The sequence below is a fragment of the Vulpes lagopus genome, chromosome 10, assembly GCF_018345385.1.
Source record: "Vulpes lagopus strain Blue_001 chromosome 10, ASM1834538v1, whole genome shotgun sequence".
Classification (NCBI taxonomy): domain Eukaryota; kingdom Metazoa; phylum Chordata; class Mammalia; order Carnivora; family Canidae; genus Vulpes; species Vulpes lagopus.
The window spans coordinates 9,115,744-9,258,207 of record NC_054833.1 but is presented as its reverse complement, the minus strand read 5'-3'; the positions used below and the strand labels follow the sequence as shown (position 1 = coordinate 9,258,207).

The 142,464-nt window shown below is 42.8% G+C and overlaps 4 protein-coding genes and 2 non-coding genes across 12 annotated transcripts; 1 reads left to right on the top strand and 5 right to left on the bottom strand.

Moving 5' to 3' along the window:
- Window positions 1-15,838: 15,838 nt before the first annotated feature.
- On the bottom strand, window positions 15,839-17,219 carry NHLRC1 (NHL repeat containing E3 ubiquitin protein ligase 1). Its single transcript, XM_041769917.1, has one exon. The coding sequence runs from the start codon at window positions 17,170-17,172 to the stop codon at window positions 15,985-15,987; it is 1,188 nt and encodes a 395-aa protein (XP_041625851.1). The 5' UTR covers window positions 17,173-17,219; the 3' UTR covers window positions 15,839-15,984.
- Window positions 17,220-24,314: 7,095 nt separating this feature from the next.
- On the bottom strand, window positions 24,315-48,574 carry TPMT (thiopurine S-methyltransferase). 5 transcript variants are annotated; one of them, XM_041769819.1, is made up of 10 exons: window positions 48,524-48,568; window positions 47,847-47,929; window positions 44,269-44,453; window positions 42,937-43,029; window positions 37,738-37,870; window positions 34,631-34,683; window positions 33,942-34,016; window positions 29,416-29,501; window positions 26,075-26,119; window positions 24,315-25,089 (listed from the first exon to the last, which is right to left on the bottom strand). In XM_041769819.1, the coding sequence occupies exons 3-10, from the start codon at window positions 44,406-44,408 to the stop codon at window positions 24,977-24,979; spliced, it is 738 nt and encodes a 245-aa protein (XP_041625753.1). In that variant the 5' UTR covers window positions 44,409-44,453; window positions 47,847-47,929; window positions 48,524-48,568; the 3' UTR covers window positions 24,315-24,976. The 5 variants fall into 5 exon arrangements, with proteins under 5 accessions (XP_041625753.1, XP_041625757.1, XP_041625754.1 ...); XM_041769823.1 differs by lacking the exon at window positions 48,524-48,568 and adding an exon at window positions 48,367-48,492 and having other exon boundaries at window positions 44,269-44,424; XM_041769820.1 differs by lacking the exon at window positions 48,524-48,568 and adding an exon at window positions 48,367-48,489 and having other exon boundaries at window positions 44,269-44,468.
- A 207-nt stretch (window positions 48,575-48,781) lies between these two features.
- Window positions 48,782-108,735, top strand: KDM1B (lysine demethylase 1B). Of its 2 annotated transcripts, XM_041771905.1 has the most exons (22): window positions 48,817-48,926; window positions 49,268-49,311; window positions 52,635-52,734; window positions 54,199-54,326; window positions 55,374-55,463; window positions 56,028-56,139; window positions 61,540-61,656; window positions 77,863-77,901; window positions 81,901-82,105; window positions 83,457-83,641; window positions 86,240-86,416; window positions 86,805-86,879; window positions 89,348-89,485; window positions 90,477-90,648; window positions 93,807-93,934; window positions 95,060-95,191; window positions 95,709-95,783; window positions 98,766-98,882; window positions 99,606-99,731; window positions 100,538-100,660; window positions 102,329-102,481; window positions 106,885-108,735. In XM_041771905.1, the coding sequence occupies exons 3-22, from the start codon at window positions 52,648-52,650 to the stop codon at window positions 106,966-106,968; spliced, it is 2,463 nt and encodes an 820-aa protein (XP_041627839.1). In that variant the 5' UTR covers window positions 48,817-48,926; window positions 49,268-49,311; window positions 52,635-52,647; the 3' UTR covers window positions 106,969-108,735. The 2 variants fall into 2 exon arrangements, with proteins under 2 accessions (XP_041627840.1, XP_041627839.1); XM_041771906.1 differs by lacking the exon at window positions 49,268-49,311 and having other exon boundaries at window positions 48,782-48,926.
- LOC121501123 lies at window positions 101,343-101,449 on the bottom strand. Its single transcript, XR_005990545.1, has one exon. It is a non-coding gene; the product is annotated as a U6 spliceosomal RNA (small nuclear RNA).
- Window positions 103,966-104,097, bottom strand: LOC121501075. The gene has a single exon (XR_005990513.1). It is a non-coding gene; the product is annotated as a small nucleolar RNA SNORA1 (small nucleolar RNA).
- A 353-nt stretch (window positions 108,736-109,088) lies between the features above and the next one.
- DEK (DEK proto-oncogene) lies at window positions 109,089-139,640 on the bottom strand. Of its 2 annotated transcripts, XM_041771360.1 has the most exons (11): window positions 139,461-139,639; window positions 139,016-139,174; window positions 135,844-135,945; window positions 135,480-135,589; window positions 134,172-134,266; window positions 133,083-133,203; window positions 127,852-128,040; window positions 115,548-115,683; window positions 115,135-115,283; window positions 111,022-111,090; window positions 109,089-110,585 (listed from the first exon to the last, which is right to left on the bottom strand). In XM_041771360.1, exons 2-11 carry the CDS (start codon window positions 139,164-139,166, stop codon window positions 110,574-110,576), a joined length of 1,134 nt encoding a protein of 377 aa, XP_041627294.1. In that variant the 5' UTR covers window positions 139,167-139,174; window positions 139,461-139,639; the 3' UTR covers window positions 109,089-110,573. The 2 variants fall into 2 exon arrangements, with proteins under 2 accessions (XP_041627294.1, XP_041627295.1); XM_041771361.1 differs by lacking the exons at window positions 109,089-110,585; window positions 111,022-111,090 and having other exon boundaries at window positions 115,210-115,285; window positions 115,549-115,683; window positions 139,461-139,640.
- Between the last annotated feature and the right edge of the window lie 2,824 nt (window positions 139,641-142,464).

The following is a 142,464-nucleotide window of genomic DNA, read 5'->3' as shown; positions in this document are numbered from 1 at the left end:
TAACATGAGAAGGGAAAGAAGTTGTATTCGTGAGAACATTCTGAGTCCAAACCACATAAGTCTTTAGAGATTAAATTTAACACTTTGGTGTGATACCTGAGTGCAAATAAGTAACTTATTTAAATTAATGGCCAGGTAGGTAGAACTTATCAAGTTACATGATTCTCAGGTTTAGAACAGGAGTAGCCTTTTCTAGATTCTTCTTTCCTGGATCTAAGTGTTATCAGGTCAGGCATCATTTCTGCTACAGTTTCCAGCAATTATATCTGTGGGTGTGGCTAATGAGGATGTCAGCATTCAGTAAGTCCCAAAGGCAAGGCTGAGTGAGGGGATCTATAAGGTATTGCGTTGGCTGGTCACTGTCCTCTGCCTGTGTGCCAACTAGAGCTTATAGTCATGACTGACAAACCCATGGCAACACTAAAATGTTTAAAAATGACAAATGACCAGCTGCTACCCAGCACTGTGTGACAAGAGCCAGCCACAGGAAGGTCTGGTTCAATATAAGGCAGCAAAAACATTATGCATGTCTCTAGGAAAGCCATTGAAGGGGAAAATACTAAAAACGTACTTACCATCAATTTTTCAGAATCTACTTTAAGATTTTTTTTAAAGATTTTATTTATTTATTTATTTATGAGAGACACACACAGAGAGAGGGAGGCAGAGACACAGGCAGAGGGAGAAGCAGGCCCTATGCACGGAGCCCTACGTGGGACACTATCCTGGGTCCTCAGGATCAGGCCCTGGGCTGAAGGTGGCGCTAAACCACTGAGCCATCCGGGCTGCCCAACTTTAAGATTTATTTTCGTGGATAGTATCAAACTTTGAAATGAACACTGTGATGATAAAGTGTGTCCAGATCGCCAGTACCTGTATTGATTTGGGTTTCATTCAGATCAATAATTCACACCTGGCCTTTGAAATTGCCTGTTTGTCTTCGTGGTCTCTGTAGTGAAGCCAAAGGGCTGCATTAGTATTCCTGAAAACTCCACAAAAGAGAAATTTGCATAAAATGCATCTCAGTTTCAGAAGAATGTGGAAAATGTTAGGGAAAAATGTGAGTAGAAGTCATGGAGAGTTCATTTAATTGGATCAGCATTAATGTTGGTTCAAACACTGCCTCACCTACAGAAGAAGCACAGTGATGCTCCCAACTCTCTCATTACATCTGTGAAGAACCTTGAAAATAAGGGAGTTATGAGTGTGAAAATCATAAATGAAGATTTATCCCACTCATTTGCCAAATATATTCAGAATTACAGCTGCAGTCTTGAGGACAGAACAAGGCAAATGGAGAAGACACAGAACACTTTAGAAAGATAAAAGAATCCTACTCAGTGACACTAGCTGCAGATATTCATAAAGGCAGTGGGTTCTTTCTGGTCAAAATAGAAATGCCATCCTGGACAGAGCAGCGCCTTGTCAAGAGAAAAAGGCTAAATGCTGAGCTGGGATTGGCTTAGCTGTGATCTACTGGAAATTAGGAGAGAAGCTTCTCATGACTGGGAAGTTGCAGAGATATTTCACCACCATCTTTGTGTCTGGAAGGATGAGTAGACTCCACAAGTGGGACAGGGGCTTTGTGGCACTCTTGGGCAAGCTCTTGAAGGCATCTGTATGGGGTACTCTTTCCCACAAGCCCACCTTGGAGTGTGGAAATCCTGAGCTGTGATTAAGTCAGGGGATGAGTTCACGCCTAAATCTGCTGGAGACATTGCCCCACCATATCTCTTTACCCCCAAAATTAAGGCCAATACAAAGAATCTGAGAAAGACAGCTACCCCAGAGAAGCAGCCAAGTTTAGAAACTTGCAGAATGGGGGGGTGGGAGCGGCGCCTGAGGAAGTATGTAAGTCTTGATCTCAGGGTCGTGAGTTGGAGCCCCATATTGGGTGTAGAGATTACTTAGATAAATATTAAAAAAAAAAAAAAAAACAAGAAGAGGGACGCCTGGGTGGTTCAGTGGTGGAGCATCTGCCTTCAGCTCAGGGTGTGATCCTAGGGTCCTGGGATCAAATCCTACATTAGGCTCCCTGCAGGGAGCCTCTTTCTCACTCTGCCTATGTCTCTGCCTCTCTCCGTGTGTCTATCATGAATAAATAAATAGAATCTTAAAAAAAAAAACAAGGAGAAACTTACAGACAAGGAAGGATGGGAGGAAGCATGAGAATTGAAAGTAAGAATTAAAAACTGGGGCCTGAGAAAAAAGAACACCAAAAAAAGAGGGGCATAATTAATCACGCAGAAGGGTAGCTGTTCAGCTTTGGGAAAAAATGTGAAAATTCATGTCTCTAATATAGCATTTCCCTCAACACTAGACCTGTGATCAGATAAGTTTGGAAAACAGTGTCCAAACAGTATCTAACCACCCCATATTTTCCCATTTATAATGCAAAATAACTTATTAATGGCTCTGAGAACCCTTTTCTCCACACTACCGGAGTCTGATAGCATCCTGTAGGGCTAGCATCCTACACTATGTCTTTGCTATATGTTGCTGTAGAGGATTAAGTAAACATAGCAGCCCCATGTAAAGCATTTATTTACCAGGAAGAAGAATGCTATGATGGGAAAACCAAACTAGGTTAAGAGTCAGGAGAGCTGACATCAGCTGATGGCTGTCTCCAGTTTCTGCATATCTATGGAGGAAAAAAAAACGCTGTGTGCAGCTCATATTGCTGAAAATCCAAAATCAGAGAGAATTCAAATGGCAGCAAAATTCAGAATTCTGGGTTTTCTCCTAAGATGAATCACTTGTCTACATTACTTAGCCTCTCCAGGCATCAATTTACCCATTTAGAAAGTAAAAGAGCTGGACATCAAGATCTCTATGATCCACCAGGCTTGAAAACCTTACGCATCAAAGGAGATCTGATAATCCAAAAAATCCTTTCAACTGGTACCGGCTGACTCTCCTCCCACTTGTCAAAAAAGTCAAACAAGTTACTAGTAGTTGGATGTCCCACTCAAAACTTAAGGAGAAAAAATAATTTTCTTCTGTTATGGAACTCTGAGCACAGACTGAAAACCAGCTTCATGCTGCCTTAACATAGCTGTGATGATTTCTAGAAGCATCTGCCTCAGATTATCTTAAGGCTCCTGTAGGTGAAAGTCGCAGATACCTAGTTCAAACTTATTTAAAGAGAATGAGGAATTTACCAGCTTAGATAAGTAGGACATCCAGAGTCACATCTAGCTGAGGGAACAGAAAAATTGTGGAACCCACACAGTGTTACAACAAATGTTGTGTTCCTCAGTCTTGGCTCTCTGTTCTTTTCTATAGGCTTTGTCATCAGGCAGGCTCTCTCCACATGGGAACAAAGATAGCTTCCTACAGGTCCAAGCTTCCCAGTCATGAACTTCTTTGCTTAAAAAAAGAGGTATTGCCTTACCCCAAATAGTTCAAGCAAAATAATAAGTGCTGTGGAAAACAGCATGGTTGTTCCTCGAAAAGTTGGAAATAATAGAAATACCATATAATCCAATAATTCCACTACTGGGTATTTACCCAAGAAAATGAAAACATTAACTCGAAAAGATATATGCACACCTACATTTATTGCAGCAGTATTTACAATAGCCAAGATCTGAAAGCAATCTAAATGTTTATCAATGGACAAATAGATAAGGAAGATATACATGTGTGTAGGAATATTATGCAGCCATCAAAAAGATTTGGGGTCTTGCCATTCGCAACAACATGTATGGACATTATGCTAAGTGAAATAAGTCAGGCAGAGAAGACCAAATAACATGATTTCACTCATACATGGAATCTAAAAAACAAAAGAAACGAAAAAACAAACAAACAGAAAGCAGAATCAGACCTGTAAATGCAGAGAACAAAGGGATGGTTGCCAGAAGAAGGGGTTGGAGGGATGGGCAAAATGGGAGCAGAGGAGTGGGAGATACAGGCTTCCAGTTATGGAGTGAATAGGTCATAAGAATAAAAGGCAAAGTATAGGGAATATAGTCAGTGATACTGTAACAGCACTGCATGGGGACAGATGGTAGCTGCACTTGTGAACATAACCTAAGGTATGGAAAAGCTAAATCACTATGTTGTACACCTGAAACTAATGCTACATTGTGTGTCAACTATACTCAAATTTAAACAAATTTGCTTGGCTGGCTCATTCTATAGAGCATGTGACTCTCTCTCTCTTTTTTTTTTAAGGTTTTATTTATTTGTTCATGAGAGACAGAGAGAGAGGCAGAGACAAGGAGGGGGAAAGCAGGCTCCCCAAGGGGATCCTGATGTGGGACTCGATCCTAGGACCCCAGGATCATGACCTGATCCAAAGGCAGATGCTCAATCACTGAGCCACCCAGGCATCCCAGCATATGACTCTTGATCTTGAGGTTGTAAGTTCCAGCCCTACATTGGGCACAAAGATTATTCAAAAATCTTTTAAAAAGGAGGGAAGGAAGGAAGGAAGGAAGGAAGGAAGGAAGGAAGGAAGGAAGGAAGGAAAGAAAGAAGGAAAGAAAGAAAGAAAGAAAGAAAGAAAGAAAGAAAGAAAGAAATCCATAAAGGTGATTTTAAAAATACCAACCATCGTGGGGCACTTGGGTGGCTCAGTCAATTAGGCATCTGTCTTTGGCTGGGGTCATGATCCAGGGGTCTTAGGATTAAGCCCCACATCAGGCTCCCTGCTTGGCAGGCAGTCTGTTTCTCCCTCTGTGTCTGCCACTCACCCTGCTTGTGCGCGCGCTCTCTCTCTCTTTCTGTGTATCAAGTAAATAAAATCTCTAAAAAATGCCAACCATTGCATGCATGTTGCTAAAAATCACTTAAGATGAAATATATTAAAGCTAAAACTTTCAGACTATTGTAAAAAAAATAGCAGTGATTGCTAAGAATTATCGAACACTTACCATGTATCAAGTCCTGTCCAAATGCACATGTATAAACTTATTTAAGCCCCACAACCAGTTTAGAAAGTAGCTACTATGAAATCCCCACTCTACGGACAAGGAAACAACAACTAGGAGAAATTAGTTTGCCTACTTTCTGTATGTGTGGTCTTGAACAAATTATTTGACCTATCTGTCCCTCAGTTTTCTTATCTGCAAAAATGTCAACAGCAACTATTCCCTAGGCTGTTGTGAGGATGACATAAAAGTACACAAGAGGGATCCCTGGGTGGCGCAGCGGTTTGGCGCCTGTCTTTGGCCCAGGGCGCGATCCTGGAGACCCGGGATCGAGTCCCACATCGGGCTCCCGGTGCATGGAGCCTGCTTCTCCCTCTGCCTGTGTCTCTGCCTCTCTCTCTCTCTCTGTGACTATCATAAATAAAAATTAAAAAAAAAAAAAAAGTACACAAGAAAAAAAAAAAGAGAGAGAGAAAAACAGAGAAAAAAAAAAAGTACACAAGAACTGAAGGGTTGTACCCAACGTGGAGTTACTGCAATCAACAAGAAGCTAATAATTCTTGGCACCATTTCTACTTGCTATTTTCTTACTCTCTGCCTGGTTTGCTGTCATGGTCCAACAAAATTCAACCTTGTACACTGATAGATCTCTAACAGCATTAGATAAGATAGAAAGTGTCACGATGGACCATAGCTATGGCTATAGGGTTGGAAACCCAAAGCCACAGGGCTAGGGTAAAGCTGAGACTGAAATGTAGTATCCACGTTGGGATGATGTAACTGAGGGAAAGAACAAAGTGAAGGCTCCCAATCTAGCTTAGGAGGGAGCCAATAATGAGGCCTATGCCCTGGATGGCAGACCCCAGGCACCAGACAGGAAAACCTTTAACTGGAAGCTTCTTATACCATTCCTGCTGGGGCAGGAGCCAGGTTCAGAGTGTGCCAGCAGTAGAGCTGCAGGTGGGAGCCCATTCTCCCCACAAGGGAGATGGTAATGAGTTAAGTTGGCTGGAAGAGAGAGTATGGAACCCAAGTAAAGGTCATATCCTGACAGGAAGCCTTTCATTGATGGTGATTACATGAAGAGATGGTGCTAAATATTATTCATAAATTATTTGGCAAGTTTTACAACAAAGATAGGATCTTATAGACACTTTCACACACAGCCTGGCAAATGATAACTTCTTAACTCAGTTGTGAAATATCCCGTCAACATATGATTGAAGGTGGTTTCCACTGGAGTGGGAGAAGCTGTTCTAGATTTTCTCCCCGAGTGATGGATGCCTGGAGTCAAAAGTAGTCTAAGGCTCCATGTTTCTTCTATGTTGTTCTTCAAAATTAATCAATGTTTCTGACCTCTTTTAACATACGGTTCCCAATCTGTTAAACAGAGCTACTAAGTGAAACCTTGAAGTCTTTTTATCTTGAATATTTTTCCTCTACTTGGTCCCTGGTTTGGTGTGTGGAGCTATGCCACCTGAACTGCTGAAGCTCAGTAAGAGGAGGACTCAGGTAATGCCCTCCGTTCTAAGATGTCTGGCAAAGTCATGATTCCTTGGTGCCTGTTGGCAGGTGCCATCAAGAGATGTCCAGAGCACAGGGCGGGATTGCAAGACACCTCCAACAAACATCTTTGAATTAGGGAAGTATTGGTGTCAACCTGACTCCTCCTCCCACAAAAGCTATGGTTGCCATGATGATGAAAAGAACTAAATGCAGGAGAGGGTTATAAAGCACTGTAGGAAGTACTTTATTGTAACATAAAAATGCTTTGTTCAAAAGGGCACTTTTTTAAAACCCATCCCTCCATCCACTTCCCCTTTGGTAGCCATCTATTCTTCATAATTATACAGTTCGTTCTCTATAGTTAAGAGTTAAGGGCACCTTGACCTAAGTAGATACTAATAAATTTACTATTGCACTATTTAGCTAAGTGGGAAAATATTCATAAATACCCTCAGATATTCTGAAACACCTGCCATTTCCTCTTTTTTATATTGTCCCAGAGGCCCAGAGACTGGCTACAGCTACAGAGAGTAGATTCCAGTATTGGTAACACAGGCTTAAATCCAACTGTGTCCTTTTAATTTGTTTTGGAGGAAGCAAGCAGTATTTAGGACATTGATCAGTCTGGAACTCCAGCATGATATCATCTCTTCCAATATGCCGTGCCTGCTGTGGCCATCTGGGGTTATCTCTCCCTCTTCAGGGTGCCTTAAGCATATTCTTATAGAGCACTAATGCTTCTGTACTATATTCTCTGGAGTATCTTGCCCATCTCCATACCAGATGATTAGTGCCTAAGAGCGTCTTTAGATTCCCATTGCTTAGCACATTGCTTAACATAGAGTGAGCACATGGGAAATATTTAGTAAGTAAATTCTTGCCAAAAAAAAAAAAGAAAGAAAGAAAGAAAAATCAAAGAGATTTAAAAGTTTTGTGTTTTTATTATTTTATTTATTTATTTATTTATTTTTAAAGATTTTATTTTATTTACTCATGAGAGATACAGAGAGAGAGAGAGAGAGGGAGAGAGGCAGAGACACAGGCAGAGGGAGAAGCAGGCTCCATGCAGGGAGCCCGATGCGGGACTCGATCCCGGGACTCTAGGATCACGCCCCAGGCCAAAGGCAGATGCTAAACCGCTGAGCCACCCAAGAATCCCCTACTTTATATTTAATGTAGTTTTTAAATCTGTTCTTTCTTTTTTTTTTTCCTTAAATATTTTATTTATTTATTTGAGAGAGAGAGAAAAAAACAACAACACATGATCAGGGTGAGGGGCAAAGGGAGAAGGAGAAGCAGACTCTCCACTGAGCCCTACTTGGGGCTTAATCCCAGGACCCTGGGATCATGACCTCAGCCAAAGGCAGATGCTCAACCAACTGAGCCACCCAGGCGCCCCTAAAAGTTTTGTTTTTGTTGTTTTAATTGTTAGACTGCCTCTTCCAGTATGGTTGAGTAAGCTCCAACTGACCAATCTTTCTAGAGAAAACCATTTTAATCTCTGGACACACGTACACAAACACCAAGAAACTTCCCTGGCCACAAGATTTCATGGTGAATTCTACCAAACATTTAAGAAGAAATAACATGAATATTACATCAATTCTTTCAGAAAATAAAGGTGGAAGGAACATTTCCCAACTTGTTTCATGAAGCCAGTCTAACCCCAGTGCCAAAACCTGCCAAAGATGTGACCAAAAAAAGATAGGCTGATGGGACACCTGGGTGGCTCAGCAGTTGGGTGCCTGTCTGCCCAACTGGGCATGGTCCTGGAGCCCTGGGATCGAGTCCCACATCGGGTTTCCTGCATGGAGCCTGCTTCTCCCTCTGCCTCTGTCTCTGTGTCTCTCATGAATAAGTAAATAAAACCTTTAAAAAAAAAAGATAGGCTAATAAAGTTCAGACATGATCAAAATGCATTTGGATATCCTCATGTGTACTTGTACAGACAGTGCTCCTAGCAAATTCAGTAAATTCATATAAAGTATTTCTTACTGATTTACCAAAAGAAAAATTGCTAATTTTAAGATTTATACTTTAGTGTCCACCAGAAGCCTTACAACCTCGTGGAAATTAACTCCAAAATGTGATGGAATTGGCCCCCTGTTCCATCAATTTCACAGTGCGTCCAGCTACATCAATCAGTGGTTTGAAAATGGAAGTAAATTGCAGGGAGTTGTATATCTGGGGAGAAAGGTCACGTGGCTGAAGCCTATTTTAGAGCATTTTGCTCATCAGAATGCAGAAATGGCTGATGTGAAGAAATTGGAGCAGGAGGCTCCTGTGATTCTCCATGATTACCATGCAGCTCCACCATCCAGCATGCAGCCCACAGCCTTGCTAACGTTCATTTTACATACTTTTAGCAGATCTTTTTGCTTGGTCAGCAGTGGGGCTGACCTGCCCTTCTGACTGGCCAAAATGATATATCCCGAAAACATATGCTAACCTGAACTTTCCTGATGCTAATGCAAATTTTGATATGATCGAAAAGACTAGGAGCTGAATCAGAGCCTGCTTAAATTTGACTGTATGACATCTCGGTGCAGTATTTTATCTCTGTAAGCTACCATACTTTCATTAGGAAACATGACACCCCTGCTTTAGCCCAACACGTTCCTGCATCATTACTTTTCCTTCCTTCTCAGCTCACAGAGATTGTAGGGCTTTGTCCTGGCTTCTGCTCACAGCCAGAGCCAGGCACATGGCCATACTGAGTCCCAGAGGCTGGGAAACGCGGAGGGCAGATGGAGCATTTGGTGAGTGCCCTTCTCGATCCCTTTACCATGGCGCTTTTGCTCCTCATGTTTTGGGATCTCCAAAATTGAGCTTCCCCTGAACACCACTTAAATGCACTTCGCAGAAGAGCTTGCAATTCATATGATACATTCACTGTGTTGCAAAATCGGGATCTATGAAGTGATTTCCAGGAATACTAATTCTGCAGCGATGAGTCAACTCAATTCAAACACGGTAACAGTCATTTTCTCTAATTAAAAGTGATTAGATATCTTTATGCTCATTTGTGTTCTCCGAGCCTACTATGAATGTATGTTGCTTCTACGATTGGCAGGGGTGGTGGGGAACCACAGCCGCCAAGAAGAGGGCCCAAGGCAGGAGGGAGGAATGGGAGAGAACTTTGGGCCCCAGTGTTTGGAAGGTGTGGGCTTTCACAGGCCACGTGTCTGCCACTCAGCACTTGACTTTGGAAGTTCTTCCCTCATTTTAAGAGGGAAGCTCACTGCTGGACCCTCCATGTCAGATCAGAGAGCTCCAGGGCATGGTGGGCCAGGCAGCTAAAGAATTTACATTCTCTGATTTCTAAAACTAATAAGCACGTTTCAGTTTTCTTTTACAAGAAACACCAGAACTTGACTTTCTTTGCTCAGAGGCTTCCTAGGACCCAGTCAGAGCTCTCGCTCTTGCCATGTGAAAGGGCCTCTATCTGCATCACAGAAGGCACCATGGGGTGGATGGTGGGGCACTCACAAAGCGGCAGGACCGTCCACATGGGATCCTGGAGCTCCAAAACTCAGGAAGGTGGCAATGTTTCCTCCCAAAGAACATTACCTAGTGCTGATACAAATCGATGTTGATGGTAGATGTGAGCCCACCAAGGGATGACTGGAATTTGTTCTCTAGAGCAGTGGGACCCAATGCTTGCTGCACAGAGTCACCCAAGGGAGATTTAGAGAAGATATTTGCTCCTTCCCAGTCCCAAACACAACAGGATGTGGTTATGTAATCATGCTACAATCCTATCTCTTCAATCTCTGCTTCTTTTTTCTTTTTTTTTTAAAGATTTTATTTATGAGAGAGAGTGAGAGAGAGAGATAGTGTGCACTAGCAGTGGGGAGGGCAGAGGAAGAGATGAAAGCAGACTTGTTGCTGAGCATGGAGCCCGATATGAGGCTCGATCCCAGCACTCTAGAATCATGGCCTGAGCTGAAGGCAGGTGGTTAGCCGATTCCATCTCTGCTTCTTTACTGGTTCAAGTCACCCTAACAAGATCTGCTCTGTCTGCCTCAGATGCTATGAAGATTAAATAAATGAACAGCTTTGTGAAGCAATTTTTGAGTGTTATGAAAATGTTAGTTATGTTTCAGCTTCTTCATCACACTCTTTTGCAACCAAAGGCTCCTTCTAATAACAAGGACCATGAAGTACAATGAAACTATGTGGTCCCTTCAGGGTAAAAGCCTCATGACTCTGGATTCAAGGGCCGACTGATGCGATGATGAAGAGACTGGACTCCTGATTATGGTCTCACTGGTAATTTGGAAAGACCATGGTGTTTTCTTGGACCAGTACAATACAAACCCAATACAAACCCAATACAAACCTGGGTTTTGTATTTGAGAAAGAAATGGGAAGACATCCCAGTAGATGCAGTGAAACAATAAAATACAAACTGACTCAAAAAAAAAAAAAATAGAAGCCAACTGCAGGAAATTTGGGACAAAAAGGTCTATTTTTAAAGAACATAAGAACTTGACCAGTAAACAAGCTAGTGCCAGAGTACACATGTGTGTATGTATGTGCATGCATATAGCTCCAGCCTTTGACCTTTGAGAGGGGTCAATATGGAATACAGAAAGATCCAATTTTCAGTTCTGGTTCTTTCTTTCTTTCTTTCTTTCTTTCTTTCTTTCTTTCTTTCTTTCTTTCTCTTTCTTTCTTTCTTTCTTTCTTTCTTTCTTTCTTTCTTTCTTTCTTTCTTTCTTTCTTTCTTTCTCTATTTAAGATTTTATTTATTTATTCATGGGAGACACACAGAAAGAGGCAGAGACACGGGCAGAGGGAGAAGCAGGCTCCCTGAGGGAAGCCCGATGCAGGACTTGATCTCAGGACTCCAGGATCATGCCCTGAGCCAAAGGCAGATGCTCAACCACTAGCCACCCAGGTGCCCCTGGTTCGACCTTTAATTACCTGTGTGATCTAAACCAGCCTGTTGGCGACTCTGTAGGCCTCAGGTGTCATTTGAATCATTCTGAAGCTTTTTTTATTTTCCAGTCCTAAAACTCTATGGCTGGAAGCACAATTTCCCATAGTCATTCTATAAGTGATTTTAGATTTTTGTTAGATACTTTTAAGACATTGCTAGTCTGGTCTGATCTGACCAGAGTCTTTTGTCAGGAAATTAGCTCCCTCTTATTTCATTATTTCTGTGGGAAACAATGAGCTGTTCTTCCATTACTCTATTTGATACACCAAAGGTTATAATTTGCAGCCAGTCAAACAAATGTCAGTGGTTGGGCAGCCTGTGCTGTGTGAGTGGTTCCTGGAAGCGAAAATCCTCTTCATGGATTCGCCATTAGCCAAATTCACTCTGAGATGACTTGAACAATATTCCAAGCCCACCACCAGGTGAGGGGGAGAAGAGCCACTTTAGTTCCTCTCTTGTTCCCAGAGTTGATACCATAGCTGGGTATCAGAGAACCAGCACACCGGGGTTGTCTCTGCTCTTCAGGACCAGACAAAAGATGTGAGTCAGGCAACCCCATACCTCAATGTCCCATGTGCCTGGTGATATTGGCAACATGGTGAGTGAGAACACGAAGTTCTTCGCCCAGTCCCAACCAAGGCTACTGCAATGTCACCATAAGGCTTTGCGACTCTCTACAAGTTACTCAGCAAACTTACCACAAATTGTTTTAATTCTGGACCAACTTCCCCAAACTACCAGCTACCACCAGCACTTTCCTTTTGTTGGTGAAAGGAACACACAGTCTAGCAAAATTCCTCAGGATAAACATGTATGAATTCCACAAATATTTTTGAATTCTTACAATGTTTCAAGTGGTGTCCTGGGCAGGGTGGGGGGGTAGAGCTGTGGACAACACAAACATCTTTGCTTCATGGAGTTTACATTGTAGCTGTTAGAGGTTGACAAAAAGCATGCCATTTAGATTCTTCTGCAGACCTTTTTTAAAAAGTTATTTGTTTTTTGTAATCTCTACACCCCACGTGGGGGCTCTAACTCACAATCCCAAGATCAAGAGTCACATGCTCTTCCCAGCCAGCCAGGTGCCCCTTCTTCAGACCTTTTACTTTTTATTTTTTAAAGATTTTATTTATTTATTCATGACAGACACAGAGAGAGGCAGAGACACAGGCAGAGGGAGAAGCAGGCTCCCCATAGGGAGCCCGATGTGGGACTTGATCCCAGGACCCTGGGATCACGCCCTCAGCTGAAGGCAGATGCACAACCACTGAGCCACCCAGGTGCCCCCAGAACTTTTAAACATCCTCCAGTTTATTGCAATCTTTCTTTAAAATGCCACCCCCCGAAATTGACCATAGACTCCATCCAAGTATTCCAAAATGGAACCTGGCTTCTCAGACTATAATGAAAGTGTGTTTTAAACATCTATATTTACCTTTGTTAAAGGAGGAGGATCAGATGTATTTTATTTAACAGTTTTTTGGCTCCATTTGTAACTCAGATATTTAAACCTGCAGCATGTGGGGCTCCACGTACCGGTGGCCTCAGGCCCTGCCAGTATCAGGGGTGGGGGTGTTGATGGATGTGTGACTCTCTCAAAAACCATTTCCTACTCCTGGCATCACAATCAGTAGGTTCATGTTCAATATTCTCCAAACAGAACAACCATGCAGTGTAATATTTGTCAGGTACTTTCTGTTGCAAAGAACAGCCCTGCACAGGTGAGCCTCTCTGGGTGGCTTTTCTTCTCCCTCTCCTGCCTGGATTCCTCACACTTGCATCTTTTCTCTGCCTTCCAGCCTCTTTTCATTCGTGAATTTGGTTTCCTTACTGATACTCTGCACCCGTCCAACTTGCTACACGCTCGGCTTCCTCCCAGGCTGCTGTCTGCCTGATTTGCTCCAAATTTTTCCATTTATAACTTCAAGGACAAAATTCAAATCAGATTTCCTTGCCCCTCTTTGGGAAAATTTGTTTGCCCCAGACCAATTCATAGGCCAATTTTCTGGTCCAATTAATACATTCGGTGGATCATTGATGGACAGGCTGTAGCTAGGTATGTGCTGCTATCCAATTGGCTACTGCTGGAGAGGGCCATGCTCATCAGCAGAGCTGGTGGCAGGGGCACCACAGATATTGTGACAGTTCAGTATGGTGGGTGTGATGAATCTTGGCAGCCTTCCTATCATATTTTCAACATATTCTTCAAAAAAAGAGTTCACCTCTCTAGTCACCATGATACACCACCATAGCGTATCACTATTAGTAGAGTCCTGACCATCAGTATGCATTTCTTCTTCCTGTGGCTGGGGTGAAGATGATTAAATCTGTATCCACCAATGTGGTTCTCCTCACTTTCCTGAGGTATATGGAGTATTGCTTCTTCCATAAAAAGATGCCTCATTCACCGAGCAAGGTGCAGACCTCGTTTGGTGAGGAGCCAGGGAAGGTCTAGATAAGGCATTAGCAAAATGGCAATGGCTGGGGCTCTGGGATCAGGAGTGAGACTTGTAGGAGGGGAGGTTTATGAATCCAAACTAAAGTCCTTAGAAAATGCCAAGGAAAAAGACTGAGAAAACAAGTTCAGGTGGTGGGCCCAGAGAAAAGAACAAGGTCAAACACAGTAGGACAATTCAAGGATCAGGAATGCAGGTACCTGTCCTATCAGTGCTGTCTGAAAAAAATATTAATACACCTCTCTGGTCAAGATGATGCCACTAATAACTCCAAATAGGACAAAGTCCCTTGAACTGGCTAACCCTGAGGCCATTAAAATGTCATTGTTCCTGAGGACAACTTCTGAATGGTCCATCCAAGGTTGGCCCACTTGCAAATGACCAACTCTGAACCTCTATCTCTGCCTAGGGTGGCTTTTCTTGCTATACAACTGAGAATAGGTCACTATTCTGAGGTCACTGACCTAAGGATGCCTTCTAAGGATAGGGGAAAGGGATTGTCCCCAGAATCCCCATTTGGAACGCACTTACAATGGTGGTCTACGAGGCCTGAAATCTTCACATGACACGATGGAAACATTGAAAGCATGATGGGCTTTTGAGGGATGACATGGACCCCAGCCTCTCTTTTAGCTCCAAAGGGCAAACTTAACCTTCTGGAACATAGCTTACTCGTAATTTGGGGGCTATCTCCAGTGCGTACGTTATACTTATTAAAACTGTTTGTCTAATAGAAACCTATTGTTTTTTTTTAATTTTTTAAAAAAATTTATTTATTTATGATAGTTACAGAGAGAGAGAGGCAGAGACACAGGCAGAAGGAGAAGCAAGCTCCATGCACCGGGAGCCTGATGTGGGATTCGATCCCGGGTCTCCAGGATCGTGCCCTGGGCCAAAGGCAGGCGCCAAACCGCTGCGCCACCCAGGGATCCCAGAAACCTATTGTTGATACAACATCAGCTATGACCTGAGGCAAACTCTTACCTCTCAAAACCAGAATTTTCTCCCCAAGAAAAAATATATTTTGTCACTGCTTCTGAGGTGTCAGTGGTTTGGTACTATTACAGCAGCCCTAAACTCTGAGATGTTGACACTAGCTACAAACACAACAGTTTATAAAGAACCGGCCACCTCCCCTGAAATTTCCCCTTATTCGCTCAATCGACTGCAAGCATTAAAGCAGGCCTTACCTTGGTCAAAGCTTTACTTCAACTCAAGAAGTGTACAGGGGTTTACCAGCGGCCTAAATGCTAGCTTAGCATCAAGGGAACTGGTTAGTGAGAATACAGTGTGTGCAATGGGACAAATTTAAATGGCACAGAGAAAAACCCTATCACAAAAGGGCTTCGGGTTGGCACGGATAATGAAGAGGCAGGCAAACTCATTCTGCCGTGAACCAACGGTGGCGGCCTCTTGTTCTATGAACGCAGACCTGTCACAGGACTGCCTTCCAGCCATCTCCCACTGGAGGTGTGTCTACAGTACGGTGGTCTGCAGTAGTTTTGAACTTATATCCACACAAGCCTTTCTGCAGCAACCAACTAGTATTTTCTGGGTTCCTATGATGGAGGACATCCAGGTCCCAACAGACATGTTTACCTTTCCCAAGGGCAGTTCAAGGATCCACAGTCATTCTACCTAATGTGACATCAAAGAACCAGCAAGTTCAATGACACTCACGTCCATGCTCATCACACTACCCTTTTTCCTCTTGAACTCTCTAAAGTCTCCTTTCTCTGCACGTCCAACCAAGAGAAATAGCTACCTGTAAAGAGAGTACACACAGTAACAACATATAGTCACATGTTGTTTTTTCACATCTGTTATCCTACTTAGGAGCAAGGGGTTGGGGAGTCAGAATTGAGTTCCCATTGTGACCGTCACAGTAAGTAAACATGACCTTCAGAGAATCACTTAAACCCTCGGGTCTCAGTTTTCTCATCTCTAAAATGGGATTAATGATGGGCATTACCTCCCTGGGTACCACTGTAAGGATTCGCTGAGCTAATATTTGCAAGTTTCCTAGCACAGGGAGCACATAACTCAATAAATGGTAGACTTCATTATTATTCTTTAATAATTACCTTGAACCTTTATAAGTCTGTCAGGCAGTTATAATGATCCCCGTTCGAGAGATGGGATTAATTCATCCAGGGCTAAACTGGATTAGTGGCAGTTCCAGGACCCCCACCACACCCCATTACCCCCAGTCAGCCTTGTAGACTTTTACGGAATGGGCTGCACTGTCCAGCACAAGAAGAGAATTCTCCTTGGTGAAGGTCAGTGCCACAGGATGGGAAAGACCATGGGTGATGATGGGCTTCAGGACTGGAAATTCCTCAGGCTGTCCCAAGCACAGGACGGCCTGACTAGAAGTATCTGCCACAATCACATTCCCCTGGTGATCAAAGGTCACGGCGGAGGCAGTTATTCTGGAGGGGAAAAAGAGGCTGAGCCCAAAGGTATCCACCTGGCCGATCAGCTGCATAGCTGGGCTGAACACCTTCACGGCGGTGCTGCCCGCCCCAGCCCCCAGCCCCGGAGGGTGCTCCAGGACCGCGATGGCCCCAGTGAGCCAGGACACGGCCACCCCTCGCGGGCTGCACAGATGACCCTGCAGCTTTTCAGTCCTCTGGAGGGCTCCTTCTGCAAAGTCGACTTCCAGCAGGTGCAGCGACCCTGCCTCGGCGTCAGTTACCACGACCCCATTCTGAGGGGTGGTCTCCACGCCCCAAGGTAAGGAAAACTGGTCTCCGATGACGAGCTTGATCTGGCCAAAAAAATCAAACACTTTGATGGACCGGTCGCCGGCGTCGGTGACAACCACGTGGCAGTCGTTGGTGACGGCGACGTCGAGGGGGTACCTAATGTCCTGGGCAGCCTCCCCCTTCTCTCCAAACTGATGAGCGCATCCTCCCCCGGAGTCAAAGATCTTGACCCGCCGCCTGCCGTCGTGCACCACCACGACCCGCCCCGTCTTGGGGCACAGCGCCAGCCCCGTGGGGTTGACCAGGGTCCCCCAGCCCCCGAACGCGTGGTGGCAGGCGAGGGCGCCCGGGGCGCAGGGGGCGGCGCGGGGCGCGGCGGGGGCGGGGCGAGGCGCCGAGCCCAGCAGCTCCAGGAGGTGAAGCACCGGCAGGCAGTCGCTGGTGTCGCAGCCGCGGCAGGCCCGGCGGCAGAAGGGGCACTCCAGGGCCAGCGTCCGCGGGTGCGCCAGGGCCGCCACGCAGGCCAGGCACACCACGTGGCCGCAGGGCAGGTTGCGCGGGCGCCGCTGCTGGCGGTGGCCGAACCTCTCGAAGCACACCTTGCACTCGAGCAGGCTGACCTCGGCCTCGCGCACCAGCTCCCGCAGCGCCCGCCCGCTCCCCGCCGCCTCGGCCCCCATCGCGCGGCCGCCGCCGCGGCCCCGGCCCCGGTCCGGGTCCCGGTCACGGGGCGGGGCGGGGCGGGGCGGGCCCTGACGTCGCGGGCGCAGCGCGCAGCCGCTCGGGCGCTGACTCCGGAGGGCGCCGCAGTGGACGCTCGCGGGCCGCAGCGCGCGCCGCAGGCCCAGGCCCGTGACCTTCGCGGCAGGCCCGGGGGCGGGGCGGCTCCGCTTTCCGCGACGGGAAACAGGCTCGCGCGGGTGGCCCCCGATCACCCAGGCTGCAAGTGGCGAAGCAAAACTAGAGCACAGTGTTCCACCTGGGGCACCCTGCGCTTTGCAATCCCCTGCTGGGTGCTGGGGCTGGGGCTGGGTGCTGGGGGCTGGGTGCTGGGGCTGGGGCTGGGTGCTGGGGGCTGGGTGCTGGGGCTGGGGCTGGGTGCTGGGGCGGGGGCTGGGTGCTGGGGGCTGGGTGCTGGGGCTGGGGCTGGGTGCTGGGGCGGGGGCTGGGTGCTGGGGGCTGGGTGCTGGGGCTGGGGCTGGGGGCTAGGGGCGGGGGCTGGGGGCTAGGGGCGGGGGCTGGGGCGGGGGCTGAGGCGGGGGCTGGGGCGGGGGCTGGGTGCTGGGGCGGGGGCTGGGGCGGGGGCTGGGGGCTGGGGCTGGGGGCTGGGGCTGGGGCTGGGGGCTAGGGGCTGGGGGCTGGGGCGGGGGCTGGGGCTGGGTGCTGGGGCGGGGGCTGGGGCGGGGGCTGGGGGCTGGGGCTGGGTGCTGGGGCGGGGGCTGGGGCTGGGTGCTGGGGCGGGGGCTGGGGCTGGGGGCGGGGGCTGGGGCTGGGGGCTGGGGCTGGGGCTGGGGGCTAGGGGCTGGGGGCTGGGGCTAGGGGCTGGGGCTGGGGCGGGGGCTGGGGGCGGGGGCTGGGGGCTAGGGGCTGGGTGCTGGGGCGGGGACTGGGGGCGGGGCTGGGCTGGAGTTGGGGGCGGGGGCTTGGGCTGGGGCGGGGGCTTGGGACTGGGGCTGAGGGCGGGGGCTGGGGCTGGGGTTGGGGGCTGAGGCTGGGGCTGGGCCGGGGGCTGGGACTGGGGGCTGGGCCGGGGGCTGGGACTGGGGGCTGGGCCGGGGCTGGGGCTGGCCAGGCATGGAGCGCGGTCTCCCAGCCCAGGACGCTTTGATCTCACTGGGAAACGCAGACCCAGGAGAAGTTCAACATCCAGGGAATGAGGCAGGTGTCCCTAATTGTTTTGCGTCTTCCATCACCCCTGTAGTAAAGCAGCTGCTGAGTGAATGCTTGTAGAAATGAAGTCGCCTGGGGCACCCGGGTGGCTCAGTGGTTGAGTGTCTGCCCTCCACTCAGGGCGTGATCCTGGGGTCCTGAGATCGAGGCCTGCATCAGGTTCCCTGCATGGAGCCTGCTTCTCCCTCTGCCTGTCTCTGCCTCTCTCTCTGTGTGTCTCTCATGAATAAATAAATAAAATCTTAAAAAAAAAAAAAAAAGAATGATAGGGGACCATACAAGAAACCCACTAGGTGAATGAGTGTCAGATGGGGGAGCAGTGCCTGGGAATGTCTTCCAGAGGAGTATGGAGTAAGAAAGCTGTTAATCATAATTGCTATAGACTTAGTCTGTGCCTGCCTTCTTTTAAGTGGTTTACATAAATTAGCTTATTTAAACCTCATGACAATCCTATAGAGGCTTATTCTTATCCTCATCCCTTTTCTGCAATGGAGTTCACAGAGGCTAAGTATTTTGCGGAGGGTCACCTGGCTCAGAAGTGACTGGTCTGGGATTTGAAGCCAGGCAGTTGGACTGCAGAGCCCACCCTCCTTACTATCCCAGAGGTTCTCAAACTTGGTAAGCTAGGCACATGGTAGATAACTGGGTCTCATCTGGAGATTTAATTGGTTCAGAGTGTGGTCTGGGGAGCTGGAATTTTTTACTTTAATTTTATTTTTAAAAACATTTTATTTATTTATTCATGAGAAACACAGAGAGAGAGAGGGGGGCAGAGACACAGGCAGAGGGAGAAGCAGGCTCCATGCAGGGAACCCCACATGGGACTCAATCCGGAGTCCCCAGGATCACACCCTGGGCTGAAGGCAGCGCTAAATCGCTGAGCCACCCAGGCTGACCTTAATTTTACTTTTTAAAGAGGTTTTATTTATTTATTCATGAGAGATACAGAGGGAGGCAGAGACATAGGCAGAGCGAGGGATTACAACCTGAGTGGAAGGCAGATGCTCAACCACTGAGCCACCCAGATGCCCCTAAGCATCTGATTCTTGATCTCAGCTCAGGTTTTGAGCTCAGGGTCATGAGTTGAAGCCCCAAGTTGGGCTTCAAGCTAGGAGTGGAACCTACTTAAAAAAAAAAAAAAATCTGAGGAAGCCTGGCTGGCTCACTCTGTAGAGCATGTACAGTTACAAAGCATGTAACTGTTGATCTCAGAGTCCCATGTTGGGGGTGGAGTGTACTAAAAAAAAAAGCAAAAACAAAAACAAAAAAAAAAAAAGGGGAAAAATTCATTCAGGACACCAAAAAGAGTATTTTTAGAACTGGTGTTGTCTAATAGAAACATGAGAGGAGCATTGGGTGGCTCAGTCGGTTGTATCCCACTCTTGACTTTGGTTTAGGTCATGATCCCAGGGTCATGAAATCATGAAATTGAGTCACCAGTCGGGCTCCCTGCTAGGCATGCAGCCTCCTAAAGATTCTCTCTCTCTGCCCATTCCCATTTGTGCTTGCTCTCTCTCACAAAAAAAAAAAAAAAAAAAAAGGAAAGAAATATGAAAGCCACATATATAATAATAAAATTTCTAGGAACCACATTTTAAAAAGTAAAAAGAAACTAGTGAAATTAATTTAATGCATGTTTTATTTAACCCCCAAATGCAATCACTATAAAAATTACAGTGAAATTATAATGAAATTTTACAGCCATTTTTTCGTACTAAGTAAAATCCAGTGTGTATTTTACACCCAATAGCACATCCTAATTCAGACTAACCCCATGTCAAGTGCTCAGTTTCCACATGTGGCTGGTGGCTTCTGCATGGAACAGTACAGATAGAGACAAAGTCTGGGCTATAATATATTTCCTTCCTGAGATGCTTTCCAGATCTGGAACTTTCTTCTAATTTGTCTCTGTTCTTTTTTTTTTTTTAAGGTTTTATGTATTTATTCATGAGAGAGGGTGGGGGGGAAGAGACATAGGCAGAGGGAGAAGCAGGGTTCCTGTGGAGAGCCTGTAGGATGCAGGACTCGATCCCAGGATCCCAGGATCATGACCTGAGCCGAAGGCAGACGCTCAACCACTGAGCCACCCAGGGATCCCCTGTTCTAACATCGTTTTGAGATGGACCCAAAGACCCAGCTCATTGCTGACTATGGCAAAGCTTCATGTGACCCTTCCATGACATTTGGCCAGCCTGTGTGGGATTCTCCGGATGCCTGATAATCCTACCTGCTTCTTCTTATCCTCTGCTGCCCCTGCGGGGTAACGGGTAGTACTACACAGAGGCAGAGGTGTTCAGTGAAGTCAACCAGAAAAAGCTTCAATGAATCTGACATATTTAAGAATGTTGACAGCAATTGCTCTACCACTTGGTGCTTAGCACAGTGGTTCTGGAAAACATCGTTAGCACACATGCAAACCATCCATCCCAATGACTTACTGGCAAGGTTCTAATGCTAAATTTAAAGTATGGAAATCTAAGTTTGTGGCATTTGATGGGAAGTTAAGGTTTTCTCAATTACAGAAGGCTTCTGGGTTAAAAATGTGTGTGTTTGAATCTCCCAGTTGAGGATCTCCATATTCTGGCTGGGCGTCCTTCGACGTAACTTTCTTCATTGTTTGCTGCCTCTCCATGGAAAGGAATACAAACTGTTCCATCATTCCAATTGATCTAATCCAACCGCTTCCTCTGTCCCCACGTGTCCTTTTCCTGCTTTACCAAATAAATAGAGTCCAATTTCCCTTTTTGTACAATCTCAAAATTACTCTTTATCTTCATCTCCTCTTTCTTTTGTTCTTATCTCTGGAAAAGATTAAACTAAGTTCCAGGAGAGCAGCAACCATATCTGTTTTTGCTAAACACCACGTTCCCAGCACCTAGCACAGGCCTGATACACAGAAGGAGCCCAAAAAAGGTTTTGTTTTTATTTTTTAAAGATTTTATTTATTTATTCATGAGAGACAGAGAGAGAGAGAGAGAGAGAGAGGCAGAGACACAGGCAGAGGGAGAAGCAGGCTTCATGCAGGGAGCCCGACGTGGGACTCAATCCCAGGTCCCCAGGATCACGCCCTGGGCTGAAGGTGGCGCTAAACTGCTGAGCCACCCGGGCTGCCCAGGTTTTGTTTTTAGCTGGATGAATCCTCAAAAGGATGCAACTTATAGGTAGGCATTCAAACCAGATGCTAGACCTTCTCTTTCATGATTCTCTAGTATTTTAGGAAGCATTGTTTAAAAACTAGCATTTATCTGGGAACCATGCTAAGCATTGTGCTTATCTCTAGAGTCAGTGCTGATAGGTTTCTCAAAAACTTTATCGAGTCTCATCCACACACACACACACACACACATGATTAATAAAAGGAGTGCTCTGAGTCTGGCTCAGACATCTCAAGCTTCCTATGATGAATCTTTCCTCCCTTTCGGCTGAGTCTGCATGCATTTCCTCTGTGCTTCTCTGCAACACTCCCCCCTTAAAGGGTGCTGGAACAGCGTGCCTGTGCCTTCCTGCTTCCACCTAGAACAAGCCCTGAGGGTTGTGGAGGCTAAAGATCTGAAGGACAGAACAGGTCAGTGGCTGACCTTCGTGCAAAGTACCACATAGCAGAGGAGAGGAAGCAAAACCCAGCTCAGGGTGGCTACAGCAGAGGTGAGGCTGAGGAATCTGAACAGGGCATTAGTGCAGGCACACAGACTCCTGGTTTTGCAAGTGTGGCAAGACAGGCCACTTACATGCAATTTCAAAGGAATTCCAGAATGATTCCAATGATGCTGTTACATCCCAGACTGTACCTGACACTGACTTGAAAGAAAAGAGGAGAAAGCCTGTAGAAAAGAAGAATCTTGGGCACCTGCGTGGCTCAGTTGGTTAAACATCTGCCTTCGGCTCAGGTCATGATCTTGGGATCCTGGGATCAAATTCTGCATTGGGCTCCCTGCTCCCTGGGGAGCCTGCTTCTCCCTCTCCTGCTCCTCCTGCTTGTACTCTTTCTCTGTCAAATAAACATATACAATCTAAAAAAAAAAACCCCAAAAAAGCATCTCAATCAGGGAGGAGATACACAACCTTTTAAAAGAGGAGCAAAGCTGCAGGAGCCTTAGCATGGGCCTGTGAGCCCACAAAGAACGAGACCGCACTCCCTTTGCCAACCCACATCTCTCCAGAGCCGGTCAGGCTTGAGTGTCAGGCCAGCCTGCCATTCCTTGGTCCCCACCTTGGGCTGCTGGTGAGGCCTCTGGCTTTGCTCTACCCTAGGACATCTTGTCTTCCAACACCCGCCCTGACCACCTATCTCATCTTGAAACTCCTGCTTCATGTGTGTGGCTTCTCAGGGGTGAGGCTCTGGCGGAGAGGGGAATGCTGATTCAGGCTCAAAGGTCTGGAGCACCGACAGAAAAATGAGCCGGGGATGTATGCTTGGAAACGAGAATCTGCAGACTGTAATGCTTCTGAATTAGAAAAATCTTTTTGTCTTCTCTTCCCACCTGCTCTCCTGAGCAATGTCATCTTCACTTGTGTTGGGAGGGGCCACTCACAGATGACCCCCCCGCATGTACCCCGATGCAGCCTGACGCTGTACAGTAACAGCAGGTGTGCAGTCCCTGCCGCTAGAGGCTGTGCTTCCTTGGAACAGGACTGCCTTCAACCAGCGAGAGCCCCATGTCTCCCTGCATGGTGGGGAGTCTGCTTCTCTCTCTCTGTCCCTCCCCCCCTGCTCGTGTACTCTCTCACTCTCAAATAAGTAAAATATATATGCATTTTTTATTTTTAGATTTTATTTATTCATGAGAGACACAGAGAGAGGCAGAGACACAGGCAGAGGGAGAAGCAGGCTCCATGCAGGGAGCCGGATGTGGGACTGGATCCCTCAACTGGGATCACGCTCTGACCCAAAGGCAGATGCTCAACCGCTGAGCCACTCGGGAGTCTATATATATATATATATATATATATATGTATTTAAGCTGCCTTCACCTGTGGATCTTCACTCCTAGCACTTTCAAGAGAGCTTAACATTTGCTGAATCAATCTAACAACAGGGGAAAGATGACATAATCCTGGTACTGCCATATGGTAGACATTATGCAGCTATTAGAAAATCTTATTTTTAAAGAATATTTAGTGACATGAAGAAGGGCTGATGAAACACCAAAGAAAGTTAGAAAAGATACAATACCGTTTCCTCATTGGTCTCAACTTTGCAGAAACATACATGCGTAGGAAATACACCTGGGCAGGAGCAGACAAACAAGAAAACCAGCAATCCTCTCCAGTGATGGGAATTGGCTGCTTTTTTCTTATTTAGACTTTTCTGTGCTTCCCAAGTTTGTTTGCACTGAGAAAGTATTATATTCTTTCATTATGTTGATATCTTACGGTCTCTTTTATTGCTAAAAGTTCCATTGATTATCTTCCTTCTATCTCCTAGAGTTAACACCAATATTGAAACAAATTTCTGTTAATACCCAGTGGTTAGGGATCACAGGTTTTCAGACATATATTTTCACTTCATGCATTAAAATGGCACACAATACACAAACCTGGGATGTGATTTTCTGCTGCAAACCAGCAGAGTGACTGCCTTTTTTTTTTAAAGATTATTAATTATTCATGAGAGACACAGAGGCAGAGACATAGGCAGAGGGAGAAGCAGGCTCCCCATAGGGAGCCTGATGCTGGACTCGATCTCAGGACCCTGGTATCATGCCCTGAGCCGAAGGCAGATGCTCAACCGCTGAGCCAGCCAGGTGCCCCCCGAATGACTGCTTTGAGGTACATATATGGAATTCTATACTGTTCCATGGAATTATATATGGAATATGGAAATATATGGAATTCTATACTGGCTAACAAGTTAGCCACTCTGGTGAATTTGTAACATAACGTTTGATAAGAAAGAAAGCGTATCAGATAAGAAATGAGGGAGAGTCTGGGCTGTAAGGATGAAAGATCATTTTTATTTTTTAAAGAGGTCAGAAGTCTTTTTTAAAAAATGTCACATAATTTCTTGGACCACTGTCTTTTACCTTGAATCCTAGTAAAGTGTTACATGGCCTCGGTGGTTCTAAATTTCATAAAGAGTGTCAATTTCTCTGCCTATTCTATTTCCTTAAGTTTATATGTGTTCCATTTCTTTTACTTTTTAAAAAATTACATATTTTTAATTTTAGTTTTAAAAAGGATTTTAAAATTTTAATTCTTAAAAATATTTTATTTCTACGTAATCTCCATACCCAAAGTGGGGCTCAAACTCATGACGCCGAGATCACAAGTTGTACCCTCCACCGACTGAGCCAGCCAGGTGCCCCCTTAATTTTTAATTTTTAAAATTATACAACACAGGCTGATTATAAAAAATTCTTGCAATCTGTAAGTAAGACAGATTCTTTCACCCTCCCAGTCACACTCTTTCTAAAGGTAGCTACTTCACTGATTTAGTTATATGTTCTTTTCTATAGTTATATGTATTTGTGAGCAAAGATCTGTAATGTGATCCGTGAATAATTTTCCAAGAGTCATCCACTATATTTTCATGCCTTGGCATAACTGTTCATTGCCCAAAACCATGTTGCTATTACTTGTTTTTACTTGTCTCATTCACTTTTCTGTAAACAGATATAACTTTTCAATAATGTAGTCAATTCCCCAACTTTTATGTTGCTCTTCAAAAACATCAACTTTCTCAAGGCAATGAATGTTACATACTGAACCTGAAAAGAAAGAAAGAGGAACAAGTAAAAACGTTAAACGAAGAATGCAATCGAGGGGCACCTGGGTGGCTCAGTCAGCTGTGTCCAACTTTTGGTTTTGGCTCAAGTCCTGATCTCAGGGTCATGGGATTGAGCCCCACATCAGGCTCTGTGCTCAGCATGGAGTCTGCTTATCGCTTTATCTCTGCCTCTCCTCCTGGTAGCTCTCATTGCTTACACTTGCTCTTTCTCTCTCTCAAATAAATAAATAAAATCTTTAAAAAAAAAATAGAATGCAACTGAGATTTCTAAAATGATTTTATTTATTTTATTTTTTTAAAGATTTTATTTATTTGTTCATGACAGACACAGAGAGAGAGAGAGAGGCAGAGACACAGGCAGCGGGAGAAGCAGGCTCCATGCAGGGAGCCTGATGTGGGACTTGATCCTGGGACTCCAGGATCACGCCCTGGGCCGAAGGCAGGCACTAAACCACTTAGCCACCTAGGGATCCCATCATCAAATGATTTTAAAGGCAGTGTGTACTGAAGATTTTTTCTTTTCTTTTTGTTTTTTAAAACGTTTTATTTATTTAAATAATCTCTACACCCAACATGGGGCTCCTGACCCCATGATCAAGACTCAGATGCTCTTCTGACTGAGCCAGCTAGGTGCCCCTCTTTTCTTTTTTTCCCCTTTTTTTTTTAAATGAAAAAGGGGAGATGCTAAGGGCAAGCTATCTGAACTGTGAATTGCTATTACCACTTACCACTCCTAAGACCTAAATTAAACATATCATCTCTCTAGAAGAATTCATATGCCTCTAACACATGTACACCACTTAGCTAAAAAGACGTATGACAGAGATAAGTCCCTTTTCTAGGATAAAATAGCCTTCAATAAAATGGTTTATAACTTTTAGATCTTATAGACTTCTAGACACTAATAGTTGACAACAACTCAAAACAGTTAATGGTTGACTTTATTTAAAATATAAATAACCTACCGAATAATTTTTTAATTTCCGCCTCTGGAACATAAAATGGTGGGCCTAGGTAAAAGAGAAACATGGTGAAGAATACTGTCTATAGATATAATTCTAAAGAGAAATTCCCAGGGCCCACTTCTCAGCTGATTTCTAGTGACTCAGGTATAGTTATTCCTTACACAACATAATTATCAAATTGGCGAGGATGTGACAGGTTCCTTTGCGTCTTCTTTTGCACATGTCATACCAAAGAAGTAGGATGGCTTACCAAGGGGATGCCCATGGTGGGTGCCCAACTCTAGCTTAGGTGAGACAGCTGGGCCAGCCATGGGACTTAACTTTTATTTTTTTTTTTCCTTTTTCAAGTTTTTATTTAAATTCTAGTTAGTTAACATATGGTGTAATATTAGTTTTAGGTGTAGAATTGAGTGATTCATCACTTACATACAACACCCAGTGCTCATCCTAACAAACGTCCTCCCTAATCTCCAACACCCATCTAACCCATTCCCCCCATCCACCTCCCCTCCAGTAACCCTCGTTTTTTTCCCTGTAGCTAAGAGATAGTTTCCTGGTTTGCCTCTCTTTTTTTTGCCCCCTCTATTCATCTGTTTTGTTTCTTAAATTATACATATGAGTGAAATCATATGGTATTTGTCTTTCTCTGACGGACTCATTTCATTTGGCATAATATTCTCTAGCTCCATCCACGTCATTGCAAGTGGCAAGATTTCACTTTTTTATGGCTGAATAATATTCCTGTGTGTGTGTGCGTGTATCTCACATCTTATCCATTTATCAGTCAATGGACATTGAGTTCTTTCCATAATTTGGCTATTGTAAATAATGCTGCAATAAACACTGGGGATGCATGTGCCCTTCAAATCAGCATTTTTGTATACTTCGGGCAAATACCTAGTAGTACAATTGGTGGAGCGTAGTATAGCTCTATTTTTAACTCTTTGAGGAACCTCCACGCTGTTTTCAGAGTGGCTGGACCAGTTTGCGTTCCTACCAACAGTGCACGAGGATCCCCCCTTCTGCACGTCCTCCTCACCCAACACCTGCTGTTTCCTGTGTTGTTCATTTTAGCCATTCTGACAGGTGTGAGGTGATATCTCATCATGGTTTTATTATTTTTTAAAAAAATATTTATTTACTTATTTATTCAGAGAGAGAGGGGCAGAGACATAGGCAGAGGGAGAAGCAGGCTCCATGCAGGGAGCCTGACATGGGACTCGATCCCGGGTCTCCAGGACCACACCCCAGGCCGCAGGCAGCGCTAAACCGCTGAGCCACCAGGGCTACCCTCATCATGGTTTTAATTTCTATTTCCCTGATGATGAGTGATGTTGAACATATTTTCATATGTCTGTTGGCCAACTGGATGTCTTTGGAAAAATATCTGTTCATGTCTTCTGCCCATTTTTTAACTGGATTATTTTTTGGGGGTGTTAAGTTTGGTAGGTTCTTTACATATTTTGGATACTAACCCTTTCTCAGATGTCATTTGTAAATATCTTCTCCATTCCAAAGGCCACCTTTTAGTTTTGTTGATTGTTTCCTTTGCTGTGCAGAAGCATTTTATCTTGGGAAGCCTGGATGTCTCAGCAGTTGAGCGTCTGTTTTTGGCTCAGGGCATGATCCCGGGGTTCTGGGATTGAGTCTCGCATCAGGATCCCTGTGAGGAGCCTGATTTTCCCTCTGCCTATGTCTCTGCCTCTCTCTCTCTCTCATGAATAAGTAAATAAAATCTTAAAAAAAAAAAAAAAGAAAAAAAAAGAAGCATTTTATCTTGATGACGTCCCAACAGTTTATTTTTGCTTTTGTTTCCCCTGCCTTAGGAGACATATTTAGTAAGAAGTTGCTATGGTTGATGTCAGAGTTACTGCTTGTGTTCTTTTCTAGGACGTTTTTTTTTTTTTTAAAGATTTTATTTATTCATGAGAGACACAGAGAGGGAGGGAGAGGCAGACACAGGCAGAAGGAGAAGCAGGCTCCATGCTGGGAGCCTGACATGGGACAGGATCCTGGGTCTCCAGGATCACACCCTGGGCTGAAGGCGGCGCTAAACCACTGAGCCACCTGGGCTGCCCTCTTCTAGGACTTTTATTATGGTTTCAGGTCTCACTTTTAGGTCTTTTACCCATTTCAAATTTTATTATTGTGTGTAGTGTAAGAAAGTGGTCCAGTTTCATTATTTGCATGTGGCTCTCCAGTTTTTGGGACTTGGGAATTTTAAAATCAGCATGAAATTCATTAACATATTCCTTGGCATTTCCTTCATCTTTTGGAGTACTGCTTTCCTATGACTCTTGCACTCGCTCACACTCTATATATCCCTCCCACTCTGCACAGGCCATTCACTTTAAAGGAAATTTAGCTTCTGCTCCTTTCAAGAGGTATTCTGAGTTCCAGCCCCAGACAGAGCCTGTTCTATTTTCTGCCTACAAGCCCTGCCTTAAGCTTCCTGTTCAGGAATGGAATTTATATCAGATTAGCAGAACTGAAGTCTGTCTCCATTAATTTCAATTTCCATCCAATTGCTCCAGACTTAATTATGGACACTAGGTCTCATCTTTTAATGACCTTTTAAGACCTGATTTACTCAAACAGAAAAGAATACTAGCACATGTAAATATTTATAAAACACCATATTTAAAAAAAAATCTCTGTTAAAAATCAAAAAGGGGATTTCTACCATAAAAGTCTCTATATTTTGTTTTCACTCTTCCTGAAAATAAAAGCTCAGTCGTGGCAAAGATTAAGCTTGCAATGTTCAAGCACATCAAAAGGAGCCCAGAAGAAAACATCACTTTTATAAGTTCAAAACAAAGATCATTACTAAACGATGCAATAAATTGTAAAATTTCAGAAATTAAAAAACTATAATGGTTTAGAGATTTTTCTGCATACCTCCAACTCCCCCCCCATCCATGTCTCATCTATTGTCCTATGAGGGTGTGTCTGTGTATTTGTAGGTGTGTTCCTAATACATCCCCACCACCATGGATGGAGCACACATGCTATGTTCAAAACAGGGCAACCAGTCCCTCTTCCTCCTATTCCAGAGTTCACGAGATTTCTTTCTTATATGAGCGCCATCCATTTCTCCCTCTCTTCTATAGTCTGAGCTGTGAATGGTGAATGAGACGACATACAAGTAAAACGTGTATCCAGTGGGAAGAGGAATAAAGGTTTATAGTTTCCATTTACCCAAACCAGACTTTCCTTCCTATATAGAAAGCAGTATTCTTCCTATGATCTAAATTAGGAGCAAATACTGCTATCCGTGTCATAGAATTAAATCCCTGAAATGAGGCAACATCTTAGAAAACGAAAAACAAAAGAAATTTTACCTGCATGTTTAGTGGGATCATAACAAAGAACAGCCAAGAGGTAATGAAACCCTTTTCTTGTTAGGGACAGCATTATATCTGCATAGCTAAAAAGAACACAACATAGTAAAGTGTTACATTTCTCTACAAAGGCAAAGCCTGCAGGGGATGAGAGTTAGGGAGGGAAACCAAGTTCACTCATCTCCATTACTGAGTTTAATTCTGAAAGACCAGCTGAAGTCGATTTGCATTCTAAATGCCAGAAACAGTCTGCAAATTATGTCATCTGGCAAACTGGGAAATATTAAGACAGGAATCAAAAGGGTGTGTGCTTCCAGAGCTCATCAGACCAGAAGATGTCACGTTAAGCTGAGGAGAGGCTCCTTCCAGCCTGATGTGGTGCTCCAAGGTCTATCCACTTGGAACACACACTTCCCAAAGCAGTGCCAGCTCTGGAGCAGTGCTTCCCAGACCAGGCTGGGTATCAGTCACCTGAGCACCTGCTGAAAAAAAAAAGATGCTTAAACTCCATCCCCAGAGCGTGATTCGGTAGGTTTGCTGTTGGGCTTGGATGCTGCAGTTTAACAATATCCTGGGCAACTGGGTCCTCTCCAGAGGCATATGTAGGAAGTACAAAACACAATTCCTTTCCTCTGCTGAGTTGGAGGGGGACAAGACTAACAGACAAAAATTCAAGGGAGTATGAAATCAAGCTCTGCAGAGTACAACATAAACCACGAGTGCTACTGGCACAGTCCTTTTTAGTAGAGGTCCCGGGGTACATGTGATGTCATTTCCCAGCTGTGTCTGATTGGTTCAGAATGGGAGGCAGGCGCTGACTGGGACGGGGCCCATCAGCAGAGTGACCAGGAGTGGGAGCTGGGCCCCATGCAGAATGCTGGCTTGGGCCAATCAGATGACTGTGCTGGGAAACTGAATCGAGAGACCCAAAAAGAAGGTGCTCGTTAGCTGTCATCACTGTACTGCCGCTGGAGCTTCTGTGGTGTGTGCTTGTTGGCACTGGGGGTTGTGAGAAGTCAGACACACGGGAGCAGAAGTAGAGGAAGCAGAGGAAGCCTAACAGAGTAGGAGGACAGAGGAGACGGGCACAAGGAGGTAGAGATGCCGTGAGGGACAGGCAGACAGAGACAGACTCCCCAGCTCTGAGGGAGGTGCCTTGGCACTAGGCACACAGTTTCTACTAGGCTTGGGTGTACTGGGATCTCTGTCCAGGGCTCTGTGAGAAACTGGGGAGGGGATCAGCATGGGGATTAGGAGTGTGGACTTTGCCAGATGCCAGAGTTTGAAGCCTAGCTCCTCCACATAGTGGCTACATAAGCTTGACACATTCTCAACCTCCGTGGGCCTCAGTTTCCTCATCTGTAAAACGGGGATGAGACTAGTAACCAACTCACAGGTTGTGGTGTGTATTCAATGAGTTTATACACGTGAAGTGCTTAGAACATGGCCTGGTATGACGTAAACACCCGGGTTAGTTTTGTTATTGTTTGTTTATTATTTATTTGACAGAGAGAGAGATTGAGCACACAAGTAGGGGGAGCAGGAGCAGTGGCAGACGGAGAAGCAGGCTCCCCCTGCCTGATGTGGGGCCCGATCCCAGGACCCCGGGATCATGACCTGAGCTGAAGGCAGATACTTAACCAACTGCGTCACCCAGGTGCCCCTTGTTATTCTTTTTAGCAGACTCCCCCAGCTAGGACTGGCTTGAGTGGGTCACATATCCTTGCAAGAGAAAGTGCTGGATCAAAGCAAACTTTTGAACAAAAAACCTTTACTTAGTTTACTGATTGTTGTTCTTAAGAAGAAGGAAGAAGCGGGGCACTTGGGTGGCTCAGTCTGTTGAAGAGAATGACTCTTGATTTCCGCTCAGGTCTTGATCTCAGGGTCATGATGTTGAGCCCCTGCTTAGTGCGAGGTAGAGGTTCATGCTTAAGGGTCTCTCTCCCTCTGCCCCTTCCCCCCACTCACACTCTCTCAAAATAAATAAATAAGATTTTTTTTTAAAGAAGAAGGAAGAAGTAACTTGCCATCCCCTTGAAAGTGATCAGTCAGACTGGTTTGGCAGGGTTTCCTAGGACTGACACACTTCATTCCCTTTGGAATGTGGACTTTCTCAACCACTTTGAAAAAATTCAGAAAAACGAGAGAGGTTTGCCCCACTGATTTATGTTAGATGACACACCTGAGGGGCCTAGCATCAAACACCGCAGGACTTGTGCACGTGCAATCAAAACAGAAAAGGTGCCTGGTATTAATGACAGGAATGAAATAAAGTTCAAACATGCTAAGTACCAAGACGAAGATAAAGAAGTGTATTTTTCTATTGGCCTCAGGTAAGTTGTTTTTCTGGTAACAAAGGCCAACACGTTCTCAGGTGTGCTTGGGGCTGTGATCACACACACGTACAGGTTCACACACGCACAGACATACATGTGTGCACGTGCATACACACACGTGGCCAGGCTGGGAGGAAAGAGAGTGGGGAAATCAGGGAGGACCATAGAGTGGCCAACCTAGAACTGGATTCCTGAAACAAGCCTTCTAGATGGGGTTTCACTACTCATTGTCAACCATGAAGTAACAGTCCAGAGGCCACTTAGGTGACCTTTATACCCAGGACAGAGGTGGTGGTGGGTGGCTGGTAGCAAACAGTGGATTTCCTTTGCTGTGGGTTTAGTTTGCTCTCATTCGTTTATTTGACGCCTATGTACTAAGCTCCTACTGTGTGCTAAATACACACTCTGCCAGCAGCTGGGGAATGATACAGCAATGCATGGTCTGCCCTCATAGTGAGCTGTGACTTGCAGCTTGCTCCCCACTGCCTTGTGGATTTGAACCACACAGATCAAAGCCCCTGTGAGGACTAACCCCAAAGAGGAGGATGAACATCCTTAGGGAGTGGGAAACACCCAAAAAGGCAGACATCTAGCAGAAGTGGATTTAGTATACATATGTGGTATATTATGGAAGCAGAGAGGGTCCACACAACATGTTGAGTTGCTAAAGGACACTGATATCACACAAGAAATACACAGTAAACACCAAAATGTGCTGTGGACATCTGAGGGCAAGAATAGAGCTGGAAATGTAACAATGAAAGGGCAGATGCCAGGCACGATGTGTTCTGTTATTTCCCCAATATACGGCACAGTATCTATTTAGAACTTGGTGGGAACTTAGTATGCATTTATTGGGTGTCTGAATGAAAGTGATAGAATCGAAGTGCTCAGTAAGAGACAAGCGGGCACAGCAAATGCTAAGGATGGGCCCTTAGAGAATGGCCACTTCCAGGCAGGTGAGGAAAGGGAAGGTTCCAGAAAGAAAATGTGGCATGGTCTATTTAAAGAAGATTAGGTGTGTCAATAAGCTGTATTCATGAAACAGTTTTTAAGAAATAAAAAATTTTATTTCGTGATGCCTGGGTGGCTCAGCCTTTGAGCATCTGCCTTTGGCTCAGGGCATGATCCTGAGGTTCCGGGATCGAGTCCCACATCGGACTCCCTGCATGGAGCCTGCTTCTCCCTCTGCCTGTGTCTCTGCCTCTCTCTGTGTGTCTCTCATGAGTAAATAAAAAAAAAATCTTAAAAAAAATAGTTAAAAAAATTTTATTTCACTGATGGGCATGCAGGCCTTTGGATATATGTGAAGAGTCTGCCCCATACTATGAAATAATTTAATATTTATATGCTATCTCCAAGTAAGTAGGTGAGCGGTATTTGGAATGGAATGTACACAGGAGTGGCCATGTTTTACTCTGTATGCTTTTAATTTCTTTTCTTTTTTTTTTACTGTAACTTCCTCATCTATAAAATGGGAATAATGGTAGCAATATGCCCCACAGGGTTGTTTGGTGGAGCAGAGGTATATAGAGTGTGTTAAGCAATACTTGGCACATGGCAATTGCCCAGAACGGTTTCTGGGTTAGTGGAGGCAGTGGGGGTGATATCAGTGGACATGCTACCATCTTGCAGAGGAGTCAGCTGACACCTGGACAAGTTGAATACTTTGATCGAGGCAGCACAGCTTAGAAGTGATGGAACAACAAGCCTTGTACCAGGTTCCCATGGCCATGGCCAAATCCTATCCTTTTCTTTCTTTCTTTCTTTCTTTCTTTCTTTCTTTCTTTCTTTCTTTCTTTCTTTCTTTCTTTCTTTCTTTTTTTTTTTTTTTAAGATTTTTATTTATTTATTTATGGGATAAGAGAGACAGAGAGAGGCAGAGACACAGGCAGAGGGAGAAGCAGGCTCCATGCAGTGAGCCTGACGTGGGACTCGATCCCGGGTCTCCAGGATCAGGCCCTGGGCTGAAGGTGGCACCAAACCGCTGAGCCACCCAGGCTGCCCAATCCTATCCTTTTTCACACAAAGATGGTACCGAATTTAGATCTTCTAATTCCAGATACGTGAAGCTATTTCAAACCAGTAAAAGTCTAACTGATTTTCTGGAGCTCTCAAAAAGTACAGCATATTAAATTAAGAAGGCCAAAAAGGAAAAGCCAATGTAATTAAAGAAACAAAATTACTAACCGTTCGCGATCACCTGGGTTAATAGCAACTAATGCTCCTCTATCCCAGATCCGGTCAAATTTGCCGATATTTGCTCTATCAGGAAGAAAAAGAAACAAAAGTACAACATCTTAGGTAAGAAAAATCGAGTCTTGATCAAGAAGGACGGCGTTTCCGGTGGCTCAGGCTGGTATTCACTAGCTGTCAAGGAACTGGGATCTCTGTCTGTTTTTCTGGAGTCAGCAGGGACATGCAGATGTGAACATGAGGAGCTCCTTCTAGTTTTAGGAACTGGTGGCAGTGGCTTCCCCCTTCTGCTCTGACGGGGGAGCACAGAGGAGAGCTAAAGGACAATTTGTGACAACCTGCTCCCAGCCCCCAGAAGTATCAGGGACTTCCAGGGGATAAGGTATCACTGCCTTCTGCACTTTGAAATTTCTTTCCATTACAGGTCAGTTGTGAAGTGAAGACATGGTCTTACTCTTCCTTCCTTTTCCCTACCTGCCTAGAGGCATGACAATGCTTTCCATATTTTGGAAATTATCCAAGGACACGAAAGCTATCAAGTGTGCAGACAGGTGGGCTGTAGTAAAAAGAACTGCAGAACAGAGATTCAACTCCATGCAATTGGGAGTGGAGAGGGGTAATCAGAAGTGCTGCCTGGTAAGCACTCAGGTTATTCAAAGGGCAGAGGTGGAATTTGGTCCTACCTGGGAAGATCAAAAAGGCTGCAACAGTACAACGAAATGTTCCCTGAAGAGCTCTGTAATGAAAGGCGGGGGGGGGGGGGGGGGGGATGCTATTTAAATAGGAGTGACATGGATGGTTACAGAAAGATACGAGCAGCAAAGCACAGCAAAGGTGGTGGAGAGAGAATGTGTAACTCAACATGAAGAATGCAATGGTACCGCAAATAATTTTAACTGAAAATACTACAAATATATTTTAAAGATTTTACTTATTTATTTGGCAGAGAGATAGAGCATAAACAGGGGGAGCAGCAGAGGGAGAGGGAGAAGCGGACTCCCGGTGGAGCAGGGAGCTCGATGCACGGCTCAATCCCAGAACCCCAGGATCATGACCTGAGCTGAAGGCAGATGCCTAATTGATGGAACCACCACTACAAATAATTTTTTTTTAATGGCACTCTGTTTTTTTGTTTGGTTTGGTTTGGTTGGTTGGTTTTTTTTAGACCTGTATGGGGTTCTCTGGGATCAACTCAAGAAGAAAAATCACAGTGAGGTTAACCCTGGAGATTAGTTAGCTATTATCTTCAGAACTTGTTCTGTTTTAGCAATGTTTGTTTTAGCAGAGCCCTGATATTTTGACACTGTTAAAGATAAATAAACAGGTCAATCAACTACCAGGCAGGCTGATAGAGGAAGGTCAGATATCTTGGAAGTCATTCCTGCAAAGTGCAGTTGTGTGCACTCCTGGCTTTTTCTCTTTCATTCATCGGCTAATGGGAATTTATTGCCTGAGCCCCTCGTGGGCAGGACTATCCTGGGTTCCAGAGAGTGGGTGTGAATCTGACACAGCCTCTGACCATAGCGAGGAAAGCCTGGTAGAGCAGAGAGGCGTGGGTGCAGAGGCAGAGTTAGGACGGGATGGCCTGTGTGCCAGAGAACTTGGGGACTCAGAAGACAGAGCTGGGAACTGCCTGAGGGCAACAGGCAAAGCCCAACAAGAGGCAGCCTCTGAAAGGGTATCTAGATGCATCTGCTCATATATATATATATTTTTAAAGATTTTATGTATTTACTCATGAGAGACACACACAGAGAGGCAGAGAGACATAGGGAGAGGGAGAAGCAGGCTCTATGCAGGGAACTCGATGCAGGACTCGATGCAGGACTTGATCCCAGGACCCCAGGGTCCTGAGCCGAAGGCCGATGCTCAACCACTGAGCCACCCAGGTGCCCCTGCATCTGCTAACATTATAGGGGGCTGAGCTGGGGGTGCAGCCCAGGGGGAGTAAAGGGACATGGATTCCATTAGATCCAAGGGATGTGAGAAGCCTGGAGGGTGGGGGTGAGGGTGAAGGGCAAGGAAGGAGAGGTCAGGTATGCAACTGTTAGATAGTATTCTGAAGTGAGGCCCCAATGGAGGTTTACAAATAGAGGAAGGGTCTCCAAAGATCAGTCTGGAAGCACCGTGGGGGTCAACCCAAGGAGTGGGCGTGATGGCAGGGAGGACGGGCAGCAAGTCTCAACTTGGGGGATCTTGCTGGCAGACAAGCAAGTCCCTGCCTGCCCCCAGTTCCCAGGACACATGAATGACACGTCCCAGCTATAAGTGTAAGTGAATTTTAAGGTATCAGGAAAACTAGGTGAGTTGCTAGCAAACTGGAAGTGACCTATCTCCTCCCTCCCACACCTCAAGCTGGCAAAAAAAGTTAGATGTGTTCTATGAAATTTAGTCTGTTGAGGCTGAGGTTGACCCTCTGATGGTCTGTGGGAGGCTCGGAGATGAAGTAGGGATGGTGTTCCTTAACAGCGAGTTACATCAACTTGACCTTGTGTGTTGGACCAGGAAGGCATCCTGTAGAATAGACGGGGTAAATGTGCACTTTGTGAGGCATTGCACGAACACTGCTCAGGCAGTCTTGTGGGGTGAGGTAGAGGAATATAGGATGGATGCTCAGAGAAGTACTCAGGTCAGCTTTCTACAGTAGAGACGCTGGGCCCCACACCCCTGAGGATTCTGATTTAACTGGCTTGGGGTGAGCCCTCGGATTGGGAATTTTGAAAGATCCACAGGCCTTTGCAAATGTGCCCCTCAAGCTGAGAACCACTGCTCTGGGACTAGCCTCTTTGGACTGAGTAAGCTCATGGGATGATTTGAGAACAGAGTGGGAGGAAGCTGTAAAATAAAGTACTCTTAAGCCTCCTACTGACCTGCAATTAGTTTCAATATTTAGAAAACTGGGTACCTCATGAGAAACTGACTGTACCAACAGACAATGGCCAGACCACACAGGACTAGAGAGCTTGGATCCAGCCATAGCCAGCCTGGGAAGCCAAGCCACAGCCTCTGCCTTGATGATGTGTCAGTGACTGCCAGCCTCCCTAATTATCATCACCTTTCCCCCTTCAAACTCAAGATGAACCAGAGAAGAAAGACACTCCCCAAGCCAATCCTACCTGTCACCATGCGTCAGTAGGCATTCCGAGGCTGGGTGAGGGGAGCTCTCCTCTCTGTTCCCTTCATGCCCTGTGTCATTACTCTTAGCTCCACAAGGGACAAATGGCTTTCTCTGTGTTTTTTTCTTCTAAGCTAAGATATTCATTAGGGCAGGGACCGTGTTTCTATCTCTTCAAGGTCTTACACGGGGTATGGCCCAAGACATTCTCAGAAATGCCTCTTTATAAATCAATCAATCAAACAAACAAACCCAAAGCAAAACCATGAGTATAGATAGGCTTTGCCATCAGCTGTTGTATATATTTGTGCATATCTAGCTATCAACTATCTTTTTTTTTTTTCTTTAAAGATTTTATTTATTCATGAGACACACAGAGAGAGGCAGAGACTTAGGCAGAGGGAGAAGCAGGCTCCCTGCAGGGAGCCAGATGGGGAACTTGATCCCAGGACCCTGGGATCACACCCTAAGCCAAAGGCAGATGCTTAACCCTGAGCCACCCAGGTACCCCTACCTATCACCTATCTTTTTAAGCCCTCGCTCCTTAGACTATATAACCACCAGGTGAGTCTGTGTGAGAAAGTGAAGTCACATAACAGTTGTAACTTATGCACCCTAAGAATGACTTTTCCTATGGGGGTAGGGGAACGATTATTTACCAAAAACAAAACAAACCTTGAATACTTTGCCTCCAGGAATTTCCACAATGGGTTCTTCTGTGTAAGAAAGATTCTGCTCTGTAAAAAACTCCTGTATCCCAAGTTCACTGATTTCCACACCTACTACACTGTGTCCTCGGTCTGCAAACCTGCATGAAATCACATATTTACACTTAAATTTTTATTCCAAATACTAAATCAAAGGGCATACCCCTAACAAACATACATTTCCCTTAATTTTAAGGGATTTTTATGAATTTGGGGTAACAGGGTTTCATAGAACTTGTATGGAAGTGGATCTTTATGTTCTGAAACTTAATAGTACATGGTATTCTGAAAAATTGATCCGTATGACCGTATGAAAAAATTAAAAATTTGGAAAACTATACTTTAAAATGTTGATCTACTACAAATGGATTTGATTAGATGAGTTTCTAATTTAAAAGCACCCTGTGGATTAGAGATGCTTTTCAATTCCTCTAAATCAGCTCTGTCCATTAAAACTTCCTCTGCTGGGGGGGATCCCTGGGTGGCTCAGCAATTTAAGCCGAAATCCAGAGTCAGAGGCTCAACTGACTCAGCCACCCAGGTGCCCTTAAGTGTGATTTAGTTTAAAATGAAATCTGCACACGTGGCTAGTGGCCATGGCGCTAGAGCACAGGGCTCCAGAACATTAGTGTCCATTTCTATAATCTTACAATTTCCATTTACTTACAATAAACACTACCCAGAAATTTACCTAATTGCCATAAACAAATAACTAGTGTTTTCCTGATAAGTTTTTAAATTACAGGATCCACAGTCTTGGGAATCTTGGATTCAGAGGAAACAGTGCTAGTGGTACAGTATTGATTTTTGTCAAATAAACACAGTCAGTTCTGCTATAATGCAACATACTCATCCCTAAAAAAAAATCACTGTGCTATGCAATATCTTGCAATAGAAATCGAAAGGCTTATGGGGAAAATGGGGGTTGCCACAGAACATTAAAAAACGTTATCATAGTGGAATATTACTCGGCCATAAAAAAGAATGAAATCTTGCCACTTGTGACAACATGAATGGACCCTTAGGGCATTATGCTAAATGAAGTAGGTTAAACACAGAGAGACAAATACTGTATAGTCTCACTTGTATGTGGAATCTAAAAAAAGAAAAAAAAAAAAAAAACGAGCTCATAAATCCAGAGAACAGATTTGTGGTAGCCAGAGGTAGGGGTGGAGGGTGGTCAAAACAAGCAAAGATGGTCAAAATTCCCAGTTTTGAAATAAATAAGCCATGGGGATGTAATGCACAGCATGGTGACTATAGTTAGTAATGTCTGTAAGTTGCTCAGGCAGTAGATCTTAAAAGTCCTCATCACAAGAAAAAAAAATTCTGAAACTACATATGATAACGGATATTAACTAGACCTACCGTGGGCATCGTTTTGTAATAAATACAAATATCAAATTATTATATACACCTAAAACTAACACATTGTTATATGTCAAGTATACCTTAAGTTTTTTTTTTTTTTTTTAAAGATTTTATTTATTTATTCATGAGACACACAGAGAGAGGCAGGCAGAGGGAGAGGGAGAAGCAGGCTCCATGCAGGGAGCCTGACGCGGGACTCGATCCCTGGTCTCCAGGATCATGCCCTGGGCTGAGGGCAGACACTTAATCGCTGAGCCACCAGGGCTGCCCCTGGTTTTTTTTAAAAAAGCTATTACACATTTGCCATAACTTATCTCTGTGAACCAGGATTTTCTCAAAAACATAGTTAACATTTAGAAATAAACTGAATAAATAATGCAGAAGAAAAAAAAAACTTGGGGGACTCCTGGTGGCGCAGTGGTTGAGCCTTTGGCTCAAGTCATGTTCCTGGGGTCCTGGGACAAAGCTGTGCGTTGGGCTCTCTGCTCAGTGGGGAGCCTGCTTCTTCCTCTCCCTCTCCCTGCTGCTACCCCTGCTCATTCTCTTACTCGCTCTTGTATCTAAAATACATAAGTAAAATCTTAAAAAAAAAAAAAGAAAAAAAAAAGAAAACATCGTCAGTGGCACATTAAAAAGACAGGGGGCCCCTGGCTGGCTCAGTAGGTAGAACATGTGACTCTTGATCTCCATGGGATGTGAGCTCAAGCCTCATGTTGGGTGTAGAGATGACTTTATTTTTATTTATTTATTTATTTATTTATTTATTTATTTATTTTTAAAGATTTTATTTATTTATTCATGAGCGACGGGGGGGGGGGGGGGGGTTGGCACAGAGACACAGGCAGAGGGAGAAGCAGCCTCCATACAGGCAGCCCGACATAGGACTCGATCCTGGGTCTCCAGGATCAGGCCCTGGGCTGAAGGCAGTGTTCAACCGCTGAGCCACCCGGGCTGCCCCAGAGGACTTTGAAGAATAAAATCTTTAAAAAAAAAAGAGAGAGATGGGACACCTGGGTGGCTCAGTGGTTGAGCGTCTGCCTACAGCTCAGGTTGTGATCCTGGGGTCCTGGGATGGAGTCCCACATTGGGTTCCCAGTAGGGAGCCTGCTTCTCCCTCTGCCTGTGTCTCTGCTTTTCTCTGTCTCTCATGAATAAGTAAATAAAATCTTAAAAAAAAAAAAAAAAAAAGAGAGAGAGAGACAGGAACCTAAAAGAAATGAAATGGTCACAGAGTGTATCAGACACATTAAAAGTTTACAAAAAATATATATATATAAATAGTACAGAGCGTTTGGAAGGGCTGCAGCTTGTGCGTTATTGTGCGTTGAGGGGAAATGACTGGAAAGTTCTAACACCAGCTGTGGATGGGAGTGGCTCACAGCACATAAGTCAACTGAGGTGCCTCCTGTCCCTTTACACACGGCTGCACTCAGCTGTGTGTGGTTTTCTACTCTTACCTCACATTTCTTACACACGAAATTATACAGAAGTGAATGTGAAATTCACATCATGTTCAAATTGTTCCCTGATTTATCAATGGAGTCAGAGTGAAATTGCATTATCAAAACAAGAGGGGTAGCAGAACTGATTGTACCCCTTGCCCACAGGAGACTACTACTTTCAATGAGGTCTGAGCATGAACTGTTTACGGATCTAAAATAAACACTATCAATAACTTGTCTTTCATGTTTCCTCCTGAATTTATAAGTTAATCTACAGGGAATATATTTAATGTTTTATTTTGTTATTTATTTATTATTATTATTTAAGATTTTATTTATTTATTCATGAAATACACACAGAGAGGGGCAGATATTCATTTATTTATTTATTTAAGATTTTATTTATTTATTCATGAAATACACACACAGAGAGAGAGGCAGAGGGAGAAGCTGGCTCCATACAGGGAGCCTGACGTGGGACTCCATCCCGGGGCCCCAGGATCACACCCTAGGCTGAAGGCAGGCGCTAAATCGCTGAGCCACCTGGGCTGCCCTGTTATTTATTTATTAAATAATTTGAATTAAAAAATATTTATTTATGAGAGAGAGAGAGAGAGAGAATGAGCAGGGAGGCCAGTCAGAGGGAGAGAAAGAAGCAGACTCCTTACTGAGCAGGGAGTCCAACATGGGGCTCGATCCCAGGACTTGGGATCAAAGGCAGACGCTTAACTGACTGAGCCACTCAGGCACCCTTGAATTTTTTTTTTTAATTAAGTAGGCTCTACACCCAATGCGGGGCTTGAACTCATGACCCTGAGATCGAGAGCTGCATACTCTTCCAACTAAGCCAACCAGGTGCCTCCAGGAAATATTTTTTTTTATTCTCCACACAAAGTTATCCAAGCTGGCTGTGAAGATTTTTATTTACATTTTGAAATTAAAGCAGAGCCTATTACAGACTGGCACAGGCTGGGTTATTATGAATGATGTCGTTCTTAAAAAAAAAAAAAAAAAACCAAAGGAAATGTGTTAAACATTTTATTTTAGTGCTTTTGGGCCTCGCCGCATAGTCATCTATTCACATCTGATATCTGGACTGACCTCAATACATAAATTAGATACATAGATGAAAAATCCTCTAATATAAGCACTTACCAGCAATTGAAATAGCTTAGTTCTGGTATTTTTATTACAAATGACTTTAGACCTAGTCGACAATCACATGTAATTGTTTTCTCCTTCTACTTCCTAATCTTGTCTCAAACTCTCTGCCAGTGCTAGATTGTTAACACTTAACGACACGGCTATAAGACAAGCTGTTTGTAGAGTTAATGTTTTTCTTGCAAGTAGCTTCCAAAGCGACTCTTCTGGTTCAGTTAGGGGTAAGTCTAGTAATACAGTTTAAGTATTCTCAGTTTCATGGCCACACTAGAGTCCGATGCCATAGCAGCCATGTCCCAAATACTCAGCTACAAGTTGAGCAAGGGGGCGGTCTGTATGCAAGAGTCTGTACCCAAAAACCAGCTCCGAACACAATCGTGTTCTCTGGGTCCACCGCCTATATTTATATAGGAAACAGAGCATTTCCAAGTCACTGAGTTTCATTTGCTAATCTTTTTTTTTTTTTTAATAAATACTTTAAAATGTTTTGCCTAAGGACCAAAATTCTCAACAATCAAGCTTATGAACTAATGGTATGTACAATAGTGTCTGTGTAGTATCATTGCGACTGAGTTCTGTACAGAAAATGATTGCCAGGTTTGTGACTTTAGGGTAATCTCTAGCAATTGCGGCTTGCTAATTCAAGTGACTTCTCTTCACAGAGAATTACAAGAAATCCTCATCACTGGTTTCAAAAGAAGGATTCTTGAAAATAATCACTAATGTGCTTGTAGCGGGACGGGACAGCTGGGCTGAACGGTGGGCTATATATGGTCTTGCCAAAGAGTTGCAATTCATTTTGAATTTTTCTGTCCACTTCTATTAAAAATATCTAAAATTAACTCAGCCATATTCCTAAACCACCCCCACAAATGAAACTGTATAAAGAGATCGCAGACATAAGAGGGACACCTAGTCCTCTGTATCCTGAGACCCCAAAATTGGTTCCTAACTATAGCTTTTTTTTCCTTAGAAACTCGATACAGAAAGACTAAACCACATCAGCGCTTCGTGCTGTGTCTTACTGTCTAAGGATATTATCTCTATGAACCCATCAGTCTTGTTCTACTACAAATAAAGAATCCTTGTGCATTTCCTGAGAATGGAATTTTTAAACCTACATTCAATTAAATATTCACCCAGTGTATTTGTCATCAAGATAAGAAAGTGTGTGAATGCTTATCTGCTCTTACCATTTCATCTCAACTGCTTTTCCACAGAGAGGAAAAAATACTCTCAGTCCATTCTCGCCTTTAAGGAAAGTATCCAAATGCTTTTTTAATAACCTGGGGAAGAAAAAATATATTTTTGTTTTCATTAGCCCAATGCACAGAGGAAAGGACTACCCTCGTATGAGGCTAAGGACTCTTCATGCATTAGCTCCCTGAATATACCCTACAACTTGAGAGAGTAAAAAACAGGAATTATTATTCTCTCCAGTTTATATATGAAGGAAGAGGAAGGTGAAATAACTCATTTAGTCACATAGCTAGTGAGTAGGTAATCAATTTAACCCTAGGGTTTTCCTCATTAGTAATTAAAAGTTATTTTTTCTTGGTGCTTTGAAAATTCTTTAATTCCCTGAATATGTATGTGTGTGTGAAAGAGAGAGAGATTGAGAGAGAGAGAGAGAGAGAAAGAAAGAAAAAGAAAGAAAGAAAGAAAGAAAGAAAGAAAGAAAGAAAGAAAGGAAGGAAGGAAGGAAAAGAGAGAGATGGGGAGCCTCTGGACTCACTGAATTTTTCAACATTTGTTTTATGGGAAGCTCTCTAAACATGTACTCAGTCTCAGACTCTAAAGCTCTGGGAAGTCTAATTCTGTAGTTAATTCCTTCTGTAGAGACGTGGTTCTTCTAAGGTCACCGCATGATAAAGATAACCCATACAAAGACTCTGGGAAGATGCTCCCACTACCACTCAGTGTGCAAATGCAATAATAATGATAATAATAATAATGATTGTATCATCCCCTGGGAAGTCAGGGTAGCTGCCTAGAACAAGAATGACCACTTTACTTAGCACTGGCCCAGATATATCACTGCTGTTTTCAAGCCTACTACTACTAACACATTGCTCAACATCCTGGCTCAAGTATTAACTTTTTTCAGCTTCTTTCCTTCCACCACACAGATGACACTTTACACTTGAACACACACTGTCCGAAAGCAAAGTCAGAACCCCACCACTTTTCAGTACAAAGAGGTACACACGTTACTGTGAGCATCTGCTGTACATATAAATATGTATGACCAATACCCAGAGGCTACAGGGGCTTAAAAAAAGATGTATTTCATAAATCTCAGATGCCTGCAATTGTCACGCGGTTATTTATACATTCTGAGAAGAGATACGGTTGCCCATTAACCTTTGACATGCCAGAGATGTATTCTATTTCAGAGACAGTAAAATGTGAAAACTAAAAATATGCCTTGTAAAATCAAATAATGTGTACCTATATTACTACTTCTATTTCCAAAGTCAGTTGCCAATAGAGCATTTCTCTGTCATATACCAAACATTTCTTACTTATGTCCTTGCTCTTGATGGAATCCAATTCTGCGGCTCACCCACTTTTCTTGCCATTCTTCCAGAGTCAGTACTCGGTTTTTCTGTACCTCGGTATCGGGGTACTCTTTAACATCCAGGAAAGTTCTTGTCTTGTCCATGGTTTCAGAGACACCTCTGCCTTACAAAACAGATGGTTCCAGTGCCTGCATGGAAAATATTTGCAATATTGTCATTCAAGGCATTGCAATTCTATTGATGAATGAAATAAAAACCTATTATCCTTAGCAGTATGACTTTTTTTTTTTTTTATAAAGATTTTATTTATTTATTCATAGAGACAGAGAGAGAGAGGCAGAGACACAGGCAGAGGGAGAAGCAGGCTCCATGCAGGGAGCCCGATGTGGGACTCGATCCCAGGTCTCCAGGATCACGCCCTGGACTGAAGGCGGCGCTAAACCGCTGAGCCATCCAGGCTGCCCTAGTATGACTTCTTAAAATATTTCAACATCCACAGAAAAGCCACCTGAAAAGTTACTTTTCAGTGAGTCTGATGGTAGAGGCATACCTCATATTACATGTTAGTAAGGATCTTTAAATAAACGGAATTATACCTTAATGTTAGAGTACAAAGAGCTTAAGCTTTAAAAAAGGAGAGGACAAAAAAAAAAAAAAAAAAATAAAAAATAAAAAAAAAATTAAAAAAAGGAGAGGACAAAAAAAAAAAAAAAGGAAATAGGCCACACTTTATAATTTTTGTAAACTTAGCATTTTTTCTAGCATCTCACTTGAATTTTTAACATTTCACTGCTTACTTATTTTTTCTCCATTATAATGCATATAATTCAAAGAGTTTCAGATAGCAGTCTGCACCCCCAATGAGAAAGGCAACCATCTTGAACTCTTTTAGCTGAGTCTTGAAATCTAACTCTGTATCTCAAAATAGCTAGCATGCTTATTTTCTATGTTCTTCATTTTTCATTTCCAGGTAGCATGGAGAGAAGATACCTGTTCCGCTCTCCTTCAACTTCCCAGCACACACACCACCTTTTCATTTTCCCCATCCTTTCAATATAGACACAGCCTATTTATTTTTAAAGTTCATTGATTTACCTATTTAAGTAAGTTCTATATCCTACATGAGGCTCGAACTCTCAGCCCCAAGATCAAGAGTTGCATGCTCCTCCAACAGAGCCAGCCAGGTGCCCCCCCACAGATATAGTCTATGGTTCATTAAATATTTGGGGTACACGTTTTGATGACTAGGTAAATACCATTCACAGCTAAACCACATAGTACTCTATGATTACCCTTCCTTTTTTGTACTTTTTTATTCTGCGGTTAATGACTGTCTTGCTTTTTTTTTTTTTAAGATTTTAACTATTCATTCATGAGAGACAGAGAGAAGCAGAGACACAGGCAGAGGGGAGAAGCAGGCTCCCTGTGGGGAGCCCCATGTGGGACTGGATCCCAGGATTCCAGGATCACAACCCGAGCCAAAGGCAGACACCCAACCACTGAGCCACCTAGGTGCCCCTTGACTTTTCATTTATAAAATTCCTATGTCCTTGTTACCAATTCAACTCAATGCTCTACAACTGTCCCAATATCCTATCAATACACTCTCAATCTCTTCAGTTATCAGTTATTCTACCAATATCACCATCTTGGAGAAGACTCTGGAGACTCCTGACCTGGATGCTCTCCACTCCCACTACATAGCTAGCATTGTGGCGTCTTTCTTGATCATCATCCTGAAGATTTCTTTCTCTTTTGATGGATCTCCTATTTCTTTTATCCTGTATTTTCTTCCATTTTTTTGTTTTGTTGCTTACTGTCCTTAAACTGGTGACGCACAACCTCCAATGGGTTTCTAAGAAAAGGTGCATAGGAGAAAAGGTTTTTGTGCAGTTTTGCTGATCATAGAATTCTTGGTTAGAATTCTCACTTGAATTTTAAAATATTTCAACATCCACAGAAAAGCCACCTGAAAAGTTACTTTTTCTCACAATTTTGAAAAAGTCATTCCGTTGTCTTCTAGTTCCCAGAGATACTGCTTAAGTTCAAAGACATTCTGATCCTGATATTTTCCATAAGGCTAATGTTTTTCTCTCTCTCAAGACTTCCCTTTGCTCCTACTCTTTTTTTTTTTTTAAAGGTTTATTTATTTATTCATGACAGACACAGACAGAGAGGTAGACACATAGGCAGAGGGAGAAGCAGGCTCCATGCAGGGAGTGGGATGCGGGACTGGATCCCAGGACCCCAGGACAATGACCTGAGCCAAAGGCAAACTCTCAACCACTGAGCCACCCAAGCTCCCCCTCAAATAGTTTTCTTGTAGTTTCTTTTTTGCATGGGAAAATGAACACAAAGGAACTGAGAGAGAGAAAAAAAAGAACACCTAAACATAACCTCAAATCCATCTGCAGATATGAGGAAAACATCTGCCCTTTCAATGTGAACTTTGTAATACTAAGGACCATATAACATGATTAATTCTAACTTCCCTTTGAATCAGTGAAACTAGTTCAGTTTGGATTATACTATAGCATGCTATCATTGGCGGCTCTAATTTAATGATTTGTCAATGAGAATAGCAGACATCACATAAAAGCAAGTATTTCAGGAAAAATTCCTTTATTGAAAAATTTGGTTCCAGTGTGCTTAAGATTTAAGGAGAAGGCGCTCCTCCGCCCCTGGAATTGGGAACATAAATTCACTTCTCAAAAAACATTTGTTAGCAAACACTTTTGCAAGGTCCTGTTGATGTCAGGAGGTGACTCTGTTTTCTGAGAGGTCAAACAAAGTACCTGATTATATTGGGTACAGAAAAGCAAAAGAGAGTTACAGTTTTCCCATCTACATTTTCAGCCAGAAACCTCGGAACCTGAGCTTGAGCCTTCATAAAGCAGTTCTCTACTTAAAACAAAAGGCAAGCATAATTTCACCATAGAGCCAGTGCAATCTGGAATTGCATACTTCTATCCCTTGCACACAAACTTGAAATGTATGTTAACATCACATATGTAACTTAACCACTTTTTAGCTGCTCTAATAGCATCTCAACGTGTACTTGCACATGTGCTTTTCGAAATAAGAATTTTCCATAACAAGATAAAAGTGCAAATTTTTATAAGAATAAAGAAAGGCAAAGAAGGGGAACTGAGTGGGAAAAATTAGAGAGGGAGACAAACCATGAGAGACTCCTAACTCTGGGAAAGAAACGGACAGGGAGGTGGGGGAGGATGGGGTAACAGGGAGACGGGCACCAAGGAGGGCACTTGATGTGACGAGCACTGGATGTTATACTATATATTGGCAAATAGAATTTCAATTTAAAAAATGTAAAAAAAGGGCAGCCCGGGTGGCTCAGAGGTTTAGCGCCGCCTTCAGCCCAGGGTGTGATCCTGGGGTCCTGGGATGGAGTCCCACCTCGGGCTCCCTGCATGGAGCCTGCTTCTCCCTCTGCCTGTGAGTCTGCCTCTCTCTCTCTGTGTTCTCATGAATAGATAAATAAAATCTTTTTTTTTTAAATAAATAAAATGTAAAAAAAATAAAAATAAGAAAAGAAAGGCAAAGTTCACAGTTGTTCCTACCGGCACACGGAAACAGCAGATGCACTAGTCTGGCCCCCAAAGTACTCTTTGGACGAATTCTGCAGTCTGGTTTCCTCCCTCCCCTTTAAACAACAAAAACAAAAACATGTTTCTGCTTTACATTTATTTTTAAATGTTAAATTGAAAAATAACTTCTGTAAAGTGCATACCTTCTAAGAGCACGGTCCAGTGGATTTTTAGATAGGCATCCACTTTAATAACCTCGCAGTAAGGCAGACTGTTTACAGCACCCCCGTTCCCAACCCCCACCTCCTTTTAAGAGTATGGCTCAGTGAATTTTCAGATTTGCATACATCTGTTTCACAACTTTGCAGCAAGACAGAATATTTACAGCACCCCGGCTCCCCCTCCCCGCCCCCACTGTCGTCCCCAGGACATCACTCACTATTTAGCAAGTTCTTCTCTTTTTTTCAAAACCACTAAGACACAGCAGTGTTTTTTGGGGGGGGGGGGGGAGCATTTTAAATCATGGACTCAGAGAGGTCATTCATTGCCCGACCTCGTGATTCCCAGGTCCCGCACGCGGCTTCCTGAACCGCGTTTCAGGGCGCGGATCGCCGGGCTGCCCACGCTCGTGAGGATGCCCCAGCCGGGACTCGGATGGCAGCAAGCGGCGTAGTGTGTCCCGCACCCTCCGCGCGCCCCGGGAAGCCTACCTCGTGCGCGGCCCGCAGCCTGCAGCCTGCAGGCCGCCGCCGCCGCCTCCGGCCCCGCCCCCGGCGCAAGGCCCCGCCCCCGCCCCGCGAGGCCCCGCCCCCGGCGCAAGGCCCCGCCCCCGCCCCAGGCGCCCCGGCTGGCGCAGCGGCGGAAATGGCCAGGGCGGGGCGAGCGCCGCGGCGGAGGCGAAGGCGGGGACCCTACCCCTCCCCGGGCTCGCCGGCTCCTCCCACCCCGGGTCACGCCGTGACAGGGGCGGAAGCGGCGGCGGCGGCGGCGGCGGCGGCCGAGCGGGGGCTGCGGCTCGCGGCGCGGATCCTGCTGTCCTGTGCGCGCGGCGCGCGGCTGCCCGGAGGCGCCGGCGGCCCGGGGCGGCGCGCAGGGTCCCGCCCGCGCTCCCAGGTGCGGCGCACGCGGCTCCGGGGGCGGGCGCGGGGGCGGCGGCGGCTTTCGGGTGACAGCTCGGCACAAAGCGGCTGGGCTGCGGTGCCGGCTGCGCTTCTGCCCGCCGCCCCGCGCGCGGCGCCCCTCGCCCGGGGTGGGAGGCGGACGGGCGCACGAGGGGCTGCCCCCGCCCCCCCCCGCCCCCCGCCCCCCGCTCCCCGCGGCTCGGGCGGGGAGGGCTGCGGGGTCCGAGGCAGAGTGGGGGGACTCCCGGGCTGGCGCGGTGCAGCGGCGGGCTCCCCGGCTGGTCGCGGGTGGAGGGTCCTCGCTAACCCCCGCCGTGCTTCCTTTCTGTGCAGCGGCGCCTTCTCCCCGCGACTCCGTGCACCCCGCCGGCGCGAAGGTGAGCAGCTTCGCGGAGGCTGCAGCTTCGCGGACTCGGGAGAGGAGACGGGGAGGCTCTTCGGGGAGCGAGGCGGCTGCAGCTGGCGCCGGAGACGTTGGGGCTCCCTCCGGGGGACTGTCAGCGCCCTGTCACCTGGGGAGTGCCTGCTGGCCGCGGAAGCCGCAGACCGGGGCGGGGGCGGGGGCGGGGGGCTCCCGGCGTGTGCGCGCCCGCCCAGCCCCGCAGGTGCGGTAGTAATGCTCGAGCGCAGCCACCTCGCGAGCAGACGCGAGCGGCTTTGCCAGGTTGCTGGGGTAACTCCTCGGGGCCTGAGCACCCGGACGGGGCGGCCCGATTGCCGTAGCTGTTAGTCAACAGCCCGGCAGCTGGCAGGTGAAAGAGGAAGGAAGAGAGGCAGGCCCAGCTGTAGCAAGGAGGGTTCCGTAATGTGGAATCCAGCCAGAGGGAGGCCCAGCCTTCCCGGGGGTGGGTGCCGGAGAGTGCGGACCCTCCACCTGGGGAGCTGGGCACTCTCCAGGTGCACGCAAGGCTCAGGCCTCCTGCAGTTTGTTTGCTTGTTTATTATTATTATTACTTTTACATTTTATTTGTTCATGAGACACCCAGAGACAGGGGCAGAAACATAGGCAGAGGGGAAAGCAGGCTCCAAGGGAGCCTGATGTGGGGACTGGATCCCAGGACCCCTGGATCACGACCCGAGCCAAAGGCAGAGCCCAACTACTGAGCCACCCAGGTGCACCACCCCCCGTTTAAAAAAGTCTATTGTAGTGGAAGAAGGGGCAAGAGAGGTTTCTTGAGGAGGTCTGGGAGAATAAGACTATCAATAATTGCCTTTCAGGCAGAGAAAGTACTCAGTAAAGCATGCAGGCAGTGGACCTGGCTCGGAAAATTTGATTTAACGTAGGTGCAAAAAAATAAAAAAGGTGCTAGTCCTGCTGTATTTTAATAAGTGGCCCAGAGGGAAATTCTGGTTTGTGTTGTCTCCGAAGAAGTGTCTGGTAGTTTGTCCTTATGTTTAGAAATTATGCCGATGCCACTATAAATTTTTATTCCAGTCTGAAGCCTTTTGGGTTCCTTTTTTGGTGAATTCTGTGGTTTTTGAAAAAATATTGTTCAGTAGGCCTACTTCAGGAAAAAAGCCTTCAGAATTATTAAAATAGAAATCTAGACATGGATATATCCACATGTATATTTATGCCCCCCCCCCACCTCCCCGGACCAGAACCTCACTTTTTTTCTTCCTTTGGTCACGTTAGAAGAAAACCAAAGCTATAAATTTAAAATTAGGAAGATATACGCTTACATAACTATATTGAATATGGAACACATTGATTATATTTAGTTAGGTGTGTTTATCACTTTGAAAAACCAGGTGAGAGCACCTTTAGTATACTCATTTGTTAGCTCCTGTGATTTAAATTTAAAAAATTTTCCCTTCATCTTCAGCCCCCAAAACCCAGCAACAATGAAAATACAGAAATTACAGTGTCAGAAAATGATGAGAGAATATCACTGTTAATTATATAATTAAAGGTAAAAGTATACTAATGCTAAAAGTATTTTTTTTTATATTTATATTTTTCCTAGACAACACAGACCTAACAATGGCTTTTATAATTAATGTTTTCCTTTCCTCTTAACCATTTCTGGAGTTGTATAATTCTTCATTGCAATTAAATACATATTTTCCAGTCCACAGTTGGATTAAAATGTTTGTTGAAATTTCCAGAAACTATGCTTTCTTTTGAGCTGCCAGTATTCCTAGGTGACAGGGCTAAATGTTGCATGAAACTTATATTTGGCTGATTATATTTATGTTCCTGAATCCCACATTAGACTCAAATATTTTTGCTGCAATCCTTACATATACATTTGCATACACTATATATATATATTTATATGTGCTTTGTGAGTCATTTTATGAATCTTGTGGGGTATATGTATCATATAAAGAAATTTTTTAGATCAGAGAGCCTTTTGAAAATATAAATGTGATCCAGAAAGCATTTGGGTATAAGAATTATAGGTACACCGTAGTTTTATTCACATTATTAGTGTTTTATCCAGCAGTATAATCAAAAGCAACTTATTTAATGCGTAACCGTAATGCATTTCAGAATATGTATAGGGTTTATGCATTCATAACTATTTAAAGCCCGAGACCTGGCATATTATAAGTACTTAATAAATGCTGTCCATTAGAATATGCATTTAAAAATATAAAAATAAGGAACGCCATGACATAGTGGTTTTGAGAAAATGAAGACTGAGTCAGAGGAATGTCCTCTTTATCACCAATGTCAAGATTATTCAAAATCGGTGTAGGTGGTGAACCAAGTTTTCACATGATGTTAATAATCCATGAAAATGCTCTTATGAATGTTAGTACAACTCACAGATACAAAACAGGATTACAAGGCTTTTCTCCAAAATGAAGATTATATTTGTGAAATTTGTATCATTATACTTTTGCACTTTCAAATTCCTTACTCATAGATATGTTCTATTTATTTTTCATGCTATCATTTAGAGTGTGAATGTGTAGGTATGTGTAGTAAATTCAACAGATCAGGGAAAGAATTGTGTGATGATTATAAAATCTGTATGTTATTGTGTTCTTATGGTAAGCCTTTATTCCTTATTTAGCTGAAAATACTAATTTTATGACTCTTAAACTTTCATGGTTACTATGCATTATTTTTCTTATAGATTTTGGTCCTTTTTTTTTTTTAATTTTGGTTCTTAACGTTTGTTTAACTGTGCTGCTATTACACTAGTTTGAGTGCTCATAAAATTTTCTGGTATGCAATACCAGTGACTAACCCAGATTCCTAAACTCAGTAGTGACTGGACAATGTGCCTGAGATTTTACTGAGAGGGAACAAATGAGTTTTCTTTGTAAAGAATAGTAGGATCAAAATTCAGAAGCTTCTAAGATGATAGAGGAACGGAACAAAGATTAGGTGTTTTTTACTCATTGAGTCTTATAAACAGCAGTATAATTGGTTTACTGGTCATCTGTGTGGTGGCGTTCCTTATTTTTATATTTTTAAATGCATATTCTAATGGACAGCATTTATTAAGTACTTATAATATGCCAGGTCTCGGGCTTTAAATAGATTATCTTCTCATACCACTGCTGTGGTACGTACTTGCTGTGCTCATTTTATGTACAGGAACACTGAGGCTCAGTCATAGATTAAGTGGCTTGCAAGCAGTGGCTTCACAATAGGGCAGTCTTGCCCAGTGAACTACATAATCATTTTGCTCCAGAGCGTTGAAAGTATTACTGTTTACTTATTTAAAAAATTTTTTTTCAGGTTTTCTGAAACAATGGCAACACCACGGAGGAGGACAAAGAAAAAAGCATCTTTTGATCATTCTCCAGATAGCCTGCCTTTGAGGAGCTCCGGTAGGCAGGTATTAATCATTTGTTCATTAATGCACCTGTTGGGGTTTTTATTTTTGTTTTTTTAAGAGAGAGACAGCAAGCAGAGGTTGGCGGGGGGGGGGGGGGGGGGGGGGGGGAGGGAGGGGAGGCCAGAGGGAGAGGAGAGCAAGAAAGAGAATCCTAAGCAGCCCCTATACCCTAGTGTGGAGTCCCTCTGATACTGGGCTTGATCTCACCACTTTGAGATCATGACCTGAGTGGAAATTGAGAGTCTGATGCTTAGCCCACTGAGCCACCCAGGTGCCCCAAGTCTTTTTAAATTTTTAATCTCTATACCCCACATGGGGCTTGAACTTAAAATCCTGAGATCGGGAGTTGTATGCTTCACTAACTGAGCCAGCCCTATGCCCCCCAATGCACCTGCTTTGAATACATGAAATTATTATGATTGGGGCTGAAGTATTAGAGATGAGAAGGTATAGTTCCAATCCTCAAGGAACTTCTGGCCTAGTGGAGAAATTCCCCTTGGAACAATTGCAGCACAGTGTGATAAAGTGATAGAATGTAGAAAAAAGTACATCTGGCAGAGGGAACCGCAAAGACAAAGGCATAGAGTGTGAATCAGCATGAGCTGTTCAGAGAATCACAGCTGTGTGGTTGCTTCCAGGATATGAGCTGAGGCCAGATCATGCTTGGCTTGGTGTCATTCATAGGAATTTGGACTTGAGCTTGTAGCTGGTTGGGTGCCGTTGGCAGGTTACTTGCTGCCATTTCTTTTCTAGGGCGTTTTTTTTTTTTTTTAAAGAAAAATATTAAATGCCAAGTCTTTTTAAAAATGTATTCAACTTTGGGTGACACCTGGCTTAGTTGGGAGACTGTGCCACTCCTGATGTTGGGGTTGTGAGGTTGAGCCCCATGTCAGGTGTAGAGATGACTTAAATACATATGTAAGCTTAAAAAATACATATTTCGTTTTTAAAAATCTGCCGTACTGAGAGGATATCACTGCTCTAATTACACAAAAAAGTCTAGAGACACCTGGGTGGCTCGTGGTTTAGTGCCTGCCTTCAGGGCGTGGTCCTGGGATCGAGTCCCACATAGAGCTCCTTGCAGGGAGCCTACTTCTCCCTCTGCCTGTGTCTCTGCCTCTCTCTCTGTGTCTCATGAATAAATAAATAAAGTCTTAAAAAAAAAAAAAGAAGAAAATCTCAATTTGAGAGTGGCTTTTGTTTTGAACAGTACAGCTTTTTCCTGAGAGGGGCTCACAAGCGTTTTAGTTCTGTCTTCGGAGACAAGTGCTACTTCTGTGTTTCCAGCAAGTCAAGTTATTTGCAGGCTGCGGTCTCCAGCACTTGCTGTACTGTCAGCCCCTCACCTACTGGCAGGGTGTCATTGATTTTCACAACGTGAAAGTTATTTTGGCCGTGAACCTTCCACCTCCTTCACCCTTGGCTGTTCTGGGGGAATCATGACCTCGGCTGGTTCTTCCTCAGGCGAAGAAAAAAGCAACAGAGACAACAGACGACGACGAGGATGGCGGGTCTGAGAAGAAGTACAGGAGATGTGAGAAGTCAGGCTGCACAGTCGCGTGTCCTGTGTGCTTTGCAAGCGCTTCGGAAAGGTCTGTGCGGAAGGCATGTCTCTTGGCCTCCCTGGGAGAGCATTCTTGGTGGGAGCATCATCCTCCAAGATGGTTTCCCTAAAGATAGAGATACTGTAAGTCCTCTAAGAATAGAGACGCTACACGAACGTTTCGTGCACAACATACTCTGTCTGCTTCCCCCATGAGACCGAGTCGTGGCAGCTCTATGCGGCAGCCCATCGGTGTCCTCACATCCCGCCCACTGGGGCTGTACCTCTCCTAGGGTTGAGGATGGGATGGGGTGAGGGCTGGGCACACAGTAGAGAAGACCCTGGGCTCCCCATGGGGACCAGCGTGCGTTCACTTTTCCTGTGCTGCTTCTACCCCTCAGACAACATACCTCTCTTCCAGTAGCCCTGGGGGGGGGGGTCTCCCCAAAACCGTGAAGCTACCTGCATTATTGTCATTTTTATTGGGATGACCCAAGCATGGCCTTTTACGTCCCGAGCAAACTCTTCAGTTAAGGTGTTGAGCCAGTAAAGCCTAGAAAACAAATCCCATTTTTATTTTTTCATCAAAGAGGTGGTGGTGTTAGTGTTCACAGTGGAGTTATATTTCAGTCTTTGGCTACATTATTGGCTGGCTGACAGGTTCTGTTTGCCAGCGAGTGTGCTTGACGGTCCGATTCCGGCTGGCTATTCAATATTGAGCCATATGTTATTGCTAGAGACTGCACTTGTCTCTTCCTGCACATGCCGCTTGCAGCAAGCACAGCGACATTCATTGTTTCATGTCATGAAACCCTGTCCTTGCTGCAGGGAGTCTTGATAAAAACTTTTAAGCCCTGGGCCCTTCTGGTGTGTAGCCAGCTAAGTACCAGGGGTCTTTAAGTCCCTGTGTCTTTACCAGGTATTATTAGAGATCAAACGTCCTTTTAGTTCCCCCTGTCATCAACTCTTGGTTGTTAGGATTGTATGTGGAGATTGTACAGGATGGGCTCATAGGATGTGCTTAATACCTGTTTTTTAAAAAGCACAAGGAAATGCTTATTCATTACCAAATCCACATGTTTTTTGCTATTTTCAGATGTGCCAAGAATGGCTACACATCCCGATGGTATCACCTCTCCTGTGGGGAGCATTTCTGTAATGAATGCTTTGACCATTACTACAGAAGGTTTGTTCACCAATTGTTTGAGGTTTCCATGGTGGAGGGGACAGTGGCGGGGGGCCGTAGAAGGGGTCAGACAATTAAGACAGAGCTCCTGGGCTGACCAAATTATTCTAGCTTTCCACCCATGCCTATGCCAACTACAGCTGTGCCAGAACTTTGATGCAGCAGTTGGGTGTGTGCGTGCTACATGTGTGCACGCTTACGGCTCAGAAAGTACTTGCTGTGAGACAGGAGCTCTTTGTAGTCTGCAGATTCTAAAAAATCTAGGCATTGCTTTCCTCTTCTGTGGCAGTGCGTGGGGCAGGAATGCAGAGATTTGGGGGAGGATGCTTACAGCCATGGAGCACTGGACGGAGAGGTAGCCATCCCTGTCAGTTAACAGTTTTCCATGGTGAACTAGAAGGAAGGCACCCTTCCCGACCACCTGTTTGTTGGGTGCCGAGATAACTTTCCCTCTCCTTTTGATATGGCTCCTTAAGACCTTTACAAAAGACTTACTAATCTGCCTCCTGTTTTGAAAACCTGCTGAGCTTCTAGATTGATCAATTTATTTTTATTCTTTTTCAGCCACAAGGATGGATATGACAAATATACTACCTGGAAAAAAATATGGACTAGCAATGGGAAAACCGAACCTAGTCCCAAAGCTTTCATGGCAGATCAGCAGCTCCCCTACTGGGTAAAAAAGGAAACGCTGTATTGTCCTAGAAAACATGTTGAATGAAAGGCCCTGGAATGGGTGAAAATTACTGGTGTTTAGGAAATCTGTTATTACACTCATTCTTCTTTCTGGATTTGTTAAAACATCACATATTTTATTTCTGTTGAAAACTTTGATAATTCACATAGTACAAAAAAATATGCTTACAGATCTTATTTAGGATGAAAATTATGCTTTGTATATAATTTTTTTGTAGCTTTTAGTTTATCGATTTACTGTTCCATGTAGCTGTTCTTTGAAAATATATTTTAGTGGTTGTATATATTAGATAAATATACCATCATTTAATAAACAATTTTCTGATTTTAAAAATATTACAGGTAATTTGGAGCTCTTGGACACTTAAAATTTTTTTATTGATGCAAAGTTCACATAACCAAATTAACTATTTTTTTAAAGATTGTATTTATTTATTTATTTGAAAGAGAGAGAACAGAGGGAGAGGGAGAAGCAGACTCCCTGGTGATCAGAGAGCCCAGTGCAAGGCTTGATCCCAGGATCCTAAGATCATGATCTGAGCTGAAGGCAGATGCTTAACCATCTGAGCCACCTAGGCACCCCAAATTAACTATTTTTATTTTTATTTATTTATTTATTTATTCATGAGAGAAAGAGGCAGAGACACAGGCAGAGGGAGAAACAGGCTCCCTGCAGGGACCCCGATGTAGGACTTGATCCCGGAACTCTGGGTTCAAGCCCCAATCCAAAGGCAGATGCTCAACCACTGAGCCACCTAGGCGCCCCAACTATTTTTATTTTTTTAAGTTTTATTTATATAGGTACTCTCCACCCAACATGGGACTTGAGCTCATGACCTCAAGATTGAGTCACATGCTCTTCCCCTGAGCTAGTCAGATGCCCCCAAATTAACTATTTTAAGGTGCATGACTTAGTAGCACTTAGTACGTTGATAGTATTGTGCAACCAAATGCTAATTTCAAGGCATTTTGTTATTCACAGAGGAAACCTGTGCCCATTGAATAGTCACTTTCCATTCCCCCTCCCCCAGCCCCTGGCAACCACTGATCTTTGTTTTTGTGGAGTACCTATTTTGGATGTTTTATATAAAGGAATCATGCAGTATGTGACCTTTCATGACTGACTTCTTTCACATAGCATTATGTTTTTGAGGTTCGTCTATGTTGTAATTCATTCCTTTCCATTGTATGTATGGATTGGTCAGAATTTATCCATTCATCAGTTAATGGACATTTTGGTTGTTTTCACTTTTTAGTTATTGCAGATAGTTGCTGCTCTGGACATTTGTGCATGAATATGAGAATACCTGTTTTCAGTTCTGTTTGGTATATACCTAGAAATAAAATTACTGGGTCATAGAGTAGCTCTTTGAGGGACTGCAAGACTCTTTTCCGTAGCAAATTGCTGCATGGTCTTCATTCCCAGCAGCACTGTGTGAGCGTTCAAATTTTGCCACATCCTCACCAACTCTTGTTTTCCATTATTTTGATTCTAGCTATTGTAGTGGGCACGAACGTTAGATTCCCCTAAGTGGGTGTGTCTCATTGTGTTTTTTGACTTGCATTTTCATAATGATTAATGCATTTTTTGTGTGCTTATTGGTCATTTGTTTATCTTCTTTGGCGAAATATCTGTGCCAGTCATTTGCCCATTTAAAAAAATTATTGATTATATTCCCTGTGCTGTACATTTCATTTCTGTGACTAATTTATAACTAGAAGTTTGTATCTCTTAGGTGCCTTCACCTAGTTTAACCCATCACTCTACCCATCTCCTCTCCAGCAACCACCAGTTTGTTCTCTGTATATAAGAGTCTCTTCATATTTTTGTTTGTTCATTTATTTTTTAGGTTCCACATAAAAGCAAAATCATATGACATTTATCTTTCTCTGACTTACTTGACTTAATACAGCGTTCTCTAAGTTCACCCCTGTTGTTACAAGTAGCAAAATCTCATTCTTTTCTATGTTTGTGTTATATTCTGTTGTATATATACACCACTTCTTTATCCATTCATCTATCATTGGACACTTGGGCTGCTTTCATATCCTGGCGATTTTACACAATCCTGCAATAAACATAGAGGGCATATATCTTTTCAAATCAGTGTTTTGTTTTCTCTGGGTAAATGCCCAGTAGTGGAATTACTGGATCATACTGTATTCTGTTTATTTTTTTGAGGAAACTGTATGTTTTCCACAGTGTACCAATTTAAGTTCTTACAACAATCCACAAGTGTTCCCTTTCCTCCATATTCTCAGCAACACTTATTTCTTGTCTTTTTAATACTAGCCATTCTGACAGGTGTAAGGTGATATCTTATTGTGGTTTTGATGTGCATTTCCCTGATAATGAGTGATGTTGAGCATCCTTTCATGTGTCTGTTGGCCAACCATATGTTGTCTTTGGGAAAATGTCTATTCAGGTCCTTTGCCCGTTTTTAATTAGGTTATTTGTTCTTGGGGTTGAGTTGTTGAAGTTCTTTGTATAGTTTGGGTATTAACTCTTTATTGGATACCTCATTTGCAAATATCTTCTGTTCACTGGGGGTTGTCTTTGGGTTTTGTTGATGGTTTCTTCACTGTGCAAAAGCTTTTTATTTTGATGTACTCCCAATGGTTTATTTTGGCTTTTGTTTCCCTTGCTTTAGGAGACACATCCATAAATATGTTGCTAAGGCCAATGTCCAGGAACTTAACTGCCTGTGGTTCCTTTTGGAAATTTTATGGTTTCAGGCCTCACATTTAGATGTTTAATCCATTTTGAGTTTATTTTTGTGTATGATGTAAGAAAGTGGTACAGTTTCATTCTTTGGTATATGGCTGTTCAGTTTTCTCAGCACAGAGACTGTCTTTCCTCCATTGTATTCTATTCCTCTCTATTGTAGATTCATTGATCATATAAGCATGGGTTTATTTCTGGGCTCTTGTGCTCGTACCATAGTATTTGGATTACTACAGGATTTTGGTAGCTCCAGTTTTGTTTTTTTGGTTTTTTTCTTTTTTAAAAGATTTTATTTATTTATTCACAAGAGACAGAGAGAGAGGCAGAGAGACAGGCAGAGGGAGAAGCAGGCTCCATGCAGGGAGCCCAACGTGGGACCTGATCCCAGATTTCCAGGATCATGCCCCTGAAGGTGGCGCTAAACTGCTGAGCCACCCGGGCTGCCCTCCAATTTTCTTCCTTCTCAAGATTATTTTGACTATTTGAGGTCTTTTGTAGTTCCATACAAATTTCAGGACTATTTGTTTTAGTTCTATAAAAAAATGCTATTGGTGTTTTGATAGAGATTACTTTAAATCTGTAGATTGTTTTGGATATGGATATTTTGGATATTTTAACAATACTACTTCTTTCAATCCATGAGCATCGTTTATCATTCCATTGTGTCATCTTCAGTTTCTTTCGTTAACGTCTTGTAGTTTTCAAGTACAGGTCATTCATTTCCTTGGTTAAGTTTATTCCTAGGTATTTTTATCCTTTTTGGTACAATTGAAAATGGGATTGTTTTCTTAATTTCTATTTCTGGTACTTTATTTTTAGTGCATAGAAACACTGATTTCTATATGTTAACATAATATTCTGCAACTTTCCTGATTTCATTTATTCTAAAAGTTTTTTGATGGAGTCTTTAGAGCTTTCTGTATATAGAATCATGTCATCTGCCAATAGTGACAGTTTTGCTTCTTACCAATTTAGATGCCTTTTACTTCTTTATGCAGTAATCAGACAAGAAAAATAAATAAAAGGCATCTTTTTTAAACAACCCATTTTAAAATTAGGGCTATCTTTTGTTGAGTTGTAAGAGTTTTTTATGTATTCTGGGTCCTAAACCTTTATAACATATGACTTGTGAATATTTTCTCATATAGGTTGCTTTTTCACTTCTTGATAGTGTCTTTTGATGTGCAAAAATTTTTAAAGTGCAGTTGATCCATTTTTTCTTTTGTTGCTTATGCTTTTCGTGTTATATTCAAGAATCCACTGCCAAATCTGAGGTCCTGAAGATTGACTTCTATGTTTTTTCTTTTCTTTTTTTTTTTTACTTCTATGTTTTTTCTAAGAGTTTTATCACTTTAGCTCTTCATTTAGATGTTTGATCCATTTTGAGTTAATTTTTTTAAAGATTTATTTGAAAGAGAGAGACTGCACATGAGCAGGAGGAGGAGCAGAGGGAGAGGGGGAGAGAATCACAAGCAGACTATGAACTGAGTGCAGAGCCTAACACCGGGGTTGATTCATGACCCGTGAGATCATGACCTTAGCTGAAGGCAAGAGTCAGATGCTTAACCGAATGAGCCACCCAGGTGCCCTCATTTTGAGTTAATTTTTGTATGTATGTGAAGTAGGGGTCCAACTTTATTCTTTCCATATGTATATCTGCACACTTAAAAAAATAAACCTTAGCGCATCCCGGGTGGCTCAGCAGTTTAGTGCCGCCTTCAGCCCAGGGCGTGATCCTGGAGACCCAGGATCCTACATGGAGCCTGCTTCTCCCTCTGCCTGTGTCTCTGCCTCTCTCTCTCTCTCTCTCTCTCTCTCTCTCTCTGGGTCTCTCAGGAAAAAATAAAATCTTTAAAAAAAAAAAATAATAAATAAAAAACAAAATAAAATAAACCTTATATTTCGGAATAATCTTAAATTTACAGAAAAATTAAAAGGATAGTAACAGAGAATTCCCATATAGCCTTCATCCAGTTTCTCCTAATATTACCATCTAACAACCATGATGTAAAGCTCAGAAATTAACATTAGTACAGTACTAATAACTACAGACTTTATTTGGATTTAGTCAGTTTTTTCACTAATGTCCTCCTTATTGTTCCAGGATCCAGTTCAGGATACCACATTCATTAAATGTGCATACTTTTTTTTTTTTTAAACTTTTTTATTTTTATTTATGATAGTCACAGAGAGAGAGAGAGAGAGAGAGGCAGAGACACAGGCAGAGGGAGAAGCAGGCTCCATGCACCGGGAGCCCGACGTGGGATTCGATCCCGGGTCTCCAGGATCGCGCCCTGGGCCAAAGGCAGGCGCCAAACCGCTGCGCCACCCAGGGATCCCAAATGTGCATACTTTTTGACTAAATTTAACTGATAATTTCATTAGGTTAGAGCTGGAAAGCCTTTCTGGCAACAGTACTTAGGTCCCCTTTGTACTTTCCTGGTGCCTGAGCTAGTATTGAATTGGAAGTCATTACCCTGATGGTATAAAAGTGGATTATATGGGTGGTGGTGATGCAGAGGGGAAGAAAAAAGTGCGTAGTGCAAAAAGGGTTGGTCATCATGTGGAGAATATGGCAGAGTGAGTGGTGGAGGATAGGCATGCTAGTGCAAGATTAGCCAACTCACTGACCTTGACCTGTTGCTTTCCATCCAGGTTCAGTGTACAAAACCTGAGTGTAGAAAATGGAGACAGCTTACCAAGGAGATCCATCTTACTCCACATATAGCGAGGACCTACCGATGTGGTATGAAATCAAATACTACTGTTAAGGTATGATTTCTGTTGGTTTTCCTTTTGAATTAATGCATAGATTAAGTTAGTTGTTGCTAAATCGTGATTCTAAACATTTAAGTTTTTTTTTAAGGATTAAACAACTTATTTTTAAGAAAATTTGAACTTCTGTTTTGTGTAATTGTGTTTACAATTACTTATTAATAACTTTAAATTTTTCTGTAGTCTCCTCTTTAGTAAATGCTTTTTCCTTTGCTGTCATTTCTGGTTTCTCTGTCATTTCCTCTGCTCCCCAGCAAGTTTTCTTTTCTGCTTGGAATTTTGTATCTGCTTGGTCCTCATATCCTTTCTCATGGACATCACCTTATCTCTCTTCTGCTTGAGCTAGTGCTCTTGGGATGCTGGGGTGGCTCAGCGATTGAGCGTCTACCTTTGGCTCAGCATGTGATCCCGCGGTACTGGGATCGAGTCCCACATCTGGCTCCCTGCATAGAAGAACCTACTTTTCCCTCTGTCTGTGTCTCTGCCCCTCTCTCTCTTTCTCTCATGAATAAATAAATAAGTAAATCTTTAAAGAAAGAAAAAGAGAGATAGTGCTCTTGTCAGAGCTCTTCTGTTCCAAGTGTTGGTAAATTTGCTATTGGTCCTTCAATTCTTGCATTGTTCTAAGCCAGGGATCTTCAGGCCTTTTTGTGGGAAGGAGGAAACTTTAGGCAGCATTTCCAGCTCTCTTGCCAAAGGTTTTACTGACTGATCAGCATTAGTGTATATTTTTCATTTATTGTGTTGATCATTTTATCGGGGTTGCATCGGTCCAGGTATAACAGGACTTCAACTACAGTGCCTTAATCAATTGAGGATTTTAGTCTTTTCTCATGATAGCAATTTGGAGATAGCCTGTCCAGGTTGATGTGACTGCCCAGAGAATTCTCCCTTCTAATTTCCAGTCCCACCAGGAGATGGTTGCTGTACCATTAGCCATTGTGTCCAAATTCTAACCAGAAATGATGAGAAAGGCAAAGGGCAAGACGGGTGTGCCAGCTGAGCTTCTCCCTCTTGTATTGGTAAAAGAGTACCTTTCCAGAAAGTTCCACAGATTTTTTTTTTTTTAATACAACTCATTGGCTAGAACAGGATCATGCAACTACTATGAACAACCATATAGATAAAGGGAGAGAATCTCTTATAACTGAGCATGTTGCAATATCAAACAAAACCAATATCCTTTTAGTAAGGAAGAAGGGATGAATAGATATGTTGGGCATTTAGGAATCTGACATAGTAGATATAATGTGCCTTTTTTTTTTTTTTTTTGACATGTGGCAATTCTTAGTGTTTAAAATGTTTTTTTTTTTAATATTAGTTTCAGGTATATAATGTAGTGATTCAGTAATTCTATACATTACTCGGTGCTCATCATGATAAGTGCCCTCCTTACTTCCCATCACCTATTTCACCCATCCCCCACCCACCTCCTCTCTGGTGACCCATCAGTTCTGTATAGTTAAGAGTCTGTTTCTTGGTTTGTGTCTTTCCCTCTCTTTTTTCTTTTTCCTGGTTTTGCTGGTTTTGCTTCTTAAATTCCACCTATGAGTGAAATTATATGGTATTTACCTTTATCTGACTTATTTCACTTAGCATTATTCTCTTTGGCTCTATCTGTGTTGTTGCAAGTAGTGAGATTTCGTTCTTTTTCATGGCTGAATAATATTCCTGTGTGTGTGTGTGTATCACATATTCTTTGCCCATTCACCTATTGATGGACACTTGGGCTGCTTCCATCAGTTGGCTATTGTAAATAATACTGCAGTAAACATATGGATGCATGTATCCCTTTGAATTACTGTTTTTTTGTATTTTTTAGATGAATACCCAGTAGTGGAATTACTGGATCACAGGGTGATTCTGTTAACTTTCTAAGGAACCTAAATACTGCTTTCCACAGTGGCTACACCAGTTTGCATTCCTACCACCAGTTTAAGAGGGTTCCATTTTCTTCACATCCTTGCCTACACCTGTTGTTTCTTGTGTTTTTGGTTCTAGTCATTCTGACAGGTATAAGGCGATATCTCATTGTAGTTTTGATTTGCATGCCCCTGATGATGAATGATGTTGAGCCTCTTTTCATATGTCTGTTGGCCATCTAGTTGTCATCTTTGGAGAAATGTCTTTTCGTGTTTTCTGATCATTTTTGGTTGGATTATTTGTTTTTTGAGTATTGAGTTGTATCAGTCTTTATATATTTAGGATACTAGCCCTTTTCAGATAAGTCATTTGCAAATATTATCTCCCATTCAGTAGGTTGCATTTTAGTTTGGTTAATTATGCAGAAGTTTTTTATTTCGATGTAGTCCCAGTAGCTTATTTTTGTTTTTGTTTCCCTTGCCTCAGGAGACCTATCTAGAAAATGTTGCTATGGCCAATGTAAAAGAAGTTACTGCTACTGTTTTCTCTTCAACAGTCTTTGTGGTTTCAGGTCTCATGTTTAATCTTTAATGAATTTTGAGTTTATTTTTGTGTATGGTGTAAGAAAGTGGCCTTGTTTCATTCTTTGGCACTTTTGTCAACGCCGTTTGTTGAAAAGACTGTCTTTTTCCCATTGGATATTCTTAACTGCTTTGTCAAAGATTAATTGACCATATAATTGTGGGTTCATTTCTGGGTTTTCCATTCTATTCCATTGATCCATATATTTGTTTTTATGCCAGTACCATACCATCTACTGACTATAGCTTTTAATATAATGTGAAGTCCAGAATTGTGATGCCTTCAGCTTCTCTTTTCTTTTTCAAGATTGCTTTGGTTCCTCACGGTCTTTTATTGTTCCATACAAATTTTGTGGTTCCTTGTTCCAGCTCTGTGAAAAATGCTGGTGGTGTTTTGATAGGGATTGCATTAAGTGTGTAGATTGCTTTGGGTAGCATGGGCATTTAACAATATTTGTTCTTTCAATCTGTGAGCATGGAATGTCTGCCCATTTCTTTGTGTCATCTCTCATCAGTGTTTTATAGTTTTTAGGGTACAGGCTTTTCTTTGGTTAGGTTTATTCCTAGGTATCTTATTAATTTTGGTGCAGTTGTTAAATGGGATTGATTTCTTAATTTCACTTTTTGGTTCTTCATTATTGGTATATAGAAATGCAACAGATTTCTATAATTTTGTATCCTCTGACTGCTGAATTCATTTATCGGTTCTAGCAGTTTTTTGGTAGAGTCTTTTGATTTTTTTGTATATAGTATGTCATCTATCCATAGTGAATGTTTTACTTCTTTCTTAACTATTTGGATGCCTTTTACTTCTTTTTGTTGTTTTGATTGCTGTGGACTTCTGATTCTATGTTGAATAAAAAGTGCTGAGTGGACATCCCTGTCTTTTCTTGAACTTAGGGGAAATGATCCATTTTTCCCCAGCGAAGATGATGTTAGCTGTGGGTTTTTCATATAAGGAAGGCCTTTATTATGTTGTGGTATGTTCCCTCTAAATCTGCTTTGTTGAGGGTTTTATCATGAATGGATGTCGTACTTTGTTAAATGGTTTTTCATCTATTGAAATGATAATATAGTTCTTATCCTTTCTCTTACTGATGTGATGCATCGCATTGATTGATTTGCGAATATTGAAGGACTGTTGCAACCCAGGAATAAATCCCACTTAATCATGGTGAATGATTTTTTTAATGTATTGTTGGATTTGGTTTGCTAATATTTTGTTGAGGATTTTTGCATCTGTGCTTATCAGAGATATTGGCTGATAGTTCTCTTTGTTGTGATGTCTTTATCTGATTTTGGTATCAGGGTAATAATGCTGGCCTCATAGAATAAATCTGGAAGTTTTCCTTCCTTTTCTTATTTTTGGAAGAGTCTGAGAAGAAAAGGTATTGACTCTAATGTTTGGTAGAATTTACCTGTGAAGCCATCTTGTTCTGGACTTCTGTTTATTAGGAGTTATTATTATTATTATTGATTCAGTTTCTTTGCTGGTTATTGGTCTGTTCAAATTTTGTGTTTCTTCCTTGTTTCTGTTTTGATAGGTCATATATTTATCCATTTCTTTCAGGTTGTCCAGTTTGTTGGCATATTGTTTTTTATATTATACACTTGCAATTGTTTATATTTCTGTGGTGTTGGTTTTTATTTCTCCTCTCTCATTTGTGATTTTATTTGAGTCCTTTCTCTTTTTTTCTTGATGAGTCTGGCTAAACATCTGTCAATTTTACTGTTTGTTTTTTTTTCCCCCAAAGAACCAGCTCCTGGTCTCACTGATCTGTTCTATTGGGTTTTTTAGTTTTTGTATCATTTATTTCTACTCTAATCTTTATTTTTGCCTTCCTTCTGCTGGCTTCAAGTTTCATTTGTTATTTTTCTAGCTCCTTTAGGTGTAAGGTTAGCCTATTTGAGATTTTTCTTCCTGAAATGGGGCTCTATTGCTAGATACTATCCTCTTAGGACTCCTTTTGCTGTGTCCCAGAGGTTTAAATCATCATATTTTCATATTCATGTACTTTTGAAATTTCTTGTTGTATTTCCTGGTTGACCCATTCATTGTTTAATAGCATGTTACGTAACCTCCATGTATTTATGCTCTTTCCAGACGTTTTCTTGTGGTTGACTTCTAGTTTCATAGCATTATGGTCATACCATTATGTGTGGTATGACTTTGATCTTTTTAAATTTGTTGAGGCTTGTTTTGTGGTCTAATATGTGATCTATTCTGGAGAACATTCCATGTGCACGTGAAAAGAGTGTGTATCTTGCTGCATTAGGATGAAATGTTCTAAATATATCTCTTAAGGGTTGAGACACTGTTGTCATACTGTTCCAGTGTAACATTCAAAGCCATTGTTCCCTTGTTGACTTTCTGTTTAGATAATCTGTTTGTTGATATAAGTCAGATTACAGTCCCCTACTATTTTTGTATTATCGTCTATTAGTTCTTTTATGTTTGTTATTAACTGTTTTATGTATTTGGGTGCTCCTGTGTTAGGTGCATAAATATTTTTAAAAAGATTTTATTATTTATTTAAAAGAGTGAGAGAGAGCAAGCAGGGGAGGGGCAAAAGGAAAGGGAGAGGCAGAAAATCTCAAGCAGGCTCTGAGCTGAGCAAGGAGTCCAACATGGGGCTCAACCCCATGACCCTGAGACCATGACCTGAGCCAAAACCAATAGTCGGACACTTGGGCAGCCCCGGTGGCTCAGTGGTTTAGCACCGCCTTCAGCCCGGGGTGTGATCCTGGAGATCTGGGATCGAGTCCCATGTCGGGCTTCCTGCATGGAGCCTGCTTCTCCCTCTGCCTGTATCTCTGCCCCTCCCTCCCTCCCTCTCTCTCTCTCTCTCTCTGTGTGTGTGTGTTTCTCATAAATAAATCTTAAGTGTCCAACTATCTTTTTTTTTTTTTTTAACAGACTGAGCCACCCTGACACCGCAGGTGCATAAACATTTACAGTTGTTACATTTTCTTGTTTGATTGTCCCCTTTATTATATTGTCCTTCTTGTCTCTTATTATAGGCTTTCTTTTAAAGTGTTTTTCTGATAGAAATATTGCTACTCCAGTTTCTTTTGCCATCCATTTGCAGAATAAATGTTTCTCCATCCCCCTCTTAAATCTACAGGTGTTTTTAGGTCTAAAATAAGTCTTTTGTAGGTGGCATATACATGGTCTTGTTTTTTAATCCATTCTGTCACCCTTTGTCTTTTGATTGGCACATTCAGTTCATTTACATTGTGTCATTATTGATAGATATGTATTTATTGCCATTTAATTACTTGTTTTTTTGTTTCTGAAGATTTCCTCTGACCCTTTCTTGTCTTTTTCATGGTTTTTTGGTTTTCTTTAGAGATATATTTGGATTTCTTTCTCTTCATGCTGTGCATATTTGTTAGTGGTTTTTGATTTGTGGTTACTATTAGGTTTGTATATAACCTCTTCCTCATACAGCAGTCTGTATTAAGCTGATGATCATTTAGGTTTGAACCCATTCTTTTCTCCTGTCTTCCCTACGTTTTAGGTATAGGGTGTCATATTTTACATCCTTTTATTTCATGTGTTCATTGATTTTTTTACAGAAATACTCATTTTTGCTGTGTGTGTGTTTCCTACCCCCATACAGTGATTTTTTGGTCTTTCTTTTCCACTCAAAGAGTCCCTTTTAATATTACCTACAAGGCTAGTTTAGTGGTCACAAACTCCTGTAGGTTTTGTTTGGGAAACTCTTTGTCTCTTCTATTCTGAATGATAGCCTTGCTGGAAAGAGTATTCTTGGCTGCAGGTGTTTCCCATTCAGCACTTTGAATATATCATGCCACTCCCCTGGCTTGGAAAGTTTCTGCTGAAAACTCCACAGACAGCTTTATAGGGTTTCCTTTCCATATAACTGTTTTTGTTTATATTACGGCCTTTAATATTTTTCCTTATCACTATATTTGTCATCTAATTACAATATGTCTTGGTGTAGATCTGCTTTTGTTGATTTTATTGGAGGTTCTCTTTGCTTCCTAGATCTAGATATCTCTTTCCCAGATTAGGGAAGTTCAGCTATTCTTTTTTTGATCAGATTTTATTTATTTATTATTTATTGGATAGAGAGCATGCGAGCATGCTGGGGCTCGCGAGAAGGACAAGCTGACTCCACAGTGAGCGCAGAGTCCCATGTGGGGCTCAACCCCATGACTCTGAGACCATGACCTGAGCTGAAACTAAGAGTAGGAATCTTTTTTTTTTTTTTAAGAGTAGGATTCTTAATCATCTGAGCCACCCAGGTGCTCCTCAGCTATTATTTCTTCAAGTAAATTCTCTTCTCTCTCTTCTTCTTCTGAGACTCCTATAATCATTACTATAATCATTACTACATTTGATGGAGTTGCTGAGTTGTCTAAGTCTATTCTTGTTTTGCATTATTCTTTTCTCTTTTTTTCACCTTGATTACTTTTCATTACTCTGTCTTCTACATCACTGATTCTTTCCTCTGCGTCTTGCATCCTGTTCATTCCATCAAATGTGTTTCTCATTTCACTCTGTGTTATTCCTTTTCTCTGTGTCAAAGGTCTCAGTGTTGTTCTTTACTCTTTTCTCAAACTCGGTGAGTATCCTTATGATCATTGCTTTAAATTTTCTGTCAGGCAGGTTACTTATATCTGTGTCCCTTAGAATTCTGGCTGTTGCATGGTCCTTTAATTTGGGGCAGTTTCCTCTATCTTCTCATCTTGTCTAAGTCTCCGTGCCTGTTTTTCTGTTAGGAAAACCAGCTACATTTGTTCTTGACGGTAATGGCCTTTTGAAGAAGAGGTCCTATAGTGCCCTGCCATGCAGTATTTCCTGTTCCCCAGGGTCTGGTACTTCTGGGAGTATCTCCAGTGTGTGCTGGAAGTGTTCTGCAGTTGTGTCATGGCCACCTCCTCCTTCAGGCCAGCCCTCTTTGCCTGGTGGGAGCAATGTTTGGTTCCTGGCCTGATGTGGTGCATTTTAACTAGATGTGTTTTGGTCTGCGTGTGAAATGGGAGCTGTTATCCCTGCCATCAGAACTGAGGTCTTGCAAAACTCCAGAGTGGGGAGATGTGGTGTGGGAAGGGGTTTGCGCTGGCCTGTGGGAGTAATGGGCCTGCCATGCTGGGATTGAGGCACACATGACTGGGAAGGTTGGTTCCCCTGGAACACAGGGCTGGTGTGAGGCTTGATGTAGGTGAGTTGCATAGCAAGTGTTGGCATTGGCCTGGCTCCTGCAAGTGGCTCTGTGTTAATGCTGAGGATGAGCAAGAGAAATGGCTCCTGCCATTTCCTTTGTTCCCAGGGGGATGTCTCCAGGATCTCTACTTCTCTGGGACTTCGTCTGAGATGAGGAATAAACCTTCCCACTTTGTATCCCACATGCTCTTTGGGTCACTGTTTTTTCTTTTTTTTTTGGGGGGGGGGTCACTGTTTTTTCCATGCTGCATGTCCAAGGGCTGTTTGCCCCCCCCCCGCTCTCTAACAGCAGCCCTGATACCCTCTGGGTTGTATCCCAGCCCACCCCACTGACCTTTAGAACTCCAGGCTTTAAGTCCTGCTGGGTTGCAAGAACTTGGCCCTCCTTTGTGCTCTCCTGTGTGCTCATTTGACTCTTGCTCTTCTCCTTGACCATGGCTCCCCCTCTGCTGCAGTGGTCAGGATCCATTTCTCTTCCAGGCCACATCTCTGCACTTCTACCTTCTTCAGTGTGGCTTTTTCTTATGGAGTTTGTTCTGCCAGTCTTCAGATCAATTTCTGGAGTACTTAGGATTATTTGATAGTTACCTAGTTTTATTCATGGGATGAGGCAAGCCTAGGGACCTCCTACTCTGCTGCCATCTTCCCCTCTGAAAATAAAGTTTTATTGGAATACAGCCATGCTCATTCATTATGTATTATCTATGGCTGCTTTCCCACTACAATGGTAAGGAGTTGTGATGTAGACTATATGTTGCATGGAATTTAAAATATTTACCATCTGGCCCTTTACAGAAAATGTTTCCCAACCTCTCTTTTGATCCATGAACATGGTATGTCTCCATCTTTTCAGGGTCTTTAATTTCTCTCCAGAGTGGTTTTTTTTTTTTTTTTTTTTTTTTTTTTTTTTTTAGTTTGCACTGAGGTGTCTTTCGTTAAATTTATTAAGATATTTTGCTTTATCTAAGTAGAATTTATTTTTAACTTTATTTTTAAGTCGTTTGTTATAATTGTATAGAAATACAATTTACTTGTATGTATTGACTTTATATCGAGAGACTTTCTTGAAGACACTTACTAGATTTCAAAGATCTTCTTGTATATTCCTTTGGGTTTTCTACAGTCATAGCCCCTGTGAATTAAGACTCTTGCTTTTGGGATCCCTGGGTGGCTCAGCGGTTTAGCACCTGCCTCTGGCCCAGGGCGTGATCTTGGAGTCCCGGGATCAAGTCCCACATCAGGCTCCCTGCATGGAGCCTGCTTCTCCCTCTGCCTGTGTTTCTGCCCCTCTCTCTCTGTGTGTCTCTCATAAATCAATAAAATCTCTTAAAAAAAAAAAAAGACTCTTTTTAAAAAAACTTATCTTGGGATCCCTGGGTGGCGCAGCGGTTTGGCGCCTGCCTTTGGCCCAGGGCGCGATCCTGGAGACCGGGGATCGAATCCCACGTCAGGCTCCCGGTGCATGGACCCTGCTTCTCCCTCTGCCTGTGTCTCTGCCTCTCTCTCTCTCTATGTGTGACTATCATAAATAATAATAAAAAAAAAAATTAAAAAAAAAAAACTTATCTTTGGCTCTTCTTTTTCCCTTATTACGTTAGTCAGGACTATCAGTACGGACTTGAGTAGAAGTTGGAGAACAGATCTTTTCTTGTTCTTGACTTAGGAGGAAGAAAGTGTTCGGTATTTTATTATTATATACAGTGCTGACTGTAGCTTTTCACAGATATCTTTTATCAGACTGAGGAAGTCCCTCTCCCAAGTTTGCAGAGAACTTTTTATTATGAATGGATGTTGGATTTTGTCAAAAACTTTCTCTTCATCTTGTATGATGATCATGTGGGTTTTTCTCATTTAATCTATTAATGTGGTGAATTGCACGGATTCTAGCGTGTTGGAGCAACTTTATGCTCCTGGGTGGGGGAAAATCCTACTTGTTCTTAATATATTGTCCTTTACTGCTCATATTTTGTTGTAGAATTCTGCACCTGTGTTCATGATGAATACTAGTCATTTCCTCTTGTAATATCCTTGTCAGGTTCTGATATCCAGGTTATGCTGGCTTCATAAGACATTGATAAATATATCCTCCTCCTCTATTTTGTTAGAGTCTGTGTGAGATTGATACTTGTTTTTTACTGTTTGGTATAATTCAGTAGTGAATACATTGGACTAGTTTTCTTTGTGAGAAGTTTTGAAATGATTCAAATTTGGTGTATTTAACAGATATATGGCTATTCACATAGTTTATTCTACCAATTTTAAGTAACTGTGTCTTGTGGGTTTCTAAAGTTTTTTTTTTTAAGATTTTATTTATTTTTTATTTATTTATTCAGAGAGAGAGCGAGAGCGAGAGAGAGAGAGAGAGAGAGAGGCAGAGACACAGGCAGAAGGAGAAGCAGGCTCCACGCAGGGATCCCCAGTCCCCGCTATCATGCCCTGGACTGAAGGTGGCGCTAAACCGCTGAGCCACCCAGGCTGCCCTTTTCAAGTTTTTTTAATTAATTTTTTTTTTTTTTTAAAGAAAGAGAACATGTGCATGCAGGCGGTGGGGGCAGGGGCAGAGAAAGGGAGAGCGAGAATCCTAAGCAAGCTCCATGCCCAGCATGGAGCTCAATGCAGGGCTAGATCTTACTACCTGAACCAAAATCAAGGATGCTTAACTGACTTAAGTCACCCAAGGTACCCCTAATTATTTATTTATTTATTTATTTATTTATTTATTTATTTATTTATTTATTTAATTTTTAAGTAATCTTTACAGTGCAGGGCTCAAACTCAACAACTGAAGATCAAGAGTTATATGCTCTACCCACTGGCCAGACAGGTGCCCCTAGACAGTTGTGGGTTTTTTTTTGTTGTTGTTGTTTTTTGGGTTTTTTTTTTTAATATTTTATTTATTTGTGAGAGATGGAGAGAGAGGCAGAGACATAGGCAGAGGGAGAAGCAGGCTCCATGCAAGGATCCCGATGTGGGACTTGATCCCGGAACCCCGGGATCACACCCTGAGACAGATGCTCAACCGCTGAGCCACCCAGGCATCCCCAACAGTTGTGTTTTTGAAGAAATTTGTTTATTTCATCTACATTGTCAAATTTGTTAGAGTTGTTAGTGCTGTTCCCATTTCTTCTTTTAGGATCTGTGGTGGAATCCCTGTTTTATTTTTGATGTTGGCAGTTTGGGAGTGAAGGGTGGTATGTACAGATCTAAGCCTAGGACCAGGGTCTTGCAATGAGCAAGTCTCGTTCTGAAACCTTTCAGGTTAGCCCTAATTGGTGCTCAGGCTGAACCTTTGGAGCAGAAGCCCTCTCTGCAGGATAGAGAAAAACAAGGGAGAGAGCTGATGTTGGGGGACTGGGTAACTCATTTTCTAGATTCAGTGGGTACAGCGATGGGAATTGGGGTTTGAGTAGTGAAGGCACAGGAGCATGTCCTGCAAGCTGTTCAGTATTGTGTTGCACTGAATGTAACAACTAGCACCTGTGGTCCAGATTTCTCAAGTGGATTTCTCTCTTTCTTTCTTTTCTTTCTTTTCTCTCCTTTCTTTCTTTTCTTTCTTTTCCTTCCTTTCCTTCCTTTCTTTTCTTTCTTTTCTTTCTTCTTTTCTTGATTTTATTTATCTGACAAAGAGAGCCCCAGAGAGCACATGTTGTGGGGAGGGGAACAGCAGAAGGAGCAGGAGAAGCAGATTCCCCACTGAACAGGGAACCAGATGCAGGCTGGATTCCAGGACCCTGGGATCATGACCTGATCCAAAGGCAGATGCTCAACCAACTGAGCCACGCAGGCGCCCTGAATTTCATTATAATATTGAAGGAGAGCTCAGCCGGGGAGCAGTCAAAAATAGCAGGCTGTTTTAATAGATACTAGCCTTGGGACATTTTAACCCCACCTGTTTTTCTGAAGATTTCAAATAATTGTTTTAAAGATTAAACAAATATCTTGGATGACTTGCATAATAATGTTTATGTGGCTAAACATAGGTGTGTTTTACATACAAAGTTTATATGAAAATCATTTTGTCCTGGCCATGGTTTAACTGGGTTTGGAGTTATCCATCATCCCTCTTCTCTTTTACGTGAGATAACAGAAAGTACAATTTTGACTTCGTTTCTACTAATTCTTCAGATCATTTGTGTCCCTTTTCTCCTTTATGTGATTTTTCTTCCCGTGGTCACTGTCTCTTTCATGTTCTTCAACTTAAGCTGCTTTTGAAAAGCCTAAGGTTTTCTTTAAAGTGAGCTTGTTTTTAGAAAAATGACATATGGGGAGCCCTGGTGGCTCAGCGGTTTAGCCCGGTCTTCAGCCTGGGGTGTAATCCTGGAGACCTGGGATCTAGTCCTGGGTCGGGCTCCCTGTGTGGAGCCTGCTTCTCCCTCTGCCTGTGTCTCTGCACCGCCCCCCCCTCTCTGTGTGTGTATGTCTCTCATGAACAAATAAATAAAATCTTAAAAAAAAAAAAAAGAAAAATGACGTGCTCATCATTGAAACATTGAAGCGATATAGAAAAGAACAAAGATAGCAAAAAAGTAAACCAAAAAAACACCAAATTCATGTGGTCAACATCATGAAATAACCATTGTCTGATGAGGTTCATTCAAGAATATTCCCACATGTGTTCAGGGAGAAGGCCTGGCTGACAAATCACTTCAGAGTGAGGAATAGTACACCTGTGTTGGTTTGATGTTACATGGTTGCATCTAACACAGTAAAACTTAAAATAAGAAAAAGAAGCCAAAGTGAAATAAGAAAGTGCTAAACATGGAATAATGATTTTTTCCATCACAAGGAATAATAGTTTCTAAAATCTCTCTGATGGGCACTTGGGTGGCTCGGTGGTTAAGTGTCTGCCTTCAGCTCAGGTCGTGATCCCGGGGTCCTGGGATCGAGTCTCACGTCAGGCTCCCTGCAGGGAGTTGCTTCTCCCTCTGCCTACATCTCTGCCTCTCTCTGTCTCATGAGTAAATAAATAAAATCTTAAAAAAATTTTTTTAAAAATCTCCCTGAACGGTTAAGAAGACATGTGATGAGAATATTAGGAGGTTGGAATTGCCCTAACTTCTTTCTTAAATTGCCTGTTTTGATCTTAAATACCAGTTGACACCCAGCCACGAAAGAGGAAAAAATAAATTACATCACACTTCAGGCTGCCTTGCCTTCTCCTCACTCCCAGTTCTTATTAGTGTTTTGAACATGTATTTTCCATCACCCTAATCCCCCTGCCATTTACTCTTGCTTCTGTGTTTATGTGGCATTACTGTTCCCCACAATTTCTGTATCATGGTTTCTTCTGTCCCTGTTTCTTTATCGTGATTCATCACATGGTTGGATGTATTGTAACAGCAAGTCTTTCTTCCCAGTAAGGGCTCAGAGGTGTCAGATTCCTTACGTTTTTGAGACCTTAACGGTCTTTCTCTCCTCCTGCCTGCCCCCATCTTGAAGCTGTAGGGTTTCCGGTCTTTTGGAATTCCAGCTTCTGTCTATGGCACCTCTTCTCCCCTCTAGGGATCCTCCTTTGAGACCCACTGCTCCAGTCTCAATCGATTGCCATCCATACCCTGAACTTGTGAAATATTTATCTAAGTAGTGTCTGTTGACCCAGAGTCACTTTGGTCTTCAGCTTAGTATTCTGTCGAGGACAAAGCCTGGAAAGCTTTATTTGTAAAACAACATTAAACAGAATGGTAGGTGGCTCAGCGGTTTAGCACCACCCTCAGCCCAGGGCCTGATCCTGGAGACCCGGGATCAAGTCCCACATCAGGCTCCCTGCATGGAGCCTACTTCTCCCTCTGCCTGTGTCTCTGCCTTTCTCTCTCTCTCTCTTCCTCTGTGTGTCTCTCATGAATAAATAAATAAAAAATCTTACAAAAAAAAAAAAAACCCAAAACAGAATGGTAATAAGGCTGCACATGATCTTTGGGGGTTTGCTTTTGTCAGTTTATGTTTTTTTTTTTTTTAATTTTTTTTAAGAGACTGAGAAAGAGAGGGGCAGGGATGCGGCAGACAGCGAGAGAAGGAGTCTCAAGCAGGCTCCACATCCAGCTTGGAGCCCAACATGGGATGGGGCTTGATTCCACACCCCTGAGATCACCTCCTGAGCCAAAATCAGGAGTTGGATGCTTAATCAACTGAGCCACCCAGGTGCCCCTGTCGGTTTAAAATATAAAGATGCTTCCATGTCAGTATATAAAGATCTCTTTGTCCTCAGAGACCACATAATACATAGTCCACTGGACTGATATATCCTGATGAATTTAGCCTGACTAAAAGGTATTTAGGTGACTTTTAAATGTTTACTGGCATTGATAATGCTATAGTGAAGAGCTTTGTATCTATGCCATTTTCAGTATACTTGTAGGATCAAGTCTAGGGAATGAAATTTCTTTGTTAAAATAGATAATGGTCATTTTCTTTTCTTTTTTTCTCTTTCTCTCCTTCCTTCCTTCCTTCCTTCCTTCCTTCCTGCCCAGTGTGAGGCTTGAACTCTCAACCTGAGATTAAGAGTCGCATTCTTGGCGATCCCTGGGTGGCTCAGCGGTTTAGCGCCTGCCTTTGGCCCAGGGCAGGATCCTGGAGTCCCGGGATCGAGTCCCGCATCGGGCTCCCGGCATGGAGCCTGCTTCTCCCTCCTCCTGTGTCTCTGCCTCTCTCTCTCTCTCTCTCTCTGTGTCTATCATAAATAAATCTTTTTTTTTTTTTTTAATAAATAAATCTTTAAAAAAAAAGAAAAGAGTCGCATTCTTGGGGCACCTAGGTAGCTCAGTGGTTGGGCCTTTGGCTCATGTTGTGATCCTGGGGTCCTGAAATCGAGTCCCCCATTGAGTTCCCTGATGGAGTCTGCTTCTCCCTCTGCCTCCTATGTCTCTGCCTCTCTCTGTGTGTTTGTCTCTCATAAATAAATAAAATCTTCAAAAAAAAAAAAAAAAAAGAGTCGCATGCTCTACTGACTGATCCAGCTGGGTGCCCCTATATGGTCATTTTAATATGAACTAATACATAGACACAAAAGAGGATTTACAATGCTATGTCAGGAATAAGGAATGAAATCCAGCACTCAGTTACCTGGCATCCAGTTTTCAGAAGCAGAGCATCACCGGCTCCTGTAACTCCCTGGGTGCCCGTCAGTACTTAGCCTTCTCTTCCTCCCCTGCAAGTCTTCTGAATTTTGCATTTATTATTCCTCTGCTTTTTGTTACAGAGTTAATGCATATTTATGACACCAAACAACATGTAAAGTTTTCTGTATTTCTGTATTGGTGATAAATTACGTCCTGTTGTTTCTGTTCCTCTGCAGCTTGCTCTTTGTACTCAACAGTGAGGTTTTTCAAACACCTAACTGTTGATGCTTAAGCTCTAGTTCATTAATTTTCCCTGCTGTGCAGTATTGCCTTGCATAAATCTACCTACCACAGTGTGTCTGTTCTGTTCGTGGACGTGAGGGTGGTTTCTCGTTTCAGGCTGTTAGATACATGTGAGCTTTCTTGCATGCCTCTCCTAGTGCATGTGCAAGAGTTTCTCTGGAATATATTCTGGGGGCCAGATTTGCCAGGCCATATGGGATGTCAGTCTTCAGTTTATTTAGGTAACTTTTTTATATTGAAGTATAACATACAAACAGAAAATGCACAAATCAAAATGCATAGCTCAGTGAAGTTTCTGAGAGTCTGTCTTTAGCCAGCTCCCAGGAAAGAAATTGAACTCTTCCCAGCCACACAGGAGCCACCCTGGACCCCGTTTCACTCAAAAGCCTCCATCCCTTGCTCCCCTACTCATGATCTTGGTTTACTGAACTTTTGGTAAATGGAATCACACAGTATGTGTTCTTCTGGGGCTAGCTTCTTTGTCACCATTATGTTGGTGAGGTGTGTCTATGTCATAGTGTGTAGTTTATGGTTGGTTCTTTCTCATTACTGTGTCGTGGGCCATTGTTTGAACATAACACTAGTCTACTCTTGGTGGACTTTTTTTTAAAGATTTTATTTATTTATTCATGAGAGATAGAGAGGCAGAGACACAGGCTGAGGGAGAAGCAGGCTCCTCGCAGGGAACCTGATGCGGGATTCAATCCCAGAACTCTGGGATCACACCCTCTGCCCAAAGGCAGACATTCAGCCACTGAGCCACTCAGATGTCCCCTCTTGGTGGACTTCTGAGCTGTGTATAGCTTTTTTCTATGACAAATAGTGCTCCTTTGAACTTTTTTTTTTTTTTAAGATTTATTTTAGAGAGAGCGTGAGTGGAGGGAGAGGGAGAGAGAAAATTTCAAGCAGACTCCCTGCACAGTATGTATGTCTTCAGCTGTGCAAGATAGTGCCAAATTATCATGCATTTAAATCTTGTGTATTTTGTCAAATTCGTTCCAAAATCATTCTGTTCCTTTAGCTTTCCACCCAGGACATTTTTATGAGAGTAGCTGTCTCCTCCACACCCTCACTCCTGCAGTATTTTACCTCACTTTTTGCTTTTGCCACATAGGTGAAAAGGGGTATCTTACTAAAAGCAAATTGACACACCTGCATTTTATAAGTAAATCTAGTTACCAAATTAACACTTGGTTTTCTTTTGCAGCCCGAGACCTCAGATCATTGTTCCCTTCCAGAGGATCTAGTGAGTATTTTTGCATGTCCTAGGCTATGGTTCATGGTGCTGTGGATGATAAAATTACTATATGTCAGTGGCAATAACAGTTTTATGAGTTTCTCTGTATTTGGTTGCTGATCAAAGGCTCTTAATCTAACATGACGCCTATATGATGAAAATACTAGCAGTAGTGGTATCATGGGTGATCCTCCCCTGCCTTAAGGAGAAAGAAGTCAAGTTCTATTGCCCCATGTCAAAAGGAATTAAAAAAGACGAAATGGATAGCTTGCTTTACTACAAGGATCAGCCTTGTTATCCTTGTTTCTCCTGGGTGGCTTTGTGACTTTATCTGCATTTGAATCCTTCCAAGGAAAGAATAAGAGGCTGGTAATTTGATGGTCTTGGCCCAGATTCAGCTGCAAGGGTGCTCTTGTGTATTCTGAGCTCAGGGTAGCTGCTCCATCCAGTCCTGTCCCTGCTCAAGCGGGGGAGGGGAAGCAGCAAGTCCAAGAGGCCGAGCCTCCTCACATTTCATTTATCGTATGGAACTTTGCTACCTGAGCTAGTAGATTCCATGACCCAGATGGCAGCTCCCATGGCTGTTTTAGAAAATGAGGGGATCCCTGGGTGGCTCAGCGGTATAGCTCCCGCCTTCAGTCACACCCTGGAGCCCCAGGATCGAGTCCTTTGTCGGGCTCCCTACATGGAGCCTGCTTCTCCCTCTGCCGGTATCTCTGCCTCTCTCTCTGAGTCTCTCATGAATAAATAAATAAAATCTTAAAAAAAAAAAAAAAAAAAGAAAATGATGCTTTACATTTCTGAGTTTCTAAAATTCCGAGATTCTGGATTATTTTGCATTTTAGTAATACAGGGGTGTTAATTTGCAGTTTGTCCACACATCTGAAACTGTGGGTCTTTGATGTTTAGGCAGAGGGTGAATTGACACCTATTAAATCTACTTGAAATCTGTTCTGTCACATGAAACGATGTGTTAGATACACTTTTTTTTTTTAAAAGTAGGCTCCACACCCAGTGCAGACCCCAATGGAGACTAGAACTCACAGCCCTAAGGTCAAGACCTGAGCCGAAATAAGAGTCAGACGCTTAACTGACTGAGCCACCCAGGCACCCTCCACCACACACACACATAATTTCAATAATCAATTATACCCTCAAGCATTCCCATGGGAAAGAGTGGCCCAAATAATTTCCAGATTTAGGGTAGACAGAATGAGATCATAGATACAAAGGAAAACATAACTGTAAATACATTTGGAAAACCTTATGAATCTGTCCCCTGACATTCAGACCATTTTACATACAGAACAATGCAAATCAGCTCCGGGACAGAGGCCATATTCTTGGAATATAAGAGCTTTAAAAAGTGTAGAAGTGTTCCTGGATTTCATCTGCCAGTGATTTATTTTTGTGGACAGTTAAGAAAGGGTCTAGAGTAGGTTTATAGCCATATCACCTACTTTACCCTTATTTTATTTCTATAGGTTCTTGGGTCACTTTAATTTTTTTGTTTTAAATGTTTTATTTTTAAAAATTTTTAAAGATTTCTCTATTTTGAGAGAGCATAGGGAGTAGGGGAGGGGCAGAGGGAGACGCAGACTCCCCGCTGAGCAAGGAGCCAGATGCGGGGCTGGATCCCAGGACCCTGCCTTCACAACCTGAGCTGAAGGCAGACACTCAACCCACTGAGCTACCCAGGTGCCCCTAGGGTCGCTTTTAAAGCAGGGTCCAAATTTTGAGTGCCTGTATGAGTTTCCTAGGGCCGCTATAAGAAATTATTATAAACTGGGTGGCTTAAAGCAACAGAAGTGTGCTGTGTCACAGTTTCAGAGGCTGAGTCTGAAGTGAAGGTATTCCCAGGGCCACTCTCTCCCTGAAGGTCTGGGGAGCGTGTCCCGCCGCCTGCAGCTTCTGGTGGTGCCAGCAGTTCCGGGCATTCCTCTGCTTGTCCACGGATCACTGCAGGCTCACCCTTGTCGTCGCGGGGCTCTCTCCCTGTGTGTCTCCCTGGCTCTGTGGCTCTGCTTCTCCTCTTCTAAAGACACTAGTCATGCTGAGTGTAGGCCTCACTCTGCTCTAAGTGTGGTATTTGTTGTAGGGACCTCATTTCCCGATAAGGTCATGTGCTGGGGTTCTGGGTGGATATGGATTTTGGGGAAGCATTGTCAAACCCCGTGTAGTGGCTCTTTCATTAAATATGCTAATCGACTGACAATATCCAGTACAATTTCTTCCGGGGTATGTGTACTTAAGTGAGAATGGGGTTCTTGATGGTGTACCAATGAAATGACAGCCGAGTAACCCGGGAACGGTGCGTGTGCTGGGAGGACGTGCTGGTTTATCAGTTGCTGCTGGAGCTGCTCATACGCCAGTGCAGAGACTGGTTGGAGGAGCCTCAAACAGGCTTCTGGGGAAAGGAGGACTGGGAACAGGTAGCAGAATGGCAGGACCTCTCTTGGGTCCTGACTCAATTCACCCACAGCTGCAAGACCCCAGAAGCAGAAGAGCGTGGGTTCGCGTTCATTAGGGCACCTTCATTCTGACCTCTGCAGGGTCCGTTTGGAGTGTTGGGATCTGAACGCTCCATTTACTCTCTCCTTGGGGCTACACTAGGAAGGGATCCACAGAGGCAGCCGTGGTGTGTCTGAGAAGTTGCTGAAGCTTCTCTTGTTCTCCGGCACAGCCCAGGCTGGCCGAGGTTAGCCTTGAGAATAGAGAACAAACCGAAATGCCTTCAGGGCCTGGGCAGGTAGATGAATGCGTGAAGCAGCTGGTAGTAATTTATAGCAGTGTTGGGGCTTGTAATCAACCAAAAAATGCTCGCCCCAGACTTGGACCCTGTGAAAGCTGAGGAGGAAGCAGAACACATCTGCAAACCGGATTCCCCCCTCTGGACCTCAAGGTCACAGACCCCTGCTTGATGGCAGGTGGCATCTGCTTAAAGCCTGCAGAACTGCCACCACAGGGTCCCAGAGCTCAGGGTTCTCCTAGATCAGATTCTTAGAATTCTTGGACCACACATTCAAGATCATGTTTAGAAAAGGCCGTCGAACATAGGCTTTGGCGGCGGTGTTGCTTTAGAAGCCAAGTAAATTTTATTCTTATTGCGATAGTTAGTCATCATGGGGATGCTTTGATCCAATGAGTCCATATGTTAAATCAACTCTGGAATGTGATCACATATCTTAAGAACAAAAATAGCTTTTTTTGTTCATTTCTACATTTAGCATCTTATTTCAACTGTTGTAGTGTACTTCTTCCTCTGAAAGTGTTCAGTAGCTTCTAGCAGAAAAGAGTAATGCTTGACTACTTCTCAGGAGAACTATTTTTTTCTGCCCAGTTTCATCTAAAGTTATCTTTAGATCCTAAGTAAAGGGGGTGGGGTTGGGGGGCATGGATAATAAATGATTACTGAAGAGAAAGAAGTTTCCTATGTCAAGCCAAAAGCCGGACTTGCAATGTAGTGGATTGTACTGGTTGTGACGTTACCTGTAATGCCACTGTAATGCTGTTCCAGATGCACCCTTAAGATTTTCCTGGTGTTCTGGAGGATTCCTGGGTGGCTCAGTGGTTTAGCGACACCTTAGGCCCAGGGTGTGATCCTGGAGACCCAGGATCGAGTCCCACGTTGGGCTCCCTGCGTGGAGCCTGCTTCTCCCTCTGCCTGTGTCTCTGCCTCTCTCTCTCTCTTTCTCCCCCCACCCCGTGTCTCTCATGAATAAATAAATAAAATCAAAAAAATTTCCTGGTGTTGGTGGGGGCTTGGTGTTTGAGGGGGCATGGGAGGAGGCTATTGCTGTCTATCTGCAAGAACTCTGCTATGAAATGTTCTCTCCGGCTGTTTTGGTTTCTAAATCTGAGTGTGCAGAACTCTGGTGTGGGATTGTTGAGTGTGAAAAGGCCGAGGGGAGGGCTCTGGGTGAACGATCTATCCTTGGCTGAACCTGCATGTGCATTTCTTATGTCTGCCTTTGTCAAGCCTCTTCATCTTGCTGTGCCTCGTTTCAGAGAGTGTCGGAAGTTTCCAACCACTGGTGGTACTCCATGCTCATCCTCCCTCCTTTGCTGAAAGACAGCGTGGCAGCGCCCCTGCTCTCTGCCTACTACCCTGACTGCGTTGGCATGAGCCCCTCCTGTGCCAGCACGCACCGCGTGGCCGGCAACACCAGCCCCGGGAAGCTGGAGCACTCCAAGGCGGTCCCCTCTGTGCTGGGTGAGAGCCTGTTAAGAGTTTTTTTAGGGGCACCTGGGTGGCTCAGTGGTTGAGCATCTGCCTTCGGCTCAGGTCGTGGTCCCGTGTCCTGGGATCGAGTCCCACATCAGGCTCCCTGTGAGGAGCCTCCTTCTCCCTCTGCCTGTGTCTCTGCCTCTGTGTCTGTGTCTCTCGTGAATGAATAAAATCTTAAAAAAAAAATCCAAGGTTTTAAAAAAATATTTATTTTTTAAAAAGATTTTATCAGAGAACATGTGCATAAGTTGGAGGGGGGAGAGGCAGAGGAAGAAGGGGAAGCAGACTCCCTTCCTGCTGAGTGGAGAGCCCAGTGTGGGGCTCGATCCCAGGAATCATGACCCGAGCTGAAGGCAGACACTTAACCGATGGAGCTGCCAATGTACCACCCTATTTTAAGATTTTTAACTAGTAACATTGGGCCCTCTAAAACTGTGGATGTGGTCTGAATCAAAGCCAAAGTGGTAAATCCCAGGGTTAGTACAGTGAAAGGTACAGTGAAAATTTGGCCATGAATCAAAAACCTTAAAATAGACACCCCTTTATTCTAGTAATTTATCATAAATAGTCAAAGTAAATTACCAAAAGTTAGTCTAAAGATTTTTACGGCATTATTTATAAGAGTGAAATTATTAGGTGAAACTTAAATGGCCCGGAATAGAGGAGTGGTTAAATAATAGGAAAATATTCTTTGTCTATTGAAGTCACATTTAGTGACACAGGACAGTGTTCTCAAAAATGCAGGTTAGGAAACAGCATGTTTTTCTTGCTTTTAAAAATTGGGTGCTTGATATATTAACAGTCTCTGCGCATAGAAGCAGAACTAAGTATAGACTGTACCCTTAAATGTCACCTCATGGCTCAAGGATGATCAGGGGTTAGTGACTGTTACGTGCCTCTGTGAACTGACTCATATTTAATCAGAAAATTCCAATAAAGGTTACTTTTAAAATCTAGTTCTGTGGGGAGTTGGCGGTCACAGAGTTTCAGTCTGATGAGATAATAGAAGGTCTAGAGATGTGTTGCACAACAGTGTGAATCCACTTCACCCGGCTGAACAGGACGCTTCAACACGGTCGAGGTGGTCGATTTTATGACAGGCGCGTAACCCCAATTAAAACCTTAAAAAAAATTTTTCCCATACTATAGAAATTAAATTCATGAAGGAAGAAGGAGAAGTATGTATTTCATGTGTATGTTGTCTGACTGGCCAGAGGGAGCGGGGATGTTTCTGTGGGACAGGCCATAGGCCTCGCCAAGGCGTATGCTGGCTCTGTCACGACCCTGGGCTTGGCGGGTGCAGCTACAGGATTTGTGCGTCTGTGTCTACTGTCAGTTCCAGGCATGAACCGGTACTTCCAGCCCTTCTACCAGCCCAACGAGTGTGGCAAAGCCCTGTGCGTGAGGCCGGACGTGATGGAGCTGGACGAGCTCTATGAGTTCCCCGAGTATTCCCGAGACCCCACCATGTACCTGGCCTTGAGGAACCTCATCCTCGCACTGTGGTACACCAACTGCAAAGTGAGTGGAGGCAAAGTCAGCTAAGGCCCACGGATGGAAGGCCGCTCTGGAAAGAGGGGGGCTGCCGTCACTTTGGGGAAGCCTTTAGATGAGGGGTTCTCTACCCTTGCACTGTTGACATTGGGTAGATCTCCTTTGTGGGGAGGCTGTCCTGTGCCCTGTGGGATGTTCAGCAGCAGCCCTGGCCTCCACCCACTAGCTGCCAGTATCACCCCCAGTTGTGACAACCAGAGATCTCTCCATCCTAGCCTAATGGGCGCAGAGCCTCCCCATCCTGGGAGAACGAACCACTGCCTCAGATTATCTGCCATCCGAATTTTTGAGTCTCTAGTGAGTGACTGTAAGGTGCAGATTTGGTTTCAGAGAGTTCCAGTATGAATCCAGAGAGGAAAAAAAAAAAAAACATTCAAAATTGGATTAGAATCTCTTGAGGGCAGGGATTCTGAACTCATTACCCTCCAACAGCTGAGGCTGAGTATATGTTAGAGGCCTCATGCAGCCCCCACCTGGAAAGGGGTGAGGCCAAATGCAGGGGAATATAAGCTTTTAATTTCTTTTCTTTTTTTTTTTTTTTTAAACAAAGGTTTTCCTGACCCTAGTTTTTTTTTTGTGATTTATTATTTTTTTCTGTAATTATTTGAGTGACTGCTGAATGCAGGACATTTGGCAAGACGGCCAAAGTAATCGTGACTAAAGAAAGATATCCCATTACACTTTGGTATTTCACTGGATCAGAACCTAGCGTGAGATGGCCTGATTAGGTGTATGGCTGTTAATACAATTTGTAGGAAGTATATAAGTGGCTTGGACACAGAATTGTTCATTTCCTCCCTAGTGGGCTTGAGGTAGGTGCTCAATAAACATTTGCTGAACTGAATAAAACCATGGTCAGAATTTCCTGGAAATAAGTTGTAAAGGTACACTTTTTAGAAACAGCCCTGGATTCATTTTTCTTCACATTTCTTTTTGTTCGACTTGGAAGATTGACTTATATACTGGTAAAGAATGTTATAGAAAAAAAAATTCCTCAGCCTTGTCAGTCTGGATCTACTTTAGTAAAATATTGTCTGTTATTTATGTTTAATATTCTAGTGGAAAAACACACATGTTATTTGCTGTGAAAAAAATCAAAAGATTTTGAAATTACTTTAAATTTCATGACCACAAACTAGTTTTTTTACCTTCGGCACCAACCCAAGGCAGTGTTATCTCTTGAATATAGTTGATCCTTAAACAATGTGGCAGTTAGTGGCGTTGACACCTCCCCCCTTCCCAAACCTAGCCAAAAATCTACATACAACCCGGAAAACACACAGAACTGCACTGTACTCATCGAAAATCTCCACCTGTGTGTGGACCCACACAGTTCAAACCTGTGTTGTTCATGGGTCTCCTATATGGTCCTCTTCCTGTGCTTGGTCAGGTTCCATTGGAGCTGGGCGTTGGTGGCTATTGGAGGACAAGCCAGAGGTTGGGACATCCCCTTGCCTCCAGGACTCTTGAGTCTGTTCTAACTTCATGACAGTGGGTCAAGACTATGCTAATCTTGTCTCTTTGAAATGTTCCAGGGCCTTGCCAACTCTGGGGTGAGCAGGGAAAGGCAGTGTCATTTTTTTTTTAAACGAGTTCCTAAATCTGCCTCCCCACATCCTATTGGAGATGAGAATCCACCTTTTCCTGCTGCCAGTATGAGTGGGAGCGTGGGCTTCTGCGGTGGCCCTTCCTGTGTGGTTTATCGAGTCAGGAATATATTTGCGATGTGGTCAGCCCACGCTGCCTGTAGCTGTCATTCTTAGGGAGGAGAAGTTTAGGTGATAAAATACAAACTGCCATATTTTCCTTTTGCCCCTTCTTTTTCTTTGCCAGGCAAAACCCCCTCTTTGATCTTACTGTGTCTTAGTGATAGAGGATGGACTTGAATACTGAATACCCTGAGAGGGCTTTTGTTTTGTTTTTGTTTGTTTGCTTGTTTTTGCTTTTCTGTCGTGGTAAAATACAGTGTAAAGTTTACCATTTTTACCATTGTAAAACATACAGTTCAGTGGCATGAAGTAAATAGACAATGTTATATAATCATTCCCATATCTCATTCTAGAACTCTTCGTTGCACTAAGAGGAAACCCTACAGCCATTCAGCAGTGGCTCCCCATTCCTCCCTTCCCCCAGCCTCTGGCAGCCATTAGTCTACTTCCTGTCTTTATAGATTTGCTGGTTGCAGGTTGTTCATACAAATGGAATCCTACAGGGTGTGATCTTTTGTAAGGAGCTTCTTCACACAGCCTAATGTTTTCAGGATTCCTGAAACATGGATCAGTACCTCATTTCTTTTTATGGCCAAGTAATAGGCCATGTATGGATATATTCCCCATTTGGTTTATCCATTCATCCGTTGATGAACACTTGGACAGTCCCTGCCTTTTGGCAGTTTGAGTAGTGCTGCTATGAATTTCGCATGAGCCTGTGTTTTCAGGTTTTTTTTGGTGTTATACGCAGGAGTGGAATTGCCGAGTTACAGAGTAATTCTATTTAACTTTTCGAGGAGCCAAGATGCACGTGTATTTGTTTGTTTTAACAGTTTGGTTTTGTCTCCAAACATAGGAAGCTCTTACCCCTCAGAAATGTATCCCTCACATCATTGTCCGGGGTCTCGTACGCATCCGGTGCGTTCAGGAGGTGGAGAGGATACTTTATTTTATGACGAGGAAAGGTCTCATCAACACGGGAGTTCTCAGCGTCGGCACTGACCAGTATCTTCTTCCTAAAGATTACCACAACGTAGGTGCCTGTTGCTCTAGCGGTAACGCCACCGCCATCACGATAAATGCTAGTGTGCGGATAATAATGCTAGTGAATGCTGGTTAATAATACTCCTCTAACAGTCACATTATCACCACACAAGTTTAAAGCAAGACTTTTGTAGAATATGTGCTTCTCTGGGGAAGAGAATATCAGAAACTGATTGCCTAGACTGTGGAGAGGAAGAGGGGATGACTTAGTACAATCGTACTCTTTAGGAAATTAACTTTCTATGAACATCACAGAAATGTAGATGAACTAACTTGGCTTGGTAGTTAGTATCTTCTTAGAACAACTAAAACAATATATTGCTTTCATTTCTCTAATTGGATCTTTTTTTTTCAAAAAAATTTTTTTTTTTTTTAAGAAATCAGTCATCATTATCGGGGCTGGTCCAGCAGGATTAGCAGCTGCTAGGCAACTGCATAACTTTGGAATTAAGGTAAGATTTGGGAGACATGAAGTTGATAACAGATGGTTAACCGTGCTTTTGGTCCACATTTTCTAAGATTTAGAAACCAGTTTCTGATTTTAGTGGAGAATGTGAAATACACTGTATCTTTATGTCTTTAGAATCTTTCTAACCAATCCTAGAAAAGATAAAAAGTTTGAAATTGGTCTCATAAAAGAAAAGTAGGGGGAATAGCGGTTCCCAGTAGCTTTAGACAGGGTTTTAGACTCCTGATGAGTAAATCAGAAGAGATTCTGTGCAGATCCTAAAGCAGAAATTCTTCACAGGGTGTTATGACACAATAGAGGGGACATTGGGAAAATGTCCTTGTTTTTGTAATAGTTTGAGACTATAAACAGCAACTTGGAAATTCACCGTTTCATGTATAAAAGTTTTTGAAACATACAGTCAATATTTTTAATGTAAATCAAAGGGCTACTTTTTTTTTTTTTTTTGAGTAAGCTCTGTGCCTAGTGTGAGCTTGAACCCACCACCCCAACCTCAACAGTTGCATGGTCTACTGACTGAGCCAGCCAGGTGCCTCTCAAAGGCATACTTTGAGTCTTACTCTGGAAGCCAGTCTTTGCTTTTGGAAGCAAGACTGAGTTAATCCACGGTTCCGACAGAATTCCATGACTTTTAAGTAAGGCTGTGCATACTTGAAGTAGCCTGCTTCTCCACGATAGGATGATTTTTAGCTAGCATGTGGCCTTATCCCAGGTGTTCAAAATTACCCAAAATAGAGACTTGCAAAAAAGAAAAATTGTACATTTCAGAATCTGATTTCCATTAGATTCATTCAAATTAACCATCCTCTCGATTTCTGTGACTTCCTAGGTCTGACACATGTCTCCTTTTTAAAGATTTATTTTTTCAAGGACTTTGGTTTTCAGTTAAACCAAATGTGAAATCGGTTTGGTAGAACTGAATTAGCCTTTTTATTTTTCTCTGGCTGAAAGAAATGACAACTTCTTTTTTTCACAATGTCGTCTCTGCTGGAGGAATTCCAGAGATGAAAAAAGTTTCAGTAGCTATGTCTAAGAGAAGTTTCCCTCACTTGAATGGAAGACATAAGTCTTGGGCTACATCAAATTGCTAACAAAACAGAAGAACCCAAGGTGGATTTCTAGGAAGTGTGTTTGCATTCCAAAGTATTTTTCTGAATGGTATTAAGCTAGGGCGTGGTTTTGTTTTTTGGGTATTTTTTTTAAAGGTTTTATTTATTTGACAGAGTGAGAGAAAGCACAAGGAGGGAGAAGCAGGCGCCCTGCTAAGCAGGGAGCTGATATGGGGCTTGATCCCAGGACCCTGAGATCATGACCTGAACCGGAGGCAGACACTTAACTGACTGAGCCTCCCAGGAGGCCCACTAGGACGAGTTTTAATTGAGCATCTATTTATTCATGCATTAGATATTAGGGCCAAGATCTCTTGTTTGTTATTGTTTGGAAAACTCAAGGATGATGTTATGGGAGACGTTATTAATATCCAAAGTCTAGGGGGCTGTCTTTAATATCCTGCCTTTCTCTTAAAAGTAGAAATGGCTGGGTCTGTGTTATTCCGAATGAAGTCAGAGAAAGAGGGTGTAGAAGGTTTGAACCTCTGGTGGTAGCCTTCCTTGTCAGAGAAAATGAGGAATGAGAATACTCAGAGGATCCTTCCTGTCCTCCGCTTTCTCTCGCCAGGTGGTGAGAGAGACCCCAGAGACCACCCATCCTTTCCTCAGTGAGGAAAAAGAGTCCCCTGAGGGACCAAGATGGTTAACTTGGGGAAGCTCCTTAAGTAGGTTGAAGGGGTGCTGTTTGGATCCAGAAATGAAATGACTGGCCCTGTGCTGAGTTGGATTCACCTTTTCCCTGGGCACTGCAACCCAGGAAAGTGTCACGCTCCTAGTCCCAGGGCTGTCCGCTGCCAGCAGCTCCTTATGCCATCCGAAATTTGGGGATGTGGGGCCAGCCTGCTTAGGCCAAGGCCACGAGGTCATACTTGGATAGTATGATTGATAAAATAGGATTTTATTTTTGGCAGTAGTCCTATCTTAGGGAAGTTAAGGCCTATTTGCAATGCTAAAGGCATTTTGCTGCATACAGAGATGCTTTATAGGATAAAATCACCTCATTAATCTGGTTTCTTATAGTGCTTTTCAATTTGTGGAATAGTATTAAGTGAAAGCTTTCAGAGTCCACTCAGTGTGCTGGTTCATCAGATCTTACCATTATGGGATTGGAGAGGAGACAGTTTGAGGGATTTCTCCAGCAGACCATTCACTGACTCCTTGCTGAAAGCCGGATGGTTTAACATCTACTTTGGCTTCTGTTCCCCCTGCGTTTTTTCTCAAGTGATAGAATAATTAACCAACTATGGAACTTAGTTAACTGCATGCCATTCTGCATTTATAGTACTGCATTTCATATGGTTATTCTATCCTATTTAGCTTCCCTGATTACCTGTCTTTTTAGGTAACTGTCCTGGAAGCCAAAGACAGAATTGGAGGCCGAGTATGGGATGATAAATCCTTTAAAGGCGTCACAGTGGGAAGAGGAGCCCAGATTGTCAATGGCTGTATCAACAACCCAGTAGCCCTAATGTGTGAACAAGTGGGTTTCTTTAAGATTTGTGTTGTAGATAATCAGAAGAAAACATTGTCTCAGTTTGCTTGTGTGTAGTATGAATAATGCTTTTAGATGATACAAAACAACACCCAAATGATTTCTAGCCGCCTCATCCCCTCTGAAAAGTCAAAAATACTGTTCTTCCTTTCTGAGAAGGTGGAACTTAGAGTACATAAAAGATTTGTTTCCTAAGATCTTTAATTATATTTGTGTGTTATTTGCAGGCCACTTGATTAGCTCATCATTTTAGGGTTGCCAGATGGAGCAAATAAATAGCTGGGCAGGATGCCCAGCTAACTTTGACTTTTGGACAAACAACAAGTAGTTTTTTTTTGGATAAGTATGTCCCAAATATTACATGGGATGTTTTGGGTGCAATATTTGGAACATGCTTATAGTATTAAAAAAACAAACACCAAAAGCCAAACTACTCATTGCTTATCTGAGTCAATCTTAACTGGGCATATCCTGTCTTTTTTCAAGCAACCCTCCATAGTTTTTTTTGTTTTTTTGTTGTTTTTTTTTTTTTGTTCCCTCTATAGTTTCTTGAAGACCTGGTAGGCCCAAGGTTTTTTTCTGAAATATTTATTGACGGTAAATTCAGCATCACCTTCCATGAGTGTTTGTGTGGTTGTGTGTTCATTTACGTGACAGTCCACAACGGGGCGGGAACGTCAGAGCAAGGAGAGGCAGTGCACAGCCGTAGCATCCGACACATTAATAAATACTGCCCGAGAAGCTGGAGAGTGCATGGCATGGGCGCTGTTGCTGTCACCTCACCTTCTCCTAAAATAAGGTCTCATGCTCCTTTCTCACTGCCTTCCTCTGCTGCCAGTGCCCAGGGAGCGTATTTAGCTTTATCTTCGAGAGATACTAGACCATTTTCTCCATAAGAGCTCTGTCTAATTTCAGCTTAGAACCTGTAAGTATTTTTTCCCGGGAAAATTTTCACCTTCTTATTCTTATTATTTTGAAGCTTGGCATCAGCATGCATAAATTTGGAGAGAGATGTGACTTAATTCAGGAAGGTGGAAGAATAACTGACCCCACCATTGACAAGCGCATGGACTTTCATTTTAATGCTCTCTTGGATGTTGTCTCTGAGTGGAGAAAGGATAAGACTCAGCTCCAAGATGTTCCTTTAGGAGGTATGGGACAATGGCCTTCTGAATGTTCCTTCGGAGTCTTCTTGTCACCCCAGCCGGGTGAGCAGCAGCAGCAGCAGCAGCAGCCACCTGTGCGGCTGGAAGTCTGCAATAAGAGGCGCCTGCGAGGGGCCACCCGGCTGGCTCAGACGGTAGAGAGTGACACACTCTCGGGGTCATGAGGTCAGGCCCCACGATGGGTGTAGAGCTTATGGTAAAAATCTAACACACACATGAAGGAAGAGTCCTGGGAGCGTTGCTTTTGGGCTGATTTGTACTCTCCACTGTTGTGCTCTGTGGAGCAGAACTTCAAGGACCTTCAGAGGCTTGTGTGCATGGACACACACAGATCTTACTTTGCAGAAAATAGCTGATGTTTAATTATTTATTTATTTATTTATTTATTTATTTATTTTTTTAAATTTTTATTTATTTATGATAGTCACAGAGAGAGAGAGAGGCAGAGATACAGGCAGAGGGAGAAGCAGGCTCCATGCACCGGGAGCCTGACGTGGGATTCGATCCCGGGTCTCCAGGATCGCGCCCTGGGCCAAAGGCAGGCGCCAAACCGCTGCACCACCCAGGGATCCCGATGTTTAATTATTTAAATGTTTAATTCTCAGTTTTCCAGAGGAGCCTGCTTTTTTTTTTTTTTTTAAGATTTTATTTATTTATTCATGACAGACACAGAGAGAGAGGCAGAGACACAGGCAGAGGGAGAAGCAGGTGCCATGCAGGGAAGGGAGCCCAACATGGGACTCGATCCCTGGGACTCCAGGATCACACCCTGGGCCAAAGGCAGGCGCTAAACTGCTGAGCCACCCAGAGATCCCCAAGGAGCTTGCTTTTAAGAAAACTTATTCTAGGCTCCATGTGAATAGTCCCTACATAAGGTCCTTTCTAGATAAAAAGAGTTTCTGTATGCTGGGATTTCTTTTCTCCTTTTTGGGGGATAGTGGGTTGAAATTTTTTTCAGTATGTTTTGTTTGAAAATGCGAGAACTCATTATTGCAATTTGGAATTTTTAATTCATGATCGTTAAGCTTTGGTACTAAGTGAACCAAAAGATACCCAGTTGTACTCTTTTGAAAACTTGACTGTGTAACATCTCATTTCCGTGAGGGTGCTAGCTGAGATTTGACCATACTGCTTCTTAAATTGATGTTTGTTTTTTTAAGATTTTACTTATTTATTCATGAGAAACACAGAGAGAGGCAGAGACACAGAAGGAGAAGTAGGCTCCTCACAGGGAGCCTGATGTGGGACTCGATCCCGGGAATCACGCCCTGAGCCAAAGGCAGACACTCAACCGCTGAGCCACCCAGGCGTTCCAAATTGATGTTTATTTAACCAACAATTTTTATGGCCTGAATGGATTCACTTGTAGTGGCAGGTCGGGGTTTTCTGAAAGTGTGATCATTTGAACTCTGTCCGCAGGATGTTAATTTGCTTCAACTGTATGTATCCTTCTAAGGCTTCTTAGTTCTTTATCCTGATGTCTGCTCCCTCACTGCTTGGGGTAAATGTCTCAGTCGCAGGGACTATCTCTTCACCCTTCCTTTCTGGGCCACCAGATAAAAAAGTTAATTGCCTTGTCTTGGCCTTACTTAACAAAAATGATCAAGGGAGGATCTACAACACCAACTGTGTCAGGTTCTAGTTCTATCCTGCCCGGTAGTATCTGAGCTGTCTGAGATTACACCTAAGTAGCACTTAGCTGAAAACACCCAAATATAAATACTAAGAAGCTAGAGTTAATTTCACAAAGCATATGTACTAAAGCTTTTAAATGTATTTTACATAAAAATCACATTAAGTCTTCTCCCAATCTGTTTATACTTAATTTTATATACTCTACTAGCAATCTTGGTTCTTCCCGAATCTACAAAACCTAAAGGAAAATAGAAACCACACAGCAGGAGGCAGGGATGGGACCACAAGTTGGTAATGAAAGCTAAAAAGCCCTGTGGTCTGGGGGCAGAAGCTTGGCTCAGATCTAGAGGGGCCGTGGTCATCCCCCTATACGGTGTAGCCTCAGAATGGAAGATTTTTTGTTTTTTTTTTTTTTAGAATGGAAGATTTTAATGAGAGTCTGGAGCTGTCAAAAATTTTTTCTTCTTAACTCATTTTCAGTTCCATTTCTACTTAAGCAAATGCACAGGCTTGATCGAAGCTTTGAGTCTCTGCAGTGTACGTGTGGGCTGGTGGTCCTCACCTCGAAGGTTCTGAAGAAGGGCTCTGTGCTAGGATTCTTACCATCTGTCAGACACGAGCCTCCTCCCTCCCCCCCCTCCCCAAAAAAGGGAATCTCAGACAAGAACTGAAATGATGCCACAGGGCTTGTATGTATGTGTAGCTGAAAGTTCCAGTTGCATGGGTGGATGAATGTCGGGGTTGCAAGCGAGCAGGATTCCCAAGACCAGTGGTGGCCAGGTGATGCTGGACAGTGAGGGGGCCTGGGTTGGGGTGGGGGAAACAGCAGCAGGCCTCCCCTGGTTGGAATTTACCAGGAAGAGACTCAGCCACCGCTCAGCAGAGCGTGTAGCCGCAGGTAGTAGGTGCTATCTTTGGAAAGGCTGGAAATGTGCTCGCGTTGTCTGGCTGTGGGCTTTGGAATTTATTACACAGGGAGTAGAAAACCAGCAATTAAGAGGTATTGAGCCAGAGAAAGCTGAGCTGACGAGAGCTTGGGATGGATTATTCTTGTTTTGTTGGAGAGAATACAGCCAGTAGTCTCTCATAGGTCTGTTCGTCGAGGGGAGACATTCTAAGAAGTTGACCTTAGGTGGTCACAGTAGGACCAGAAAGGGAAGAGGAGCTTTCTCTGGGGGGACAGGGATACTCCCTCCACCCCCACCCCCCCAACCTTGACCCCCCCCCAAAAAAAGTTTTTCAACCAGGCAGAAACGAAACATAGTTGATGATACAGAGCCTACATTCTTTGTTTCTAGTTAAGATAAGCTTTTCCTTCCTGAGTGAAACCAACCTTATCAAGATGTCCTCCCCCTCCGCCAACCTCCCCCCAACCCCAGGGGTTTACTTGGGAAGGGACTCCAGAAGTCGGGGGTTTGGCGGGGTTGCAGGGGGTGGAAGGCAGAGGATGAGGAATTGGGGAATGATATGACAGCTGTTTTCTCTGCTTTGCTCCCTTGCCTTTGCAGAAAAGATAGAAGAGATCTACAAAGCTTTTATTAAGGAGTCTGGCATCCAGTTCAGTGACCTCGAGGAACAGGTGCTTCACTTCCACCTCAGTAACCTGGAGTATGCCTGTGGCAGCAGCCTCCAGCAGGTGTGACTGGGCTGGTGTTCGGTGTCTGTGTCTCTGTGATGCAGCTAAATTCTGAACCCAGACTGGTTTGGGTAAACAGGAAATACTGGTACTGCTGTTGGGAAGTTCAAAAACCATGACTTCTGAGCTTATTCACCCTACCTTGGGTGAGACTTTTTGTTTTGTTTTGAAAGCAGGAGAAACCTTCTCTCAGATAATGCGCAGTGCAAAGCAGCTCAGCAAGTCGAGCAGGTGCCGGAGGGCCTGGGGCTGCTTGGGTGAGGGCTGGGGCTCACCGCCCTCCTTCCCCTGCGCTCGATGCCCTGCAGGCATTTCTCTGGAGCCCTGGTGGTCAGAGAACACAGTTCTCCAGAGACCAAAGATAGAGCGGCCTTGCAGTTGTGGTCGGTGTGTTTCGCTGAAATAAATTTAAACTCACCCCGCTCATACAGCCACTGTGGTCTTGATCCTCAGATCTGTGTTTTGAATAGAGGCTCCACGGAGGACCCCGACCTGCTGTCCAGATCAGGACCTCTCTGTTTGCTTTCGATTCTTCCCTGCCATTGGAATAACACTGTCTTCCAAAATCATGCCGGGTTTCGGCCTCTTTCAAGATGCCACGTTGAAGACAGATAGTTGGCATGTCTGTAGATGGATTGTTCAGAGCAGTTCTACTCCTTGAATTCTTCTTTTCCAAGACTTTTGACACATAATATACCTTGTGTTTTTATCAAGCAGTGGTAACCATGCCCAAATTATGTCTACCCTTTTTTTTTGTTTTTAAGATCTTATTTATTGATTTGACATAGAGCACAAGCAAGGGGAGTGGCAGGCAGAAGGAGAGAGAGAAGCAGGCTCCCTGCTGAGCATAGAGCCTGATGTGGGGCTCGATCCCAGGACCCTGGGATCACAACCTGAGCTGAAGGCAGATGATACTCTACTGACTGGGCCACCCAGGAGGGTGTCTACCTTTTAATTCTAAAATAAGCTTTCCTGGAGCACCTGGCTGGCTCAGTACAGCATGCTACTCTTGATCTTGGGGTCGTGAGTTCAAGTTCCACATTGCCGGGGGGGGGGTAGAGTTTTAATAAAATAAAAATAAAAAAAATAAAAAAATAAACTCTCCTACACATTATCGTTTTCCAGGTATCTGCTCGCTCCTGGGACCACAACGAATTCTTTGCCCAGTTTGCTGGTGACCACACTCTGCTAACACCTGGCTACTCCGTTATCCTTGAGAAACTGGCAGAAGGCCTAGACATTCGGCTCGAGTCTCCGGTGAGTAGGGAGCGGCGGGGAGGGGCCACTCTGGTTTGACCTCGCGTTTGGAGGATGCGGAGTTTGGGGCACGTGGCTTACACAGGAGACAGGTGTTTGCTTTGACCTTGTTCATGAGGTAACCCCACTGTTGGGAAGTTACAGTGGCTCAGATGCATCTTTGTTACTAATAACAGGTGCAGGAGTCTCACGACCTCCCTGCCACAGCGCATCTATTTTCTCTCTAAAATTTTCCCTTCGCATCGTCGTCCTGTGCTTTTGTGTTGTGTATCCCTCTAATCACAGAGATGGTGATTTATGTGTGTATTGCACTTTAGACTGTCTTATAAAGATTTCCCAGATTCTGACAGTGTCCATAAATTTAAATGACTGAATGGTAGTTGCCTGAAGTAAGCTGTAAATGTTATTTAGATCACTGAGTGCCAGGAGATGATTCTTTGGAGTCTTGGAGACAGGAGGGGATCCTGGATCTATGGCTCCATGCCTCTTGGCTTTCATGATTGTTTTTCTTGAGCAGGTACAGAGCATTGATTATTCTGGAGATGAAGTGCAGGTTACCATTACGGATGGGACAGGGTGTACGGCACAAAAGGTAGGTGCTAGAATTTTGCTAGGTGCTGCATCCAGGGCCTGAGGGTCTGTTTTCCACCAAGAAGTTTGCCCTTTGGCGATCTGCGCGGAGCCTTGAGGCCTGAAGAGTTACCTATCTCCGTTCAGTTATGTGTGGATCTGCAGATCTGACTTAATCAATCTAACTCTGTCTAGATTCATGGTATATGGAATTCCAAAAAGTGTTTCTCAAAGTGGGTTCTATGTACATCAGTCCTGAGAGTTAAATAAGAAAAGAAATCCTTTGGCCAGATGAGTTTGAAAAGTATTATATAATGTAGTCTGCTTTTTGGGTTAAATATGAGTGTGTAAAAGGCTCTGAAGTTGTGCATTACAAAAAAAAATTGTTCAGGATTCATACTTTCCAAGGTGGTGGTGGGGTTTTTTCTTTTTTGTTTGTTTGTTTGTTTGTTTGTTTTGCCATGGAATCATTTTTCAATTCAAGACAGCTCTTGTTTTCATTTTGAAATGGCAGGAGTACTTTTATATTATTGGACTCTTTTGTGAACAACTTTGGTGGGTGGACGGTGGGAGGTGCGATGCTATGTGACATCACACGGAAGTTCCCGTGATGTTGGAGCGCAGAGGTGCTTACTTGGAGGGGAGGGGGATTCATAAGCCCCATAAGTTAATTTTGGTTTAGTTTTGTCTGAGACGAGGACCTAAATGTATAACCGACAGACTATGACGGGGCCCCAGGTTAGCTGTGTCCTGCATTTTTCTGATCTAGGAGTACTCCACCATCCGTGATCCTCACACAGAAGTGAAGGGTTGCATGTCAGACGAAGAGACGGGGTCTAGTGTATGAGCCCGCGGGGTGGGCCCTCTGTTCCTGCCCGGGATCCCTAGGGGCGGCTCGATGAGTCTTTGGCCTGTTGGTGGTTCTCAGGCCTGGCCCACATCACACTCACCTGGGAAAAGACAGACTACAGAACCCCACCCCACACACATTCTCAGGGAATAGTCTGTTCACGTTTGTAAAGCTCCCCGGGTGAGACCACCATGCGGCCAGTGTGGACCAAGCCCCCTTTGAGCCCCAAAGTGAGAATCAGGGTAGTATCTAAGGCTCCTCCTAGCGGTAAAGAAAATTTTTTTTAGAATACTCTTTTTAAAATTGCAAGTCAGTGGAAGGCTTGACCTCTGTCTGCTGGGTCACCCCCTGCCTGACCCTTCTTTCTTTGGATCCAGCTCTCCAGAGATATGAGGGCATAGCTGTGCCCCAAAATCTGCTCCAAAGCGTATTGGAAGTATTGTGATTTTTATGGTGGTCTACACACAGCACATGGTTTGAATCGGAAGTTCCCCCAACTTATAAACAAGTGAAAGATTTCCACCCCAACATGATAAACATTTTGACAAACCGTAGTGCAGCCTCGAGGCCCGCCTGCCCCGAGATCTGCACAGATCTGAGATCTGGTGTGGGTCCCTGGTCAAGGTGTGTTCATCTCTTTCGCCTGTTTACCTAAGCTCATGTGCTTTTGAAAGCTTTTTTGTTGTTGGGAAAATATCTAGATCTTATTTCCTTGAAGTTCTTACACATTCAAGAAACTGTCCCTCCACCCACACACACTTTTTTTTTTTTTTGATTGCATGATGCTGACAGAGAAAATACTTAATGCTTTATACTTTATCAAAGTTCCCTGTGGCAGAAAATAGTGACACAATCACAGGAAGAACTCTGGCCTTCCTGGGATCCTGGTGTTGGGGTTCAGGCCAGAGAACTAAATCTTTGGTTGAGGGCTAGGGTCGATGGGGTGCTTGGCATTTATTGCCCGTGAGTGCTCCTCTGGCTGTGCTGTCCTACACTGTAGATAGAGGTAGACACACACACCCCCGCACTTCCTAGACTCCCTAGCGGCTGAGGCTCTAAATACTAAATGGTCCAGCCACTCAGATGCACCAGCGTGAGGCTTGGAAGGTACGGTCTGACTTTTGCTTTGCGTCTGACAAGCATAATGGTCCGGATGTTGGGTCCTTCTGCAGTGCGGCCGGTGGAGGTTCCAGGCTCCCCTCACCAGCCACAAGGGGGGCACAAGGGGAGCATGAGGAACCCATTGTGCTGCTGGAGCTTTTCTGTGAGCGGCGTGATTCTGGAGCTCATAGCAGGTGTGATGGCTTTTGACCGTGATTGTGGTGATGTGGTTCTAGAGCCAGAAAGCTCCTGATTATATGGAGAGACAGCAGCTCTTCCATGGCCGGGTTTTGTGGTGGGACTTTGAGAGTGATGCTTGAAGGCTCTGTTAGCATCTGTTACTTCAGCTCTCCTGAATGATTTTTTTTTCTTTTAAGATTTTATTTATTTATTTGTGAGAGACACAGAGAGAGAGGCAGAGACACAGGCAGAGGGAGAAGCAGGCCCCCTGCGGGGAGCCCGATGCGGAACTCGATCCCAGATCACACCCTGAGCCAAAGGCAGGTGCTGAACCACTGAGCCACCCAAGTGCCCATTTTGTCCTTTAAAAAACTGTGTTTGTGGCTCTATGTGATTGTAATAATCTGTAATGTTTTTGAGGTACTTTACCATTTATGAAGCATATCAGTGTATATCGTAAGAGTTTTCACATTAAGCATCACCCCAGTGCTTTGAGGTTAGTAGGGCAGATATTGACCACATGTTAGAAAGAAAGAGTTCTTTGGACTCCATATTTAGGGCCGTCTCCTCTTACGGTCCTGCTTTCCAGGACTGCGGTCTACTGACTCTTCTTTCCCAACATTCTTCCAAGTGGATGCCGCTTCTGCGCAGCCAGGCACCCTTTTGCAGTGAACACCCTGCCACCCTGTACAGGGCAGCCCAGGTTCTTCCCAGTAACGTGGGGTGGTGACCGTCTCACGATTGGCGACAGAGAGGACTGTCCTGTGGGTGTTGAGACTTTCCTGGTAATGAACCCACTGAGTGGTGGTGGTGGTGGTGGTGGTGGTAGGTTCAGTTGCTTCTGTGTTTTAAACTGTTCATTTCCTCTCTCAGGTACTAGTGACTGTCCCCTTGGCCCTGCTGCAGAAGGGTGCCATTCACTTTAACCCACCGCTGTCAGACAAGAAGATGAAGGCCATCAACAGCCTGGGCGCGGGCATCATTGAAAAGGTGACTGCATCACTCGGGCCTCAGCACTGAAGGGATTCGAGTCTGGTGACTGGAGTGCCTTCACTTCTGGTCTTGGGAAGTAGTGGGTCATTTTTTAATCCAGATAGAATTCGAAGATTTTCTTCCCTTGTGAATAATTCCCCAGGAAGCATAGGAAAGGATGTTATCAAAACGAGAGGAGGAGAGCTGGCTGCGGTCTGACTTTTGACATTAGGAAAATGAATCTTGCCATTCAGAATTTGAACTTGGCATATGAACATGTAACTAGAGTAGTTCGGGCGTGTGTGTGTGTGTGTGTGTGTGTGTGTGTGTGGTGGTTTTGTTTTTGTTTTTGCTGCTTTTCACACCTCCCCTCCATTAATTGATCCCAGTGAGGAGGGAGTTTCACTTCCTCTGCCTTTAGAATCTTCTCTAGCAGGCATGTGCCAGAGCTGCTGCTGGAAGTGCTGGCAGCCCTCGCTGTGGTCTCAGGGATGCTTTGCATCTTGAGGTTAGCCTAGTGGCTGTTGGGGGTCCATTATGGCGGTCCATCATTTGTGAATGGCACAAAAAGCCAGGTGCTCACGAGAGAGCAGACGAGGCAGGCACATGGGAAGAGGGAGCACATTTGGGTTTGGGTTTTTTGCTCATGGCTCTAGTTAAGAACTGTAGGTTGCTTCTTAGAGATTGCTGGACTTCTGCTTCCAGAAACTCTTAACCATCTTTCTCTTGCCCACTTTCCAGATTGCCTTGCAATTCCCGTACAGATTCTGGGATAGTAAAGTTCAAGGGGCTGACTTCTTTGGTCACGTTCCTCCCAGTGCCAGCAAGCGGGGCCTCTTTGCTGTGTTCTATGACATGGATCCCCAGGTAAAATCATCGGTGAAGTGCGGTTTGAATTTCCTCACTACCGTTTAGCATTTGGCCAGGCTCAGGCACCAGTGGACATGGTGGCCGCTCTGGGTCTGTGTTCGGGTGCTGGCGGCCTGCTTGGGCCTGTAGGAGCCCCAGTATCCAGTGCTCACGGCGCTCCCCGGGGGATAGATTAAGTTGCTTGTGGAAAGTGCAAGATTTCGGGCTTGGTGAAGGGTGGGTGTGAGGGGCCCAGAGGAGAAGGAGGAGGAGGAGGAGGCGGCTCGGGTTGTTGGCGGATGTGACTTTGGGATACAGGCGAGGGAGCGGGTCTGGGACTGGGGATGGACCCGGAGGTAACGTAAAAGAGTCACCCTCCTGTTCCCTTCTTCTTCCTTCCAAGAAACTTCATCTTAAGCGGTTTCACTCGGGAACCATGGATGAAATGTCTTCACCATTCGAGAAAATTTTCCCCCCTGATTTTATTTTACTTTACTTTTTTTCCCCCCCTGATTTTATCTGCAGGTCTTTCTTCCCCATCTCCTTATGTTTCTTCTAGAACAAGTTCTTATAAGGGAAAAGCCAAGAGCACCCTGGCTTTGATATTTATATTTCTTCCTGAGCCTTTCAGCCACAAACAACAAGATGTACAGCTGCATCATGCGTTTTGTGAGGGGAGCGGGCTGGTGATTGAGATGAGGATGGGGGGCAGGAGGAAGGAGGGAGATTTGTGAGAACAAGGTCCCTCCCTATTGATCAGGCAGTTAGGGGCTCGTGGACTGAAAGCAGAAAGTGTAAAGTGCCGTTGCCTTCCGTGTCCATAGAAGAAGCACAGCGTGCTGATGTCCGTGGTGGCTGGGGAGGCTGTGGCGTCCATCAGGACCCTGGAGGACAAGCAGGTGCTGCAGCAGTGCATGGCTGCCCTCCGGGAGCTGTTCAAGGAGCAGGTCAGAGAAACCCCTGGGGAGCGGGACACGCTTGCTGTCAGCTTAGCGAGCCATCCTTACGTGACCGAGGATGCCAGAGATGGAGGCATGGGCTGCGTCACTCCTGATTCCCATGTCCGGCTTCCCACCTAAATCCCTGGGTGGGGGTGGGGGGGTGCTGGGGGGGTGCTGGGGGGGCTAGGGCTGCATAACAAAACAGACTGGGCGGTCTCAGCGGGGGAGGTTGGTTTTCTCACCGGGCCGGGGAGGGTGCAGGCCGGTTTGGTGTCTTCTGAGGCCTCTCTCCTTGGCCTGCAGGTGGCCGCCTTCCCCCGTGACCTCACACTCACACGGTCTTCCCTTTGTGCTGGCCTGTGGGCCTGTCCCAGTCTCCTCCTCCCGTGAGGACACCAGTCATACTGGACTACAGCCCACCCTCTTCACCTCACTGTAACTTAATTACCTCATGCAAGGCCCTTTTTTGAATATCATCCCGTTATGAGGTACTGGGGCTTAGAGCTTCAAAATACGAATTTTAGGGGTACGCAAATGAACCTACAGCAATATTCTATGGCACCTTTCACACCATTGTCTTCCTTTTTGGCTAGCATCACGCACACGCCCTCCTTTTTCTTTTTTCTTTCTTTTTCTTTCCCCCTCCTGTGCTAATCCACAAAGGGTGGCTGTTTGCTAGGGAACTGCACAAAATGTGGAACCCTTCACAAATTTGCATGTCATCCTTGCACAGAGGCCATGCTAATCTTCTCTGTGTGGTTCCTATTTTAGTGGATGTGCTGCTGAAGCGAGCACCACATCCCCTTTCTTTCCCAAGGATGTAAAAGGCTCAGCACTTTCCCTACGTCCTGTATTAACCCAAACCCCAGCAAGCTTTGACAACTTTCCTTTCAAACAGATACGGTCCAGAATTTTCTCCTACCCCACAGACAGAGCTAGGTACTTTATATCTGCCAGTTTGCTAAAGCTCACAGTCTTGGGAGATTTGTAAATGGCGTGGCTTTTTTTTTTTTTTTTTTCTCAAATAAAGGAGTGGGAGTAGAAAGATTTGAAATGACTCAAGAGTTAGGTAAATTAGAGAAAGAGAGGAACCCGGGTTGTTGCTTATCTTATGTGATGTGATCACATCTCACCAAAACTTGTTTTCACATTAGTTATTTGGAACTTAGCACATTGTTTCCGTAGAGATATCTTTCATGTGCTCATCAGAGGCACAGAATTATTTGAAATTTAGTGAACATGGAACATATCGTCCAATGGCTGTTCCGTGGAGGAGGCTGTTGAGAATCCAGCTTGTCCGGGGACTGCCCCCTTCCTTCCCTACCCCTGGCCTGGATACCCTCCTTCCACCACCTCCAGCACATACCGGGTGTTGGAAAGGGAAGGGCACTGGTGACGGCCTGGTGGGTGGATGGGAAGGACGTCTCTGGCCAGACAAGATGTAGACCTGAGATGTCGGGGGAGGTTGCAGAGCCTGGGCAGGACACAGGACGCAGCACACATTGGGCCTGGGGGGAGCTGGCAGGTGGGGGGTGTAGTGGGGGGCGCCGTGTCAGAGCCTCCAGGAACCATCTCTGTTTCTGGAGGAGGCGGGACTGGGTATCTGTGCTCCGGGCTGCAGCTCCTCCCAGGCCCCCGCTGATCCTGGGTGGTGGTTCCTTCCCCGTGACACAGGAAGTCCCAGACCCCACCAAGTATTTTGTCACTCGGTGGAGCACAGACCCCTGGATCCAGATGGCCTACAGCTTCGTGAAGACAGGCGGGAGCGGAGAAGCCTACGATATCATTGCTGAGGAAATACAGGGAACTGTCTTTTTTGCCGGCGAGGTGCGTACCATGATCTCGAACCTGGTCACTTTTATTTTGGTTACTTTCTTTTAACTAAAGTGCTGTGTGTCCAGAGTTTTCAAAGCAAAGTCAGACACAGTCAAAGTGTTATGACACCAGGGGCCTCCCGGGCGGGGGGTCGGTCAAGCATCTGACTCTCGATCTCAGCTCGGGTCATGATCTCCGTGTCGGGAGATCGAGCCCCGTCAGGCTCTGTGGTGGGATGGAATCAGCCTGAGAGTCTCTCTCCCTCTTCCCCATGGGGAGGAAACTAAGTAAATCTTAAAAAGAAAAGGGGGGGGGGCATCGTGACACCAAACAGCAGAATGGCCCCTCCACATCCAGCTCACACCCCCAGGACACCATTTTTAACCTTTCCTGTGGTTTCTTCAGGAATTTCCTGCCTGTTCTCAGATATTTCCACTGTTGACTTCGGGTCTGACAGGGTGGACACTGTCTGACTTCCCCTCGGGTTGACGATTTAGCCGTTCAGTGTGGTGACCTCACACCTGAGAATGGGCATCGGTGCTCGTGTGACGTGGCTTCCTGTGGAGCCAAGGTGTTCGTGGACTCCTTTCTTACACAGCTGTTTTCTTGACAGCCGCAGTGGCCCTTTTATCCCTTAGCTGAATTCTCCCCACCTGTCTGCTGGGGGCCCCCACCCTCCCTGGAGCACCGTCAAGGCCCTGGGAGCTGCCGTGTTAGCGCCACTTTTGGAAACCCCTTCCTGGTGTCCTCTTGCCTTGCCTCTCTGGGACGCCACCTTACTGCTCTCCAGCATTGGCGTTTTAATTTTCTAGATCCCTGTCTTCCTTCTTCTCTTTCTTTAATATTTATTATTTTTTTAAATTGTGGTAAATTACACATGATGTACAACTTACCATCCTATTTTTTTTTAAGTCCGTAAGTTTTTCTGTGAGGAATTTCACGTGGGATTCCTTCCACTGCCAATCACCATGGTTCCTCCAAAGTTGGAATCAACGTCTTCAAAAGAGCCCCTTTAAAAGAACTTGTGTTTAGTCCACAGTTGTCACCGACAGATAGTCACGGTACTTTTGGTTGGGCTTCTCTCATCCGCTCGAATATGGACAGACTTCCAGACTTCTCCAGCTGCTGGATCATCTTTTCTTTCTTTCTTTCTTTTTTTTTTTTTTTTAAGATTTTATTTATTTATTCCAGAAAGAGACAGAGAGAGAGAGAGGCAGAGACACAGGCAGAGGGAGAAGCAGGCCCCATGCAGGAAGCCCAATGCGGGACTCAATCCTGGGTCTCCAGGATCATGCCCTGGACCTAAGGCAGGCGGCAAACCACTGAGCCACCCAGGGATCCCCTGGATCATCTTTGGAATCCAGTTTCTTTACAAGTCAAATTGTAGGAAGTACACTGATTGCTCTTTTGGCAAATGATCTAAAATCATTATTTTTTAATTGTTTCTAACATTGAAAAGTCCTGTTACTTCCACTGTACTCCCTGAGCCCAGCCAAGGATGTTAGGGCCTCGTGGTCACCCCTGCGGTCATCTTGCTGTGATGGAACCGCCTCCCATCTCAGTGTAGCCACATTCACTTTTTCTGGACACCATGAGCGACAGTGCCCATTTTCATCTAGAACGAGGCTCTTACCATCCTATTTTTTAAGTGTACAGTTCAGTGGCACCAAATACATGGACGCTGCATGGTGCCACCATCACCACCATCCATCTCCAGAACTTTCTCATCCTGTGAAACTGGAACTCGGTACCTGTGAAGCAACCCTCCCCATCCCCTCTACCCCCAGCTCCTGGAGCCCACTAGTCTACTTTCCATCTCTACAGATTTGTCCTGGGTGCCTCATCCTCTCAGTGGGATCGTCCAGTGTTTGTCCTTTGTGACTGGCTTATTTCAGTCAGCAGAACGTCCTTAAGGTTCATCCACGCTGTGGCATGTGTCAGAATAGCCTTTCTTTTTATTTATTTATTTTTGTAAAACTTTTTTTTTTAAGAGTTTATTTATTTATTCATGACAGACACACAGAGAGAGGCAGAGACACAGGCAGAGGGAGAAGCAGGCTCCATGCAGGAAGCCTGACGTGGGACTCGATCATACCCTGGGCCGAAGGCGGCGCCAAACCGCTGGGCCACCGGGGCTTCCCTAGCCTTCCTTTTTAAAAAAGACTAAATATATTCCATTACATGTAGAGATGACATTTCGTGTACACATTCATGTCCTGGACACTGGAGTTGCTTCTGCTTTTAGGCGGTTGTGACTAATGCTGTGCCCTGAACACGGGTGTACGTGTATTTTCAAGACCCCGCGGTTGGTCCTTCGGGGTATATTCCCAGAAGAGGCATTGCTGGATCATGTATTAATTCGGCGCTTAATTCCTTCAAGCACCATCCACGGTCTCCCACAGCAGCTGCACCATTGTGCGTTCCCCCCAGCAGTCACAAAGTTCCCAACACTCGAGATGTTTTTAAGATTATTTTAGAGAGAGGGAGGTAGTGTACGTGTGGGAGGTGAGAGGCAGAGGGAGGAGGAGAGACCATCTGAAGAAGACTCTGAGATGAGTTGGGGAACCTGACGTGGGACTCGATCCCACGACCCTGAGGTCATGAACTCAGCTGAGATCAAAAGTCGGACGCCCATCCGGCTGAGCCACCCACATGCCCCACCAATTTTCTGGTTTTTGCTAATAGCTGTCCTAAAGTGGCCTTTTTAAAAAATTTCTGTTGAGAAATGTTTTTGCTGTTTTGATCGCTAATTTTTTTCTGTGCCTGTTTTCACTTGTAATCTAGATGCTTATATCCTTTTAGTCCTTGATTTTTTTCACTTTTGATCATTGTCTCCCCACTTTTTCCTCTTATTTCTAGTCTTCTGTTCCACATATCGGAACTCCTGAACTGAGGATCTTTCTTTTCTTTGTTGTTCCTCATCTCTCTCCTTATCCTATGGTGGCGGGGGAGATTCATATTCCCACTCTTGGAAATTTTGTGCTTATGAGCACTTTCTTGTCCTTGGATTATTCTTTTGGTAGCATCCTCCTCTTGCTCATGACTCCTCAGAGTTCCTGTAGCGTCAGCCTCCCACATGTCCAAATATCCCATCCTTGATTATCTGCTTAGATTTGAGTGAGGAATTTTTATAAAGCCTCCCGAAAGCTCTGGTAAGCTCGCCGACGGGTGGTTGGATCCCAGGCCTCGGGGTATCTATCTATAGCTCTTTCCTCTGGGAACATGTAGTTTCTCTTTGCTTGGTGGCAGCTCCTGACATCCCGGGAGCCGGAGCCTTGCCCTTCGTTATGAGGACGTGACTTAATCTGCATCTGGCTCGGTGCCTCGACCTTGCCTCTGCCTCAGATCCCCGGTGGGTCATGGCAGTGGCCGTGGGGGACCTGGTGAGGGACCAGGGTGCTCTTCGTAACGTAGAGTGAAGCGAATTCTCGGCGCGCTGTCGTACGTGGAAGGTTAGCTTCAGGCCTCGTACGAGTGTCGCTGAAATGTTCTCTTTCCTCTTCCTGATTTCTGGATGATTACAAAAGAACATCCTTTAAAAACCGGCTCTTTGGTTCGTCCTTGGCCTGCAGAGAGCCAGCTCTGTGGGAGCAGAGCGTGACTGTGCCCTCCAGCCACCGTCCTCTGCTTCCGAGCGGCTGCGGCTTAGACCCTTTTCTGTGAGGTTCCCGCCACTCTCTCCCCCTCCTAGTCCTTGTGTCCTTGCCTCCTCTTCACTCCTCTCTTCCTGGAGTCTTTGGCCCTGGCTCTTTCCCCCCACGCCCCGACGTGGCACACACCTCTGTTCACACCTCCGTCCACGGGGTACTTCCCCCTCTGGGGTCTGCTCACCCCCACTTCAGCTCCGGCCCAGGCCCAGACCTGCTCACCGTGCCCCGCACGCCCCAGCCGCAGATCAGGCTGTCTCTCCTGTCGTGGGGGCCTGGTTCTGGTCCGGCTGGAACCCCCTGCAAAGCGGGCTGTCCATTGACCGTCCTCCGCTTCCTGCTCAGTGACCCAGCTGTCCTCCGGGTCCAGCCGTCTGCACAACTCCCAAGGCAGAGGACTCGGCTGGGGCTCCGTGCTTCTCAGCACGATCCTAACAGCGAGGGTGATTACGCTGATGGGGCCCAGGGCCCAGGGCTCCGTCACTGTTCTTAGTTCCAGCGCAGGGTACAGAAGGAACATCGTACGGATTGCCACACAGGACTTCCCAGGACTGTAGAGAAAGTCGTGGAATGGGGTGGTGAAGCATGGGGGGGGGGGGGGGGGGGAATGACCAGAGGACGGCAGGTGCAGGGACGGCTGAGGAGTGTTCATATGAGCACCGGAGTGCCATCGAACTTTGAGGACCGGAAAGTGTAGCTTGTATTATCTACCGATTACCATCAGAGTTCCCTATACGTGACCTCAAGATATGCAATTATTTCTTACAGGCAACAAACAGGCATTTCCCACAAACTGTCACAGGGGCATATTTGAGTGGTGTTCGAGAAGCAAGCAAGATTGCAGCATTTTGAATACATTTGTTTGGACCCTGCTTTCTTCTGTTGCCCCAAATGGTAAAAAGTCTGAAACACGTGTAAAACCTCACTTGCATAAAATCAAACTAAACGAACCTCTGAGAGCATTAGCCCCAAGAATCCTCTTGCAGCACTTATATTTAATTTCCACAGGTTGAGTAGGGCTAAGTTTTCTGTATTTCAGAATAAGGCAGCATAGAACCTTAAGATTTTCGATAGGATTTCTTCCATGGTTGGAGACTCCCTTTAAATTGGACATTTTATTGGGCTCATCAGTTTTCAAACATTGAGAAACCAAGCAGCAATCATTAAAAATCCAGATAAAGCCATGCATTTTTCTTCTGTGACAGTTTATCAGTATCTTTGCCAATGAGCCTTAAGACTTTTATATAGCTCCGATATTGAGCTTTTACTTAAAATTTAGATAGAAATCTTTCCTTTTCAGATACAGCACAAACTCTTCAGTTAAAAGTAAATGAAACTTCTAGACTGTTTTATATTGTACATATTTCTTTCCATTGGGTTATTCAAAAGAAATTTAAATTCAGGTATCTTTTGCGACACGAGGTTTTAGATTGGTGCACTCATTGGCAAATCAGCAAAATTTTCAACTCCTTAAACAGCGCAGGTATATTCTATCATTTAGAATGGGTTAGAGATTATAGTATAGACTTCATACTTTAGACCATTTAGAATATGGCTATTTTTCTAAGGGCCAAATTTGGGTGGATGGCACACTTCAAATAGCCTTAATTTTGGCAACCACTAGAGCAAAAAGATCTTTCTTGTCAGAATACTTTAATAAGAAACTCCTTCTACTGCCGCTTTTTAAAATAACTGATTCAAACTCTAGGAATATTTTTTACAGCATTATGTTTTCAGTATTCCATAGGCAGGTCCACTGGAAAACTGCAGAAAAATGTGATATCCTAATATTACACATGTAAAGCCATATCTTAAAAGCCTGAGAACATGGCAGATATTTACTTTTTCCCTTTTTTCACTCATGACAAAATAAACACTGGTTTCAGGGTCTTCAGGATGCTTATCTTGCCAAGAAGTTAGAAAAGTGAATGGTAAAACTTAAATGCTTTTGTTTTAAAAAGTCTGAACAGTTCTGTCAGTCTGCTTCAAAAAGGGACTCAAAAGGACTTTAAATTTTAAAAATACCTAATATTTTGCAAAGTATCTTTAAAGTCACCTTGTAAGTAGAAAGTTATTTTATGCAAACTGTAGAACACATTTAGACACATCCCTCTCCATCAAAGTATGATGCAAATACAGAAAAGTGAACAGCAGTAAATTGGTTTCAAAGTTGGGTTAATGCAGGAAAATGTTGAGATTATCAGATTAAGACTCATTGGTACTGGTTGGGAAGCATTCAGCTTTAAAATGCTATGTATTAAAATGTTTAAATAGCATGTGTTTAGTGAAAAATGCAAAGTATTTTAAGTTTGAAATGGTTCACAATTCTTTAGTCTCTGGGCACTTAAACTTGTACTGTGCTACCAGCAAACTATGGGAAAACCTAGTTAGCCAAGTACAGTAAATGTGTATGTAAAAGATTTCGTCTCAAGTGACATCATTTGATTTTTTGTTCTTTAGGGAACCACGGTACTTTTATTCTTGAGTTTCTTTGAATATGTTTTTCACTGTTTGAAGACTTTGTAATTGAACAGCAGTGAATACACAGTGTTTTAACTGCAGATTGTGAAGAGCTGGTTGTGTAAAACTGCTTAATAAAAACTAGACTTGTTTTTCAAATACACTGTGCACTGTGGTGATGAACACACTCGTTCTAGGTACCAGTCCCCTCTCCTCCAAACCTTCTGTAAACTTTTCTACTCCTAGGTTTTACTGCTTACCCTCTTTCAAGTAAATGGTCACAAAATAATAACCTACCATTTATGAGATCACTTCCCAGTTTTCCTTTGTGATTTCTCCACAGTAGTGGTTCGTTATCCCTGAGGAGCACTCCAAATTAAATGGGTCATCGGTGGGGCTAAATCTACCTAAAACTCCCTGTTCTGAAATCCTCAGCAAAGGGGGGACATAATCCTCAGTGAGAGGGGAAATGCCACAGAAACCATAAAACATTGATGCAAGAGACAAGAGCATGGATTTATTATTTTTATTGACAAGGTTTATAGGAACAAATTAAATATTTAAAATCAAAGGCCAATTCTTAGGTTTCATTTAGTTGTTTATGCCATTCATTTGTATTTATCAAGAAAACAAGTCAAACCTGTTAAAATACCTAACAGTCAACACGTTTTTTTATCTTTCCGGTTCTACTGATGGATTTTTTATTTAATCACTCAACTGATTTATCAAAGGCCTAATTGTTAAGTAGCAGGTTTTAAAATTGAGATTTAATAAACTGATTAAGACAATTTAAAAGATAAAACAGTCTCATTCAGGAGTGGTCTACATGTTGGATCACCTAGAATCCTGATTGGCCAAAATTTAAACCCAAAAGCCCTGATTCCACAAATACATTAAACTTCTTTAATGTTAAAAATAAGTCTTTTTACCACTTCTGAGAAATACTTTGTTGGAGATACCCACTATTGCCTACACATTGTCTTCTAGCGTTATACTCAGTACATTTATCATAATTATAGAGGTGGCCCCCTTTCCGGTAAATATCAGCATTTTATATGGATGGGCAAAAGCAGTTAAAAATCAGTTCATTTATTATATGCCAAATGTGCTTGTACTTAATTGATTCCACCCTGTCCCCAAATTTTGAAGTTCTGATGTATTGATTTGGTTGATCCTTAATATAAAATGTATCTACAGACACTTGCAGAGTTAACACTAAAACTACAAATTGATGACACTTCTGAGGCAAAGCAGAGAACGATCTGTTCCTTCAGTGTTTTCTCCACTGAATTCTGACTTTCACTGCTCCGTCATACCATCTGGCCGAACACTGACATTTCAAAGTTTAACTGTAAAGATACCTACCTAGAGGAGTTTAAAAATTGATCTGCACAAAAGAAATAAAAAAACTTTATATACAACAAATTTGTTTTTAAAAATACAAAAATAACATCTGTCACTTTTGTCATGCTGACAATTTGACATATATACACATGCAGCAGAAAATTTCCAATTTAATCATCTGGATAGCTGAAGCCTGTATATTTTTTAATATGATGAACACACCGCCACTGACAGATGTGTATTCAAAATATTTCATATACTAAATACTGCCATAGTCTCTGCATGTATAAATGTCAATAATAGTTTATTCTACTTGATTAAAAGTATGTCTGAAGCGAATACTAAGTGCGCTAAAAACTACAACAGTTCGAGAATCTACGATCTCATATAAAGAAATCCAAAATGTACAAAATACAACTATAAAAGCAAGGAACAGTGACTGCCATGCAAAATTTTAAACTAAAACTGCATAGAAATGCAATTTAAAACAACAAACTCAAATTACATAACACTCAAAGATAAAAAGATCAGCAGTAAGTTGTACCAACACAATGCTTGCAGGGATTTAGAAAAGGAAATACATTCTCTTTGCTGGTATAATGGTATAAATCAGATCTTTACGTCCATGGGACAAGTCCTCTGTCTCCACTGCCTCAAGAAATCAGCTGCAATGAGAGAGAAACATCATTTTCCTGTATCCACAATACATTAGGCACACAAAAATCATAACCTCCCCCAAACTTTTTAAACCTGTTTTACACTGTGACCTTGGGACGTCTGTTGGGACCAATATAAAACTATAGCTACTGTTGATCTTCTGCCTTTGTTGGACAGCAATTACGCTCAAGTAGTTGAGAGAGTCTGTGATGCACTTGGCTGCCCACATACACTGAGAGCCTGAGGTCAGGTTTTGTCACTACGGATCAGTCTGTATTTTTAAGCTTTACAGTGGGAAAGAAAAATATTTCCCCCATCTATTGAGAAAATGTGAGGGTCAAATGTGATCTAGTGGTATTTTAAAAAATATGCAGTATTTGATACACATAATTCCTTTGTCTTAAGATGTTCAAGTTGATCGAAATTGGAAAAGGACATATTTACCTCTTTCACGGTTGTTTTTATGAAATCTTTTCTTTCAGTTAAATCATAAGCAGGATAATTTTCATATACCTATAGTGAAAAGGAAACAGATAAAAAGCAGATTTAAAATTCCAGTGATAGTCTTTACCTTTGGATAAAGAAAAAATGGCTGCTGTGTAGGAACACACATGCGCCTGAGCAGTGCTCTGGCTCACCAGAGAACTACAACAACGGGCAGAAAACAGACTAGTGTTCACACGTTCTGTGTGATATAGGCTCTTGGGACTATCAGCTGAAGTAACAGACATGGGTGAGTTAAACACCTACACGCACAGATCTTAGGTAAGGGAACTCAGTTCTTTACACTGGCAGGTTACCTGTCAGTGTCTCACAGAGACTTTGTACTTTGTCCTGCTGCATCCTCCAACACTACTTGAACTCTAGTGAACTTCAGCCTCCACTCCCAACACCCAATCCCGTCCCCAAGGTTAAATCCCTGAGAGCCAGTGCTCTCAGCTCTCAAGCTCTACTCCTACAGCTTTTCTAAATGTCTGTATCTCCGTCAACTGGCTGGCTCCCTGCTGCTTGACTTCACGGAGACTCCATCCACACCTGCAGGCTTCACTCCTGAGGTACAGGGAAGGTAGGCAAACTTTCTTAGTCAAGGGCCAGACTAAATGGCTTTGGCTTTTCCAGAAACACAGTATCTGTTGCAACCACTCAACTACGCCATTGTAGCGTGAAAGCTGCCACAGACCACGCTAGAATGAATGGATGTGGTTGTCACATTCAACTATTTACAAAAAAGCAGATGGGATGATGGATTTGGCCCGCTGGCGGCAGTCCCTCAGTTCCTAGAGACGGTCAATCACTCACATCACTGCAATTGCTCACGCCCTTGTTCTTTCTCTGCAGAACTCCTAACCCTGAACTGGTCTAACTACCAACTTTTCTAGGGTCAGTCCAGAGAAAAGACTGCTGTGGGAAAATAGAACTTCTAAAAGACTGGTCCCATTTCAGGTTCATGGCATCCAATGCCAGAGCCTCGCCAGCAGTCCCTCCTTTGTTCCTATCAAGAGCATTTTCAGCCTTTCCTCCTCCTTGCTCTTGGCCAAGAAGCCACTGTTATGCATTCCTTCCGCTGACAGAATTCTTCCCTCCAGCTTGTTTGTATCTGGAGCCACAAATACCCCCCATTTCCTTGACCTTCCTGAACTCTCCTCCGCCGTCCCGCTCCTTGTCCAGCGCGGGCCCCAAGCCTAACACACACGTGTGCTTTCTCTCCCCGACCATCCTAAAGTCTTTCATCAGCCTGTATCCCCACCCTCCATGTGGCTACTATTTTCCTTCCAAAAAAGCTGTTTAAAACAGCTTTAATTTTTTTAAAAAAGATTATTTATTTATTCATGAGAGACACGGGGGGGGGGGGGGGCAGAGACACAGGCAGAGGGATGAAGCAGGCTCCACGCAGGAAGCCCCATGCGGGACTCCATCCCGGGACCCCAGGATCAGGCCCTGGGCTGAAGGCGGCGCTAAACCGCTGAGCCACCTGGGCTGCCCCAGCAGCTTTATTCACTTTCCTCACTATTCATTCTCAATCCAAGGGTCAGTAATCCTAGCAGTTACCATCCTCGAGATGGCTCGCTGGGAACAGTTCCCTCCTGCACACCGAGTCCAAAACAAGAACGTCCAAGTCCTTCCCACCTGACCGCTCCATGTTCATAACCCCCTTAAAAAATCACAAGCATGCTCAGGAAAACCAAAGGCCCAGAACTAACCCCCTCCCCCCCACCGTCCCTTGTCCTTGCCCTCAGAGGACACCGGTTTCTAGTTCGTGCTGTATTCTTCCAGGCTTGAAAACTGACTTTTTACACAAACACAGAAACGTATCAATGATGGTATAGTCTTTCTGTATTTACATAGATGGGGAAATACGCTGTACGTTTAAAAAGGTGACAATACCTGGAAGGTTTTTCCATGTTCTTTTGAACTGCTACATAGCATTCCAAAAATAGATGTACCACTTTAAACATTTCCCTATTGATGGCCAGTTAGCTTGTGATTTTTCAACATTACAGACATGCTGAACATTACTGTAATCACTTTGTGCAGATGTGACTCTGTCTTTAGCACAGAGACCTAGAAATGGAATTGCTAGGTTAAATGGCATTTGCAATTTAAATGTTAAGATACTTCTTAATTGTTCTCCAAAGCTGTTACAACTTTAAGCACAAATACATCTCCCTCTACACTTGCCAAGCATGGAAACTCTTTATTTTTGTCAAGCTAGTAAGCAAAAATAATTCAATTTTTATCTTCCTCATGAGTAGGGAAAGTGTGTTTTCATGTTTACGGGGCATTTCTATCCCCCACCCTGAACTGCTCTCTGTAGTCCTTGCCCATGGAAGGTCATGACCACTCAACTTGCACTACCCTTCTCCTTCTGGAAACGGTCTCCTCTCTGTCTTGGCTTTGATAACACCTCTATGATTTTTTGTATTTTGTAGGAATCACTTCTTAACTCTGATATTAATGATCTCCAGGACTCTCTGACCTTTGCTCTTCTCCCCCTCTATCTCCTTGCCTGGCCCACCACACCTCTAGACTCCTGGACTGAACTCCCAGCAGTAGTCCAGGCTGGCTTTCTCTCCTACCGTGCGAGAATTACAGTGGTCACAGTGTCTCCCACTAGATGCTCCAAGCACTTCATCTCATAATGTTGAGAACAAAACTCCTCTTTTCTCAGAGTGTACCCTCTGTTCTCTTCCCTCAATGGTTAATGCAGCTATGTCCTAACACTCACACGGAGCAATCTCTGACCAGGCTGATTTCTGACTTGGATTACGGTCACCATGTAACTTTGATATGACAAACTTGGGTTTCTTGCCTCTCATCCCATTCTTCATTCTGTCCTTCTCGATGTGTCTGGGGCGACTTAAAAATCAGACTATATGTGCCCCTGATCAGCTCCCAATATCCCAACAAGCCTCCCAATTCTCCCATTAGTTTGAGGGAAAAAAAATAAGCTCTGCAGCGAGGTATATAGGAGTTCTACAAAACTTTTCCTTTTCTTCCCTCTTATGCAACTTCCTTCTTACTGTAGTCTCCACCCAAATTAAACTAGTCACTATTCTTTGCAGTCCTGTCCTCTTTTACGCACATGTGTCCACACTGCTCGACTAGATGGCACAGCTGATGTTCTAGGATCCCTTCCCTCCTCCTGGGCCCACATTGGTGTGGCTCTTCTTGTGGTCCCATGGCCCCTTCTGCACTCTTCCAGCCCAGCCCCCCACCACCTGTCCCCAACTCACTGCACCAGCTATTTCCTCCTATCTCACCTGATGGTTAGCCCCTGACAGTTAAGGAACGGATTCCCCAGCTTTACCCCCAAATCTATCCCAGTGCCTGGTACACAATAAAGGCTCAGTGAATGCTAAATGAATAAACAATTATCAAGGTCTCAAAAAAGCATAGAATATTTCATGTTTAGTATGTTTGAAATTTTAATTTGGCTTTACCATGAGAAACTAGATTCTAAAATCTCCCAATTTGGATCTAGGGTATGGAATCTCTATGGAATCCTATTCAAGACTAGGTCATTTTAATTTCTGAGTATCCGAAACTAACTTCATAGAAGGCTGGGCTAAAAACCTGATCTATACCATCCTATTAGAACAGTAATGCTGAAAACAAAGGGGTTCATGAGAGTCTGTTTTCTTAAAGTATTTATTTAGTAATCTTAATCTCTACACTCAATGTGGGGCTCGAACTCATGACCACGAGGATCAAGAGTCACATACTCCTCCAACTGAGTCAGCCGGACCCTAAGATTCTGCTTCTTTAACATAATCTAAGGATGCATCAATAGTTTTCTCTGCAGTTTGTAATGTATCACTTTAACTTTATTCACTGTACACATGCTACTGTTATTTATGAAGTAACTTCAACAGGGCAGAGGCTTTGACTCATTTATTTAACGCACAGTATCCCAGCACCTATAAGAATGGCTGGCATATAACAGTTTAGCAGACATTTATTCAGTGAATGAATGCACTTAAGAATCTTGCTTTGAACTAAAGGCCAAGTGAATTTTTCAAATAAAAGCAAAAACGATTCAAGTATTTGTCCAGTTACCTCCTTGCAAATCTGCTTCATTGTGACTTCCTCCAAGTTGGCACTAGCCAATAGTTTCTTCACGGTTTCCTTTAACTCTTCATCTGTAGGAGGTTTCTTTAATTTTTTAATTAAAGGTTCATCATCTGAACTATCCTCGGATTCACTTTCTAAGAGAAAATAAGCATTCATGAGATTCTCAGAGAGGTATCAGGTCCAACTACACATCACCACTCTGTAAGCTATGTACATAATATGCATGGAAATTTTTGTCAATTGTGAAAATTTTTAACTATAAGACACTAGAACACCACTCCCTCCCTCCCCCAGCCCATTTTCTTTGCAGTTTCTCTGTTTCCACACACACTCCTAAAGTGCTCTAGCATAGGAGTTGTACCTCCCAGGTTGCTGCGGGCACGCCATATCTGACATACCTTTTTTGGAACTGTTCTGATTTTTCTTGGTGGTGCTGCTATCTGCCTTCTTAACATTAGCACTCTTGACAGTTTTCTTACTCTTAGAAGTGGCTTTCTGCTTAGGTCTTTCTCTTTTAGAAGTCTTTTTTGGGGGCTGTTGGAAAGGAAAGCAAAGAACATGTATCAATGAGATGAATTCCATTCCTCTATTCCTCTGTGCCTCTCAATGATACCAGAGAAAATTAATGTATTCAACATCACCGATGAAAAATTATTACTAGTTATCAATGTTTGAGGTAACCGATATGCTCAACAAACTTCATTTTATCCTGACGCAAAACTAGTCACAAGAATCAAACACTAAAAATAAGATGCCCAAATTGATTACATACTACATTAGAGAAAACTTTATATGTACTGTCTTTATCTTAAAAAAAAAAAAAAATACACCTCTAGAACATAGGTGTTATTAATATTCTTCTTTTGTCTCTTCTAGCTAGAATGGAAGTTCCATGAGGACAGGATTCTTTTTGACACTCTAAGTGTATCCCGAACTCCCAAAATAGTGCACCAAGTACAGCAGTTGCTAAGGAACTATTTATGAATATATGAGGAGACTAAGGCTCAAGAGGTATTTTGTTCACAGCCGCGTAACTAACAGAATACACACAGTGATGTTCAAATAGATCTGACTCCAGAACCTGTTTCCTTAAACAATGACTCAGCTGATTTTTTGTAAAAAAAAAGCTAAGTAGGGATCCCTGGGTGGCGCAGCGGTTTGGCGCCTGCCTTTGGCCCAGGGCGCGATCCTGGAGACCCGGGATCGAATCCCACGTTGGGCTCCCGGTGCATGGAGCCTGCTTCTCCCTCTGCCTATGTCTCTGCCTCTCTCTCTCTCTGTGTGACTATCATAAATAAAAAAAAAAAAAGCTAAGTATACTTATCTTACACATATTTATACATAGATTAATTAAAATGGCAGTATTATAATTTAAACTTTATCCCAGTCAGGGTCTTTGATATTAGGGAACATTTTTTCATTTAATTAATTTTCCCAAAGTAGAAGCATCTTATATAAGCAAATAGCTCAAGATAACCTAAAATCTCATTTTCATACACCAAAAATCTTGCAAATTACTTCTGACAGAATGTCTCTCCAATGTTTTACACTTTAATTTGATTATCATAATTCCTTCTTTAAAAAAAAATAACAGATACTGGTTTGAACTTACTCTTAAAGAAAATTATATAGACCAATCTGTCCCAAGAGTTAAGTGGGCTCAGGCTTTCTAAGTGTAGTTCAATTTAAGTATTTGTTTTTCCTCTTGCCACACTGCCATCACTATGTATTCATTTTTTTTTTTTTTTTTTTTATTTATGATAGTCACAGAGAGAGAGAGAGAGAGAGGCAGAGACACAGGCGGAGGGAGAAGCAGGCTCCATGCACCAGGAGCCTGATGTGGGATTCGATCCCGGGTCTCCAGGATCGCGCCCTGGGCCAAAGGCAGGCGCCAAACCGCTGCGCCACCCAGGGATCCCATCACTATGTATTCACACCAGGCCACAAGCACCCTGTCCTACTGCAATCATGTACTGTCGGCTGGCAGCTGGCTAACCTATCTAGTTTAACTGCCACTAAAAATGCATTTAAGAGGTGGCAAGGGGCCAAAATGCTTTCTAAAAGTAAAGTATATGAGATTTACTATGCGTTTTTGCTATTTAGAGGCCATTTTTACTTATTTCCTACTTTTTGGAGGTGTTCTAAAGAGGGAGGATGGTGGAAAGGTACCACTGGTTCATCAACTTTCTAATGAAGTTTTATTAAGTGTTCACCTAATTCATAAGAACCATAGTAAGGAAAAAAAAAAAGAACCATAGTAAGTCTAAAAGGGAATATTGAAATTTCCTAAGTTCTGTTGGTGTACTTGATACACAGAATAATCACTATTCTGTATCACTTTTTAGTCAAAGTTTAATGAAATCTGGATCTGTAGGTGATTAAAATATTTTACAAGAAAGTTATTACAAAAAAGGGATAGCTACATTATAAGCATTATTACTTGATCCCCATCCAAATTAGATTAGAATCACATACTTAAAATAGTTCCTGAGCCTTTTAAGGCCAGGGTATACAGCTATCATTAAAATTTTAGAAGGCGCATGATATGGCACCATTTTAAAACCTGCAAACTAGAGTAGTGATAGTTTGACAAAGTATAAAACTTCAGTGATAAATGAAGGATAATCAAGCCATCTCCACGAGCTGTTACCACTGGACAAACAACGAAATGAAACTACACTTCTGTATTTCACACTATCTTCCACAGCAGGCATAGTGTTTCCCAGTTTTTTTTTTTTTTTTAAAGATTTTATTTATTTATTCATGAGAGATACGGAGGGGGGGGGGGCAGAGACGCAGGCAGAGGGAGAAGCAGGCTACATGCAGGGAGCTTGATGTGGGACTAGATTCCGGGTCTCCAGGATCACGCCTTGGGCCAAAGGCAGGCACTAAACCGCTGAGCCACCCAGGCTGCCCATTTCCCAGTTTTTTAAGTGAACTACCCTATTAACAGAAACACTGTAAACATACTGTCCACAAGCACTACAGAACCCTAACAGGTAAGAATGTGGGCTCTGGAGACAAGCTGCCTGGTTTCAGATTCTGGCCCCAGTTCCCTCATTTGCAAAATGGGGGAAATGTGACCATACTTCATGGCTTTCTGTGAATAAATGCATTAATACACGGAAAGTACGTTTAGTGGTGCCTGGCTCACAGAAAATGGTTAATAAATATTAGCTATTATTCCTTTATAAAGAAATTCTTTCATCAAACAAATGTAGTCACTTGAAGTCTTAAATTTTTCTTAAAAGCAAGGCACATTTCAAAGAATACACAGAACAAAAGCAGTAAGATACGCTCAATGAGTGCCCTCCTTTATAAAGAAATTCTTTCATCAAACAAATGTAGTCACTTGAAGTCTTAAATTTTTCTTAAAAGCAAGGCACATTTCAAAAAATAGATACACAGAACAAAAGCAGTAAGATACGCTCAATGACACCTGTGTTAGTAACTAACCATGATGCACTGTGTTTATTTCATTACGTTCTGGTAGATAGGACTGCCCCCACAAACATCCATCCCTGTAATAATAAACTACATGATATATATACACTGGATTTCACTTATTGTTAATAACCAACAAGTTATTCTGCAACATATTTAAGGTAGGAATTCAGTAAAGCTTATCTTTTTTAGACAGATAAATGTTGGCATGCAGTAGTGGTGAAAGTGGAGTAGTAAAATAACTGAACTCTAGAAAACCACATGTCTACAGGTTTCATCTCAAGCAGAAAGGCAATCAGAGTAACTCACATCATGTGAGTTAGCCTTGCAGATGTAAAGAATCACCTCAGCTGCCCTGATGGTAAGTTTTAGGTATGTACAGAAGGAGGTTACTTTGAAAAATGGGCATCCCAAAGGACCCTGGACTGGGACACAATGGACAATTTCTGGCAGGTAAGGTGAATGAATAATCACATACTTTGGAGGAAAAGAGGCCCAGAGAGAGCTGAGGAGGAGTGGAAGCACGCCTAATTACACTCTATAGGAACTTTCAAATCCTCATTATTTTTCTTCCCTCTTCTCAGGACAATCTCATTCTTGAGTCTAAATCCAGCCTGCCAGTGACCTTCTCTGAATGTTCACTATACCACGAAGTGATCCATCTGTGGTCGCACAGTACCTGGCCTACAATTCGCGCATCCCTACTTCATGTGAAGCAGTGAATAAGAACGCAGGATTGAGAGCTAAACCGTGCTTCACACCCTGACTCCACTACCGACCCATTCTGTATTCTCAAGTACATCACTTACCTTCCCCATGCCTGTTTCCTCATCTGTAAAATCCAGACTTTGCTGAATTTAACACTTTTTTTTCTCCCACATTTTCACAGTTCAGCAGTACCTGAACTGGGGTGAATTTTATAATTTACATTAAAATGATACCTTATCGGCATCAGAGACTTGATGAATGGTGGCCATATCTGTAGAACTGTCGTGAGGATTAAATGAGTAAATAAGTATAAGGTAGCAGAGAGAATAACATCTAATACATAGCATTATTAAACTAGTTATTTATAGCCTGTTTCCCTGCCATATCACAAGTTCCTTAAAGGTATATTTGACAATCTCCATGAGAAGAGACACCTGATTGTCTTATTTAGCTCTATCTGTCCCCAGCAACCTTACAAATGTTTGGCATAAAGCAACCATTTAAATATTTGTCATGTTCATCTCTGTATCATTTGTAGGATCTGGTTTACTTGTACTCTATACCCAAGATGTGCTTAAAATGTAATTGAAAGGATAAAAAAAGAGGCAGTTCCATACTACTACATTCACATACATTATCTTATATGAGCTTAAAAAAAAAAAAAAAAGATCCAAAGACAAAACTGTTTATCTCATTGCAAAGGAGGAAAATGTATCTGAGTAGTTGAGAGCCAATGCCTCACAGCTAGTGAGAAGCAAGACATCTGATGAAGTCCAGTGTGCCTACCCTAGATTAGTTGCTTATGGAAATGACTAACATACCTATCTATGTATCTCTTTAAGCCAGAACTGAAATGTTAGAAATAAGCCAGTGATATCATAACCTATTTATACGGTTAAATTTAACTTTTTCCATTACATACAAATGTTACCATGATAAATAATAAAATAATGTTGGCAGAAAATGCAATATAGCAACAAAGGATCACCAACCTTTGTATTAGGGCTCTCTGGCCATTACCTTCTAAATTTTGTAGCGGCCCCAGGATCATTTCTTTATAGAATTTTTTTTTAAAGCCAAGATGGGCCTTAGTGTAATCCAATTTTGTATAGTTTTCTTTTTTTTTAACCAAATCTCTTCCTTTCACTTTTTTTTTTTTTTTACCAAATCACTTCCTTTCACTTTTCACTGACCTTCTCCTGTTTATCCTTTAAAAGCTCTGATCAAATTGTAAGCTACTGTGAAGCTTTCCTGCCTGGATCTTTACTCCTCACATGTCTCCAGAAAGAGGTAAATACCCTTTATCTTCTGAGCCTCTTAATTATCTTGTCTAAATGTCCTTTTTAAAACTTGTAAGTTATACTGTTTTCCTCCTGATCTCTGACCTCTTCCTTTCTACCAACAACTGGTAAGCACAAAGAACCCCATCTTATTTGTTCCTTGATCTCCAGTGTAGGGCTCAGAACTGGATCCTAGTAGTTACTATGTAATTATTTGGAGACTGAGATGGGACAATATTCTTGGAAACTAGATTAACTGTTGAAGATCTACTCCAGCTCTGAGATTGTTTCATCAGCATCACTCTGCTTCCTAAGATAACATGTTTGCCACTTAACAGCAGCCAAACTTCTTGATTTTTTAATATTACTGTCTTCTGGCATAACTTACCTATATTGTGTTGTATGTGTAAGTGGTTGTATGTGCAGGAGGAAAAAAAGAGACCATTAGGTAAATCATCAAGGCTGAGGCCTGGGCACCTATATATATTTTTAAAGCCCCACAGCAGACTCACCTAGTTATAAATCTTTTTTTTTTTTTTTTTTTTAAGATTTTATTTATTTATTCATGTGTGAGGGAGAGAGAGAGAGAGGCAGAGACACAGGCAGAGGGAGAAGCAGGCTCCATGCAGTGAGCCCGATGTGGGATTTGATCCTGGGTCTCCAGGATCACGCCCTGGGCTGAAGGCAGGCACTTAACTGCTGAGCCACCCAGGGATCCCAGTTATAAATCTTCTAAGATGAGAGATAAATTTATAGTCTGAATCTCTCACTAAGCTTTTTCTATGAAGTGTCAGAGGTAATTAATTTAGGCTTTGCTTGGCTACAGTGCTTACTGTTGTAATCTTCATTTTCTAACAAATATTTCAAAAATGAAAAAAAAAAAATCCTCAGTTTCCAGGCCATAGTGTGGATCTGGTGTGTAGGCTATGGTTGCCAATTCCTGGTCTAGATTATAAATGATTGGCCCTAGAAAAGGCAGGAACTAGACAGTCAATAAGATAATTTCTTAAGTTATATATTTATGTCAATAGCTTTTAGCTTTTTTAATAATTAGAAGTGGATATATACTTATTAACTTATCTAAAGGTATTGCTTAAAATCAAATTTGAGTCTAAATCACTAATTCTATATAGCTAACTCTGAAGACAGAAGCATATGAACTAGCAGCTCTGTAAAGAGTAATAAGGACAAGACAATAAAACATACTAGTGTATACCTGAAACTAATGTGACACTGTGTGTCAACTGTACTCCAATACTAAAATATATATATACATATATATCATATCCTTGGGGTACAAAACTGAGGATATATCATACTCTCACTTGGGAGTCAGGACTAATTCAGAAACAAGATGTGTAAGTACAGGGCATGTCACAGATTCTCAGTAATTCTGCTCCTTGTGTTTACCAATAAATGCTTACTGAATGAGTGGTGGTACCTCTCCCCAGGTAGACTGTTCCTAGAAGACAGAGGCCAGGTCTCTCTCTTTTTCCCTACTCAGCAAAACTCAGGTAGAATAAGACCATCACTCTGAATAAACAAGAATGATGTACCCATTACTTATACAACAAGACCCAGCCTCATGAGTTTTCCATAGTCTGGCTTCAATGTACACTGCTCTCGCTTCATCTCTCACTGCTTTACTTCTGGACACATTACCTAACCACAAACAAGTGTCAGTCAGAGGGTCCCTGGACCTTCTTGCTCCCCATCCTGGTCCACATGTCCAACTTTCCTTTCTATTCCCAAGGTCAATTTCAACTGACACTACTGTCATTTCTCTCCAAAGCTTTTCCTCAGCAACAGATAGCAACATTTTCATTTGGAAATTTATTATTCAAAGGGCATTTGGGTAGAAAATATTTTCTGGAACTTCAATAGCACTTAATATACTCTCAATTTATTGAATTAACTAATGTAAAAATGATAACATGAGAAATCCCTACTTTAAAGACTCTCTTAAAATATTTTGAAAATTTTAGTAATTATAGCAAACCCATTACGTGGCTCATTACAAAGAAAAAATGTTGGAGGTACTCATGAGTTACCTAAAGTTGTTACTTAACCAAACAGGAGTCAAGACTCAAGTCTTTTATTGAAATATCTGGGAAAAAATTAGGTGGTTAAGTTAAAAAAAAAATTAGGAAAAGGCTACTTTCCAAAATGTCACAGGATTTATTAAGATTCCAGCTTGTTAGTTCTAAATCTGCTGTGAGTGGTTCACTCAGAACCATCCGGTATTGTAGTAAGTTTTAATGCACTAAAGGGAAACAGACAAAAATTGACCGCTGCCATTAATTTCAGGTAGTACCATGTACTGTGATCTAATTTTGTAAAAGATTAATACCATAATTTTTTTTTAATTTGAGGAGGATTTTCTGTATCTCTGACAACCGTGAAGGTATAGAATCAGAGGAATGACACAAGCACTTATTGAGGGAAGGCAAAAAAAAAATCTCGGGAGAAAAGCTTACCTATCTTTTATAGGCAGCAGGGCTCTTGAAGGAGGGTCTCCAAAAAAGACGCCTGTCACAGAGCCAGAATCCTGTCCTCACAGCAGAAAGGTTGTACTGGGTGAACAGATGAACAAAATAAAAATTAGCTTAAAATACACTATTCTTTTAACAACTTGGCTGAGAAAACTCAAGAGTGCCAAGAGTAAAGAATGTGCAAGGCTCATTATATTTCACGAAAGATTATGAAAGCGAGTTAAAGTCTAAGATTTTATTACGGTGATTAATCAAGTTTGCCTTCCACCGAAAGATTTCAGTAGTTTATATGGTTTTGTAAATCCTCTGATGAAATTATGAAATGAAGGTGGGGTTCTTATTTTTTAGAACATAATTAAGGACTAATAAAACTTTTCCATTCACCCTCCCACTACTACCAAATAATTCCTTGAATAGTCCAAATATTTCCTGGCTCTGGAAAGCTACCACCTGGATCTCACAGCCTCCCCTGCAGCTATAGGTAGAGAGGTGATAAAGTTCTGCAAAGGCAACTTACATGGAGATCTCTGGTAAAAGGCATCCCGTCCAGGGAGAAAAAAGTGAGAAGGCTACTAGAAGAAAGCCCTTTACTTTTCTCTGGAAAAGAGATTCAGAGATTCAATGCCTAAAGGTAAAAACACCATCCTGTGATCGTGGTTAAGTACCACATATGCAGATAATGTGCCTCAGGAAGAAACAGGGTATTCAAATTAATACCTTTCCTGAGCTGATGTACTGGCCCCAAATGGCCTCTCTGGATTTCTCGTCATGAAAGAAAAAGAAACTCTTGCTTTGGACATTACTAGTAAAGTTTTTAAGTATTTACAGTTGGAGACATTCCTGATATGTATGGGTACATTCAGATAAATTCTAAATACCAAGTGATAATTCAGTTTGTTGCTGTAAGAATGTGTTACAAAAATAATATGAAAAATTGAAGGAGTATTGGAATTAAATTTTTAAAAACTATGCTTTCAAGGGTCTAAGAGATTATCAGAATTATTTTCTCCAATGTGGGAAGCATAGCTCCTTTTTTCCATACTTTCCAATACTTCTCTATGGCTAAGGCTAAACATCCATGGTAAATGATCTCACCAGTTCTTTTTAGCAATCTTCCCCTAAAGATGCTAATCTAATATAAGAACCAGATGATTTTCAGAATAAGTTTATAGAAAATAACTAAACTTGTCATTTTCCTATCCCTTTATTTTTAAGAAACATTATCTACAAATTTCCTAATTCTAAACTGATCTCCTTCTACTACCCTAATAAAGCAAATGTCCAAGAGCCAAGATGGTAAGTTTAAAACAGCTCTTTTAAAAAGGAATCATTACCCAAGTCACTCTTGGAAACAAAGAGCAACTTCTTACTTGAGTTACTTCTAAAGAAAAGGATTAAAAATTGCTGTGAACCACTCACTGCCTATCACAAAAACAGCTATAGGTAGAGAAGCTCCAACAAAATGTCTTGGCTAGCAATTACTAGCTAACATGCTTAAACAGGACATGTATCCTTACAAAATGCTTAAAAAAACCTGCCAATTGTTTTAACTGTGTGGTTTCCAGTGACTTCATTCTTACATTTAAGAGAGAAGAAATTTACTTAAAAACTTCCTAGTCTTTCACAGTTTCATATGAAAATGAATGAGGGCAGCCCGGGTGGCACAGCGGTTTAGCGCTGCCTGCAGCCCAGGGTGTGATCCTGGAGACCTGGGATTGAGTCCCACATTGGGCTCCTTGCATAGAGCCTGCTTCTCTCTCTGCCTGTGTCTCTGCCTCTCTCTCTCTGTAGGTCTCTCATGAATAAATAAAATCTTAAAAAAAAAATAAGAAAATGAAAAAGTACCTACCTCATGTAACTGGTCAATGGACAACTATAACTTGCACTGGATTTCTGCTTGAGTTAGAGTCCTAACTTTAGCAATATGATATAGATTATTTAGTCCAAAGCTCTCAACTTACAAGGGAACCAAAGATAACATTAATCTACCCAAGTTCAGAGTTACTTATTCCAAGAATCTACAATAAAACAAGAAAATATTAATGGGGGAGAAGTCTTATTTATGAAGGAAAAATCTGTCTCAGGAAATAAACAATATTACCTTAGTAATTTTCTATGAAAGAATCGACAAAACAAAAAAACTCTATAGGCAATCCACAACTTTTCCAATCAACCTGTAACTCTTCTTTTTGGCCTCTTAAAAAAAAAGGTCCTTTCATAGTAATAATAAAAAACAATGTCACTTATGAAGTCCCTAAAAAGATTACCACTTAACTGAGTCCTCAAGAAAATGAAAAAATAAGGAAAAACAGTTACCACAAAAATACTATTCCTCCTGCTAGTACTTACCTTTCAAAGGCAATCAGAACCTTTCATAGGAACGGAATCAGTAATACAGTTTTTGAGAAGAATAATCCTAAATTTGAGATAGCCTTTAGAACAATGAATAGCAGCTATGGCTGTTGGAGGGAGACGTAACAGGAAAAGGAAAAAAAAAAAAAAAAAAAGAACTATTTCTTGGTCCAGGTGTTATTGGATTGTATTTTACAAAGTTTGTCAGTGACATCCAAGCAGAATAACCACAGCACAGAGCATTATGATATAGTATTTATGTTGTGTGACTTTATACGTCTGTAAAAGCCTATTTGTGTTTTCTTTTTTTCTACATGGATTTTCACTATTTGACCTGGGTTTCTAGCAAATGATCCTTTTTTACGGTACTGTAGTAAAGGTTTTATAAGTGGGACAGTTCCACTTGTGGTCTTTATCCAGGAACCCATATGGTTACAAATCATCATCTATATTCACAAAGTTCAAGTAATTCTACTTAGAAAAATCTGACAATAATCTGGAAAGTAAAAAAAATGAGTATAAAATACCCTCACCTTTTAACCTACACCTTAGTAATGACAGAAATATTGGATTTAGGAATATTACATATGATAAAAACTATTTTAATACTAATAGTAATAGCAGCACCTAATACTTAGAGTGTGTGCCAAATACTGCTCTAAGTGCTTTAAATAAAGTCAATGAAATCAACCCTTTGAGGCCAATACTATTATCAACCCCATATGACAGATGGGAAGCTAAGGTATAGAGTTTGTAAGTAATCTGCCCAAAGTCATACTCGAAAGTACAGCTGGGACTTGTTCCCAGATAGTTTCCAAAGCCCATGCTCATAGTCACATTGTCTCTATGCAAAAATTAGATGTTTATATTCTATGACAACTTTTCATACTTTAACTCTGCCTTTAAAAAGGTTTTAGGAAGCATAGTGAATACATGTAGTTAATAACCCAAAATCTGTTGAATGAGGAATATCATTACTGCAAAACTGCTATTATTATGCATTCACATAATAACAAACAGTTTTCCCTCCTGATGTCCTTAAAATCTATTCCATTAAAACCTTGAGGCTGAGATTACTCATCTTCCCTTGCTCTACAAACATATTATGAAATACCTGCTAGATTGTAATATTCTTTTGGAAATTATAAAGCACTTCATACTTAGCTTTATAGAAGTCTTTATAAAATCTGACATTAGAATAATCATGGGTTTTAAGTATCTAAAGACAAATAGACATATAAAATCAGAGTTCAACACATTCATCACATCTTTATTCCTACTAATCCAGTAGTTACCAAGTGGAGGTGATCCCCGCCAACTCCTACCCTCAAGGACATCTAACAATGTCCTTGAACACCATTTTTGGTGTTCACAATTGGAGGTTTGGGGAGGGGGGGTGGAGGGTGCTGTTGTCCTCTAGTGAGTGAACATTCTATAAAGCACAAGACAGCCCTCTGCAACAAAGAATTATCTTGGCCTAAAAAATCAAGCCAATAATCAAGTTCCTAAGTAAGGGAGATGACCTAATTTACATAGCAAGTTCTGACCACTGAAGGAGACACCAAAACAAAACAGTCTATTGAAACACTATTAGCCATAACAAGAAGTCATCTCCTTGACTGAGGATACGTATCAAGGAGAGGGTAAAGCTAACTCTTCAAATGGTTCAGCAGCTTTCCTCTTCCTGAAGTTTCATTTGTGAAACTAAATAGTCTCAAAATTTTATAGATATGCCCAACTAAAAGAAAATGGCAGGCATTCCTAAGTGATACAAAATTTGCCCATGCATCAAATAAATTTCAAACACTGTTCTTATTAAATAGCCCCCATTGAGCTGAGAAAAACTGGGGTCCTTAAGCCCCTTGCTTTTTTGTAGAACATAGAGTAAAATGGCTCAAGTCAAACATAAAAAAAAATTCTCAATCTGCTTCTCTGGTGGTTCAATATATGCACCGCCCCACTTCCCATTTACCTATTCTAATCTTCAAGGGGCAGCTGAAATCCAGGCCACATTAACCTCACTCTTCTAACTCCAAAGATTTCACATCCGGGTGGCTCAGCAGTAGAGTATCAGCCTTTGGCTCAGGGCGTGATCCTGAGGTCCTGGGATTGAGTCCCCCTTTGGGCTCTCCCCAGGGAGCCTGCTTCTCCCTGTTTGTGTCTCTGCCTGTGTCTCTCATGAATAATTAAATAAAATCTAAAAAAAACAAAAACAAAAACAAAACCAAAACCCAAAACCAAAAGCTCAAGGGAAAGAAAGGATTTATATTATACTTAACTATTTTTGTGTCTTTTAAATTATAAACAACCAATATGGTACTAATGGTTTCTAGAATTGGTTTCTGGCTAGATCATAAAACAGGAATATTTAACTCTCCCCATGGAAAGAAATTATAGAAAAACCCCACAAACACCCAACACTTTACCTCCTCTTCACTTTCTTTATCTTCATCATCTGAAGACTCTTCCTTGTTTTTCTTTTCGTCTTCATCACTGCTAGATTCATCTGACAGGATTTCAGGACATTTGGTTCGCTTAGCTTTCCTTGCCATTCCAGAACTGTTCCGTTCCTTTTTGTTGCCTTTGCTAGAACTTTTTTTAGATTTTGGCAATGGCTGTGTATAATAAAGATAACACCAATGGGCTATTATATTTCCAAGTCAATCATCTGTGATAACTACTTATCAGCTCAATCAGTATTGTTCCTATCTCAAGAAGTATTTCCAAACATAGAGCTTTAGAGAGAACCATTCATCTTTAATGTGTCAAGTTGATCTTTTTGTCCACACTACCAACTTTCATTTGTGTTCTAACACCTACACAAGACTCTCCACAAATGCTGAAATACATACTGTGTGTTCTCACATGGCATTAGGAGCCCAAGTAAACAATGTATTAGACTCAAACAGTTATTTATAATTTATCAAGGTGGTTTTTTGAGTTACCCTGGTAATTTATTTCATTCCTGTAAGCATTACAACTGTCAATGCCAGAGGAACTTCTTGCTTTAGGGAATCCTTCAATCAAAAGATTGGAACCATCCATAAAGGAAATAAAACCTCACTGTACACATCCTGAATTTATGATCTATATAATTTATATTCATATTATCTCTGGGTTCTACTTTCAATAATGCAAGGATTATATTCTCATTGATGATTCTAAATATGCAATTAGTGTTGGGTGTTAATTATGAAACTAATTAAGAACCATAGAATACATGTATTGCTTTTACTCTGATATTTAATTAAACCACATGTATTTAAAAAGTAGAGATCGCATGAGGAAACAATTTGATTATATTAACCAGCAAATTTAATTCTTAAAAGCTTTCTTAGGGGAGTATTTGCTAACTTATGAAATTGAAAACCATAAAATAACCTTGCATAAAAGATCTGAAAATATGTACACTGAGGAATTAAAATTTCCAAAATTAGAGGTATCTTTTATTTTTCCTTTTGCCTATCTTATTTTCTGCAATAAAAAGAAACAGGAAAATTCCAGAATATAACCTTGTGAAAGACAATTATATAAATGTCAGGGGTAACTTTATAGGCAACATCTCTCATGAAGCTAGAACCACAGGCTCTTTCTCTCCCAGAAACTTCCAGTCTTAGTTTGTGTCACCTGCACAAACATTAAGAAAAGGTGGCTGCTTTGTCTATGTAGTGTTCTCAGGCTATGTACAATCCAGAAGATAGCCTCTAGCTGCCCAAACAACATATCCTTCAAGGCAGGTTGGGCAACAACCAATCTAGGTCTTTGGGAGCTTTAACTTAGTTGACCAATGATATTTCTGAGAGGCGTTCTCTGTAAGTTTCTATAAAAAGCTTCCTTAGGGATCCTTGGGTGGCTCAGCGGTTTAGCGCCTGCCTTTGGCCCAGGGCGTGATCCTGGGATCCTGGAATCCCGGGATCGAGTCCCGTGTTGGGGTCCCAGCATGGAGCCTGCTTCTCCCTCTGCCTGTGTCTCTGCCTCTCTCTATCATGAATAAATAAGATCTTAAAAAAAAAAAAAAAAAAAAAAGCTTCCTTGGATGTATACAGATCTCCTTGTTATGTGACCTGCTACTATCACCAATTAGTACCAGGAACTAAATCCATCTGGATAAATTCTTTGATCTCACTGAAGAAAAGGTGACTCTCAGTGTCCAAACTCTTCCTATTCATTACATGAAATTCAAGACTCAAATTAGAAAAATGTGGCATCCCTTACTCACTCAGTTCAGGAACCAAATACAAGTATTAAGAATGTCATCTGTATAAGGAATCAGTAATAAGACCATGGGTGCAGGACAATCTCCACAGGAAGCAAAAGAATGTTAAATCATTCAAGTAAACAGTCAAGAAAATGCAACTTCTAAAATTAGGAGCTTTAAAAAAAAGTAATAATACATAAATGTTCTAGAGCGTTCCTATATTGGTTCTAAAAATAGTTGAATCTATTAACCAGAATCCAATGTCAATAGCATCATCCCTTTTTAGAAATAAAATCTGGAAAACAGATAATCAAGATTGAAGTACGGAAAAAAAAAAAAAAAGATAGTCAAACAATGTTAATTCAGTACTTTTATTATTATGGAGAAAGAAATTAGTACTCATGAGCTTACTGTTTTTCTTAAATGAAAAGTATAGTAGTACAGAAAATAACCTGAGATTGATGTTAGATTAAGGAGTAGTTATCACAGAATCAGATATGGAATGCAGATATAGGGTTGGATTCCTAAAAGAGTGGTTCTCAGAAAATGGTTCATGCACCCTGGGGTTTCCTGAGACCTTTTCAGAAGCCCATGAGATCAAAACTATTTTCATAATAATATCAAGACATTGTTTTCTTTTTTCATTGTGTTGACATTTGCATTGACTCTGCAAAAGCAAAGATGGTTGTAAGATTGCTGGCCTTTAGTACCAATCAAGGCAGAAGTAGCAAGCTGTGCTAGTAGTCATTATATTCCTCACAAATGCAAACTAGAGGGAAAAAAGGTTTTTCCTTTAAGAATGTCTTTGATGAAGCAGTAAATATTATGTTAACTCTCAGCCTGTGAGTACATGTCTGTGCTATCTGGAACAAAATGGGAGGTACACAGAGAGTATGTTTGCTATGTACTGAACTTCACTGGTTTTCTTAAGATAAAGCACTTGCACAACTGACCTGTGAGCTAAGCTAGCTACCTTTTTCATGAAATGCAATTTGTAAAAGAACTGTGAAAGTCTGCCTATTCAAAGACATCTTCTTGGGGATCCCTCAGTGGCTCAAGTGGTTTAGCGCCTGGCCTTTGGCTCAGGGTGTGATCCTGGAGTCCTGGGATCGAGTCCCACATCAGGCTCCCTGCATGTAGCCTGCTTCTTCCTCTGCCTGTCTCTGTCTCCCTCTGTGTCTCTCATGAATGAATAAAATCTTAAAAAAATAAAAAATAAAAAAAATAAAGACATCTTCTTAAAATGAACAAGAGCCTGTCACTGGAAGGAAAACTGATGGTATTTACTGCCAATGATATATTTCAATACTTCAAATGGGTAATTCACATCCAACACCATGAACTAAGAGCCTCCCAATACCTAAAGATTCTTCTGATGAGATGGTGGTTACATTAACAAATGATTTTGACACTGTTTAATGGATATGTGCCAACATTTGAAAGATTTCTGCATATTTCAGAAAACCAATAATTTCCAAGTGGTGAATCCATATTACAAAATCATAGATAAAAGTTCTAAGAGTTCATGGACTTGGTTTCAGAGACCATATTACAACTAACCTTTAATAAACTACCACTGTGGAGTTTTGGTATTGTATCAAAGGAGAATATCCATAATTATCTCAAAGTTTAAAAAATATTTCTTTTTTCTAACTATATACTTAAGGCTGATTTTCTTTACATACTTCAAGCAAAAAACCAGCATGTGCAATATATTGAAATGTAGAAACAAATGAGAATAGAGTGGTCTTCTCTTAAGTCAGACATGAAGAGACTCACAAAAATAAAAATACCATTCTCTTGATTTTTCTGGTGTATTTTTCATACCAAAAAACCCACTTTTTTTTGTATGAAAAATAACTTACTGTTATTTAAAAAAATTGTTTCAGTTTTAATTTACAATACAGTAAATATCAGAATATCCCATATAAAAGCTTCTGGAGTCCTCATTAATTTTTATGAGGGTATCAGGTTCTAAAACCAACAGTTTAAAAAGTCATTGAGGAGAGACGCCTGCCTGGGTGGCTCAGTGATTAAGCATCTACCTTTGGCTCAGGGCATGATCCTGGATTCCCGAGATCAAGTCCCACATTAGGCTCCCTGCATGGAGCTTGCTTCTCCCTCTGCCTATCTCTCTGCCTCTCATGAATAAATAAAATCTTAAAAAAAAAAAAAATCAATGAGGAAAAGAATATAAACATATCCCTCATAACTTAATAATGTCTTCTGGAGAAGTGGTATTGTTTGTCACCTGAAATTCTAAAGTAGAGGTAAAAGTTTAGGAAAACAGATGATCTCTCATCTTTAAGCCAACTCAAAACACACAAAGATTCACCATGGCCCTTGGGTTTTTAGCTGCCTGACAACTGACAAAAATATCCTTTATCAGTCTTTGTCCAGTTAATGGTAAATTAGACTACCAGCAGATAAAACCAAAGTCCCAAGGATACCTGGGTGACTAGTCGGTTAAGCATCTGCCTTCTGCTCAGGTCATGATCGCAGGGTCCTGGGATCAAGCCCCATGTTAGGTTCCCTGCTCAGCGGAGAGTCTGCTTCTCTCTCTCCCTCTGCTCCCCCATCCCTAATTGTGTTCTCTCTCAGATAAATAAAATCTTAAAAAAAAATAAATAAATAACAACCCCCACCCCCCCAGTCCCAGAGCTATTTTCTGATTTTAATCCTTAAGGCCCCTTCCACTCACTGATAGTATTCCCCTGAACTCCTAAGTCCTCTAGATCTCTTCATAGTTTCTTTGCCATGGAAATGAGGAAGAATATGAAAATATTTACTGACAGACTTCAAACAAACAGAAAATGTAGGCTCCTGTTAAGTATTACTTCAACAGACATTTTTAAGTCAGTGATATCATTTGTTAAACAATTTGGGCAAACCTAATCTAAATTTCAGAAGAATGGGGGAAAGTATAAGGCCATTTTACTTCCATGTCCAACTCCTGGGTTCTGCTGATTCTGGAAACCCAATCCAAGAAACTTTTAACATTCCATTTTGTTTTTTATGTTGTATTTTCATAACATTATTCCAGTGTCTAGAAAACATCCAGTTCTAATGCACCCCATCTTAATCTTACCTGGACAATCCAACACCTCACCCTCAACTCAATCTGTTTCTGTTCTTCCAATGCCTTCTATATATATAAATAAGCCTGGATGCTTAGTTTGTATTTGTCCATTTAAGATTAATTCAGTTAACAATTACTTTTCTTAATCTTACACCATTTACATCTGATATAGGATACATCTGCATGGATTCTATGTACTTCTATCATGAAAATGTTGCAGATATGTCAACAGGGCATATCCTTTAAATGTAGAAGACAATACTGAATATTGACAAACAATGCTGCTAATAAACCAAATCATTCCACTAAAAGAAAGTAAGGAAAGGCTACAAATAATTCATTTGTTATTGAAATTAAAAAAAAAAAAATTTGGTCCTCACTTTGCCAGAAGGCTTTGGATGCATTAAGAAATTCAAGATCCTCTTCACCAGTTCACTATTTACACCCGATCTCTCCAAATCAAGAACCTCACAGATGCTCTTTAACATGGCATTTCTAAATCTAAAACAGAAAATGAAAGAAACCAAGTTTATTTATTATGTAGCATATATTACCTACAACATAAACGTAACAGCTAACCAAACTGGCTTGGGTAATAAGCATTAAAAAGAAAAAAATCCAATGTTTCTCCAAATCTAAAAAGTTCTTCCCTAATTATCTTGACTAATGTACAAAATACAACCAAATATAATAAATTGAAAACACCATTTACCAATTAAGTTTTAAAAGTAGTAGAAGAATTAACTAGGTCAGACCACCTAGGTGGCTCAGTCGGTTAAGCATCGGACTCTTGAGCTCAGCCCAGGTCTCGGTTCCAGGGTCATGAGTTCAAGCCCCATGACGTGTCGAGGCTACTTAAAGAAAAAAGTCAATTCAACTAGGAAATACTGTAAAAAGTTTTCAGTACTCTAAAATTCATGGATTTGACAATTCTTCTGGTGATTACTACATTTTCCCCTCAGCACTTCTACTATGACATTTTGATGAACAAGTAGGTAATCATCTTCATTATTTATAACTCTTAAGTTTTAGATGATTTAACAAATAAAAGCTCTTAATTTATCATCTGGCTTGGATTATGATGAACACTGCTCCTATCAAGTTGATTATCTTCACAACAGTTTAAATGGTCCCTGTAAGTTGGGGGAACAGAGTGGCTGGCAGAGGACAGGAGTGGGAGAGTTTTTTCAGTATATTCCCCTTAGGCCTAAATTTTGGACCATGTGAACAACTTGTGTATACAGTTCTTCTAAGAAATAGAAACGTCTTTAGAGGTGAGTTTTCAATACTCTTAACAGTCACTATTGGAAACTAATGAACATCACAAGTTGACAGCTATGAAGAAAAGTCAGATCTCAGTATTTAAAGCAAAGCATTAGCAGTCTGCTAAAAAATGTTTCAATGGTCCTATTTAAATGTTAAGAAATAAAACACACTGATCAAAACACAATACTTTAAAAATAACTTACTTTTTCAACATTTCTTCCTTCTTTTTATATTGGGCACTTCCTTTTTCAAATGGAAAGCCACTGAACTGACCCACATTCTTCTTTAATGAGGACACCTGAAAACGTTTCCCTTATTATTAATGCTATTACCCAGTAATGTATGTAAGAAAATTCAAAGCCAATATCTTTATTTTCATATCTGTCTCCCACCTACAACACTGGTTTATTCAACATTTCTTATTCACAACTGAAAACGGTATTTGTTATTAAAATAGTAACATAATAAATGCTTTAAGTTCAATCCTTAAAGATAACAATTTCAATCTGAATGAATTTCCATCTGGGAATTTTTACTGGCAATTATAAAACCACAACTAAGTGTTATCTGACAATACCAGAAAACGTGGAAAGTTACTTCTTAAAAAACTCCCGTTTCTTAATACAAGTTACTAGTAATATTTCTCAAATCAGAGAGTCATGGATTTTATTCTTTGAAAAGAACAGAGGACCTCCAAAAGTTAATACCACTTAGCAGTCATAAGACTTGTGTAAATCAAGGCAGCCTGGGTGGCTCAGCGGTTTAGCACCACCTTCAGCCCAGGGCCTGATCCTGGAGACCCCCCACGTCAGGCTCCCTGCAGGGAGCCTGCTTCTCCCTCTGCCTGTGTCTCTGCCTCTCTCTCTCTGTGTCTCTATGAATAAATAAATAAAATCTTAAAAAAAAAAAAAGAAGACTTGTGTAAATCAGATTGCAGTGACGATCACATGAAATAACACCATGCTTCAGACATTCGATTCTAACATCAAACTTCACTTTGCCCACGTACAATCCAAAGCAAAGTTTACTCCATTATACGAAATACTGAAGTTGTGTGTACAGTGTAATTCAATTAATGCAATACTGACTTGTTCTAACAAGTTCCCTGACAAAGAATTACCACCTAATTTATCAGATATTTGCTCAAAATGAGATAAATTATACTGTATCATTTATTCTGAATAAGTAAAAACATCCAAAAAATAATTTCTTCTAATGCATTTAAAGATCCCTAAAAATCACATTTCGGATTTCACATTTTGAAATTTCAGTTTGGCATAAAAACAACTATAGTACAAGCCTAAATGTTATAATCCTAACTCCTAATATTTAATTATGTATTCTATATATGATAAGTCATTTTATATGTCTCAGTTTGTTCACTTGTATGGTACAGAAATTGAACCACTGGATTGCTTAAGTCCCTTCCTGAACTAAAATCATGCTTTAATTGTGAAGTATTTCAATACATAAATATGTTACTAGGTTAAAGATATAAAAAAGGTCTTAACTGTGCCTGGTCTGTTGTAAAGCAGTTTATGTAGATTTCTAAGTTCATCTGTTTTCTTTTTACTCAGGAAGAAATGTATCCTCTCAATTTCACAAAGTTTCTGCCCCTTTCCTAGGGAAAACAAAACAAAACAAAACACCATAATAACTAAAATTAAATACCCAGCATGTGTTAATACATACAAAGTTATTTTAATCACGATAATTTACCAGCCAAATTTACATATAGCTTTTGCTGAATAGGGCAAACTACATAAAATTATACCCATAATATATAATGACTTCGTAAACACTAAAAACTGAACACTGACCATTTTATTACATATTTAGTCATTTTTACCATAAAATGAAAAGAATAGAACTTACCTTGCGCAATTGTAAATGGCTCTCTCTGTAAGGAAGAGACTTGCATGGTCAATCTCTCTACTTTTTTCTTTTCCCTCTTGCCTTCCACGATGAGACTCTTTTCTAGAAATTAATTTAATATTTCTTAAAACAGCTAAAAGCTTAAAAAAATTATTAACTTTACTGGATAAACATGTAGAAAAAAACTGCAGAACTCTTTAATACCTTACTCTTTTTTTCTGAGTAGCAAAAAAGTACCTTACTCTTTAATTTTAAGAAGCAAAAGATGAAAGAGAAATGAAAATACATATTAAGTTAACATCACTTAAGTGTTTTTTTAGAGTAGCATTTTACTTACCTGGCAACCTCACAAGGGATCCAGTTTTTTAAAAAATCATAAAGGAAATGAACTTTTACTGAACTACAATTATTGCTAATGAAAGTTCCAGTCACTTTATGAAAAATCACCAATGCCCCTCACTAAGCCTGCTCTTTAATTAGACCTAATTCTGTTGATTGAGATTTAGTTTATGGTACATCAAACAGCAAGTTTAAGACTGAGATTATAACAACTTCAAAAACATAGAAAAGCAGTAATTCAGTAAGCAGATGAAAGAAAAACGAAGACTTTAGCTAAAGCAGAGCAGCCTGAGGTTGCTATAAATAGGGCAAAATTCTCCAAGTTTACATTTACTGCAAGTGACTAGGAGGACATTACTTTTAGTTTGGTAAATGTTTATAACAATGGTCATAAATCATTCTAAAAAGTTAAATTGTTTATAGTACAGACTGCTTTTATTAAAAAAAAAAAAAGGCTAGAAGATAAACAGCACATACTTAAAAACTTAAAACACTGAGCTTAAATTTCCAAAACAATTTACCTACTGAGATAAATTCAGATAAAAGAGGACACTATCACTGAAGGTCCTTTCATTCATTCAACTGAATGCCAGTTTTGTACAAAGCTTCACTAGACACTAAGGGGGGATTGAACAGATGGTCAAGACACTGAGTAATAACTCTTGAAAGAGATCATGTCTACTGGTGGTGATGAGACTCAACAAACACACTCCAAGCAGATGATAAAACACCTTAGGAAATCTATAAATAAAACAACTCTGAATTGAAGAGTCATTATTTTTGGATTAAGGAAAAAGGATCAAAACACTGGAGCTGCCTTTGAAGGATAGGTAAGATCTGGAGATGTGAGGATTTGCACAGAAGGAATTAGGAAGGATAAAGGGATTCTAGCAGGTATAACCTGGCAATGGTGTGCAGAGTGAAGAAAATGCACTCTAAAGCAATCCCTGTGATCCTGCTACTTCCTTTCCCTGAGTGATTTAAACCATTCGCTCACCTGTTTACCACGTATAAGCTAATGACTTTCCTGATTCTCTCCACTCAAGAGCTTCAAATCAGCTAGGAGGGTCGATAAATGGACAGCTCCACTTCATGTCCTGTAGGCACCTAACTCAGTGCATTCAAAACAGAGGTCATACTCCTCTCCAACCTTGCTCACCTTTGACAATTCTTTTCAGAAAACTGTAGTAATGTCAACTCAGTTGCCGAAGACAGACACCTAAGAATCATCTTTTACCAGCTCCTCACCCACCACACGCAGTCGAGACAATCCCAACTTCACTAGGAACAAACTACACTGCCTTGTTTCTGTGATGCCTAGACAGCAGACTTGAACGTTCAGGGCTAACATAGGATAAAAACCTTTACAATTTTAGTTGTTCCATGAACACCTCAAATGAGGGAATGAACAGTAATCAATTAGAACTAGAGAATTGCTTGAGGGTAATTTTTTTGGGGGGGGGGGATATCACAATTCAAACAATCATCAGTTCCCCAAGCATTACTCTGCCATTTGTAGTATTTTTACACGATTTGTATAATTTTGCCTGACACATATGAATCCATCATCTCTGTGGTATCAAAACTTTTGTCTTTAAAGAGACCAAAAAAACTAGAGGAAAAAAATGCTAAGAAAATTCTGGACTAGCAGTTAAGATACTGCAGCCAATTTTCAGTTACTGTAGTATGAATAGTTTAAACATAACTTGTATTATTATTTTTTTTTCTAAAGCTTCAATGTGGCAGCGCTCCTTTTCTCAGAACACCTATCCCTTTAAGCAGACAAGAGGCGGAGGGGTGTCATCTCAGCCCAAATTGCATTTACAAAGTGCTGACCGTGGGCTCCTCCTGACTTTAGACAGACAGATGAACCCAGGTCTGGAAAGAAAGCTTCAAACTTCTTTCCAAGTCTGGCTGAGCTGGAGACATGTATTAAACAAACCGAGAGCGGGCTAATCCCATCAAAGAATGCTAAGAGCTGGGAACATCGTGGGAGCTGGCTGGCGTCCCTGGAAGCGGCACTGCCCCAGCCTGAGTGCCGGGGTGCCACCCCCCCCCCCCGCATTCCGGGAGGTCCTTGGGCTTCCGGCCTCCAGGTAAACAATGGTTAAAAAGCAGCTCTCGGCAACTTCCAAAACTGAGACAGCTTTCGGAACTCTTTCAGACTTCACCGCTTTCATCTTTAACCACTTTCCCTGACAGCGGCAGCTTTCACTGCCGTGTCCCCGTCAAAGTCACTCGCTCCTCCGAGCCTCTGAAAAAGGGCCTGTGCCGGGGGCGGGGGGGAAGTTCAGCGAAGACACTAAAGTCGCCAGAACATTTCCAGGGCTGCCATAATGATAATTCTTCTTTAGGTCTGAATGCGTGGTTTCACGCCAAGACCCTCGCAGTAACCCCAGAAGGCGAGACACCTGCCCTTAAAAAAAAAAAAAAAAAAAAGCGCAGTTAAATGGGCCGAGGAGGAGCTACCGTGGCAGCAACGTCAAAAGCTAACGGTTCTGAACACAGATCTGGAAACTCAGAAACGTCCTGTCAGGGGAGAAAGCGTGACGAACACGCACTGCTGACCAGAAGTCAACCGCGCTGCAACAAAACAAAACAAAACAAATAAACCCAAAAAAAAACCAAAAAACCACGTAAAGCCGGGGAACAAGTATTTCGGACAGGAAGTGGAGTCCGCGAACCCCCAACACCAAGAGGGGGTGATACGGCTCGCGGGCGTGGCCGCCAGGGACCCTCTGAGGGAGCGTCTGAGGCGCACGACGGGGACGGCCGCAGGACTGTCTCCGGCGAAGCCCACCACCCCCACCGCCCGGACGCGACTTGCTCGCACCTTTTTCCTCCTCCTCCTCCTCTTCCTCCTCCTCGTCGTCCTCGTCCTCCTCTTCACTTTCGTCTCTCGGGCCGGGCATCTCGGGTTCTTTGTCGGCCGCGGGCGCGGCGGGGGCTCCGTCTCCGTCCGCGGCTGGGCCCGACGAGGACATGCTCCGACCTGCGGGCGGGCCGGAAGCACACGGCTCGGTCCCCTCGCGCCCCGCCGCACCGCGGCTCCGGGCACCCCCGGGGCGGGAAAGCGCGGGCGCGCGCCGCCCCTCCCTCCGCCCGCCCGTCCGCCCGTCCGTCCCTCCCTCCGCCCGCCCGGCCGCGCCGCTCCCCGCCGCCCGCCGCCCGCCGCCCGCGTCCCCTCCCCCGCCCCAGGCCGCCGTCCAAATGGCCGCGGCGAGGCGGGCGGGCCCGCGGCGCCCTGCCGGCCTCCCCCGCCCCGGCGCAGCCCTCACCGCCGGTGCCGGCCGCCGCGGGCCTGGCGCGCGAAGGCAGGAGACGCTCCGGGAGGCGGCGGCGGCGGCGAGCGCCGAGGAGGAGGCGCGCGGGCCGCTGTCTGCTGACGCTCGCGCCGCGCGCTCCGCTCCCCCGAATCAACAAGATTTTCAAAATGGCGGTTCGGGAAGGAAAGCGGGAATGCGGCGGCCAATCAGGGCGGCGGGCCGGGAGTTGGCGCGCGCGGGTGCGGGAGGCGGGGCGGCCGGCGCCTCCGCGGGGGGCCGGGGCGGGGCGGGGCCGCGAGGGGTCGCGGGGGCGGGGGCGGGGGCGGCCGGGAGGGCTGCGTGCGGGCCGCGGCCGGGCCTGCTGGTGTTGTCTCCTCCGCTCCTTCCCGGAAAAGGGGGGCCGCCTGCGCTCGGGAGGGGGCGGGCGGCGGGCGGCGGCGGCGAACTTTGCAGCCCCGGCTGTCCCCGAGCTGGAGGGGAGCTACTCAGAGCGCGGCCTCCTACAGGCTCCCGGGGTCGTGCAGGGGCGACTCCCGAACCTGCTGTTTCTCAGGACCCCGTGGCTTGGGGGTTGCACCGTCGGGACCAGACCCCACCACGCCGAAAGTTCACGTCGCCACAGGAGAATCGATCTCCAGACCCGTAAATGTAGGGGTGTGTGTGTGTGTGTGTGTGTGTGAGAGAGAGAGAGAGAGAGAGAGAGAGAGAGAGAGCGCAATGATATGGGAAATACGGTACTGCCCAGTCCGGACCCGTAATGTAGGGGTGTGTGTGTGTGTGTGTGTGTCTGTGAGAGAGAGAGAGAGAGAGAGAGAGAGAGAGAGAGCGCAATGATATGCGTGCGTGTGTGTGTGTGTGTGTGTGTGTGATAATAGAGGAAGCGTGGTATTCGCTCAGCCCAGACTTGTACTGTGGGGGAGATAATGGAGTAAATACGGTAATGCTCAGTCCAGACCCAGAAGCGTAGAGTTGTAAGTGAGAGATAGTGAAGGAAACTGTGCTGCTCAGTCCAGCCCCGCGAACGTAGGGGTGTAGGGAGGTGTGTGTGTGTGTGTGTGTGTGTGTGTGTGTGTGTGTGTGTGAGATAATAGAGGAAGCGCGGAATTGCCCAGTCCAAACCCGTAAATGTGGGGGAGATGATGGAGACCTACGGTATTGCCCAGTCCAGGGCCTTCTCCAGGAGCTCCAGCAGATTCCTTGTAAAGTCAGCATTTCAACACACACAATTTTCGACCCTTCAGTGCACACCCTTTCTGTATGTGATTCCCCTCGTTTCCTCCCCCTACTCAACCACTACCTGCCCCAAGAATTCTTTTAGTCAATGGACTTAATGGAAATATGAGGAGTTAAATTTGCCTGAATGGAGTCCGGAGAGCAGGGCAAAGATTAGACATTTTCTTGGAATCCTCTCTTTTCCCTTTTGTGCCCCTACTGAAAACATAAGCCAATTCTGTCTTTTCTACCTTCAATTAAAAAAAAATTTTTTTTAAAGATTTTATTTATTTTTTAAGATTTTATTTATTCATTTGAGAATGAGAGAGAGCACAAGCACGCGGACTGGCAGGCAGAGGCAGAGGGAGAGGGAGAAGCAGAGTCCCCGTGGAGCAGGGAGCCGGGTGTGGGGCTCTGTGGGGCTCGCTCCTACTACCCCCGGATCATGACCTGAGCCGAAGGCAGACGCCCAACTGCCTGAGCCACCCAGGCGCCCCACTACCCTCAAATTTTAAACCATTTCCCACATTACTGATGCCACTCAAATCTTGTCCGCTCTTTTGCTTGGATTTCCATGCAGGCTCTCACTGGTCATCCCCCCAAACCCCCGCTAGTTGCAGGGCAGCTGAGGTGATTTAAAAGAAAAATCAGATTGGGTACTCTCTTGCTTAAAACTCTCCAGTGGTTTCTTTTCATACTTGGAATAAAATTCAAAGTACTTAGGGTTCATAAAGTCCTATGCATTCCAGTTGTTAACGGTTTCACCTCTCTGACACCTTTGGCTGTTGCAGCCACACAAGCCTTCTTTGATGTTCCCCTAGAAAGCCAAGCTCGTTCTTACCTTTGAGTTTTTTGCTTTTTTTTTTTTTTTCCCCTGCGGGGACCACTTTTCCCTCAGAATCTTCAAATGATTCATACTTTCACATCATTTAGCTTTATGCCCAGCTGCTTCTGCTACCCCTGTAATACCATCACTAGTCCCTTTCCATCCTTTTTCATTCATTCATGTATTCATTCAAAAGTATTTGCTGACCACCTGCCTGGCCTCCTGCCCATCAGTAGCTAGAGATGAAAAGTCTCTGCAACCTTGCATTCTGGATGAAACGATGAACAAATAAGTGAATACACTGAATGACTAATTGTGATAAAAATAGAGCAGGTTAAAAGGAGATAGGAAATACCAGTAGAGTGGGTGGAATTTTATTTTATATTTAATAACCGTTAGTAAAAAGACATTTGAAAAGAGACCATAAGTAAATGAGAGCACTGGAGAGAGACTGGATAAATTCAAGTATTAGATGTGGGGTATTAGGGGCAGAGAGGAGTCAATGATGACTTTGAGTTTTTGGTTCAATAACCAGAAGAACCAGGTAGCTAGTTACTGAAGGATGAGGAAAACCTCAGGGTTTGGGGGTGGACGGGGCTTCTTTTTGAGGGGATGGGGAAGGGATTCAGTTGTTTCATTTTGGACATATTAGGTTTGAGATTCCTTTAATTCAGAATAGGCAGTTGGATATGAGAGTTCTGGCGTTGGAGGGAAGAAGTTCTAGTCAAGACATAAATTTAGCAACTGTCAACATGTAAATAGTATTTAAAGCCCTGAGACTGGATGAGATTATTAACAGTGAATATTGGTGATGATGAGGAGAGGGTCAAGATTGTACCCTGCCTGGAGCTCTCCAATGTTGAGAGGTTGGAGAGAAAGAAGAACCAGCAAAGGAAATGACGGGGAGCTATGTAGCCAGTGAATAGGAGGTGAATCATAGGTTATTGGTGAATCAAGCCAAATGATTAAGAAGTGTCT

Coding starts and splice junctions, on each gene's coding strand:
- NHLRC1 (XM_041769917.1), bottom strand. CDS start 17,172: ATGGGGGCCGAGGCGGCGGGGAGCGGGCGGGCGCTGCGGGAGCTGGTG.
- TPMT (XM_041769822.1), bottom strand. CDS start 44,408: ATGGACAAGACAAGAACTTTCCTGGATGTTAAAGAGTACCCCGATACC. Junction 34,684..37,737: donor CTGGAGGCAAAGTATTCAAG/GTTTGTTTTGTT, acceptor CTTTCATTACAG/AGCTCTTCAGGGAACATTTC. Junction 26,120..29,415: donor TGATCCCACTAAACATGCAG/GTAAAATTTCTT, acceptor TCTTTTACCTAG/GCCCACCATTTTATGTTCCA.
- KDM1B (XM_041771906.1), top strand. CDS start 52,648: ATGGCAACACCACGGAGGAGGACAAAGAAAAAAGCATCTTTTGATCAT. Junction 89,486..90,476: donor TAGCCCTAATGTGTGAACAA/GTGGGTTTCTTT, acceptor ATTATTTTGAAG/CTTGGCATCAGCATGCATAA. Junction 102,482..106,884: donor CTGTCTTTTTTGCCGGCGAG/GTGCGTACCATG, acceptor TATTTCTTACAG/GCAACAAACAGGCATTTCCC.
- DEK (XM_041771360.1), bottom strand. CDS start 139,166: ATGTCCTCGTCGGGCCCAGCCGCGGACGGAGACGGAGCCCCCGCCGCG. Junction 115,284..115,547: donor TCAGAACAGTTCCAAAAAAG/GTATGTCAGATA, acceptor ATTTTCTCTTAG/AAAGTGAATCCGAGGATAGT. Junction 111,091..115,134: donor TGAAGCAGATTTGCAAGGAG/GTAACTGGACAA, acceptor TTTTCACTATAG/GTATATGAAAATTATCCTGC.